The 136,554-nt window shown below is 42.5% G+C and overlaps 1 protein-coding gene and 2 non-coding genes across 3 annotated transcripts; 1 reads left to right on the plus strand and 2 right to left on the minus strand.

The window, feature by feature from the left end:
* Positions 1-11,373: 11,373 nt before the first annotated feature.
* Positions 11,374-11,445, minus strand: TRNAQ-UUG (transfer RNA glutamine (anticodon UUG)). The gene has a single exon. It is a non-coding gene; the product is annotated as a tRNA-Gln (tRNA).
* Positions 11,446-21,163: 9,718 nt separating this feature from the next.
* Positions 21,164-21,235, minus strand: TRNAQ-UUG (transfer RNA glutamine (anticodon UUG)). The gene has a single exon. It is a non-coding gene; the product is annotated as a tRNA-Gln (tRNA).
* A 34,804-nt stretch (positions 21,236-56,039) lies between these two features.
* PTAR1 (protein prenyltransferase alpha subunit repeat containing 1) lies at positions 56,040-100,927 on the plus strand. The gene is made up of 7 exons (XM_063455054.1): positions 56,040-56,135; positions 60,571-60,740; positions 85,794-85,860; positions 86,636-86,740; positions 89,111-89,324; positions 90,157-90,461; positions 100,344-100,927. The coding sequence occupies exons 1-7, from the start codon at positions 56,050-56,052 to the stop codon at positions 100,693-100,695; spliced, it is 1,299 nt and encodes a 432-aa protein (XP_063311124.1). The 5' UTR covers positions 56,040-56,049; the 3' UTR covers positions 100,696-100,927.
* Positions 100,928-136,554: the final 35,627 nt, after the last annotated feature.

A 136,554-nucleotide genomic window follows, 5' to 3' on the forward strand; every position in this document is an offset into this window, starting at 1 on the left:
GAGTATGTTGATTTCATAGTTTTGATGAAAACTCACATCCAGTGTGCTAACCATTATACCATGCACGTTCATAGAATAAAAAAAAAAATATTTAATTAGTGCTAAGAATGGTTTTCTGTATTATTGCAGGAATAATACATACATTTACTGTTCCTGTTAATCACAAAGCTGGCTGGTGACAAGTTCATTTTAATTTAAATTCTCATAAAATAGAAGTCTCAGAGCTGGTTTGTTTATTTGCAGTATACCGTGTATACAGCTATATCTCCAGAACATTATAGAAAATAGAAATAAGATGTGTTGACGCTTCCTATCAGTATTAAATGTGTGCTAGAGGTATATAAAAATGGTGTTTCCCCATCACCTTAAATGAACACATACAGCAATATAATAGCATAATTACAATTACAGTAGTGAACACACAATAAACAATACTTACTGTTATACTAGAATAGAGTTTTTCTGCAAAGATCTAAAAGGAATCAAAAACAAACAAACAAACATAGTGTAGTCTGCATGGAACATGTACAAATTGGAATAACAAGAATAGAACTCACAAGTGTAGAGCCGCATCAGGCTCTATGGAATGTGTCCTGGAGTCCCTATTCGTGCTTGGATATTCAGAAAAGTCATGGGGATGCAGGAATGCAGGGATCATCAGAAAAAAAAACATTTATTGAATCAATCAAATAAAGGACACTAGATAAAACGGACAAGCAGTATATATTTTGCAGTAAAAAGCAAGCCTCAAGCATGCATATTAAAAACATTGCTTATAAATTTATAAAAGTACTTCAAATAGCAGCAGTTGCATTTGGACTATGTCCTTAGTCTTCTTCAGTGCTGATCATTGAGTCTCCAGGCAATTCCCTTTAACCCTTTAAGACCGGAGGGCGTACAATTACGCCCTATTTTAAGCAGCTCTAAACGCCTCCGGGCGTAATTGTACGCCCTCCGGTCTTTTCTTACTTACCCGGTCGCTGGCGATCGCGGTTGGGGGGACTCCCAGGGAGCCCCCCGCGGCACATCCGATGTCCTGGGGGCTCCCTGGCCATGTGAGAGTGAGGTCCTTGCGAGGACCTCACAATCACATGGCCGGGTTAGCTTGCTCGGGCATTGACAGTTAGTCCCCCTGCTGGCTGGAAATAAAATAAAATAAATTAAAATAAGTGTAAATAAAAAATTATATTCTTAAATCATATATATACACATATACATACACACACATACACTGTCTAGGTGTATTTTACTATTAATATATATATATAATCATATATATATATTAATATCAAATTACACGTAGACTAATACTGATTAAATATATATATAATTATTGTTATATATATATTTATATATAATATAAAAAAATGTGTAAATACGTGAAAAAATTAAATTAAAAAAAGAATAAAAAATAAATAATTAAAAAATATATAGATGTGTGTTATTTCGTTCTAACTGTATTGTGATATTAATAGATATATATATTTATATCAAAATACACGTAGAACGAAATAATATATATATCTATATACATAAATATATACGTATATATCACTATATATATATATATATACCTATATATAAATAAAAATATTTTAAAAAAATTATATATATATACACATATATATATATATACACATATGTATATATATACATATATTAATTCTACACATATATTTATGCAATATTTTTACATAAATAGGTATGCTAATTAATTACAATTAGCGGGACCTGCCTGACAACCCATGCCGAAAGTATAGGGAATTTAATTTGCTAGCACTATATTTAACCCTATAACTTTCCAAGACACCATAAAACCTGTACATGGGGGTACTGTTTTACTCGGGAGACTTCGCTGAACACAAATATTAGTGTTTCAAAACAGTAAAATATATTACAATGATGATATCGCCAGTAAAAAGTGAAGTTTTTTGCATTTTTCAAGCACAAACAGCACTTACACGGACGATATTATTGCTGTGATATTTTTTACTGTTTTGAAACACAAATATTTGTGTTCAGCGAAGTCTCCCGAGTACAACAGTACCCCTCATGTACAGGTTTTATGGTGTTTTCAAACGTTACAGCGTCAAATATAAGGCTTGTGTTTCATTTTTTTCACATTAAAATTCGGCAGATTGCTTACGTTGCCTTTGTGACCCTATGGTAGCCCAATAATGAAAATTACCCCTATGATGGCATACCATTTGCAATAGTAGACAGCCCAAGGTATTGCAAATGGGGTATGTCCAGTCTTTTTTAGTAGCCACTTAGTCACAAACACTGGCCAAAATTGGCGTTTTTTTGCATTTTTCACACACAAACAAATACTAATGCTAACTTTGGCCAGTGTTTGTGACCAAATGGCTACTATAAAAGACTGGACATACCCCATTTGCAATACCTTGGGTTGTCTACTATTGCAAATGGTATGCCATTATGGGTGTAAATTTATTTCCTGGGCTACTATACAGTCTCAAAGGCAACGTAACCAATCTGGTGAATTTCTATTTCAAATGTAACACGCTATATTTGACCCTGTAACTTCCCAAAACACCTTAAAACCTGTACATAGGGGGTACTGTTTTACACGTGAGACTTTGCTGAATACAAATATGTGTATTTTATTGCAGTAAAAGCAAACAGTATTATGACATTGACAGTTAAAATGTCATGTAGAACTAAAAAAAAACAAAATTTCGTATTTTCTCCCATTTTTTTCATATTAAATTATGTTTCATAGCTAAATATTTGATATTAAATGAAAGCCCTGTTTCCACTGAATAAAATTATATATAATAAGGGGGGTGCATTTAATATGAAAGAGGTGAATTACGGTTGGACAGACATATAGCGCAAATGCCAGTTTTTTTTAACGTTTTGTTCTGTTCACAACGTGTACATTTGGCTCAGTCCTTAAGGGGTTAAATATGCCACATAATTTATAATCCGGCTTACAAGTGCCGATTGCATTGCGTCACATCCGTATTGACAAAAATATGTCACTTCTGATTTGATGGCAAATTACAACATGTCCAGCCTGATCTTAGTCGCACCACTCCCTATCTTAGTTAAAAAATATAGCAATCTTTTTAAACACATCAGAAAAATACAGCAATCTTTATTTAAATACAAGTAGCATACCAACATATTGATCTTTTTTGTAATTTTTTTTTTTAAAGTCTTTATTTTTCTATGCAAGAGATTTACAAGCATGCTTGACATGCCACAACAGCACACACAGGCTTATCAACAAGGATGTTATCTTGGCACATAGAAACACACAGTGTTTACATCCAACGCTAGGAACACCTCCAGTTTCAGTCACTCAGAGTGAACCAGAGGGACTTCGGAGTTGATGGAGGCACATCCACTCAGATCTGCTGTCAGCAGAGCACAGGGCAGCACTGTGCACAGCATCCCGTGATTCAGTATCTCCTCCCTCTGCATGCAGACACTGAACTTTCCTCATAGAGATTCATTAATTCAATTCATCTCTATGAGGAGATTGGCCAGGGCTGTGTTTGAATCATGCTGGCTCTGCCCCTGATCTGCCTCCTTGTCAGTCTCAGCCAATCCTATGGGGAAGCATTGTGGTTGGATCAGGCTACCACATGTCAGCAGACTGCTTGTTTTTCTGAGTCTAACAGCATGCAGATTTACAGCTTCTGGCTTGAATCTAGTATTTTTACTATATTTATGGAGGCATGAGGGGCCCAGGAGGGCTAGATGGTGGCGTTAACACTATAGGGTCAGGAATAAGTGTTTATGTTCCTGACCTATAGTGATCCTTTAACAATGTAGGTAGGTTTAATGTTTGGATAAAGACAAGCTAAACGTTATCATCATCACCATGTGAGAAATGCAGAGTGAATGTAACAAAATAGTTTTGCATAGTAAGGATAAAGATAGTTCCACTGGGTGTGGGTGCTATATCATGGAGAGAGTCCACCAATCCATGTAAAGTTTAAGAAAAATCATATGATAAGACAACAGTTAAAAAAATAAACAAACATGTAGGCAGCGTTGTAACCCACTGCAGACGGGAGCACTCGGCAGGTTCAGCCTATGCCCTTCATACAGGGTGGTAGGACACGATGCGGGTGTACCGTTAAGACCCGTGTGTCTGTGCTCCACAAGCTCCAGGATAAGGTACAGTCCAGCCTACCAATTTCACAAGTCCCTTGTCTAGTACTAGGCAGGACTTGGTCTCGGGACCTTCTGTCAGGCTTCAGTATATTATTATAGGCTTGAGTCATCCAAGGGTATGAGTGGTATGAGGGAGCATTTCCCATGGAGGTCAGCGGCCCAAGAAGGCAGAAGTGCACTGCAGGACCACTCCTTCGGCTTCAAAGTGCCCTCTGAGGCGCCAGCCTCCGCTTCCCCACCTTCAGGACCAGGTCCGGGATTCACCGTGTGGATCTCGGCTGAGTTTCTCGCATCAACGCACCTGGTTAAAGCATAGCTGCAGCTTCAGACCGATCGCTGCTGGATCTTATTCCAAAATTGCGTCCACAGTTGTTTGAAGGCCCAGGTAAGACGCTCTGCCTGTGAGGAACATGTCATGGGTACCTTGTGAGCTGCAGGCTTCGTTTCGGCGACCATCTTAGCTCGCCGGGAACATGGAGACAGTCATGTGGGAGCTGCCAGGCCCGGTTGAGGTGAGAGTGGTTGCACCCCAGTGAAGACCAGGATAAAGCCCACCGGGGTGGGAGCACGTTTGGTCTGTATAGCCGACCTGAGAGCAAGGCGTGGTGACTTGCGATGTCGGCAGTCTTTACACCATTATTACTCATAAATTAGGGTCTGAGGTTGTAGAACATTTACTCAGACAAGCCAGCTTCCAGATATTTAGATTTATCTTATTATAGATGGTATTAATTTTTTTTGGCTTAAAGGGTCTTTTATTTTATTTTTTACAGTTGATCTGTATTCCAATGGGAACAAGATTTGCACCCAGTTATGCTAATCTTTTTATGTCCTCTTGGGAGGAATCTTTACTCTCTGTAAATGGTGACAGCATTGCAAATTTGGCTCTCTATTGCAGGTATATTGATGACACATAGCCGATAAAGGTGTAAATGGTAATGATGATTATAATTAGCATACATAAAATATAGCACAGCATAGCACGGTAAAACAAATCCCATGCAGTCAGAACAATATGCCATAAAGCGCAGTATAGTAATATAACAGTGGCAATGGCAACCAGCATTAAAAAAAAAAAAAAACACACAAACTGGAGAGGATAATTTTAAAGATTTGTGTAAAATAGAAAGTAGACTGATATTTGAACTTGATACCCTATTTTCGGGATTACATTTTGATTTTGAACCGGCACTTTTTTAATAATTTTTTTACAAGTCTTACTGAATTTTGTAGAATTTTTATGATTTTTAGGAAAAATAAAATAAAAAATGTATTACTCATTCCCGTATCCATCTATTTTAAACTATATTTGTGGAATACTTTATTACAATTCTTAAAGGAACACTATAATGTCAGGAATACAAACATGTTTTCCTGACACAATAGTGTTTAAAACATATTTTATGTGGCCAGCCCCCCTCCCTCCATTAAAAACGTACCTTTAGACCTGCACCGCACAGGTCTGCCATGGCTGGCTCCAGCTTCGCTCAGCCTCCATGGCTGAGATGAGCAAAATTGATGATCTCAGCCAATCCAACATTGTGCATCACAGACTCAGGAAGGTCCTCTAGTGGCCGTCTCAGTGACTGCCACTAGAGGTCTTCCTAGGCAGTAATGTAAAAACTGCCCTTTTTTTTTCTTAATATGCGTATTTGAGGCTTGCTTTTTCGCTGCATAATATATACCACTAGTCCATTTCAATTAGTGTCATTTATTCTATTTATTCAATAAATGTTTTTTTTTTTATCCTAGTGATTCCTGCATCCTTTATTTTTCTGGATATCCAAGCCTGAACAGGCACCTTGTGAGTTCTATTCCTGTTATTCTATTTTGTACATGTCCCATACAGAGTATACTATGTTTTTTGTTTTAAAAAACTTTTAGATATTTGCAGAAAAACTGCACTCTACTCCTGTTTATAAGTATTGTTTACAGTGCATTCACTACTTGGTGCAATTCTTCTATTATATTGTTATATTTCCAGAACATGTTTTTGAATCTACAGCACTTTTAAAAAACTACTTTGTTTACTACGCTATATATATGGGCATGTTTCCAGTCCACATCCTTCATTGTTAAGTGTAAGCAAGGTTTGTTCCTGGAGCTCCACTTTATATTTGGGACAATATTGTGTGGCCCCAGACTGAATGACGAGCTGTATGCAGTGCTACAGAAAGTACAACAGGAGTGCATGTATGTATGTTGGAGTGTGTGTTTAGTGGCATTAATGGGTGTTAGGAATACAAACTCCAAACACTATAGATCCCTCTGCCTTCCCCCGCTCTTGCGGCCCCCGCTCCAATAAAGGGTTTACTTACCCAATCCCAGTTGCAATGTCCCTCCGTGGTGGGACCGCACTCTGCCTCCTCCGTCATTATCTAACGGGGGATCTAAAGCGCATACGTGGTGAGCGCCATGGGTGTCACGATAGTGACCCAAACCCGCAGAGTGCAATCTATAAGGAAGCGTATTACCGGACCTTAGAGTGGCCGGGTTTAACGCTTTAGAATAGTCAAATAAATAGCCAAGAGTCAGGGGATACCAGAAAGTGAACACACGAATAAACAAGCCGAAGTCAGGATACCAGAGAGAAGAGTAGTGAAAAATGGTAAGCCAGGACACATAGAACATGGCATCTCCCGCATGTACGTTACTCTCCTGTTGTCGGTGGACAGTGGCCTGCTAGGCTTCACGAGTAAATGGGAAAGGGAGACTGGAACCCAATTGACGGACCAAGACTGGGATAAAATATTCCTCCTCACACACACAAATGCTCCATAAGCTCAAAGTTCCAAGAAACTAGTTATAAACTCCTGACACATTGGTATCAAACACCGGACACCCTCAGGCACATACAAGATGCTGCTACAGGTGAATGCTGGAGATGTGGTGCAGAGCCTGGTACTAACCTACACATCTGGTGGTCCTGCCCACACATAACACCATTCTGGCAGATGATAAATACAAAGATCAGGGAGATTACAGGATCAGACCTTGCCCTCCAGCCCCTGACGATGCTTCTACACCACACGCCCACGCGCACATACAAAAACTCCCTCACCATACATCTGCTCACTGCAGCCAAAGCCCTCATACCCCAGCACTGGAAACGCCCAACGGTTCCCACATTTAGACAATGGGTAGATAAAGTGGAAAACATCTACGACATGGAAATCATGACCGCCTCCCTGCAAGAGCGCTCGGACAAATGCGCTCTCAAATGGTACCCGTGGAAGTCATATATTTCGAAGGGGTCAGCATAGTACACACCCCAAATGCCTGTTGACTCGAGAGGGCCTACCCGCAGCAGACAGCAGGGCAGCCACGGCCCGCAGATCTGGGAGGCGATGGCATGGCCGCGGGGGCCGAGGGGGGCTCACCCTGGTCTCCCACGCCCAACCCCTCCCGTTCCCATTCCCCACTCCGCTAACCCCAGCCCCAGTAGTCCCACCCTTCCCACCCACCCACCCACACAGGGACCAGGGAACGAATCATTCGTTCCGAAAGCTTCTAGGACAGGTACATTACTCTGGCACAAGGACCAGCAGGGTCCCGAGGACCGATGGGTCAGAGTGTTACCGGCCAGAACCCACACCGCTGTATACACAGACGAAATAATGTATGTAATGGGACCTATGACCCCACTGACTCGACATACTCATGAAGCTGATGTCCCAATCTTCCATTAACCCCACCCAACCAGCTTGACATATCACAACCCATACACATACCCTCCCCTACCCCCGCTCGACAATGTACAAAGATTCACTGCCAACCCAAAGTAACATTAAGGGAATATGGCACATTCTGATGGTGAAAGGCTTTTTCGCACCAAGCTATACCCTCAGACTTGATAAGCCACCAAAAGATACAGATCAGACACCACCACTATGGTGTAAACCATGGGTCGTCAACCTGGTCCCTACCGCCCACTAGTGGGCGTTTCAGGATTCCAGGTGGGCGGTAGGGATTTTCAATTTTTGTTTTCCAAATTGGGCAGGCAGGCGGGCGGGCGCGAGGCGGCGGTACCGCTGTGACAGGGTACCGCCATCACCACTTGCGGCCCCGGTGGCAAACCGCCGGGGCCGCATATGGAGGGGTCCATCGGGTGCCCCATGCTGTCAGGGCCACCCGATGGATGTGGATTGTGAGGGGGCCCGGTCAGCGCTGGGCGCTTTAACAGCGCGACCGGGCCCCCTGTGATGACATCACAGAGCTGGGAGGAAGTGATTCCCCGGTCACTCCTCCCAGCATACAGAGAGCCGCGCGGGAGGAAGGAGGAGGAGGGAGTCAGAGTGGGGACTCTGACTCCCATCCACCTGAGCCACCACTGGACCCCAGGGAAAGTCACACTCCTGCACTTTAAAGGTAGGAAACAGGAGGGTGACTTAAATATAATCTGTGTGTTTGTTTGTGTATGTGTCTTTGTATGTATGTCTTGTGTGTGTCTGTATGTGTGTCTTATGTATGTGTCTTGTGTGTGTGTATGTCTGTATACATGTGTCTTGTCTTTGTATGTATGTCTTGTGTGTGTCTGTATGTGTGTCTTATGTATGTGTCTTGTGTGTGTGTGTGTATGTCTGTATATATGTGTGTCTTGTCTTTGTATGTATGTCTTGTGTGTCTGTATGTGTGTCTTATGTATGTGTGTGTGTGTCTGTATATATGTGTGTCTTGTCTTTGTATGTATGTCTTGTGTGTGTCTATGTGTGTCTTATGTATGTGTCTTGTGTGTGTGTATGTCTGTATATATGTGTCTTGTCTTTGTATGTCTTGTGTGTGTCTGTATGTATGTCTTATGTGTCTTGTGTGTGTGTATGTCTGTATATATGTGTGTCTTGTCTTTGTATATATGTCTTGTTTGTTTCTATATGTGTGTCTTATGTATGTGTATGTCTGTATATATGTGTGTCTTGTCTTTGTATGTATGTCGTGTGTGTGTCTTTGTATGCATGTCTTGTGTGTGTGTGTGTCTTTGTATGCATGTCGTGTGTGTGTGTCTTTGTATGTATGTATTGTGTGTGTCTGAATTTATGTCTTTGTATCTGTCGTGTGTGTGTATGTCTGTATATATGTGTGTATGTATTTGTGTCTGTTTCTTGTGTCTGTATGTGTGTATGTGTCTTTATATGTATGTCTTGTGTGTGTGTGTGCCTGTATGTATGTATGTGTGTCTTGTGTGTCTGTATGTATGTATGTATGTATGTGTGCCAGTCTGTTATAGTGGGATACCTAGCTCAGCCTGCCTACTGGGCATTGCTATCAGGAAGGTAAAAAAAAAAGGGGGGGGAAAGGTGGGGAGGGGAATTGAGGAGGCAGAAGAGGGGAGCTGACGCACAGATGAGAAATCATATTATGCGCAAACAGCGAAGTCGTCTGAATATCACCGAAAGAGGAGACCTTCGTTTGTTCCTTAAGAAAATCGAACCAGATATCAAATATTTAGCCTTGCAGCATCAACCTCAAGGATCTCATTAATCACTAGTAAAGGTAATTTCAATTTACTTTGTTTTCTCATTAAACTTTATAAAGTTAAAAACATTATAAACATAAATGTTTTTTTCTTTTTTAAATTCTTTTTATTTCATTGCCTTTTATTTGTTTTGTGAAAATAAAAATGGTGTAAACCGATTTTTTTTTTTTTTATTATTATTTTCACCGGGGAATTGGAAAAATAATAATAAAAAATCAACAGCCATTATGATTTCCCCCTCCCCTTGAAATTGATATTTATTATTTAATTTAAAAAAAAAATAAAAGAACCAAAACAGTTTTCTACATTTAGGGCCCTGGTCAGTACACCCTTGGAATCGCTACAGCGCCTGTTCCTCAGTGAATGTTCTAACCCCTAAAGAAAGCAATGTGTATTGTATATTCTGTGGTATTTGTCGTTGTTCTGTTATGAGTTAGACCTATGTGGTCTACATTTGAAAAAGCTATTAAACATATCTTAAATCATGAAAAAAAAAAAAAACAAAAAAAAAAAAAACCATTATAAACATGCATTAATTGGAAATAAAAAGGATAAATGTACGTACATTTATTTTTTTTAAAACACCCTCCTTTCGAAAAAAATATTCTGCACTTGCGCGAAAACTGGTGGGCGGTAAGGACATTTTTTCAACCAAAAAGATGCATTAGTGGGCGGTAGGTAGAAAAAGGTTGACTACCACTGGTGTAAACCTTTCCCCACGTACCTACTACCAGTCGCTTGACATTAGGTTTATGATAAACGAACAATTACAGCATTCTAGTGGATTAACAGCCTTACTCACACAATGACATGTACCTTACGGTCCCACTCACTCATAACAAGAGGAGTCTCACACCACAACCCAACACTCCAGACTGTTTATTGCCATATGTACGCTACAAAGGAAAATAATATAGCTTCGTTGTTAATTGTTGACACTACTCACATGTTGCTATGTATACTGTCACGATAATGCTATTGTTGAAACCGGTTGAAATGTAACGCAGGTACAGGTCGTGCTTGAATAAATCAAAAAATAAGGAATGTCAAAAAAAAAAAAACAAGGGTAAGCCAGAAGGCAAAATACCAGAATAACAATAGAGAAACTATATAGCACTAGAGGGAACCAAGAAAGAACCACAATAAGGCGCTGAACAAAGGCGCCCTTTTATAGTGTAGTGCTTATAGCTTTAATTCCACGCCACCAAAATGTCAGGGAGCGTGGAATCGTTTGAATTTTCGCGGCAGTATTGTCATGACGTCGACGCTCATGCGTCACGTCAAAGGAAGGGGCGTGTTTGGAGCGGCCGGTGTCAGACAGGCTACGCCACCTCCCGGAAGTGTCGGAAGAGCAAGCCATGCCGTGCGGGTTCGGAGGAGAAAGGTAAGATATCGTTACAGTGGGTGCATTAGGCCCTCTGCGTCAGGCAACCAAAAGTCGCCTAGCAAGGCTGTGTGGTTTCTCTAGACTGCAAAGTTTTACATTGCAGGACAAAGGGCAATAGTGACACTGCACCCAGACCACTTCAGGGAGCTGGAGTGGTTTGGTTGCCTATAGTGTCCCTTTAACCAGTCTAAATAGGAATGAGGTATTTGAGGCTTCTAGACATGGAAAATTAAAATACAGATTTCCACAGAGATTTGAACTGTCTGATAGCTTCCTAAGTTTATGGTATCAAGAATTTCTACATTTGGCACTAGTGCACATAAATCGTTAATCAGAAAAATGGCATTTAAAAGAATATAAAAGCAGGTTCTACTGAGATTTGAACTCAGATTGCTGGATTCAAAGTCCAGAGTGCTAACCATTACACCATAGAACCTATACACCACAGAAAAGATCAGCAAATATTTTATGTATGTCTCATATGACAACGAAAATTATAATTATGACAGGTTGCTTAATTTTACATCCTCATAAAATAAAAACTGTCAAAACTCGTTTTTTGACTTTAATTATTTTCTGCATAGAAAGGCATCTCTCTAAATCTCTACACCACTTTTGAATGAAATTAAACTATAAGTCTCACCTTTAAGGCATGCACTTTTCTTATTGTTGTTAACGTTGGGTGTGTTCTTGCCCCAGTGCAGTCTCCAGCCAAACATAGGTTCACAATTCCAAAGTAGAACACTTATGTGACTCGTTCAGCATAAGTTATATTTATCCACAACAAGAACCTTTAACAAGATAACACATATAAGAATTACATGAGCATATTTAGGAGGGGCTGAATGAAGAAGAGGTAAGGACCCACATACATAAATCAACCGTGCACATAGTAAAGAGCAAAGATCAGATCACTCACAAGGCTCCAAGGAAAAAGTGCAAACAATAGAAACATAAATAAAAAAAAGAACAAAGAAAATAGAGATATAAAGCAATATATCAATCCACCCACTAGGGTTGCATCCGCATATTTAATAATTGGCTTGTCAGCACAAGACAAAACCAAGACAGCTTTAGAACCCAGACAAATAAGACAAAACAGCTATCGATATGAACCATTGCTAATCTGGCATAAATTAACGTATATACAAAAAGCAGTTAATTCGTCTCATTAAGGTCCTTGGGGGAAGTGTGTTCAAAGTATGAGTCTAGTATGACTTTCGTTGGAGAAATTTCAAAGAGTGATACCCCACTGAACTCAAGAGGCAGCAATTGTCCAGAGCACCTGCCTTGCAAAGACTTCTTATTGAGCTGCAATGGGAAGTCTATGATTTAACATCACATAAACGTTCCGAAAGCTTCTAGGACAGGTACATTACTCTGGCACAAGGACCAGCAGTGTCCCGAGGACCGATGGGTCAGAGTGTTACCGTCCAGAACCCACACCGCTGTATACACAGACGAAATAATGTATGTAATGGGACCTATGACCCCACTGACTCGACATACTCACGAAGCTGATGTCCCAATCTTCCATTAACCCCACCCAACCAGCTTGACATATCACAACCCATACACATACCCTCCCCTACCCCCGCTCGACAATGTACAAAGATTCACTGCCAACCCAAAGTAACATAAAGGGAATATGGCACATTCTGATGGTGAAAGGCTTTTTCGCACCAAGCTATACCCTCAGACTTGATAAGCCACCAAAAGATACAGATCGGACACCACCACTATGGTGTAAACCTTTCCCCTCGTACCTACTACCAGTCGCTTGACATTAGGTTTATGATAAACGAACACTTACAGCATTCTAGTGGATTAACAGCCTTACTCACACAATGACATGTACCTTACGGTCCCACTCACTCATAACAAGAGGAGTCTCACACCACAACCCAACACTCTATACTGTTTATTGCCATATGTACGCTACAAAGGAAAATAATATAGCTTCGTTGTTAATTGTTGACACTACTCACATGTTGCTATGTATACTGTCACGATAATGCTATTGTTGAAACCGGTTGAAATGTAACGCAGGTACATGTCATGCTTGAATAAATCAAAAAATAAGGAATGTCAAAAAAAACAAAACAAGGGTAAGCCAGAAGGCAAAATACCAGAATAACAATAGAGAAACTATATAGCACTAGAGGGAACCAAGAAAGAACCACAATAGGGCGCTGAACAAAGGCGCCCTTTTATAGTGTAGTGCTTGTAGCTTTAATTCCATGCCCCCAAAATGTCAGGGAGTGTGGAATCATTTTAATTTTCGCGGCAGTATTCTCATGACACCGACGCTCATGCGTCGCCTCATAAGAAGGGGCATGTTTGGAGCGGCCGGCATCAGACAGGCTACGCCGCCTCCCGGAAGTGTCGGAAGAGGAAGCCATGCCGCGCGAGTCCAGAGGAGAAAGGTAAGATATCGTTACAGTACCCCCCCTCGAGAACCGCCCACTGGGCAGGGAGGACCAGACCAACTAGAACAGCGTTTGCGAAATGAACAAAGTAAATAAGGGGCATGGACATCAGAGGCATCAACCCATGACCTCTCCTCAGGACCATACCCTTTCCAATCAATCAGAAACACGGGAGTCCAAAATGGACCTGACTTCATATTCGTTTCAACCATCCATGAGTATTGAAGGAGGTTTGGAATGTTTTTTGGTACAACGATTGCATACTAAAGGTTTAAGGAAGGAAACATGGAAGGCATTCAGTATCTTCATAGAGGCGGGCAAGAGCAACCTGTAACAGACTGGGTTAATGCGATTAAGTATTTTGAAAGGACCAATATAACGTGGAGCAAACTTCATCGAGGGTGCTTTCAGTTTAATATTACGTGTACTTCACCACACCTTGTCACCCACAACATAAGTAGGAGCAGCTCTACGAGATCTATCCACATTACACGTGTGTGTCTTGGCCCTTTGAACCAATATTTGTTTAACCCCTGACCAAGTTTCCTCAATACTTTTCATAGTGCTGTTTACACTTGGCACTCCAGTAGAAGAAAGGGAACTCGAAAGAGTAGTAGGGTCAAAGCCATAATTGATAAAAAAAAAAAAGGGACTGTGTTTTGTAGATTCATGAACCTGAATGTTGTGGGCAAATTCAGCCCAAGGGAGTAATTCCACCCAATCATCTTGATGATCGGAAGTAAAGCAACAAATATACTGTTGGAGTGATTGATTCATCCTTTCAGTAACGCCATTAGACTGAGGATGATATGAAGAAGAAAAATTAAGGTGAATGCCCAATTGGTTACAGAATGCCTTCCAAAACCAAGAAATAAATTGTCGACCCCTATCAGAAGTTATATCATTTGGCATGCCATGTAAGCGAACAACCTCCCTTATAAACAGAGTGGCCAATTCAGAGGAAGACGGCAGTTTGACCAAGGGAACAAGATGTGTCATTTTTGAGAACCTATCAATGATGGTCAAGATGACACTGTTGTTTTTGGAGGGAGGTAGATCAACTATAAAATCCATGGCAATACTAGACCAAGGTTTATCAGGAATGGGTAACAGCATGAGAAGGCCACACGGATGTCCTTTAGGTATTTTGGTAGCTGAACAGATATTACAGGCAAGAACTAATTCTTTGACATCCTTCTTGTAGGAAGGCCACCAAAATTGCTTTTCAAGGAGGGACTCAGTTTTATGGATACCGGGATGACCGGCTTTTTTGGAATTGTGCATCAAGGACAAGACTTTTTCCCTATGAACAAGAGGCACATATAATTTCCCCGGGAAATGGGTAAAGAAGAGTGATGCTGGAGTTTGGATAATTCCTCCAGTAAGCCAGAGGAGATTTTAGCTTGAATGGTGGCTATAATGCGTTCGGCTGGAAATATGGATGATACTTGGGTCTCGGTAGAGGATTGTGGTTCATATTGTCGGGACAAGGCATCAGCCTTAGTATTCCTTGATCCAGGTGTATATGTCATTATGTAATTAAAACGTGTTAAAAACAAGGACCAATGAACCTGTCTGTCATTCTTTTAGCTTCCCCGAAATAGGAAAGGTTCTTATGATCGGTAAGTATGGTAATAGGTATAACAGACCCCTCTAACACATGTCGCCACTCCTTGAGGGCCGAAATGATTGCCAACAATTCTCTGTCCCCTATGTCATACCTTTTTTCAGTCTCTGTCAATTTTATAGAATAAAAACCGCAAGGATGTAAAGGTAGATCATCTGAGGGTCTTTGGGATAATACTGCCCCTATACCAGTCTCGGATGCGTCCCCCTCTAGTAGGAAAGAACGAGAGGGATCGGGATGTCTTAATATGGGTGCTGATGAAAAGGCTTTCTTAAATGCCTCAGAAGCAGCCCTAGCTTCTTGTAGCGTTACTCACCTTTCCCAGGGGCCGGCCGCGGTCCTCTCTTCAAGCCGCGCGCGGTCCTGCGGCTGCACAAGCCGCGCGCGGCTCATCCGACGCTTCTGGCAGGAAGACGGGCAGTGACCGCGAGATGCGGTCACGTGTCCCGCCTGAATCTAAGAGCGCGCCGCGAGTCTCGGGCGTGCTCTTGAAGAGACAGTGGGAGCCTAAATTGCCAAAAGGCTCCCATTGGCCCCTGTCATGCCACACACCCCATACACTTACCTTTTGGGGGTGTGGAAGTGACAGGAGCCAATCACATTAGTTTTGAAGCTACTTATACTTACCCTTTTCCCTTAGTTCCTTGCCCTATCGTGGTTTCTGTTTTAGTTCCCTTTAGCGCTTGTTGTGTTCAGTTGTGTTCCTCCGTATTTGACCTTTGGCTTTGGCTTTGTATTCTGGCTTCGTTTTCCTGTGTACCAGACCCCGGCTAGTCCTCGTTTACAGTGTCTCTTTGTGCCCTTGACCTCGGATCATTCCTGACTCTGTACTTCTCCTATATACGTCGAGTCCGGCCATTCTAAGGTCCGGTAGACGTATCTCACCTCTGTACTGTCTTCTGTTTAGCTGGATCCTGCGTGTAGGGGTATATTCTCGTTACGATAGGGCCATGGACCCCGCAGATTTAGCTCAACAGATGGCGTCCCATGAGGCTAGATTTATAGAGCAGGATCACCGTATGGATCAGATAGCTCAGGCTCTCCAGACGCTCTTAGCTAGAACCATTCCAGCAACCACACCTAACCCTCCTACACCCCTTGTTCCTGAAGTATCTACTTTGCCTAATACTTTGGCCCATTTAACACCTCCTCCTAGGTATGGAGGGGATTCTAAGACATGCAGAGGGTTCATTAACCAAATAGAATTTCACTTTGAGATGTATCCACGTTCATTTCCCACAGAGAGGTCTAAAGTTGGGTTCTTTATGCACCAACTTACCGATAAAGCACTTGAGTGGGCAAATCCTATTTGGGAAGCTAATGGACCTATGGTGCATGATTTTCACAGTTTTCTTACAGCTTTTCGCAGAACTTTTGACACTATGAAAAGGTCTAAGAATGCCGCAAGAGCATTAATGAGAGTTAAACAGGGTTCTAGGTCTGTGGCTGATTTCGCTATTCAGTTTCGTACCCTTGCCTCACAGGTAGATTGGACCAACAATGGGTTAACTACTGCCTTCATGGAAGGTTTATCAGACTCTATATTGGATGAGGTAGCAGCTAAGGAGCTTCCTATTGCCTTAGAGGACCTTATTGACTACCTCATTGATATAGATAATAGGATTCGTGACAGGCTCTATACCAAGAACAGGAATAGACGTTTTGTTACACCTATTCACCCCAGAGTTAATATACCGGAGAGTGTTAAAGTATCTGAAGAGGAACCTATGCAATTAGGGGTTGCCAAACTCTCTGATAATGAAAAATTACATAGGAGAAGGGAGGGACTCTGCCTATATTGTGGTAGGAGAGACCATATGGTAAAGGAATGTCCTTTGCTCCCGGAAAACTCTTGCACCTAAGACCTTATAGGGGACTGGCCTTGGGTGTGATTTCTAAGTCTCCTACATTGCCTCCTAACCGACTGCTTCTCCCTGTTTCTTTACATATGGGAGAGAGTTGTATAGTTGAAAATATATACGCTCTGGTTGACTCTGGGGCAGCTGAGAATTTTATAGACTGGTTTTGTAAAGAAAAACAACATTCCCATCAGAGAGAAGGAGATACCCTTGGCCGTTGAGGCCATAGATGGTAGACCATTGATATCTCCAGTTGTTACTCATGAGACTGCACCGTTACACATGTACACAGGGGTTTTACACTATGAAACCATTCGGTTCCAGGTCATCACCTCTCCCTCTTCACAATTAGTGTTAGGGTATCCATGGTTACGTGCCCACAATCCCATTTTTGACTGGGAGACAGGGCAGATAAAATCATGGAGTGAAGCCTGCCACGAGTCATGTACTATTGAAGTCACGCCTGTGAATTCTATTAATGTTCCTACCATTCCTCCTTTGTCTACGGCTATACCCTCTCAGTACTTATCTCTAAAAACTGTCTTCAATAAAAGGGAAGCCGACAAATTACCGCCTCACAGACCCTACGATTGTGCTATTAACTTACGCACTATACCTCCAAAGGGCAGGGTGTACCCTTTATCGGTTCAAGAACACCGTGTCATGGAGGAAAACATTAAGGAATCATTAGACAAGGGATTTATTAGGAGATTCTCTTCCGGCTGGAGCGGGGTTCTTCTTTGTATCGAAGAAAGAAGGTGATTTAAGACCTTGTATTGATTATAGAGGTCTAAATAAAATCACCATCAAAAATGCTTACCCTATACCATTAATAACAGAATTGTTTGACAGGCTCAAACATGCTACGGTATTCACCAAACTAGATCTTAGAGGAGCATACAATTTGATACGTATAAAAAAGGACCATGAATGGAAGACAGCATTCAACACTAGGTCAGGTCATTATGAGTATACCGTCATGCCATTTGGGCTTTGCAATGCCCCAGCAGTATTCCAAGAATTTATTAATGATGTCTTAAGAGACTTTATTCACTCATTTGTTATTGTGTACTTGGACGACATTTTAATATATTCTACAGATCTACACACTCATCACAGACATGTTACGACAGTTCTGAAGACCCTTCTTGCTAATGGCCTTTATTGTAAACTAGAAAAATGTCTATTCGACCAATCCGAGGTCCAGTTTTTGGGGTATTTGATTTCCGCTAAGGGTTTTCGTATGGATCCCCGGAAGCTCGCTGCTGTCATAGAATGGCCTCTGCCGCAAGGTCTGAAAGCCATCCAGCGTTTTCTGGGTTTCTCTAATTATGATAGACATTTTATCAAAGGTTTTTCGTCTATTGTAGCACCTATTACTCGTATGACTAAAAAGGATGGCAATACACGTGCCTGGTCTACCGAGGCACTTCAGGCTTTTGACTTTCTTAAGACTACGTTCGCCTCTGCACCTATTTTACAGCATCCTGTCCCCTCATTGCCCTATATACTTGAGGTTGATGCTTCCGATATAGGGGTAGGTGCTGTCTTATCCCAAAGAGAGTCTCCTGACAAGCCATTGCATCCTTGTGGCTTCTTTTCTAAACAAATGTCCAAAGCAGAAAAGAATTATGATGTGGGTAATCGCGAACTCCTTGCTATCATTTTAGCACTCAAAGAATGGAGACATTTGTTAGAAGGCACTAAGGATCCCATCCTCATATTTACGGATCATAAGAACCTATCCTACCTTAGCGAAGCTAAAAGATTGTCTTCCAGGCAGGCTAGGTGGTCACTGTTCTTGTCTCATTTCAATTATATAATCACCTATAGGCCAGGTGATCGGAACACTAAAGCGGACGCTCTGTCCAGACAGTTTGAAACTATTGACAAACAGGAGATTGATGTTACTCCTGTCATTCCCCCAGACAGGATAATAGCAACTACTATATTGTCTATTTCCTCGTCCCTCTTGCAGGCCATACAAGCGAAACAAAGCATGGCACCTAGCGAGAGGCCTAATAATAAATTGTTCGTTGACGTTCCCGAGAGACGGGATATTCTGTCACTCTATCATGATACGAAGACTGCTGGACATCCTGGTATTTCCAAAACGGTGTCAGCTGTTTCTCTGTATTTTTGGTGGGATTCCTTACGAAAGGATGTCACTGACTATATAAGTGCTTGTACTACTTGTGCCTGTATGAAATCCTCTCTTAGAGTTCCTTGTGGGCTGTTGCATCCGTTACCCGTTCCCGAGAGGCCTTGGTCCAACCCATCAATGGATTTTATTGTTGAATTACCCCCTTCGAATGGTAACACAGTCATCCTGATGATAGTTGATCGGTTTTCCAAAATGGCTCACTTTGTGTCTCTTCGCAAGTTGCCCACATCCAAGGAACTGGCTCTTATCTTCGCTAGAGAAGTATTTCGGTTACATGGCATTCCCTTATCTATTGTGTCCGATAGGGGTAGCCAATTTATTTCCAGGTTCTGGAAAGCCTTTTGTTCAGAAATGGGTATTTCTCTCTCGTTTTCTTCCGCTTACCATCCCCAGTCTAATGGAGCTGCTGAACGTGCCAACCAGTCTCTGGAGCAGTACCTCCGTTGTTTTGTGTCTCACCATCAGGACAATTGGTCTGACCTGCTTCCTTGGGCTGAATTTGCTCGGAATAACGCCACTCATGAATCTTCCGGCAAAAGCCCTTTTTACGTCGTCTATGGCCAGCATCCCGTTGTTCTTCCGGCTGCATTCTCCTCACAGGGCATGCCAGTTCTGGATGAGCATTTGGCTGGTTTGCGTAATACTTGGGAGCAGGTTCAGCATTCTTTGGTTGACTCTGCTGCTCGCCAGAAGGCTCAGGCTGACAAGCATCGCAGAGCGGCTCCTTCCTATGTTGTGGGGGACAGGGTTTTGCTTTCCACACGGAATATTCGCCTCCGGGTGCCTTCTATGAAATTGGCTCCCCGCTTCATTGGTCCTTATCGTATTATACATAAGGTTAATCCCGTTTCTTATGCCTTGGGTCTGCCTAAGAATCTGCGTATACCTAATGTCTTTCACACCTCATTGTTGAAGCCTTACGTACGCAACCGCTATACCCGGCATGCTTCTCCTCCCCCTCCTGTCTCTGTGGAGGGTCATGAGGAATTCGAAGTGTCTGCTGTTCTTGACTCTCATTTCCTTAGGGGTCGGCTTCAGTACTTGGTCCATTGGAAGGGTTATGGGCCTGAGGAGCGCAGTTGGATTTCTGCTGATGCTGTTCATGCTCCCCGCCTTGTGCGTTCTTTCCATTCGCGTTTTCCTGCCAGGCCTGGTCCTGCCCGCCCGGAGGGAGTGTCCTCGGGGGGGGTACTGTAGCGTTACTCACCTTTCCCAGGGGCCGGCCGCGGTCCTCTCTTTATAAGGAAGCGTATTACCGGACCTCAGAGTGGCAGGGTTTAACGCTTTAGAATAGTCAAATAAATAGCCAACAGTCAGGGGATACCAGAAAGTGGACACACGAATAAACAAGCCGAAGTCAGGATACCAGAGAGAAGAGTAGTCAAAAAGGGTAAGCCAGAAGTCAAAATACCAGAATAACAATAGAGAAACTATATAGCACTAGAGGGAACCAAGAAAGAACCACAATAAGGCGCTGAACAAAGGCGCCCTTATATAGTGTAGTGCTTGTAGCTTTAATTCCACGCCACCAAAATGTCAGGGAGCGTGGAATCGTTTGAATTTTCGCGGCAGTATTGTCATGACGTCGACGCTCATGCGTCGCATCAAAGGAAGGGGCGTGTTTGGAGCGGCCGGTGTCAGACAGGCTACGCCACCTCCCGGAAGTGTCGGAAGAGCAAGCCATGCCGTGCGGTTTCGGAGGAGAAAGGTAAGATATCGTTACAGTGGGTGCATTAGGCCCTCTGCGTCAGGCAACCAAAAGTCGCCTAGCAAGGCTGTGTGGTTTCTCTAGACTGCAAAGTTTTACATTGCAGGACAAAGGGCAATAGTGACACTGCACCCAGACCACTTCAGAGAGCTGGAGTGGTTTGGTTGCCTATAGTGTCCCTTTAACCAGTCTAAATAGGAATGAGGTATTTGAGGCTTCTAGACATGGAAAATTAAAATACAGTTTTCCACAGAGATTTGAACTGTCTGATAGCTTCCTAAGTTTATGGTATCAAGAATTTCTACATTTGGCACTAGTGCACATAAATCGTTAATCAAAAAAATGGGATTTAAAAGAATATAAAAGCAGGTTCTACTGAGATTTGAACTCAGATTGCTGGATTCAAAGTCCAGAGTGCTAACCATTACACCATAGAACCTATACACCACAGAAAAGATCAGCAAATATTTTATGTATGTCTCATATGACAACGAAAATTATAATTATGACAGGTTGCTTAATTTTACATCCTCATAAAATAAAAACTGTCAAAACTCGTTTTTTGACTTTAATTATTTTCTGCATAGAAAGGCATCTCTCTAAATCTCTACACCACTTTTGAATGAAATTAAACTATAAGTCTCACCTTTAAGGCATGCACTTTTCTTATTGTTGTTAACGTTGGGTGTGTTCTTGCCCCTGTGCAGTCTCCAGCCAAACATAGGTTCACAATTCCAAAGTAGAACACTTATGTGACTCGTTCAGCATAAGTTATATTTATCCACAACAAGAACCTTTAACAAGATAACACATATAAGAATTACATGAGCATATTTAGGAGGGGCTGAATGAAGAAGAGGTAAGGACCCACATACATAAATCACCTGTGCACATAGTAAAGAGCAAAGATCAGATCACTCACAAGGCTCCAAGGAAAAAGTGCAAACAATAGAAACATAAATAAAAAAAGAACAAAGAAAATAGAGATGTAAAGCAATATATCAATCCACCCACTAGGGTTGCATCCGCATATTTAATAATTGGCTTGTCAGCACAAGACAAAACCAAGACAGCTTTAGAACCCAGACAAATAAGACAAAACAGCTATCGATATGAACCATTGCTAATCTGGCATAAATTAACGTATATACAAAAAGCAGTTAATTCGTCTCATTAAGGTCCTTGGGGGAAGTGTGTTCAAAGTATGAGTCTAGTATGACTTTCGTTGGAGAAATTTCAAAGAGTGATACCCCACTGAACTCAAGAGGCAGCAATTGTCCAGAGCACCTGCCTTGCAAAGACTTCTTATTGAGCTGCAATGGGAAGTCTATGATTTAACATCACATAAACTTTGGGTGGGGTTAGAAGAGGAGGGCTTGTAAAGGCAGCAGTCAAGAGATCAGCAATTTTTGTAAGATGTTTCTAAATATAACTGCAATGAAAAAATGCATGATTAAATGCATGCAAGTTTGCATTTGGAGTATATCTACTAAACGGTATTTTTTTTTTTTTTTTTGGTGGAGCCTTGGCTTACACTCTTTCACAGCCAATTCCCCACTCCCCTACTCTTATTTTTATTTTCCTTTAGGACCCTCCACTCCATTACCCTACATATCTTTTAGTCTTTAAGTTCCCTGCTCGTTTATTTAAAGGATCACTATAGGGTCAGGAACACAAACATGTATTGCTGAGCCTATAGTTTTAAAGCCACCATCTAGCCAGGGCCGGCGCTACCATTAAGGCGGACTAGGCAGCCGCCTAGGGCGCCCCTTGGGAAGGGACGCCGCCAGGAGTGCCGGCCCCCCTAATGCTGCAGCCGCCCGAGCGCTCTGTAGAGCGCCTCAGGCGGCTGCAGCTTCGCCCGGGCTGGTGCGTCCCCTGGGCGCAGCATGAAGAGAGGAGCTGACAGGAGGGAAGCGCTCAGCGCTCCCTCCTGTCACTCCTTCACTGTAGCGTGGCCGAGCCCTGTATGATCCGCCGGTACAGGGAGCATTTATCTCCTGTACCCGGACGGACTAACAGGAAGTGAACACTGAGTGTTCACTTCCTTTTAGTCCGGCCGGGTACAGGAAACAAAAGCTCCCTGTACCCGCGGACAGTACAGAGCTCGGCCACGCTACAACATAGGTAGGGGAGGGTGGGGGGAATAAAGGGGGGGGGGAGAAATAAATGGAGAGGGAGGGAGGGGGGAGAAATAAATGGAGAGGGGGGGGAGAAATAAATGGAGAGGGAGGGAGGGGGGAGAAATAAATGGAGAGGGAGGGGGGGGGAGAAATAAATGGAGAGGGAGGGGGGGGGAAATAAATGGAGAGGGAGGGAGGGGGGAGAAATAAATGGAGAGGGAGGGAGGGGGGAGAAATAAATGGAGAGGGAGGGAGGGGAGGGCAGGAGAAATAAATGGAGAGGGAGGGAGGGGAGGGCAGGAGAAATAAATGGAGAGGGAGGGGGGGGGAATAAATGGAGAGGGAGGGGGGAGGAGAAATAAATGGAGAGAGAGGGGGGAGGAGAAATAAATGGAGAGGGAGGGGGGGAAATAAATGGACATGGAGGGGGGAGAAATAAATGGACAGGGAGGGGGGAATAAATGGACAGGGAGAATAAATGGACAGGGAAGGGGGGGTAAATGGACAGGGAGGGTGGGGGAATAAATGGACAGGCAGGGTGGGGGGAATAAATTGAAAGGGGGGGGGAATAAATTGACAGGGTGGGGGGGAAGTAATTGACAGGGAGTGGAATTGACGGGGTTAGGAGGGGGAATGAGAGTGGGGAGGGGAGAAGAGAGTGACAAGGGAGGGGGGAGAAGAGAGGGACAAGGGGGGGAGAAGAGAGGGACAAGGGGGGAGAGAGAAGAGAGGGACAAGGGGGGGAGAGAAGAGAGTGACGAGGGGGGAGAGAAGAGAGTGACGAGGGGGGGAGAGGGGGAGAAGAGAGTGACGAGGGAGGGAGAGGGGGAGAAGAGAGTGACGAGGGAGGAGGGAGAGATTGACATCCATCACACACACAATGCACCCCTTGCACACAGAAAAACACACAATGCATTACACACACAGACACACACACAAGCAATTCAACCCTTACATACAATGCATCCCTTACACACACAGAAACACACAATGCATTCCTTACACACACTCAATGCACCCCTTACACACACTCAATGCACCCCTTACAGACGCACACACTGCATCCCGTACATACACAGAAACACACATTGCAGCCCTTACACATACAAACACAGATTCACACAATGCATTCCTTACACACATATCAGGACATCCCCTACTCCTGTGAACAAACTATTTGGTGGAACATGAAGGTGGACCCTGGGGCCCAGACCATGAGCTGTGTAGAGGGCCTTTAAAAAAATGGAGCTGCTTCCCGTTCTCCCAGAACACAAACAGCCTCCAGAGAGCCTGTTCTACACCAGACGAGTGGAGCCAGACTGCAGCTAGAGCCCATCACCATCCTCATCTGATTGTAAGTAGGCAATCTAGTATATTATTCGTGGCACTAATCTCTAATTTACCTCACATTAAAGGGACACTTTAGTCCCCAGAACCACTGCAGCTTAATGTAGTGGTTCTGGTGTCTATAGCCTGTCCCTGCAGGCCTTTTAATGTAAACACGGCGGCACTGCAGCACTTGCGTTAGTTAACATGGGGCATTGTGATGTCATATGGGGGGGGGGGGGCGGCAAACTTTACTTTTGCCTAGGGCGGCAAAAATCCTTGCACCGGCCCTGCATCTAGCCCCCTTGGGCCCCTCATACCTCCCTAAAAATAGCAAATCTTATTGTATTCAAGCCAGAAGCTGTAACTGCATGCTGTTTGCCTCCAAAAAAAAAAAAAAAAAAAAAGCAGTCTGCTGACATCATCAGAAGTAGTAGCCTGTTCCAATAACAATGCTTCCCCATAGGATTGGTTGAGACTAACAAAGAGGCAGATCAGGGGCAGAGCCAGCATGATTCAAACACAGCCCTGGCCAGTCAGCATCTCCTCAAAGAGATGAATTGAATCAATGAATCTCTATGAGGCAAGTTCAGTGTGTGCATGCAGAGGGAGGAGATACTGAATGTTTGGATGCATTTTAGGCAGCCATGACCCAAGAAGGATCTCTAACAGCTGTCCAATGAGTGGCCAGTGAAGTTATCACTAGGCTGTAATGTAAACACTGCATTTTCTCTGAAAAGACAGTGTTTACAGCAAAAAGCCTGAAGGTAATGATTCTACTCACCAGACCAAATACAATAAGCTGTAGATGTTCTGGTGACTATAGTGTCCCTTTAAAGCCCCACAGTGGCTCCTCAAGGTTCATGTGAATTGAAACCCGGTGCAATTTCCTTTTAAATACACTCCATCTCTTACTAGTATTATTTTATTAGAGCCCCTGTTTTTATTTATTTGTATTCCCCTCAACTCCTCACACTTACTCATATTATTGTCTTTTCACAAGTGAGTACTTCTCCAGTATAAGCTGATTGGGTACAGCTCCCTAAGTATACTACCAGGAAAAGGGGGTAACCCTTGGTAGAAATGAACGAACCGGAAGAATGGGTAGTATACCAATGTAGGGGTACAGGGAGCGTATAGAAGGTATTATGGATTTAAATACCAAAATATACTGAAAAAAACAATCCAAGAAAGAATAATTAAAAAATAAAAATAATAAAGAATTTATTGAAAGAAAAGTATATATGTTAAAAATTGCCTATCAACTTGGCAATCACCCGGAGTGTCCCACACTAATAAATAAAGTGAGAAAACCTAAAGTAATAAAAATAAGGATAATGATGAATAAAATAAGACGGCTTGATAACTCTGGATTCAGGGAGTTCCAAAGTTGCACTCAAATGAATATATGTAGAACACACGTCTGTGTTAAAAAGTATAATAATAGATATTGAAAGGGGAAAAAGATGAGGTGCTAGAAGGAGTGTTGAAGGCTAGCAGAGCCTGTGTATGTATAGTAAAGAGGGTTGCCTCGATGGATAGAGAGATCTTGATACAGAGTCTGTGCGCAACAGGCTCAGAGGATTGGCATGTGTATTGACATGTAACAATATATCAGAAAACATGTAACAATATATCAAAAAAAGTTGCAAATGTTGCGCACAGTCTGTTCGTTGTGGGTAATAAGTGTCGATAAAAATAGCCAGCACTGCAAGTAGCTGACTAAATCGATTGGCATGTATTTTGCAGATATAATAATTAGTCAAAAATGTATCGTACGTCCTATCTGTACACGGTGCATGTAGGCTAGCCGTGAATATAAATAACCACTGAGTACTGTGATTTGTTGCAATTCACAATTCAGTATATGTGGGGACAGTGCATCAATGCGTACTATCAGTAATCCTGTCTGTACTTGGTAGAAGCAGACTAGTAATGGATTACTGTAGCTGCAGGATACACCTGTCCCATTGCCCCATATAATAGGAAAAATGCTGGGCAGTATAGTAGTCTCTTGATGATTGGGGAGAATTGGATCTATAGTCAAAGTGCTGGGTAACTAGATATTAGCGCTGGAGCAATTGCCATTAAAGCACAGAATACAGAAAGAAAACACTCTTAACGATTTTCCAGATGTGGCAATTCGTCAAAGAGGTGTTTATCAATCATACGCCCGTTCACGGTGCATGTGAGCTGGCCGTGAGTCTGTAACCAATGGGCACTATTAGCACTATAGAATTGTAACAATTCCCCATTCCATATGCATAGAGACAATGCAACACTTTGTGCTATCAGTAATCCTGTCTGTTCGTGGCAGAGACAGACTAGTGATGGATAACTGTAGCTGCAAGGTGCAGAAAACCTGTCAGATGGCGGGGTTAGCTAGATAATCGGACTGAGAGAATTACTGCTAATAACACAGGATGCAGAGAAATCCACACTTGTAAAATACTCATAAGGAGGCAGGGGAGAAATAGAGGGAGATGGAGAGGAATATGATAAGGAGCCAAGGCTACTAGGTAGGTAGTCCGTAGATAATCCCCCCGTGCCTTCAAGGGCACCTAAATCCAACCCCCTGGGGAAATGGACGAGAAAGAAAGAGCGCAAAATTTGAGAACAGATATTGTGGGTACGATGAGCCGCAAGGTAATTCCCTTGACGCGCGTGTTTCACCCGACATGGCTCGTCAGAAGGGAACCGGTCAGTGTGAAACACTCAGTTTAAAAAGGAGCAGATACATCGTGATTGGTCAGTAAGGAATGTATGTGATTGGTGAATGAGTCTGACGTCACGGAAGTGGGACGGACCATGTCCGTGACGTTTGGAAGAAGGGAAAGAAATTAACCCCTCAGCTCACGGGTAAGGGAGAGACACTGACGAAAAGTATATCTACCGAAAAGGTAGCTGATGGGAGGTTTTCAGAGTGGGTCAGGATGTGGAGGAGTGTAATAACGTTTATTATTATCTATAAATGAAAACATTTGAATAAACATTAGACCAGCTATTAAGGAGAACTAAACATTCAAGAGAGAAAAAATACAAATACAAATAAAATTAAAATAAATGCTGCTACCAATGGAACCTTAAGTGGAAATAAATGAATATTAATATTGAGCTAGCATCATTAGGAGTTAGGTGAAAGGTATTGGATAAAGATAAAAAATATCTATTTAGTGAGAGGAACACGGAAGGGCTTACTATTGGTGCCCTGGCTGAGATAATAAATAAATAAATAAAAGGGCACAGATTCCAATATAAAGATACTGTAACTGGTTTGTCAGAATGACCCTAATATAAATGTTGGGTGCTTGAACAATAATGAGCCCAACCTACAGAATTGAAACAAAAGGGGTTGTATTGAATTGAGAATTAAATAGTAGTATAAAAATGTATTCACCTACGTGGTGATACCTCAAGAGGAATATATTAATGTTTACTTATGAATAAACGGAGTAAAGTTAAACTCCTCATTGAGGCCATTGGGAGTCAGAGTTTTAAAGTGGTAGATCCATCTTGATTCCTTCATTAATAGGATCTTGTTGTAATTGCCTTTCCTGGAGTTCATGGATAGTCTCTCAATTGCTTGGAAGGTAAGGTGAGAGGGATCACCGCTGTGGTGTAGTCTCACGTGATTTCCGACTGGAGTGGAAATTTTTTGGTTGGCAATGGAACCAATATGTTGAAGGATCCTTCGCTTAAATTGCTGGTATGTTTTGCCAATGTATTGGGTCTTGCAGCTACAAGTTATTAAATAAATAACTTTAGTAGAACTGCAATTTATGAATTCTTTCACCTTATAAACCTTTGATGTTACTGTACTCTGAACCGTTTTAGATGGTTTTACATGTTTACAGGCCTTACAGTGGCCGCATTAGTAAGTCCCCACGGTTGGTGTGAGCCATGTTGGATTGTAGGTGTTTGGTTCAATGTGACTATGAACCAAATAATCCCTGAGATTTCTAGCTCTACGTGCGGTAATAGTAGGAAAGTCACTAATATTGTCTTTGAGGTCTTTGTCGTACTGTAAGATGGGCCAGTTGTGTGACATAATTTCCAAAACTGATTCCCAATGTTAGTCAAAAGTTCCAATGCAGCGGGTGAACTTAGAATCAGTTTTGGGTCTCTGATTTCTGAGGCTCAAACTTCTGTCAGTTGTGGATGCCTGTTGGTATGCTCTTTTTAGAATTTTGTTTGGGTAGCCTTTTTGTTTAAACATTATACGTAACTTCTTGGCAACCTGTTGGAATGTTTCGTCGTTGGAACAGTTGCGTCTAGCTCGTAGGTATTGTCCATAAGGGATGCCTGATTTGAGTTTTGTTGGATGATGGCTGGACCAGTGCAGTAAGCTGTTTGTTGCAGTGGTCTTCCGATATAACTCAGTTTCGATTGTTCCGTCGAGTGAGATCTTAATTTTGAGGTCCAAGAATATTAGTTGTTCGGCATCGATTATATGCATCAGTTTGAGACCAATGGTGTTTCTATTTAGGACATCAACCATTTCTTCAAATTGGGTGATGGTACCTAGCCAAAATACCAAAATATCATCAATATACCTATGCCAATTATAGATAAAGGGCTGATATGTATCTTTAATGGTGGAGTCCAGAATGGTTTCCTCCCACCTTTGTACTTTTCCAGTATTTTTACTCTTCTTTGAATACCACAGTGAGCACTATATATTTATTTCTGTTTTAATCCACATATACCATTATGAGAACCTCAGTCAGTTAACAGGATCTTTGAGTGGGGATTGTAGTACTCTACCAAGTGATAGCTCTACTGATTGTAAGTGTATCTCCTCTTATTTTTCTTCCACCCATTTTTATCAGACATACTGCACTATATACCTCTTCTACTGTTTCTTTTTGACTCATTACATATTTACTAATACTTGAGAATTTCTTAAGGTGCTACTCCCTCCTCTTATTGCATATACCTTTTCTTGGACCGGAAGAGAAGAACTTTAATTTGGGTTGTCTGAGCTGCCTTCTACATTCAAATAAGAGTGCTATAAACCTACCACCTCTATATTTTGAACAATAGGGGCTTGCATTCGTTTTTTTTTTGCGATTGTGGGATCTTTAGCTAACATGTATCAGTTATTCATGTGATGTCTCTGTATTGATTTGATTTGGCATGGAAGATCTGCACAAAAATAGCTTGATCATTCTCTAACTAAGGGGAGGTGAGTCTGTAACAATCCTTTCCAGGCTTGTGACAGAGCAGGATCCAGAATACCTCTCATGTACCCCTTTTGAAGAGAAATGTACATTATTTCAATGTTAATTACTATACTTGAATACTTAAGGGGCTGTGGATGAAAGGGGCTGTGGATGGAATTATGATCAGTATTTTTCCTGAAAATAAGTATTTACAAGATGGTCCTGTTTTATAAGATTTCTGTATGTGCTTGTGTCATTCTTGCATTTGTTATCTTGATAAAGGCCCATGCTGTGGACTGAAATGTTCATTTCATTATTGAAATATTTTGCAGTAGCCAAGTTGCCTATAAGAGTAAGATTTGAATTTTCAGCCCTGCGTTTATACGAGTCACTCAGTGGCATCTCCAGCATTCATATTTAGGGGGGATACATGGGGGGGGCAGTGACAGAAGTGGGGGGGGAGGGCAATTATAAAACGCGCGTGTGTGTGTGTGTGTTTATATACCGTATATACTCGAGTATAAGCCGACCCGAATATAAGCCGAGGCCCCTAATTTTATCCCAAAAAACTGGGAAAACTTATTGACTCGAGTATAAGACTAGGGTGGGAAATGCAGCAGCTACTGGTAAATTTCTAAATAAAATTAGATCCTAAAAAAAATATATTAATTGAATATTTATTTACAGTGTGTGTATAATGAATGCAGTGTGTGCGTATGTGTGTGTGTATGAGTGCAGCGTGTGTGTATGAGTCCAGTGTGTGTGTGCATGAATGCAGTGTGTGTGTGCATGAATGCAGTGTGTGTGTGTATGAATGCAGTGTATGAATGCAGTGTGTGCAGGGCCGGTGCAAGGATATTTGCCGCCGTAGGCAAAAAACATTTTGCCGCCCCCTCCCCCCCCCATATGTCCTGACTTCCCCTCCTCCTCCCTCAGTGGTCCTTACCTCCCCACCCCCGTGTTCCTTCACTCCCCCCCCCCAGTGGTCCTGACTCACCCCTCCCCTAGTGGTCCTTACCCTCCCCTCCCCTAGTGGTCCTTATCCCACCCCCTCCCTCTCATAGTGGTCCTTATCCCCCTTCTCCCTCCCATAGTGTTCCTTATCCCCCCCCCTCCCTCCCATAGTGGTCCTTATACCCCCCTCCCTCCCATAGTGGTCCTTATCCCACCCCCTCCCATAGTGGTCCTTATACCCCCCCTCCCTCCCATAGTGGTCCTTATACCCCCCTCCCTCCAATAGTGGTCCTTATCCCCCCCCCTCCCTCCCATAGTGGTCCTTACCCCCCCCCCCCTCCCTCCCATAGTGGTCCTTATACCCCCTCCCTCCCATAGTGGTCCTTATCCCCCCCCCCTCCCTCCCATAGTGGTCCTTATACCCCCCCTCTCTCCCATAGTGGTCCTTATCCCACCCCCTCCCATAGTGGTCCTTATACCCCCCCTCCCTCCCATAGTGGTCCTTATACCCCCCTCCCTCCAATAGTGGTCCTTATCCCCCCCCTCCCTCCCATAGTGGTCCTTATCCCCCCCTCCCTCCCATAGTGGTCCTTATCCCCCCCTCCCTCCCATAGTGGTCCTTATCCCCCCCTCCCTCCCATAGTGGTCCTTATCCCCCCCTCCCTCCCATAGTGGTCCTTATCCCCCCCTCCCTCCCATAGTGGTCCTTATCCCCCCTCCCTCCCATAGTGGTCCTTATCCCCCCCCTCCCTCCCATAGTGGTCCTTATCCCCCCCTCCCTCCCATAGTGGTCCTTATACCCCCCCTCCCTCCCAAAGCGGTCCTTATACCCCCCTCCCTCCCATAGTGGTCCTTATACCCCCCCTCCCTCCCATAGCGGTCCTTATACCCCCCTCCCATAGTGGTCCTTATACCCCCCCCCCTCCCATAGTGGTCCTTATACCCCTTTTTTTTGTTATTATTCTTTTTTTATTATTATTATTATTTTTTTATTATTATTTCTTATTTTATTTTTATTTATTTTTTTCGTCCCCCCTCCCTGCTTGATACATAGCAGGGAGGGGGGCTCCTTCCCTGGTGGTCCAGCATTGGCAGTTCAGTGGGGGGAGAGGGGGGCTGGCAGAGCTGTACTTACCTTTCCTGCAGCTCCTGTCAGCTCTCTCCTCCTCCGCGCGGTCTGTGCAGCTCCCTGTCAGCTCCCAGTGTAAGTCTCGCGAGAGCCGCGGCTCTCGCGAGATTTACACTGGGAGCTGACCGAGGTGCTGACCGGACGGCGCAGAGGAGGAGAGAGCTGACAGGAGCTGCAGAACAGGTAAGTACAGCTCTGCCAGCCCCCCTCTCCCCCCAGTCTGTATTAATACAGACCTTGACTCGAGTATAAGCCGAGTTGGGGTTTTTCAGCCCAAAAAATGGGCTGAAAAACTCGGCTTATACTCGAGTATATACGGTATATATATCTCAAAAGATCTTGACCACCTAAACAAATCTGCAACCACAGGACTTGCCACTGCAACACGATTTTAAAAACAAATAGAAAACCAAAATATATAAAACTGAAAAATACTATTCTAAATTTCATCCCCTCATACCTCTTAAATTGACTAGGTTGACCAGATAAGCAGCTGTCAGGGCTTTTTCATCTTGTCTGTGCTGTGGCTTCAAAGCCAGGGCCCATTTTAATGATACATTTAAACTGCATGTTAAATCATCATTATGCAAGGCCGCCCATAGCACTGCACTATCATTATTTCTGAACAGGGAAATTGCATTTTTTTTTTTTGTTTAATAGATTTTATTGGGTTTTCAATCTGCATAACAATTTCCATAGTTGAAATTTTTTTTTAAACAGTTTTCACACATGTTAAGAATATTTGTTAAAAGAATAGTGTTCAAGGGGGGGCGGAGCCTGGCAGCGCAACTGAATAGACGCCATTTCCACAGCTCCGTGCGCTGGAAAAATAATCTACTGAATATCACCAGCATCCTGGCGAAAACAGCCGAAATAAGGGCAGATACCACAGCAGCATACTGCCCTGATCCCGCCGATGCCTTTTTTACACACCCCGGGCAAAAAACCTCAGACCCGTGGCACCAAGGCCTACCGCACCATCCGGCACTCCCCAGTAGCCTACGGAGGCCCGCTAGACTGGGACGACCCCGACTACCTGACCCTGTTAACGGGCAGCATGGGGAGAAAAACCCAACGGCCAATCGCATCCACGGCCAAGCCGCAGCACGACATAAGCTACATGCTGCAACAACCAGCGTCGGCGAAGACCCCGTCGGCACGGGAGACATCACCCACCGGGGAGCCCTCGCCCACAAGGGAAGGCAAAGAGACCCCAAGACAGGGCCCGATGCCGGCAAATAGGGGGACGCCAACCTCAAAGGAGACAGAAGCACCAGCTACAAAACGAGAGCTTCAAGAAATGCTCACCGGCCTCCAAAACAACCTCAGGACGATGTGGGAGGCGGACCTAGCGGTTCTTAAAACAGAGGTACAAGCAGTCAAAGGGCGCACACAATCCACTGAACATAATGTGACAGACCTGCAAAAAGGCCTCAAGGAATTGAGCGACAGAGTGCAACACATTCAGAATACACAAGCTGAAACAAACACGCAACTGCTAATATTGGACGACAGGGGCAGGAGGAAGAACATAAAGGTACGGGGAGTAGCGGAAACCATACCCCTAGAAGAACTACCGCACTTCATAAGAAGATTGGTAGCGTCACTACTCTCACCAAAAGAGGCTAAATATTTCTCCTTTGATGGGGCATATAGAATAGCTAAATCCCCCAAAGCCCCTGCAACTGCGCCACGAGACATCATCCTTAGGTGTCAAACGATGTCCAACAAATTAAGCTTGCTGGCAGCAATAAAAGGAAAGACGCCTTACGATTTTGAGACCTGTAAAATATCATTCTTCCAAGACCTCAGCAGAGCCACATTAAAGTGGCGCAAAGCCATGCAACCCATCACGCAGACATTACAGAAGGCAGGCCTAACATACAGATGGGCGACACCGCAGACACTGTGGGTTACCAAAGGAGGAAAGCATTATAAAGCTACAGACCCAGCAGACGCTCCCGCGCTCCTGACAGCTCTGGACCTACAACCACGGCAGGGCTCTGCTCAAGATCCACAAGACGCGCAGCTCTTCACAGACACTGACTCAGACACGTCCTCCTCTGATATCAGAGGCGCCAGGAGACCAAAGACCTGAACCGACCAGTGTACCCGAGTATCTCAAGCAGCAGTGCCATTTCTGAGACTTTCTTAGCTTAAAAGTTACACAATGTTAAAGGTTCCATGCTTCATGGTCCACCTTTTCTACTTACTCTCTTACACGCCAATACATATATACACAATCACCTAACTCAACCGAGTGACCCAAAGGGCACATCCAGCGCGCACACTACGCATAGGAAATCTCTCTCCCTCCCCCCCCCCCCATTACCGCCACGCCAGGGAGGAACCGAATAAGGGTCAGAGGACCACACTTAGCTGAGGGCCACGCACTAGCGACTACCACACGAGACCAGCACCACCGTGGAATCAACAATTGACCCTCTTGCACGCACTCAAGTAGACTTCGAACCCACATACCTCACTGGCATATAATATATGCGACACTACACATAGCGGGGGCTTTCAAATCCACATATTGCTCAACTCGATACAACCCAACAGACCACCATATTTCAAAAATGTGCAACACGCCACCCAGCTAGAAACCACAACATGTGATACTATACACATAGCTTACCACTGTGCTAGCCGAGATAACACAAAACTATATGTACCAACCGACTTATAAACAGTATGTATGTTTCATGCAAACGTGCATCAAAATCTTAATCTTACGAATAGCAACCAGCGGCTACTAAGCTACAGCACTGATCCTAGCTCAGCATGTTACAAGTCCTCTTTTTCATAGATAATATTGTTAGGCTACTCATTATGTATAAATCGAGCTTATTGCCATCTCAATCTCTGACAAGACTTTAGGCTAGTTTGTTAATCTCAAAATGTTTGTTGTCTTTATCTCCAGTGCCACAATGTCAATTCTTTGGAAAAGTCTATACCTATTATTGTTGCATAGCAAACATGTATGTCAAACTTTTGCACTACAAAATAAAGAATAAAAAAAAATAAAAAAAATAATAGTGTTCACATATGTACAAAGGTAACAGTGTTTACATTGAAAGGGTATATCACATTCCCTGGAGTGGCTGACATTTTCAAGGTGTCATTAAAGCAGCCGAACACAATATCAGAGTGTTAAGTGACACAACGCCATCCTGCTGTAACATCTAACTATTACAACCTTGTTTATCGTCAGGTTAGGCTCGACCAGTATTCCTTAACCTAGTGTGAAAATAAACTGGTGAGGAAGGTAAGGGTAAAGGATAATGAGGAGGGGGGAGAAAAGGGGGGGGGGGGAATCGGTTCTTTGTCAGGGACAAACTTTCTATTTTAAAACTTCCTAGCTAGTTGCTCATTTGGATACTTGTCGCCAAGTATCCCATTTCTTCCACGCTACTTGCCAGAACTTATTGCCTGTCCTCATCTGCCTTGCGGCTGTTTCGTAGGATTTGGTGATTTCCACCATGTCTAGACATTTGTTGATGTCCGGGGTGTTTGTTTTGAGCCACATTTTGCCTATGGACATGAGAGCTGCAATAATTATATGGTAAATAAGATATAGGTCTACCTTTTTCAATTTCTGAGGTAGTGCTAATAGCAGGTAGGTTTCTGGTGAGAGTGGTACGTCTGTACCTATGGATACCTTAATGGTATGCGAGATGCTATCCCAGAAGGGTTTTCGTTTTGGGCATGTCCACCATATGTGGAGCATCGTACCCGGCTCTTTAAGGCACCTCCAGCAATCTTTTGACTTCCGTCTATCATATTTGTGTAGTTTAGTCGGTACCATGTACCAGCGGTATAGCACTTTTCTGCTCGTCTCTACATGAGACGTGTTCAGTGTGAGGTGTTTGTGAGCCAACAAAATTTTTGACCAGTCTTCGTTGGATATATCCGTGTGCAGCTCTTGTTCCCAAGCTCGCACAAAGTGTAAAGTTTTAGGTAGTGCTTGGGTTCTAGATATTTTATATAAGAGACATAGTAGCTTTTGCGGTTGCTTATTGGTTACACATATTTTCTCTAGCAGTGACAGGGGGGTTTCCTGTTGGTGTGTCTTGTCTGTAATGACATGTTTCCGCACCCACGAGTGCAGTTGTAAATAAGTAAAATAGGCTCTTTGGGGCAAATCAAATGTTTTAGAGAGCAAATCATAGGTCAGTAGGTGGCCATCTGGCATAATCTGGGATAGGCATTTGATCCCGTGGTTATGCCACAGACCGTGATCAAATCCAGGGATAAGAACGTGGAGTGCCTGGGTTTGCAGTGCTGGGGAGATATAGGAAACCGGGTAATGTTTTGTGACATATTTATCCCATGCTGCGAGTGTAGCCGTTGTGGTGGGACAAGCATTTATGTATCGTGGTCTTTTATGTTTGGGAATCCAGGCCAGGGTGGACAACGCCAGTCCACCAGTGTGCACCATTTCGATTTGGTGCCATGGCGGCGTCGTAGTGTGGTGGAAGGTCGCTATGAGGGCACTCATGAGGGCCGCTGTGTAGTAACCCATGATCTCTGGTACTCCCATCCCTCCCTCTTTAAAGGGCTTATACATGGTGGTCGCTGCCACTCTAGAACGTTTCCCTCCCCAGATAAAGCTATTTAGTAAGCGTTGGACTCCAGTGAAAAATTCCCTTGGCAGGTGGATTTGGAGCGTCCTGAACAGGTATTGTAGCTTGGGTAGTATCATCATTTTTGCTGCCGCTATCCTACCTGTCCAGGAAACATATTTACCCTTCCAACTGTGCAGTTGTTGTTTGATATTATTGAGTAATGGAAGGTAATTTGCTTTGTACAGCTTCCTAGTTGTGGGTGTAAGGTGAATTCCTAGGAATGTCAAGTGGTCCCGTCTCCAGTCATATGTGTATTTGTTTTGTAGGTTAATGAGTTGGCCTGCCGTGAGGTTAAGGCCCATGGCTTGTATCTTACTGACGTTAAGTTTATAATAAGAACAGTTTCCAAATTGTGTCAGTATTTTTTGAAGATGTGGCAATGAGGCGTCAGGGTGCGATACGGTAAGCATCACGTCGTCGGCAAACAGGGTGATCTTGTGCATTTTCCCCCCTATTGTTATCCCCGCAATGTCGGGGGAATCCCTTATACGTTGTGCTAGGGGTTCTAATGCTAGTATGTATAAGAGTGGGGAAAGCGGACAGCCCTGCCGAGACCCGTTGGAGACCTGGAATGATTTGGAAATAAAGCCACTATTAGCTATTTTTGCTGTGGGGTTATCATACAGCGCCGATATTAGTGTAACCAGGGTCTCCTGGAAGGCAAACTTCCTCAATACTGCCGTCAGGTATCCCAGTGTAGTCTGTCGAACGCTTTCTCAGCATCTAACGACAGTGCCACACTGGGTTCCCCCGATGTCTGTATGTTGTGGAGGATGTTAATCAGTTTCCTAGTCCCATCTGAGCCCAACCGGCCTCGTACAAACCCCACTTGGTCATCCCGAATTAGTTTGGGAAGAAGTGTTCCTAGTCTATTGGCATATATCTTGGCTAGAATTTTTAGATCTGTATTTAGGAGCGATATAGGTCTTAAATTCTGGCATTTGTGTGGTGGCTTCCCAGGTTTGGGGAGAGTGGTTATGTGAGCCAGCAGCATCTCGTGCGGTATTTTGCCCGTCTGGATGATAGCATTATAAAGTTTCTCTAGTATAGGGGTTAGGATGTGAGAAAAGGTTTTGTAATAGGCGTTGGTAAAGCCGTCTGGGCCAGGGGATTTTGCTTTCGGAAGTGCATTGATTGTGCTAGTTATTTCAGTCTGAGTGATGGGTTCTTCTAAGAAGGACCGGTCTGCTTGTGTGAGTTGTTGTGTGTGTGCGCCTGCCAGGAAGTTGTCCGAGAGGAGTGGTTGGTATGTTTGTTCATCGTTTTTGAGGTTGTATAACGTGTCATAGTAGTCTGCTAACATATCATTGATGTCACAGGGGTTGTATACCCTGTTTCCCAGTGGGATGATGAGAAACGGTATTTTTGAGTTTTGTCTTTTTTGCCGCAGGAGGGTTGCTAAGGCCTTCCCTGCCCTGTTCCCCTGTGTATATGTTCGGAGCTGGAGTCTGTGGGATATAGTGGCTGACGTGTTGAGATGAATGTCATTTAATTGTTTTTTGATTTGGTCTATACTCTGCTGAGTGGAGGTGGACGGGCTCATTATGTGTGTAGATGTTTCATCCCTGAGGTGTCTCATAAGAGTTATGTAGTTTGCCTTTGCCTGCTTATGTAAATAAGATGCCTGGCTGATCAGGAGACCACGGATGAATGCTTTATGCGTCAGCCACGTCGTGGCTAAAGAGACATCTGGTGTGCAGTTTATGGCGAAGAACGAGTCAAGTTCTTCAGTGAGCTTAGCGGTAAAGTCAGGGTTGTGTAAAAGAGCTTCGTTCAAGCGCCACGGCGATGATATGCGGGATTGGAATTGGTCTGTTAAGGTCAGCATTACTGGGGCATGGTCAGACCAAACTATATCACCTATTTCGCTGCTTAGGGCAGTCGGCAATAAGTCGCCTGAGACGAATATGAAATCAATTCTAGAGTATGTTTTATGTACTGAGGAATAAAAGGTGAATTCCCGATCATTCGGGTGTTGTGCTCTCCACACATCATATAAATTGTGTTCCATAAGGAGTTTTACTAATGCCGTGGCCTGTTTGCTTAATGTTTTGCATTTTGAGGACTCAGCTGTCTGCGTGGTATCCAGTCTAGGCTGTAAGATGTGATTTAGATCACCACAGAGAACTGTGGAGGAAGGGTAGGTATTTGGGATTTTGTGTAAAACTTTCTGGAGGAAGTTCCTCTGGTCAATATTAGGGCTATATATCCCCACTAATGTGTATAAAGCATTGTTGATTTTGCAGTGCATGATTAAATAGCGGCCCTGTGCATCTTTTTTGAGGTTCAGGAGTTCAAATGTGACAGTGGCGTGAATAAGGAAGGATACACCCCTAGATTTGGATGAATTGGTAGAATGGTATTGTGTTGGGTAATCTTTGCTCGCAAATGTGGGTACCCTGTTGTGTACAAAATGGGTCTCCTGTATGCACAATATGTCTGATTTAGCGCGCTTTTCGTCTTCAATAAGAAGCCTCCTTTTGTGTGGTGTATTCATGCCTCGAGTATTAATAGTCAGTATCTTCATCATTTGTGGTTGAATACGGAGCAATGCTGTAAAGATAATGTAGTTAGACTATTTTCCCCTCCATATGAAGGAAGGGTCGATTGCAGTGTTTGTTTTAACAATTGAGATAGACATGGCTCAAGCCCAGTTAGGTGTAGCAATATGGGCGTAGGGAAGTGGAGGCATTGGGCAGGTTTCTTATTTGTCCCTGTGGAAGTTTGTATCCGATCACTGGCGTCTTGGGGTGGGGGGTATAAACTAGGGGAAGAACTTAAAACTATATACAGAGTGTCTCGCATGGAGACAGTATGTGGGTGTACCACATCCGGGGGATGGAGGAGAGAACTCTACCATAACGTGGCTGTTTGGGCACCTATGTGTACCATGATGGGTTGCATCCACAGTGATGGAGTGCACCGTGGTGTGGTGTCTCATCTGACGCCCTTTTTACCAGGTGTGGGGTGGACTCAGTCAGCCGTTGGGCAATCAGTATGGCCCCATCAGGGAAACCCTAACTGACCATGTACAGCTATATATCGGGATTACCTAGTAATTACCGGCCCGGTTCAGGCCTACACTCGTGTAGAAACTTAGTGTCCCGCATTGTACCCATCCCAACATTAACACATATGCAGGCGACAATTTACCCAGTAAAGTCCGACTACCACTCCTATCACTAGCATCCCCCCTATCCTTCAGCTTCCCTACATAACATTTCCGTAAATCACCATAGTCCATACAGTTAGGGAGCCTGGGTCACAGGCCCCCGTTACCTTGTGGGCATACATAACCCCATAGGGCCTCAACAGCGGACAACGTCCATTAACGCTGATCTTAGAGCTCAGTCCGTGCAACGGGTGTCCAACCCCGCAGATCTGTACGCTCTCGCCCTCATAGGCAAGTGGTGTTTCGGGTGTCTTGTTGTCTGAAGGCTTAGGGTCGGAAAGGTGGTCTCGAGGGTTCAAGTGAAGGGAGGTCTCATCATCTTGGGCGGTGGTCCAGACCGGGCCCTCCCACGATGGGCCACTGCTCTGCGCACACTTCGTCATAGTGATGGCGGAAGAACCCGGTCCGACACCCCATGGCCACAAAGACTGGAGTAGCTATTTACATGGGACGGTCCAAATACTTTTGTTAGAGGTTGATGGAGGTTAATAATGTTCATCCGTTGCGTGGTATCGCATAGTCCTTACTCAGAAAGGGATGAGTGATCGCAGACCAGTAGTCGTCTGGTTCAATGTTTGTCATGAGGTTTTTCCCAGTCCCGTTTCAGTGTACCCGCTTGGCGCGTGGAGTTGGTTACCGGCTCCACAGGCATATCCCAGGCCAGCAGTTTCATTGTACCCTCAGCAGGGGTGTTTAACACCGTCGTGTTTCCATCTTTTGTAACGATCAGTTTAGTGGGGAAGCCCCAACGATATCGGACACCATGCGACCGTAGTGTGTTGGTCACCTGAGAGAATTCCCTCCTTTTCTTGAGAGTGGCAGCCGACAGGTCTGCATAAATCCTGACCGTAGGGTAATCGGTTGGGGGTTTTGCCCGCATTCTGCTACTTTGTAGTATATGTTCCTTGATATGGAAATAATGAGCTCGAAGTAGTATGTCTCTGGGTACTGTCTGTGGGAGGTGCCGGGGTTTCGGGATGCGATGCACCCTATCCACAAGCAGCATGTCTGCCGGTATCTCTGGAGCATGGGCGTGCAGTAGATTTCTCACATAGGCCTGTAATTCTTCGTTGGAGACATCTTCGGGCACTCCCCTCAGACGGAGATTGTTTCGACGTGATCGATCCTCCAGGTCTGCTAATTTGTCTTCCAGTTTATTAATTTCTGTTGCCATACGCTCCACATTTGTGGCTAAATCGTTGTGGGCAGTGGCGAATTCGTCGCATTTGTCTTCCATGTGCGACGTCCGCTTGCCTAGTTCTTGTAGGTCTTTGCGTAGGGAATCTGCTGTGTGCTGCCATGTGGTGATGAGCTTGTTGGAGAGGATCTCCAGGGCCGCTGTGAGGTCAGCTTTCGTTATCTGCGATGTATCTTGTGCTGTCACCCGGGGTTAGCCTGTGCATTATCGTCTAGTTCAGGATCCATAGGTTCCGTTGAGGCCTGCGCAGCCAAAGACGCACCGGTTGGTTTTTGGCTGAAAAAATTGAGCTTGTCCGGTTTCGCCAAGCTCCTCTTGCTCTTGTGCTGAGACATCGCTGATTAATGTCAGTGGATGCTGCTTAATGCTCTAGGATTGCATTAGATTAGGTGCCCTGGTGCCGGAGCAAGGTTTCATGCGGCCATCTTGCTCCGTGGTTAGCCACGCCCCCCCCGGAAATTGCATTTTAAACACAATCAAAAAATACACTGTTCATATACTGGACACAAATAAAAAAGGACATAGGGCTCTATATTTTCTCCTCATTCATAACCTGCCTGCTGTTTGGGGACAGAGAAGGCACTGCCACACCGTCGTCAAGCGGTTTGGTGACATAGATCGCACCGGCAAACTGAGGACAGAGATGACACAAGACTCAAAGTCTCTCAGTCCCATTTGCATTCCCCCATCAATTAGGGTAGTGTGGTCTGCATCTGACTAAATGACTTGAAGTGTTTAAAAATGGATGCTGGGCATTTTCAAAACATAAATCTCACCTCCACTGTTTTGTTTTGTTTTTAATAATGCTCATCATCCATTTTTTAACTCTCCAAGTCATTCAGTCACACTAGCATTATTCACCCCAATCCATTCAGTCCACACTCATTTCAACAATTGATGTAGGTGTGGGATAAAGTTAATGTGACTGAATGACTTGGAGAGTTAAAAATTGATGATGGTCATTATTATAAAAACCTGTCATTAAACCTGTCAGTTTAAACCTGTCATTATTCAATACCCCAGATATTTCTGGTTTGAAACTGTTCACACCAAGAAAGAAAATGGCTACCATCCCATTATCCCAACAATGGGCTACTATCCCATTATCCCTGCTGCGCAAGCTGCAATAGACTGCCATGACAATGTAAAATTCATTTTATGCAGTCTACCATGACAATATAAAACTCATCTCTTCATGGATGAATTAATAACATTAATAATACGAAGAAATGTGTTTTATATTGTCATAGCATACTGCATGTTATGAATTTTACATTGTCATGTCATGAATTTCTAATGCAACTTTGCAACATACATTGAGCACAGTAGCCATTTTCTTTATTGACGTGAACAGTTTCAAAACAGAAATACCTGGGTTATTAAATAATTAATAATAAAAGCCCTTGGAATTTTTGCCTCCAAGCAACACCCCAGTAATAGCTAGAAAAGAGCTAAACAACTATACTGTAAACATTAAACCTCTTTTTCATTGAGGCTATGTGTGTCACGGCAAGAGCTGCAAAAACAAAGTGTTTTAACTCCTAAACTGCAGGGGCATGATTTACACACCAAAACTTCTTCATTAAACTTAAAGGACCACTATAGGCACCAAGACCACTTCAGCTCAATGAAGTGGTCTGCGTGCCAGGTCCCCCTAGTTTTAACTCTGCAGCTGAAAATATAGCAGTTTCAGAGATAATTCTATGTTTAGACTGCAGGGTTAATCCAGCCTCTAGTTGCTGTCTCCCTGACAGCCACTAAAGGCCGCTTCTGCGATTTACACTGAGTTAATTGTACTTATTTGACGCTGGACGTCCTCACAGAGTCCAGCGTCAAATAAGATCCCCATAGGAAAGCATTTGGCTACACTTGGGATCTGACGTCGGCGGGGGAGGAGAGGTCACCAGCTTAAGGTAAGGATTAAGGTAAGTGGATGAAGGGGGGCCCCGAGGGAGGTGGGCACGCCAAGAACCTATAGTGCCAGGAAAACAGGTTTGTATTTCTGGCACTATAGGATCCCTTTAAATGTGTGCCACTGACCTGCCTTTGACCTGTATAAAAAACCAACACAAACTAAAACTAAAATGACTGGTTTCATTGTTATACGCACAATAGGTCATCCTGGGTACATACATATAATTTACTTAAAAGTTTCAATTAAAGTTCACGTTACTTGCAGTAGTAATGCCACTATCTGAAGTGTCTGCTCCGCTCCGCTCGCTCAGTCCCTCTGCAAACTGCAATCTCAGGTAGGTAAGGTGTAGCCGCACTATCCCCTCCACTCACTCCCTCAGCAAACTGCACTCTCAGCTAGGTAAGGTGTAGCCGCACTGTCCACTCCAGTCGTTCCCTCTGCAAACTACAATTTTAGGTAGGTAAGGTGTAGCCGCACTGTCCACTCCACTCAAACCCTCTGCAAACTGAACTCTTGCCTGCTTGCTCTGCTCCCCTCTACTTACTCTGCTCCCCCTTACTTCAAGTTACTTGCTCTGCGCTCTGCTCCCCTCTACTTGCTCTGCTACCCCTTACTTGCTCAGCCCCCCTTACATGCTCTGCTCTCTGCTCCGCCTTACTTCAAGTTACTTGCTTTGTGCTCTGCTCCTGTCTACTTGTTCTGCTCCCCCAAACTTGCTCAGCCCCCCCTATTTGCTCAGTCCCCCCTTACTTGCTCAGCCCTCCTTATATGCTCACCCTCCCTTATTTGCTCAGCTCTCCTTCCTTGCTCACCCCACTCTTATTTGCTCAGCCCCCCCTTACTTGCTATGCTCTTTTCTCCTCTTGCTCTTCTCCTCAGTGCTCTTGCTCTCCTCACTCTGCTTCCCTTTGCTTGCCTTGCCCCCCTTCGCTTGCTCTGTCTTCTTCTCAATGCTCTTGCTCTGCTCTCTGCTTACGCTCTGCCTCTAAGGTGTGGCCCCACACGCCGCAATGCTCCGCTCCCTCCCTCTCCCTCTCTATGGTCTGAGGTCTGCCTAAGGCTATGATGTAACAGCACACCGCACGGTGGCGCCGGTCAGCAAGCAGCTGAGTCACCCGAAACAACTAAAATCATCAGGAACGTTCTGACAGAGAGGTGCCCCAAGCATGGGGCTTCTAATACAAAATCACAGGGGTTTCCTTCCCACAAGCCATTGTGTTTGAGAGTTAATTGAGCTCCAATTAAGTTAATCCAGTTATCTCTCAAATAGGAAAACTTACATACAATGTTTACATATCACAAAAATACATGACAACAGCATCGGAACCCCACAAAAATTTAATTCCTGGATAACCCCGATCTGAGCGCACAACATATCCAAAAAGTGCTCAGATCGGTTCGGTAAAACGAAAGTTATGTTCGTGCATATATGAACTGACTGCCTGGTAGAGGTGGTATTGGCAATTTCAAAAAGAGTTAATTTGATTGTATGGGAGGTCAGAGCTTACAACCTAAATTCCTCTTTGTAGCTGGAACCCCAGTCACACATAAGTGGCCTGGAAGTCTGGTTTCAGTATAAACTAACTCTCTTATTTGCCATATGTCTTGATTCCCTCTTCGATAAGGAGTAATCTGATATAAACAAGCCTTGTGTTCCAATATCATAGCCAAAAGAGATATTAATACCTATCCACCGATTAATACTCAAGCCTCATTGTTATCATATTTAGAATGGGACAAGCACAATCTTCTAATTAAGCCTAAACATGATATGCGAACAAGGGGACCACACAGAATCTGTTCGGTAACAGAACAGAAGGGAACAAGTCCATTTGAATGCAGGGAAACATTAGACGATAACAGGGAACACGTACCAGGAGTCCCATCTCCCATGTCAAATACTTACTCACTTCAGAATGCAGATGGATATTCCTGGTGCAGGTTATTGTAGTTCCACCATTTGACAATTATTAAGGAAAATTACTTTCAAAGCACACTCTTGAAATATTTAAATATAGCACAATGAAGATATTTCATAACTAATGTTGATTTATCCCTAAAAAAATAGCATATATGGCATTGTGCATAACACATAAGGGTAAAAAGATGAATAGTAGAAAAACAAGTATTTAGAGATGATTTGACCAATCTGTGTAATACATGATGTCCGTAAAAGATGCACCCATGGAAAAGCCTGCAACACAGCCGCACAGCAAAGGGAATGAATGCGAAGGGAATGAATGAAACAATTCGATACTGGCCAAGACATAAAACAAAAGGTAACATATAGAAGGCACCTCCAGTTGAAAACTATCTAGTGCAGCCGCCAGTCACTTACATCCCGCCAATGATGAGGGTATAAATCTGCCATGATGTTGGAGGTTCCCGGGAGATACTTCGCTCGTAGTGTGATGTTGTGAGATAGAGAGAACCTGTACATTGTACATACCCTCTCTGCTTCTGACAGCTCTTAAGAGCGGGCAGAGTCTCGGTGGTTTATATACTGGACTGTCGAGACATTGTCCATGCATAATAGGATGCAGTAGCCAGACATGTGACGGTCCAGGCTGTGATTAGCCAAGGAGCTTGCGATCAGTTCCAGGCAGTTGAAATGTAAATCGATCACCTCGTCTAGACACCGTCCGCTTGTGGATGAGTGCACACAATGCACTCCCAAGTCCCACAGGCTGGCATTCAGTTCCACCATAAAGACTGGAGAGGGACCAAATATGGTCTTCTCATTTCATGCCTACATATCAAGGAGCCACCAACGAAGCACTGTCCGCCCTTGGAAGTGAGAGGTACCGCCTAATTCTATGACAGGTCTGAACGCAGGTAGTGTTGGATGACCTGGTAATGTAGTGGTCCAGAGTAGATAGTCTGAATGAAAGCACAGGGGAGACCCACAACTCGAACCAGAAGACAAAGAGGACAAAGAGGGATGTGGTCCATCCAAAGCTGCAATCTTTGAGAAAGGGGTACACAGGAGATTGAGTTGATCTTGAATTTCTGAAATTGATACGACTTGAGTGGGTTCCAGCTGCTTCGTCGAAATTCAATACAAAATCATCATACTCTAGAAACATGTCACCGGATGGAAATCTGTCTTCTTCAGGGCCAGGAAGATTTTTCTGAAGAAGTGCCTCATGTTCTTTGGAGACATGAAGAGATAGCAGGGCATGTGGCTGATGTGAGGGCAAGGTGAACTTGATGATGTGGCCCCGTACTGTCAGTAGAATAATTGTTTAATTAGATCATGTTTTGGGGATTGTATTTCCATAGGCTTTGCTATTTGTTTTGCAGTGCTTCTTTTCTATGGACATCTGGGGGTTTTGTCTATATTGTTTTGACATTTTACCTTAATCTGGGTGCTTGGCCCACTCCCCTCCTTTCTTTCCCTTCTCTGTGTGTTATACTTTTTTGAGCCTTTTCTGGGGCTTTAACCCTACCCCTCCACGGGTTCCGCCGTCCCCGGGTCGCTGTTCCCCTTCCCTATCTTTTTTTAGAAATCCCTCTCCCCCCGGCTGCGCTGTACTCTTGAGTTTGCCGCCAACCGGACCTGCGGCTCATTGCGATCGAATCGTGGCAGCGATCTTTAGTCTCACATCTCGCGAGATTGAGGGCGGCCACCTTGCTTCATCCGTACACTGTGCTGATGAGTGGAGGCATGTTGTTGCAACCTCTATTTACTAGGTGAGCCCCAGTCTGTTTTATTTGGCCACTGTTCAGAGTACAATCCTGCAGGGGTTTCTGTGAACACTACCTACTACTATGGTAGGCTGCTCTGTTTGCCATGAGTCCTGAGACTGGCTACTGGTTTGTGCCTACTACAGGGGTATCCCATATCACGATAAAACTACCTGCCTATTTCTTTCTGGGGGATCTCCAGGTAACTAAGATGAAGGTGCCTTGCACACTTACTGGTCAGTGGCTATGTAACCTACACATCCTTCACCCACATTCGAGAGACTGGTCCCCTCTCGATTGCCTGGCTACTTTATGCACCTGTGGCTTTGTAGCCTCTAGATAAGTCCGTAAATGCTTGAGGTTGGATGATCCATGCCCTTCCCTCCCGGACGGAGTGGCACAGACAGCTGCGTTTGACCAACGGATGATGTAGTTCATGACTCTGGGCGACCGCGACTCTGCAAGGGAGCCAGGAGAGGTCTTAGGGACACCCAAGACTAACTGCTGGACTCTATCGACCCTATCATGGGTAAAATACCAGAAAACGCCAAAACAGTCCGGGAATGGGCTCCCTATATTCGTGAATGGACTCAGAGATGTGTCCGATTCATCAGAAACCCCAGTGTTCGTCTGTCCAATGGGAAGAGGCGAACACTCTGTATTGACGGATGGTTGGTGGATCTGGGCTCCAAATCATTGGGACCACAGGCACAAGGCACATTTTTCCAGAGGGAACTTATTACACACGTTTATGGTCCCGCTGCACCCATCAAGACCCACACCTCCAGAAGGAAGGTATTGTGTGGTAACCCCTTAAGGGGTGTTCTTCGGGACAGGCTAACAGCTGGGCTTTGTCACCAACCACTTTGGGACATCTGACCACGTACCCGCTATCGCTAACTCTATTACCCGAGAGGAGCAAGAGTCAACCTCTGGTGCTCCAGACGATCGGACAGAGAACACAGAACGCGCAGATGCGCTAGATACCATTTTTCCTCAGGTTAACGCCTCTAAGGTACCATCAACTGTACTTTTCACTCCACCCCAGGAGTCTCCATCGTATCTAGGTGGTAGTCATTCAAACCTAATAAGGAACCTTTTCTCATGGACGACTGGCCTGACAAAACTGGATAAGAAGACATGTCATGGTGATCCTTTTCCATCCCCTTTGATGACGTTATCTAGGTCCCCTGTGACACGATCATCCTCAGCTCTTCACCTGGCCCCTCAACTCGGATCCTTGGGGGGCTTACGGAAACTACCGAAACCAGTGATCAATTACGTATGGGGAAGAGGTGGTGGTGTTGGGTTTCTCCTCTCCCCTCACTGCTCTTTTAAACTTCTTCCCACCCCCCCCTTCCCTCTCTTTCCCGTCATCTGAAAAACACTCAATTCGCCTTTTCAAACCGTTCTCTGCTAACATTGCTGTTATTTACCGTCCCCCTGGTTCCCCTCTTCTCTTCCTTGACCACTTTGCTGCCTGGCTACCCTATTTCCTCTCTTCTAACATTCCATCCCTAATTCTCGGGGTCTTCAATATTCCTATAAACCCACCTTTGACCTCTGCAGCCACTAAACTACTTTCAATTACTTCCTCCCTCGGGCTATCGCAGTGGGCAAATTCTCCCACCCATGTAGCTGGCAATACCCTTGACCTAATCTTCACTTATGCATGTACAGTATCTAATATCTGCAACACTCCATATCCACTCTCTGATCACCACCTCTTATCATTTGCTCTCGCGTACCCCCTCACCCAACAACCTCAGCCTAACCCCCCTCAACTCAGGAGGGACCTTAATTCTCTTGATCTCCAACAGTTGTCAGCTGACATTGATTCACAAGTGCTGTCCATCCCTTCCCTCTCCTGTCCTTCACTGGCCATCTCCATATATAACTCTACTCTTATATCTGCCTTGAACACTGCAGCGCCACTCCAAACAAGCACCTCTAGGAGGACCCGCCCCCAACCATGGCATACTAAATCAACGCGCTACCTGCAAAGATGCTCCCGTTGTGCTGAACGCTCCTGGAGGAAGTCTCGTACCCAATCAGACTTTCTCCATGATAGATTCATATTGTGTTCATACAGTGCAGCCCTTGCCCTTGCCAAACAGTCCTATTTTTCCTCTCTCATTAGTTCATGTTCCCGCAACCCCAGGCGTCTCTTTGACACCTTTAATTCTCTTCTTCGCCCTGTCTTCTATTTTCTCTTTACACTGCCTCTCTTGGCAAACTTATTACCTCTTTTGGATTCCACTACTACCTGTACGCTGATGACACCCAGCTATCTCTCTCCTCCCCGGACCTCTCCCCTGCCGTCCTGCAACGTGTCACTGCTTGCCTTTCTTCCATCTCTGACTGGATGTCCTCCCGCTTTCTGAAACTCAATCTCTCAAAAACTGAGCTCCTTGTCTTTCCTCCTCCTAATACTGATCCTCCTCTTTCACTCTCCCTTCAAGTTTGTGGTACCAACATCAGTCCATCCTTGCAAGCGGCTGTCTTGGCGTCATACTTGACGCTGGTCTCACCTTTGAGCCTCACATCCAGCATGTTGCCAAATCCCGTAGATTCCATCTTAAAAACATAGCCCGCATCCGCCCCTTTCTTGCACCAGATACTACCAAGGAGCTTGTCCATGCTCTAGTAATTTCCCGCATGGATTATTGTAACCCTCTCCTGATTGGTCTTCCCAAAAGCCGTACTGCACCCCTACAGTCCGTAATGAACGCTGCTGCTAGACTGATTTTCCTCTCTAGTCGTTTCTCTCACACCTCACCCCTCTGCCAGTCCTTACATTGGCTTCCTGTATGCTATAGGTGTCAATTCAAGGTACTAACTCACACCTATAAAGCACTGAACAACTCACAGATCCATAGGTATGTCCCTTCTCGGTCTCTCCGCTCTGCCCGTGACCACCTCCTGTCCGTTGTCCACACCCATATGGCCAACTCGCGCTTGCAGGACTTCTCGCGGGCGGCTCCCTTCCTATGGAATAGCCTGCCTACCGCCATCAGACTCTCCCCTAGTCTTGCATCTTTTAAGAAGTGCCTTAAAACCCATCTCTTTAGGAAAGCTTATGGCCTCCAAGATTAACCCCTACCTCACATACCTGTCTCTTGCCCTCTCCTAAAGGGCAGCCCACCTTATTTGATTGCAAATTCCTGTCCTAATGTGTTTTACACCCAAACCTCCTATAGAATGTAAGCTCGATTGAGCAGGGTCCTCTTCAACCTATTGTTTCTGTAAGTTTATTTGTAATTGTCCTATTTATAGTTAAATCCCCTCTCATAATATTGCAAAGCGCTACGGAATCTGTTGGCGCTATATAAATGGCAATAATAATAATAATAATAATAATAATAATCGTCCTGGACAATCTCTCAAAACTCAAGACTGCGCCAACACTCGAGATCCTCCGTGGTCCGGCTGGAATCGTCGTGTTTCGGCTGGATTCCACTCCCTGCACGCGTATGTTTTTCCTTCGTAGGTCTTCTCTATCCTCAAGGAATTTTCATGCAGTCCTTCACTGCAACACCGTGACCCTACATACACTTGCCCGGATCATGGGATACTGCCCTCCTCCACCCGGGCCATCTTCCCAGACTCGCTACGTTACCAGGACAGGCATTGATGCCTGGTTAGGTTCACTGAGGCAGCCCCGTACGATCAACTGGACTTTGTTCTGTGGGGCTGTGAGGACAATCTGCGAGACCCCACCCATGAAAACGGGTACACAACTCAGGAATTCTCCCTTCACGTTGCAGACCTAGAATTCTTTGTGTGGTACTGCAGTACTTCGTGCAGCACTATCCACAGCCTTTTTGGTTACATCCTACTACGGATGAACAGAGCGTCGACAGTCAGGTACACCAATCACTTGGACGAAACTAACTCCCGTCTTCTATCAGACATCATGAAAGGCATCTTCGATTCCTGCCTTCCTCGCAGAACCCTGAGGTCGGGCTTATCTCCCGGGGGGACACATATCAGAGGAACCGCCAGAATGCAGTGTTCTTTAATTGGCACATTGCATGCGGGTACACAATGGTGATCGCACTCCGGACATCTGGGCCTCCCTGGGGGACTTATGCGTTTCCCTCCCTTGCAATGATTGCGAAAATTCTCCATCATCTCGTTGTTCAGCGAATAACACCGCCTTGGCCGTCCCGCTGTAACGGAGTCAACCTTGTTTCCTGGACCTTTTGCGACTGATTGGGGAGACTCTCCTCCTCCTACATTCATATCCTACTATTCTCACAGAAACTTACATCTTCTATTCCTGGAGGGTCGGCTGACCCTGGTGGCCGGGACTCTTTTTTGGGGGGGGTTCTTGGCAGATCGGCATACTATCGCAGGCTGCTAGGGACCTCTTAGGAGTCTCTTGGGCCCCAAGGATGTGACGATGCTACCTTTCCATCTGGGCATTCCCAGTCTGATTGATGTTTGGAACTGTACCTTGATCCATTATGTGGTGATTTGGAGGGCTCAATAGCTCTGTGCCTGAGAGATCATTACACATTTATAATTACATTATCTCTCAGGGACCGAAAATTATAATAGTTTTTAACCACCCCAAAAAAAACCCCCAAATACATGGAAACCCCACAAAATATAGCTGGGATCTGGCCACACAAGATATCCAAAAATCACCCAGATCCATTTGGTAGTTTTGGATCGACATCGCGAGTAAGTTTTGACCAGTCTGGCACTAGGTCGAAGCCCAAAATAGTTCCAGGGAAGTTGTGGCAAGAGCCGGTCTCTGTCCATGGGGTTTTGTACGAAAACCACATAAGTTAGACGAAAGCGGATCAGTGTAGAATGCTCCCGTGTTCAGTAGTCTATCTCTCCCGAACGCCGTTCATGTAGGTGTAGCAGAACTGGAACAGGCAGCAGGTCCATGGTGACCGGTGTTCGAGAGAGTGCCTGGCTGAAAATAGTTCCAGGCACTCGATGACCAAGTCCCGCTGTCTGTGTTCGGGAGACAAGATGGCCGCCGTCCATTGTCCCGACCACGTGCATTCGCTTGCACGAAATGGTGGCCACCCAGTGGAGCATTCTATTAATTAGAATTTTCGTACAAGATACTCAACGTAACTTTGAAAAGGTGGCCAAGAAATTAATGTCTCAAAATCAAGGAACAGAGAAGGGGGTAACCCAATAATATGAATTTAACAAAAAGAGAAGAGGAGGGATAGGGAGAAGGAAAGATCTGTTCCTGAGATAGAGTATACACAAAATGCGAAAATAAAATAAAAAATAAATTGAACATCAAAATAGCTATCCCAGCTATAGCTGTCTGACTACATAGTTACATAGCTGAAAAGAGACTTGCGTTAATCAAGTTCAGCCTTCCTCACATATGTTTTTTGCTGTTGATCCAAAAGAAGGCAAAAAAAACAGTTTGAAGCACTTCCAATTTTGCAACAAGCTAGGAAAAAAATTCCTTCTTGACCCCAGAATGGCAGTCAGATTTATCCTTGGATCAAGCAGTTATTACCCTACATTGAAAGATTATATCCTTGAATATTCTGTTTTTGCAAGTATGCATCTATTAGCTGTTTGAACATCTGTATGGACTCTGATAAAACCACTTCTTCAGGCAGAGAATTCCACATCCTGATTGTTCTTACAGTAAAAAAAATGTTCCTTTGCCTTAGACGAAATCTTCTTTCTTCAAGTCTAAACGCATGACCTCGTGTCCTATGTAAAGTCCGGTTTGTGAATAGATTTCCACACAATGGTTTTTATTGGCCTCGAATATATTTGTATAATGTTATCATATCCCCTCTCAGGCGACGTTTTTCTAAACTAAATAGGTTTAAATTTGTTAACCTTTCTTCATAGCTGATATGTTCCATTCCTTTTATTAATTTTGTAGCCCGCCTCTGCACTTTTTCTAGTGCCATAATATCCTTCTTTAGAACAGGTGCCCAAAATTGCACAGCATATGTAGAAAATACCTATGGTTTCGCCAGATGCTAAAGGACATTTACAAATTCACTATAGTACTCTATTGTTTCATCATCATACCTACCCTTATTGAGTTGGTACTCTGGTCTGTAGATATTAGGTAGTCCACCTCTATATGGACTACTAGGACCAGATCAATACTGTGGTGACCCATAGCAATGAAAGAAACAAGGGTCGTAAACCACCCTCTGGTTTTCCTCCCTCATGGATTTGTGTCCTTGGGGGTTTCATTATCTACTAATGCTGCCTTCTATATATATTTCTTGGCTGGGTAAGTATTATTCCCTGGCATTTGAACCCAGCAAAAGCATCTCTCCCATTAAACTCTAGACTCCTTTTTGAGCCATATGGGCCACCGTACCTGCCCTCAATGTTTCAAATTACATGTGACCAATGAAATCAAAGGGCGGGCTATTTGAACTCCGAGAAACTGCCGAATCAGTTCCCCCTGATGAGCCTGTGAGTCAGGCAAAACGCGCGTCGGGGCGCGATATTTTCTGTGTGCTCCTCAACGTTACTCTTTATATTACTGTGCCAGGATATATTTTCAGCACCGAGATTAGACGGCATTAAGCCATCCGGGGTACATTAGCTCTCTCAGCCGACCAGGGCATAACGGAGGGGCGCGATATTTTCTGTGTGCTCCTCAACGTTACTCTTTACATGATTGTGCCAGTATATATTTTTAGTACCGAGAATAGACGGCATTAAGCCATCCGGGGCACACTAGTTCTCTCAGCCAACCAGGGCATAACGGAAACAATTTTGTATGTGCCGCCTAAATGTTTGTCCTGTTATTGCCAATAGGCTAGTAACCATAGTTCACTATCAGATTACCCAGTGAACTGTGAGATTTTTGATGGCGGGCAACCGTTTGCGGCACATTAGACTTTCCGTATCGATCAGGGTAATTCTTAGATCTTTCAGCCGACCAGGGCATTGTGGAAACAGTGTATGTGCCGCCATAGTGACTACATTTCACAATTTGACTACACAGTCAACTGTGAGATTTTTTACGGCAGACAGCCGTCAGCGGCACATTAGACTTCCCATACCTATCAGGCTAAATCTTGAGAATTAACAGTTTTTTATTATTATTTTTCTTCAGTATTTCTGTGCTGGTTTACTCTACTATAATAGCAGGACTTCCGTATCTTTTTCTACACTATCGCCTTTCCTATCCCCGGGCGCCCTCGAAGGCACCATTCCAATTTTCCACTCTCTACATGTACCTGATATTGCACTAGATATATGAACACGCAGATAGAGGGAACGGGTTTAGACATCCGATAATGTTCAGCAACTGTGTATAAGTGCACCTAGACACTTTGCTCTGTATCTGGCTCGCTCTGGATACTTTCTGATTATTATACACATTGTTATACTGCTCAAACAAACGGATATCTTCAGCTACCATGAGTTAAGGGAACTAGCATTTTGGATTATTATATCAACGCATGCAGTCTTGTCTCTTCTCATGTTTATATGTCACACAGTATCAGATTTAGTTTTTGACACATTTGATACTCTTGTATCTCAGGATACTGCACGTGACATCTGGGTGTTCCGGACCAACTTATTTCGGTTGCAAATCTGGAGCACTGTTGGTACCTTAACCTTAGCTCCTGATACATTGCAACATTGAGGTTTTTTCTAACCCCATTTGTCCTCTATTATACAGTGCATTGAGGTGACTAGGGTGGTGATAAACGATTTAGATACTATATATCCCTTACAGCAACACGCTGTTCGGCCCCCTGTTGGCCGCCCCTTTATAGCATTGCAGTAAATTACATTGTACAGTGATCTGGGTCTCTTGGTCTAACCTATTGGTGGCTGTGGAATTGCAGTACTGCGGATGCTTTTTACCCCAGTCTCTTCCACCCCCCCTCCCCCCTCTTATTTATTATCATAGAGAGGGTCTGTCACCCAGTCCAGCACATTTCTACTCAAACTGTTCTATTCTCTTGTTGTACTATTGTATTTATCTTGTGGATTATTTTGCATGTTCTCGGCTTCTTGACTGCTACTATTGTCTTGTACCTAGTCAGACAGCTATAGCTGGGATAGCTATTTTGATGTTCAATTTACCAATAAAGTATTTTTTATTTTTAAGATACTCAACGTTTCACGTTCTAATGGGTCTCTGGGGTGGTCTTTGTTCGGGAACCAAACCAAATAAACAAATAAAGTTAAACAGGAATCGCGAAAGGAGCCGAAAGTGATTAGGTTATTCCTTCACAGTATCTATACAGTGACTTGTCCAATATCCCATGTATCTATACTGTGTCATGTCCTATATACTATGTATCTATACAGTGACCTGTCCTATATCCTATGTATCTATACTGTGTCCAATATCCTATGTAGCTATACAGTAACCGATACAATAACCTGTTCAATATCCTATGCATCTGTAACGGAACTCCCTGTACCCCTGGCTGGGTACCTCCGCTAGCTGGAACAGGGGACAAACTGCAGCACTTCTGCCCCCAGTCGCTGTGGCTTGACTGGGGTCCTGGAACTACTTCCTCCTGGAGCCGAATGGGAAACTCGCTCTATCAACCCCCAGGCACTGGACGACACTCAGTCCTGGGAGCTCTAGTCCTTACAAGGACTTTCCCCGTTGAATCCTGCACACTGGAACAGTGATTAGCCCTTTCCCCTCCCAGTAACCTGACAACACATAGTTCTGGGAGTACAAGCTGGAATACCTATATTGGCAGCCACAACTGGCCTTATAGGACGGGCCCCCTGGACCCGAGAGTAGACTACAGTAAAAACATACACAATTACATTGGCTCTCAGGTCCAGGACACTCACATACAAAACAAGATAATCACTCCCCTGTGCCTGGGAGATAATTGAGTCAAGCACTGTATTAATCTCAATTATCTCCAGCCACAAAAACACACACATTTACCAAACACCCTAAAAGTACCTTAAAAATACATATACCCCCCTAAAAGTTACATCCCCTGATAGCCCCGATCTGGTTGACGAACATATCCAAAAATCACCCAGATCAGGGGTTCAGGATTTTCCTGGAAGTCATAATTTGACAGACCGTGCGCATGGTCCTATACCCAAAATAGATCCATAAAATCGCAGCTAAGTGTCGCTGGGGACCGACCGGGAACCGCGAAGTCTTCATGCCAAAAATAGTTCCTGGGCATTCGCGACTAAGTCCCCCTGAAGTCTATTTGCGTTTTTGGTCCATGCGAACAGCTGCCAGGGAGCTAGATTTCAGTTCTATGCGCACAAATGGAAAGTGCAAAACCAGGGGGAATAAAATATGGGTCTTTACAGTCGCTGACCTGGCCCATAGTGGGTGAGCAGGAGGCCAGCTTCCACACTTCTCCAGGAGTCCGTGGCAAACGACTGTGGAAAGCAGCATTTGTCACAGTATCTATACAGTGTCCTGTCCTAAATCCTATCTATACAGTGGCCTTACCTATGTATCTATACAGTGACCTGTCCAATATCCTATGTATCTAAACAGTGACCTGTCCTATATCATATCTATAGTGAACTATCCTGTATCCTACCTATACAGACATGTTATATAGCCTATCTATACAGTGACCTGTCCAATATCCTATGTATACAGTGACATGTCCACTATATTCTATGTATCTATACAGTAACCTGTCCAATATCTTATGTATCTATACAGTGACATGTCCTATATCCTGTCTAATATCCTATGTATTCGTACAGTGTCCTATCCAATGTATCTATACAGTAACCTGTCCTATATCCTATGTATCTATACAGTGACCCGAGATATCTGTGAGGTGCAGTGACTAGTATACCGGTCACACCAGCAGCCCACGGTCACAATGGCCACCTGGCAAGCGGGAGCCCCATAATGAAGGGGTTAATTCCTCGCTCGGTACAGGGGGTGTGTGTAAGCCCTTCCCACAGCCTGACCCGGAAGCTTTTAAACTATCATTTCTCTCCGCCCGGCCGCAGCCTGGGAGATGGCGGAGTGGAAGGAAGAGGTGGAGGTGCTGGTACAGCGGGTGGTAAAGGACATCACTGGCGCTTTCCGCAGGAACCCCAACATGTGAGTTCGATGGAGCGTGACGTCACACGAGATGCCGATGTGACGTCACTGTGCTGCCAGGCAGCTTCCAACTTGGGTAAAGTTCGAGCTGCAGAATGTGGCAGATCACATGAGACAACATTCTAATTCTGTCCTGTAAACACGTAGATCGCATTATTGTCTTTCTGAGAGGGTTATCGTTTCTATATTTAGGATCTGGGTATCAATAATACATTCTGAAAAAGTCATTTTTAGGCAATGGGCTGCTAAGGTACTGTCACAGAAAATAAAATTATTTTTTTTTATATAGCTCCGATTAGCAGCTTTGTTTTCTTATAATGTATTTTTCCTCTTCAAGCAATGGCAGGTCTGGCTTCCAGCCAGCTACACTCACTACCCCATGAGGAATTCAGGCTAATTAACATTCAGTACATGGGGCTATGCATAAAAAGTGAAGTGTTCTATTTATTTCCATGTGTGCACCAAAATAAAATAATATTTGGTGCACATCTTTTTCCTGTTGTATCTTGGTTCTCGTGTGTAAAAATATATATATGTCAATATATTCCAGTTAGCTACACTTACTGATTGAACTAAGTTTTATGCAACTTTTTATATGTATTTTCATATACTTTTGCAAAACATAGTTGTGGAGCAAGTCATTATTTCTGATATAATATTATTTCTTTATAGCGCCATCAGATTCCGTACATTGGGTAGGACCTGTGCATTTTTCTGATATATTTGTATTCAGGAGCGTGCCAAATTACCATAAAAGTTGTGTAGTCACAGGGGTCCAATATAAACACTGTCAGAAAACATTTAAAAACGCAATAAAGTTATAAGTGCAAGCATGTACAGCCGGTCTAAGTCATCCCATAGCATTTGTAAAGGGCAGAACACTTGTGCATGTTATACCTGCACATGTGTACCGTAATGCAAAAACAATGTATCGTGCATAAAAGTATCAGTATATGTGAAGATTCTTTCTTGCCCTTCTTTTTTCCCGAAGTTCACTTTAGTTGTGCAAATGTTTATATGACTTTGTAAATTCAGATTTTAAATGAGCACTACAAGCACCTAAACCACTTCAACTCAATGTAGTAGATATGGTGATAGGAGTGCCCTCCCAGAGTAATATGTGAAACCTTATTAAAAGTTTAGAAAACGTACCTGGTCCCCCTTCCCCAAGAACCCACGCTACAAATCCTAAATGATTTCAATGAGCTAAGCTTAAGCCGTTAATGACCGCACATGTGGTTGAGAGCAATCAGCAGACACATCCAGCCAATGAGTACTGTACTGTCCTGCGCTTAGCGGAACTAACTGGATTCACCTGTAGGGAAATCCATCAGCAGGGGCTGCAGTAAGTGTAACAAATTACTGTAGGAGAGCACCAGGGTGTTCCTGGCGGTGTTTAGAAAAAAAAAGCCCACTGTCAAAATGCCCACACTGATGAATATGCACATATAGTAATTTGCCAGGAATGGTGAAAATGTTATCGCCATCTTATGATTAAAATATTTCAAATTCATATGCAACAATTTGCGTTATGTTTTTTTTTATCTATTATAATAATGTTGCTCTGTTTTAAGTATACTAATTTATTGCTGAATAACTTGTGTATGAAGAGGGCTTTAATGCTCTGAGTGTAAATGCTTGTAAGGGAAATATTGGAAATAAAAGTGAAGAGTTTATCAGTAAACAAACTTTTAGTTCACATTCTCACTTGTGAATCATGGTATAGCCCAGGTTCCTTTACCGTGATTTCTCCTTCGCCTATTGGACATTAACTCTTCCTGTCTATCACCCTATTGGCCAGCTTCCATTGGATCCATCTTTCTTTCTATTGGCCTCTCTCCCACTCACTCTGACCTCCTTTTCCTTGGATTAGCTGGCTGCTGTTTATTAATATCCCTTTATTCAAGTTTCTTTTCCCTATGCCTACAAAGAGCATTTACTGTCTCTCCTCTCCAGCAAGGTACTGGTAATTATTTTTACCACCTTTTAATGCCAGATGTATCTGTTGGTAGTGTTTGATTAAAGGAGCACTATAGGGTCAGGAACACAAACATGTATTTCTGATCCTATAGTGTTAACACCACCATCTGGCCCCTCATGCCTCCATAAATATAGTAAAAATCTTACTGTATTCAAGCCTGAAGCTGTAAATCTGCATGCTTTTAGACTCAGAAAAACAAGCAGTCTGCTGACATGTGGTAGACTGATCCAGTCACAATGCTTCCCCATAGGATTGGTTGAGACTGACAAGGGGGAAGAGCCAGCATGATTCAAACACAGCCCTGGCCAATCAGCATCTCCTCATAGAGATGAATTGAATCAATTAATCTCTATGAGGAAAGTTCAGTGTCTGCATGCAGAGGGAGGAGATACTGAATCACAGAATTCTGTGCACAGTGCTGCCATGTGCTCTGCTGACAGCAGATCTGAGTGGATGTGCCTCCATCAACTCCGAAGTCCCTCTGGTTCACTCTGAGTGACTGCAACTGGAGGTGTTCCTAGCGTTGAATGTAAACACTGTATTTTCTTTGAAAATAGTGTTTACATGCGAGGCTGCAGGGAGCTATAGTTCTCACCTGAACAACCTCATTAAGCTGAAGTTGTTCAGGTGACTATAGTGTCCCTTTAACAATAATGTAAAAAAGTGTTGTTGTGTATACTCCACTGTCTGAGGCGCTGTGATTACATTTTTGGCACTTATGAAAGTGGGAATTGAGAAGTGAATTGCGAAATTAAGGCCAAAATATCAACACACATTGTTGCATATAAATATGTAATTATAAAATATTGGTGTGATGGATGGCCTGATTTCCCCCTGACTTGTTGCTGCGTCATTTTGTGACTGCTGGCAATTTACATAGTCATCTCTGTATTGTGTGTACCTTTATTATACACAGAGCAGTGTGTGTCTGTATATGCACCTGTTGAAGAGAGGGGGTTCTGTTGCATTGCTATTGGGAGGTGTATATTGTACTATAAGTGACCACCTTCTGTGGGAGCTAGTAAGTCTACAATTGTAATTGCAGGTTATCTACTACAGCAAAGGGATGTGTTGATGTAATAAGAGATTGCTTTGAAAGGGCAGTGGGTCCAAACAAAACAACTTTTGTTGTCAGGGTGGACGTACACATGGGGGTGGAAAGACTAGTGTAATGATTCACTTTGTAGCCAGTTCTTTCCTTTTTTCATTGGTGAATTTACTGTATGTTGTGATCTATGTAAGCTGGCTGTTTACTACAATAAGTTATTTTGAGTTGCCAAGAAAGAAACTGGTTTGTCTCTTCCTTAAGGTCTCATAGGATATTGCTATTCATTGTTCACTATAGAGTAATTACTAATAAGAGTATTGCCAGAGGACTAGATAGAATATCCTATAGTTACCAGATACCAGTGCAGTATATCATGCATAAACTACCAAAGATGAGTCCTAGACTTTTGTGGTGCGGGTTATGTAAAAAGAATACCACGGACGATGGCATGCCTGTACTGTTGCACATTCGTTAACAGATGCTAAGGCTGTATCGTCACAATCGTTAAAACCTATTTATGCTCACAAATGGGAGATAAATGGTTATCTACAATTATATATATTTATGGTACTTTAAATTGTGCCTACACCTGTATATTTACGTGAAAAATACTATATGTGCATATTATTCCATGTGTGCATTATACTTGCGCATATTTATGACACTGTTTTGTTTTGTTTTCTGTGCGCTCTTTTCATAGATATATTCCTGGCACCATAACTTAGAGCAAGCTATAGTTTTATGCTGTTTGGAGCATTCCTTTAATGAACATTAAAGTTAAATCAATAAAAATATGTTCAACATAAAAATGTAACCTGTTAAGATGGGAAGTACTTGCTCAAAATTCTAAGCCAGTTAAAAGAACACTGCAGAGTTATAAATAAATACATGTATGGATAATATTGGGGTTATGTGGAGTCCGCCCACCAGTACATGTAGGAATAAGCGAGCAGCTATATTCAGTCATTGCAATGCTTCTAATGCCACACAGTTTGTCTAAGCCTTGCTTCAATATTATATAGTGTTTCCCAAGGAAGCACACACTGCCCAGATTAACGGTTTTAAAGTGTACTTATATAAACATGATAAGGCATCACTTTTATCATTAATTATATTTTGGAATAAAGCTGTATCCCTTCCCAATACTTATAGATGACTGACTCAATATTTCAGAGATGGAATAATTAGCATAATGGGGTATGTGTAGTTTTTTAAAATGTATTTTACATTTTTATGATTTTTTTTTTTGGTTATTGTAACAATAAAAAACTGCTGTCATTGTCCTTTGTAATACATGCAGAAGAAAATGGTTATACATTAAAAATAATTTTCAAGCTAAACTCGTGGTGCACAATTTGGTTGTTCTAGCCCGTAGATAATGAATGCCCTTTGTTTACTTGATTTAGAGATGAAATTGGATTAATACCATGCCCTGAAGCAAGGTATAACCGAAGTCCTATAGTTTTGGTAGAAAATAAGTTGGGTGTGGAGAGCTGGTGTGTCAAGTTCCTGCTTCCGTACGTGCACAACAAACTCCTGCTTCACCAGCAGAAAAAGATATGGCTTAACAGAGATGGTAAGTGTTTTTTTTTTGTTTTGTTTTTTTTTTTGTTTTTTGTTTTTTGTTTGTTTGTTTGTTTTTATGTTTGTTTTTCTGTTTAGTTATTTGGAACCAGGGTTTTAGTCTGAATATTTTATGGACTTTGCGCATATTTTCTTGCTTGTATGACCTTTGTCATTGTTGAGAATCCAGTGGCAAAAGATTTATTTTGATTGCTTCTACAAAAAAAAAAAAAGCAAAAGCTAAACTACACAATTGTTGGATCTTTAGGTCTGCTTTATTCACACACACTAAGAAATAATAATGGCAACATTCTTGGTTAAATGTATTTTATTATTGTGCACCTTCTTTAGTTTCCTTTACTATGGTGCTTTAGTTTTCTTCAGAACAGGGTTGTTGTTGTTTATTTATAGACAACCCTGGTAGATAAATTGTCAGGTTTAATGAATTGATTTAATAAGCTTTCAAAATGATTCAATATACTGTGAGAAAAACTTTCCGCATAGTATTTACAAACGTTCCTCTAGACTTTAATGGTGATTCTATATATAAATCACTTGGAAAGTTTTTCTAATGGTATTGAGTCATTTGGAAAGCCCATTAAATTTAGGATCTATGCACTTAAAGGGAAACTATAGTCACCAAAACAAATTTATCTTAATGTAGCGGTTTTGGTGTATAGATAATGCCCCTGCAGTCTCAGTCTCAATTTTCTGCAATTTAGGCGTTAAATCACTTTGTTTATGCACCCTAGTACCACCTCCAATAAATGTGACTTGCACAGCCTTCCATAAACACTTCCTGTAAAAAGTCAACTGTTTACACTTCCATTATTGCAAATTCTGTTTAATTTAGAATTGATCTCCTGCTCTGTTAATAGCTTGCTAATTAAAGGTCAATTTACAGAGCAGGAGATAAAAACTTTTAAAGTGGCGGAGCTTGACCACCAGCCTGAACAGACGCCATGCTTGCAGGCTCCTCCGAGCAACCTTACTAAAACGAGAATATCCCGAAAAGTAAAGCCCATCCAGCTCTCAAAAGCCAACAGGCACACTCCATAACGCCTTCTGAGGCGATAGATGCCTTTCTTTCTTCCATCGCACCAGCCTAGACGGAGGCGGAAAATCGGGGCCTACCCCGCGTTGACGCTCCCGAGCCTGGAGGCGCTCCTCTCCCAACAAGTAAGGGACGACTATCCCCAGACCTCACCGGCCACCCAGGCCCAAATGCCAGCAATGGGCCGTCGCTCGCAGAAAGCGGCGACTGACAGCAGAGACATCGGGACAATGTTACAGAGGCCCGCGCAGCCCAAACCCGCGCTCGCGGCAACCCCGCAGCCCGACTCCCGCACTTACCCAACTGAGCAGATGGGGCCCGAACGCCCGCTGGCCGCACAGCCGACGACACCTGCGGCCCACACCGACTCCACACCGACGACCAGACACGACCTGAAGGTCTTACTGGCTGACTTTCACAAGATCCTGGCAACGGAACTCGCCCCTATCAAACAGGATATGAAAGCCATTGCAGACCGAGTACAGGCCTCCGAGAGAGACATCTCGGACATACAATCGCACGTGTCAGAGCTCCAAAACTCGGTCCAACAAGTTTGGTCACAACAACGAGCAATGTCTGCACAGTTGACGGCTATGGAGGACCGCCACCGCCGCACCAATATAAAAATAAGGGGTGTCCCAATGGCAATCTCCGCGGACGAACTACCACATTATGTCAGGCGCCTACTAGCCTCTATCCTGCCACATGCAGTGGCAAAAAAGCTGTCAATTGAGGGGATATACCGCCTACCTGGGTCAGCAAATGCAGCCACCAAAATGCCAAAAGACGTCATCCTCAGATGCCTCACTACACAAGACAAAATACAGATAATGGCAGCAGTCAAAGGCAAAACTCCGATAAACTTCGAAGAGGCCGCCCTGACATTCTATCAGGACTTAACAAAAGCAACCCTCCTGTGGCGAAAAACTTTCCAACCAGTGACAACCCAGCTCCGAACAGCAAACCTAAGCTACAGGTGGGGAGCAAACGGTTCCCTGACGGTGACCCGAAACGGAAGCCTGCACACACTCACCTCGATTGAAGAAGCTGCACCATTCCTGACAGCGTTGGACCTGGCACCCTTGGCGGCCAGTGAACCCCAGAGAACCCCCACTGCCGCGACCACTTGGAACCCAGAACGCATAGCATCATTCGTCCCGAGGTCCGAGAGCACACACGAGACGGAACCAGGAACAAGCACAAGAAGCGACCCGACATAGGGCTCTGGAGAACCGGACAGGGACTTACTTACCCAACACAACAGTCCCAAGTTCTCCCATGACACCACTTGATCAGGACTCAAGGCTCAGAACAATAGGTTCAGTTATTATGTGTTAACTTCCACTTCAGTGCTTCTCTCCCCTTTACTTTATTTCATCCACCAAGATTGCTCAATAAGGAAGAGCTAGCTAGCAACATGGCGCACAGCCCAGGGTCAGGGACACCACCATGACACTAACCCTCCCCGCAACAGGGAACGACCACTCCCACCACACATAACCCCATGGGCGACCCCAGAATCCTGCGCACACGCCGACCCCCGCCACTCCCTTGGTTAGGAGTGAACATACACAGCGCATAGACCCAGCCACGGCACATCATACGCACCCTCTCAGCCAACACAACAGCCATATTCTACCAAAGCCCACACTGCTACATGCGCTTATCGCTGCCTCACCTTGCAAACGTACACAGGCACACATGCCAAATATCCAGCTTAACACCCCTCCACCGGCACTCTAAACATGCTGAGAAATCACCCTTAGGTTAGCGTAGGAACTCCGTACGCCCGCATCACACAAGCTACCTAGACTTACACAAACTTGTAAAATTAAAAAATAAGTGCACGAACCAAATGCTAACCATCTAAACTCAAACAGCATGTTTTATACCTAATGTTTATCACTGTATTACACTGTGCACTGAAAAATAAAGAATTTAAAAAAAAAAAAAAAACTTTTAAAGTAAGTTACATCTGATTGAAAATGAAAATGAAACCATTTCTTTCATGCATGCTTTTTCAGTCACAGCTAGGGAGTGTGGCTAGGGCTTGATAAAACAAAACAAAAGTGATTTTAACTCCGAAATGGCAGAGAATTTAGCAGTGGAATATCAGAGGCATGAACTGTGCACAAAAACTGATTCATTAAGCTAAATTTGTTTTGGTGACTATAGTGTCCCTTTAAATGGAACAGCTAAATGTTCACAATATCTAAAAAAAAAAAAAAAAAAAAAAAAATTAGATAAAGCCTCTGTAGGGGTGTGTTAAGTTTTCTCCTAGCATTCACAGCATGCCAAAACCAAAATTCTCAAAAAGACATTGATCAAGGCAACCGAGCGCAAAGGTTTGAAGCGAACCACGTTGCTCATGTTGCGTGTATTTGATGTCCCCGAACCAGAAGCAGTGGGTACAACTTTTGGATAATTTGGTCAGTTTCTGATATCTCATTCAACCTTTGTATAGCATCACCTTATAAGGAGCAGGCAGTCTGGTACATCTATTGCCTCGTTTCCACTGAGCGGATCGGTTCGGGTTGGTACAGTTTAGAATGGACCAGCCCATTCTGGTGAGCGTTTCCACTGCAAGTCAGACCTTCAGGGCCATGCAGGGTTTAGAAAAAATGCTCTTCCTGTCCACCAATCAATGGATTGTATAGTAGTTCCTCCCTAACCGAACCGTTCCATTTTCTACGGCCCTACATCTGAAGCAGGACCCTGAATGGATTGGTACGGTTCGCTTGTATGGACCACTTTCATAATGGAAACACCCAAAATAGCGAACTGTACCGAAATGAACCGATCCGCTCAGTGGAAACGAGGCATAACTGTATAGGTGTGTAATTGGCTAGATGATCTTTAACAGATTGCTCCAACATTAAAATTACATTATCTTACTTCTAGGCTAGATTTAGGGCCCAATGGTGAGGCCATCTTCTTGCTAGAGATTTACTCTACCCGTGGAGATCATTAATACAGATCATCTCCAGGCTAATCCAATGCAACAAATGTCATGCTCCGCCAATGGAATACTTTTTGTAGCATTCAAAGCGAGTGAGCAGGAAACCCACCTGGATGCCTGATTTCTCTTGATATTGGCACTTTTGTAAAATAAGGCAAAGGAGGCTGCCAGTTAACCCTTAGGATTCCTGTGTGTCAGTCATTCCATATTTGTATGCCATAGCAGTGTCCGTCTCGTCAATTCATGGAAGGATAACCTCCAATTTTTTATTTTTTGCCACTATGAATACTTCTACAAAAGGAAAACAACAACTTTAAAGGAGAACTATAGGGCCAGAAACACAAACATGTATTCCTGACCTTGTAGGGTTAAAACCACCACCTAGCCACCCTGGTCCCCTCATGCCTCCCTAAAAATAGTAAAATCTTACTTGTTTTCAAGTCTGGAGCTGTAACTCTGCATGCTGTTTGCCTCAGAAAAACAAGCAGTCTGCTGACATCATCAGAAGTGGTAGCCTGATCCAATCACAATGCTTCCCCATAGGATTGGTTGAGACTGACAAGGAGGCAGATCAGGGGCAGAGCCAGCATGATTCAAACACAGCCCTGGCCAATCAGCATCTCCTCATAGAGATGAATTGAATCAATGAATCTCTATGAGGAAAGTTCAGTGTCTGCATGCAGAGGGAGGAGACACTGAATGTTTGGATGCATTTTAGGCAGCCATGACCCAGGAAGGATCTCTAACAGCTATAGGTGTGGCCAGTGGAGTGGAGTGGTAATGATTCTACTCACCATAACAAATGCAATACGCTGTAGTTGTTCTGGTGAATATAGTGTCTCTTTAAACACAGTATTTATAAAATCTGTAAAAAAAAAAAAAAAAATGAAAGTTTATCTTATTTAATGATCACCAATATACAATAAAATATGCTAATAAACCAATAACCCCAAAATGCAAAAAAAAAAAATAAATCTTGAATGATTTTTAAATGTGCAATTGTTGTGGCTTTCACTTGTCTTGGAGGTGTGGGGTTGTGGGGGACCACACAAAAACTTTTTACAATTAGATATCCACTTGGTTGTATTTATTGCCACATACATGATTTTATATATGAAGTTCGTATTTTAATTGTAGACCCAAGTACTTTAGTTTGTGTGTAAATGTCTTGAAGTTGAGCTGGTCACCTGCCAAGTTCACCTTATCTGACCTTCCATGGTATAAACTTTCTTGACATTTTACTGGTAGTAGTTATCTGCCTCTTTAACTTGTAATGCCAGTGTGCTTTTGCAGTAAAATCAGAGTTCCTAAATATTTACTGTAACTGTCAATAAACTTATTAAGAGTCCACCTTAGTTGCTGAAGAAAATATATTCTTGGGTTGAGTTAGAGTGAGGTGTAAAATGTCTCTTTTATTTGTTTAAATGCATAAACTTACAATATCGCTTATGCCCATTTGGTGCATGCCCTACACTTTTCCTTTTCTCTTTTACACAATTTCCAGCATGGAAATAACCTTGGGATGGGAATTCAAAGATTGTTTACATTTTAAATTCTAGTAAATTAATGTAGACTTGTGGAGTCTGCAGAGTCCCTTTACCTTGCTAAATAATACTTCAATATAATTATATTCTTTGCTTTGTCAGTGGCAAGGTATCAAATGCCTTGTTTCCATAGATGCATGCAGCAGGTAATTATCTTAGTATGATGCATATGTCTAACTAAAAATTAATGGTGGATTGAGACTTTATTTTATTTTTTTGTCCTTTTTAAAGTAATGCTTCTTTCTTTTATCGTATTATATTTCACAAGGTGTGTGTGTGTATACCCAAAATCTGGCTATGCACACACACACATGGAATTATGGGATGAAAATGTCCGAATTCATATTTAAAGCCTCATGGTAAAATGTCACTGCTGCTACATAGAAATGTGTGTTTATACTTACAGGGGACATATGTCCCTGAAAATAATAGCTGCCCACTCTTCCTCCTTCATCAGCAGGCCTTCTAATGCCTTCAGTCTTCTCTTCTTTTAGAAGCAATGTGGTCCTCCAATTGTGCTTCTCTCTGAGCAGCAGTGAATTGAAGAACAGAGTTTGACTCTGTTATAATTGCAGAATCACCCTCTAGTGGCTGTCAGGACGACAACCGCTACAGGTGTATTTAGACCTGCAATGTAAATATTGTCATATATACAAATGTTTTTTACATTTGCCGGACTAAACCTACATAGGCTGTTTTCATTGCTGGACTAAAACTGTACTGTGTCATAGATATTAAGCTGTGTGCTCTATAGTGATACTTTAAATAGAGACCTTACACTGGTAAATGGTTCAATAGTATTTGATTCCTTTTAAACCTGACATAAACAGCTCACAAATATGACCCATTAAAAGTAGCTACATGTAAGCGACCCATACCCTTGAAAATAATAAACTGTGCAGCACTTAAACGGTAGTAGGCTGACTAAGTTTCACTGAACTCATGCATACTCCTGCCAAAGAGGATGTACCGGTACTTCTCTGCATGTTTTGCATTTTATCTGGTCAAAGATTTCTTTGTTCAGCCTTAGCTCAGTAACAGTGTCTCTGTCTTCACCAATTTTTAAAGACTTTCATTTTCAACAGCAACAAATGAACCCCTCTGTAGACCAGTGTTGGAAATCTTCCTGCTCACTCATGACCCGAACGAAATATAGGATAACCATTTATTGTGAATGTGAGAAGCCATTTGTTATTTGAGATAACGTAAAAAAAAAAATTCAAGATTCTATGTCTCAAAACATTGCTAAAGATACTATATAATGTTTCTGACGCCAGTCCTTTATTTTATGCTGTCTGCATGGACGTGATCTTAAGTTACTCTCTACAGAATTTTATTGAGCATTTATTCATTCTTATTCCCAATGCATGTGCTTATGCACTGATGCATAATTAACGCTTTGATTCCCTTCATTGAGTGACTCAGTGACATCCATTGGTGAAGAAAACCCAAAATTCTACATGGGGAGGCAGCTTGCTGATAAGGATATTTTATTTTATTTTGGGCAGAGAGGGGGTGGGACCAGGCATGAGGACTTTTTTCTTTTTTTTTTTTTTTTTTTTTTTCTCTCCCTCTCTTTCTATTTAAAGGAACACTTTGGTCAGCACAGCAACTTTATATAAATTAAGTTATGTTGCCAGGAGGCCACTGGGTGCTGTTATCTTAAGGAATTAAGCTGTTCTTGAACGCCAAGGGTTGCCTCCAGACAGACAATATTAACGGATAAAAAGACCATACTTATCCTTGTTGTCTAAAGGAATATCATCCACACTAGACAGGAAATTTGATTGGTTGAGGACGAATGTGCTTTACTTTCAGCAGGCTTTGTGTGCTGGGATTGATCAAGGAATGAGTCTGACCCTATTCATTTGGTATGTAATACAAGTACTGTTTGCAGAAAGCTAGGCTGTAATCAGTATTCAGCTGAGGTACCTTTTTTAAGAAAGAGGAGCCACTGACCAAACCCATCAGCGGCACCTCTGCACGGCGGCAATCCACGCTTCCTTTAACTCAGATTTAGAAACCGGATGCTGCCTGGTTGACCTGGAGATTGCTTGTCTTTAGATGAGAAGACATATGTGAAACAGTTATTATAATTTTGATAACGTGCTATAAAACTGTAAGGATATCCTGATCTAGAAAGGTGGAAAATTCCAATATTTGTGAAAAATATGACCCAATAAAATAGAACCACATGAATAATAGGTGTTTGTATGTATATGTGTGTGTGTGTGTGTGTGTGTGTGTGTGTATATATATATATATATATATATATATATATATATATATATATATATATATATATATATATATATATTATTTTTTTATTTTTTTTTTCTCACACTGCATCCCCCATTTCTTATTAAGCCCTCTATGGCTTAGGAATCTAAATAGTTTCTATACCTGGTGTTTAATTTCATGGTGTCTTGTTATGCCATTCTCAGAATAGCAACCGTTTTGAAAATCCTTTCAGGTCAAAGATCAAGCTAGGTGAATTCTCACCATGGTTTCTTCTTTGTTGATCCTGATTCCTTATAGAGATTCCATTTCTGCTGAGCCTTAAACTTGAGGACCTCCTTAACACTATTATTCTAAATAATCTCAACCCAGTTTCAAAGCGTAATTTAGGTTGTAAGCTCTGACCTCCCATACAATCAAATTAACCCCTTTTGGAATTGATAATACCACATCTACCAAGCAGCCAATTCATACATGCACTACACAAATTACAGTGAATGACAATATTCCATAGTGCAACAATGAATTATGCACCCTTGCTGTAACACCTCCCCCAAATAAGAGACGCAGTGGGAGAAGGCTCTCATGCCTCTACCTTGCGTATCAACACTTGTGGGTTTTTTTGCCTTTACACCAGCCTTTGTACAGCGCTACAGAATTTGTTGGCGCTATATAAATAATAATAATAATACACTCATCTTCTTCATAATGTTTATGTATGAATGGGGTAGCCCTCATGTGTTCGCACACCTCCCCCAAAAAGGCTTTCATTTAGTCTCTAAGCCATATCACAGCCATATCCACAACAAACATGCCTGATTTGCCTTTTTCCATTTCCCACTGCACATCCCTTGGGCCACACCCATTGCAGCACTCCCCTGAAAGCACACAAAAGATGAGACCGAGAACACTCCCAAGGTACTTGCGCTGTATAAACATCCTTAATCTCTTTTATTTTGGGGTCTATCTGCTGGGCTTGTTGCACTTTCTGACTGAACCTTTGGTTCAGAATCAGTGAGTTGCTTAGAGACAGACTCCTGCTCCTTAGCTGGCTGGGGTGTATGCAGGAGTTGTGATTGTGATAAGCTGACAAGGTTCCTGGTTCCCCCAACAGTATGCACCCATGCGGCCATCCTCCCTGCACCCACAGGCTGAGTCTGTCCCTGCCCTTCACTTTGGGCAGACTGTGGATGGGTCGACTATTCTACCGATGAAAACTGTCTCTGGCACGCATGCTCCTTCTGTCCTCCCTTCTAGCAAGGTAGTCTTCATACACTTTTACATACTGCACTCTCCACAGTAGGGCCCCTATGAGGTTTGGGTTGATAACCTATATTACTTTCAGGCACATACTGGGATATGTCCGTATCAAGCAATACATTTGCAGGGATGTTATCTACCCTTCCCCGCTCTCCAATCCAAATAAACTTGTGCCATTAGCACTACAAGACATACTCCCCCCAATTCCTTTAACTGCTAGAGTCCTGCCAGGAATGAAGTCCTCAGAGCACACTAGCTCTGGACGCACAAGAGTCACATCTGCCCCAGTGTCCCACAGTTACCTCCTTTCCAACTGTCACAGGTTGCAGAGTTACATTGTTGCTGCCCTTCGATCTGGTTACAAACAACAGAGGATGGTGGTTCTGAGGAGTGTCCCTCCCCAGATGATGATGCTCTATTTTAATTTGATGATAGACAGCCTACACCACTGGACCAGTTCCGCTATCAGGTAGTAGTGTTTCTGAGGGTTTAATTTGGTTTATAGAGCACCATTGGTGCATGTACACCCAGTCAGCGGCCCCAAAGCCCGCCAAGTCCGGGTCGTGCTTGATAGGGGTAGCGGGCTTGGGGAGGTCGTGAGTTGCGGTAACGGAGCGATTACCAGATACCTAATGTAGCGTCAGGTTACCCAGCCACAACACGGATGGTATTTTGCCATCAACCTTTTGGATCTCCATTCCTACCCATTGTTTCTTAGAAGGACAAGTGTTCCAATCCAGAAATCTATGTTAGGGGGAGGCCTGGTAATATGTCATTATGTACGGGAGTCTGGTACCTCCAGGTTGCTTGGGTAGCTCTAGAAGCTTCCGTCAGAGTTGGGTGGGACGTTGGTTCCATACGAACCACCCTATCGCCGTTCCGATGGAATAAAACAATACAGAAATGGGGATGTCAGCGCGACGTTAACTTGTATACAGGCTGTTGGGGTCGTATATAATGATTGGACCACGCTCGCATATTCGGGCCAAAGCCCATCTGCTGGAGCGTGGAGGTTAGGTAAAGCCAGTCCACCTGGTCGAACGCTTTCTCTGTGCCAGTGGACAGCAGCACCACCTCGCTCCTAGATGACCGGGCCACGTGGATGATGATCAAAGCTCTAATAGTGTTATCGCGACCTTCTCTGCCTGTGGTAAAGCCCACCTGGTCGGAGTGGATCAGACCGGGGAGGAACCTTGAAAGCTGCAGGTTCATCACTTTTGCGAATAATTTGAGGTCCGCATTCAAAAGCGATATAGGTCCGTAACTAGCACTGTTGGTTGGGTCTCTGCTGTCTTTGGGGATGACTGTCCCTGTGGCGGCCAATGACTCTGTCGGGAATTGTCTCTGTATGGATGGAGTTTATTCCCTTCAAGAGCTGAGGAAGGAGGATGTCTCAAAATGTGTGGCAGTATACAGGGGGAGGACGTCCGGGGCCCGGTGGGTTTTAGAGTGCTGTAGTGCCTCATTTAGTTCTCCTATGGTCAGTGGCTGGTCTAATTAATCTGCCACCTCAATCGACAGTCTCTTTGAGACTTTCTGGTCCAGGAAGTTAAAGATCATGCGCCGTTGCCAATAGGAGGCCTTATGGGGATTACTTATGATTAATTTCCATTTATTAAAAATATCTTCATTAAAATGAATAATTTGTATTAAAATATCAGGAGTTGATAGTTTATTGCCAATTATTCCCAATTATTTAAAGCGAAGAGTTTACTACTATTTAACTCTTTAGACCTGGAATACGTTAACAATTCATACATTAATATCACAACTTTTATAAAAAATATAATTATTTTTGTTAATAAGTGTAATTATACATGGGAATGGTTAATAGTTTTCAATAATATTGAACAAGATATGGCATTGTACAGTATCAGTCTCCGTAACAACTTCAAACTCTTTAGAGTGATAGGATTGTTAGTTCATGACACTTTCAATCAACTGGGTTAGTATATGGAATATGTTCTTCATACACTATTGATTGAGACAATCGGCAAATCGAATGTTACTATTTGTTAAATTATAAGGAACCATATGAGCTTATTAACATATGGATTATTATAATTTACGGACAGAATTTTTCAGGACCTTAAAATACCATCTTGGCTTTCTACTTCTTAGTACAATTTGCAAACACATGCGGATTGCTTGCTTATAGTAAACACCATTCATTAGACTTAGCTGAACAGAGTTTATTTACTCAGGTGATCCATACACAAAGTTCTACGACAATGTTTTATCAGCTAGCACAGAATGTTAACCAGCTCAGTGCTGTTTCAACAGTTAAAACAGTTCTTATCTGGTGAATATTTCCTAGATTGTTATAGATTAATATTCCCCTGGGTAACTGTTGATATTATAATTTTTATTTCATGATTTTGATTTAAAATTCCAGTCTGCAGTTTAAGATATCAATCTTTCTCATGAGCTATCATGAAACCCAATCTGGTGGATTTCGAATCTGCTTTTACCCAGAAAATATTGGCTTTTGGCTATTTAATTTTATAGTTTGTATAATTGGCTTATAATTACCGAAAGATGTTCTGGATGTTATTTTTAAGATTGTTTCAAGATGTCTTCTTGTCTGTCTCTTGTCTTGTGTCCTATCTCCGTTCTCCTTCCGTGTGTCTCTGTCTCTCTGTTTATGTATGTATGTATGTATGTATGTATGTATGTATGTGTGTGTGTGTGTGTGTGTGTAAAATGGGGTTATATGTCATTCCTTATCTGTTAACCTTCTGACCTGGTCCAACGAAATTTTGGGGCAAGTCATTATGTTAATGGCTGTTGACATAATTTTGATATATATTTCTATGTCTTAAACAGCAGGTGGATCTGTTGTCTACATCAGGAATGTTACCAGCTATTATCATATAGGGTTAAACTTTATTCAGGAGAATTTAGGAATGTTTAATTTCAAGATACTTTGGTCAGCATTTCTTCTTTTCTCTCAATGTGGACTTTGGTCTCAAACAAATGTGCCTTGCTCACTTAAGCGTTATGTCAATTTCAGGATATTTAAGCTAATTTAAAGGGACACTATAGTCAACATATAAATGCTAGAAAGACAGGTCCTCCAGCCTTCTTTCTTGCTTTTATATGAACTTGCCATAAAAAATAAAACTTACCTCCGTTCCAGCGCCGAGCTCACCGCTAGTCCACGCCCCCTTTTTCGTCAAAATGACGAAATCGTAGTGCCCTCCTTAGCCAAACTGTGTTTGCATGTTTGCATAGAAACACTATATATAGAGAGAGATCCCTCTCCCTCGGCGTGTGGGCAAGTGTAAACACTGCAATATAACCGTTATTAATACATGACAACATTGCACATGTCAACTATTACTTAATCTTGACCTAACTGTGGTCCATTCTACATTGACAATAACAGAGAACCTGGCAGCTTGAAGTGTGTTGTAACATTTAGGGACCTCTGATACTCCCTGATTCCCTCTCCCCCCCCAGCCCCACAAAACCCTGCTCTCCCCATTTCCACTCTGCCTCACCCTGTCTAACCTGAGTCAATGTAGCAGTCAGGCGTGCTGTCTCCAACTGTCTTCTGGTTGTGCCCCCCATTTCTTGCATCTATTGGAGCAGTAGAGCGTCCTCACACCCCCAGCAATACCCCCTCCCCCACAGCAAGCTCCCTGGGGGCCCGCCGGGAGAGGCAAGCCCCGTACCAAACATTTAAACAGAATAAGCAGTTGCATCAATAGCACTAAACCTGTCTTGCTTTTCTAAATGACCCATGCTTGAGTCAGTCCATCTCTGGGGCCACCCCTAAGGTCAATATAGGCAGACGGGAGCAGGTGCAGCGGGTGCCCTGTGAGGGGCACAGTTGTAGCAAGGGTGGCTTTTGCCATATCAAAGCTGGAGCGGGGAAGGGAACTTTGTGGCACTTAAACCCCACAGAACAGATGAGTCCCCCTTAAACCCAATGAAAAACACCCACCCAAAGTGAAAGGCTATGAGCCTGGGCCATGGAAGGTGTGAAGGCTTGCCCCGGGTCTCTTTGTGTGGGCGATGGCCTAAGCCCCACCCGAGCTTCCCCATAGCAAAACAGCCCATGTCAACCCATGCTCAGTACCTGTAGCATCCGGACAGTATGAACCAAATCTTGGGGCCGGGTCACCCGGGAACCAAGCAACCGCTGCCTGCGGATCCAAGCGCACTGTGGGCAGGTGGTGGCGGGTAGTGATCAGTCACGGTTAATAACCAGGGAGCTGGGATACCAGGAGGCCCCTGTCAACCCATACTCAGTTACTCTTCTGGGCCTTTCGGTCCACCTCTTCGATGTCCCAAGTCTACCTGGTTCGCGCTGGGGTCTCTGGGCATGGCGGGGGGGCCTCGAGTATCCAGTTCGGTACAGCTACCACTGGAAGGCTCATGGTGTGCAAGAACCTTGGGACATCGTTGAGCCATTGAATGATGTGTCATGCGTTACCGACTCTTGCCTGTAGACTGAAGGGGAATCCCCATTTGTATGGAACGGACTTATCTTGTAACATGCGGGTCAGCGGTCTCAATGCACATCTAGCTTCCAATGTGAGGACGGAGAGATCCTGAAACAGGGACACCTAAGCATCCATGTAGGAGATGGTTTGAAGCTGTCTGGCCGTCTTCATGATGGAGTACTTTAGGGAGAATGAGAGTAGGCAGCATATCGTGTCTCTAGGCTGACCATCTCCCCTGGGAGGTCTGAGTGCTCTGTGGGCACGCTCTATGCCAAAGTCCGCGGGTGCAGTCTCTCCAAGTAGTTGTGCGAACAAGCCAGTCAGCATGTCTGGGAGCAATTCATCTGGAGCTTCAGGAAGGCCCCTTATGCCTACGTTATTGCGCCGACTCCTATTGTCCAGGTCCTCCACCTGTCCTTGCAGCTCTAGTAGCACTGATCCCTGCCTTGCTCTAGCAGTGTTAGCAGCCTGCTGATTTTGCTGTGTCACTATTCTGTCTGCCTCCAACTCCTTAACCCTTGTTTCCAGGGCTGTAAGGTCCCTCTCTACCTCATTAATCTCTTCCCTGATCACCATCCGCACTTCCGTGAGCATTTCCGCTTTGTCTGCACATGTAAACATGTTAGCAGAGATGGAGGCCAGCTCAGCAGAGATTTGAGTGTCTCGCCGCCGTTAGGCCTTGCGCGGAGCTCACCATGCTGTCAGATCCCGGCGAGAGAGGCACCATCTTGTCCATGTCGCGGGTGCCTCGCAGGCCGTGAAGAGTGTCAAGGAATTTGTCCATGAGACCGGTGGCTTGCCTCGGGGAAGCAGCGTGGTAAGGTCCTGGGGTTGGTAACTGTCATGATTTCCCCATTGCGGCTCAAATCAGGCTATGAGCTGTGGCTATGGAGCTACACTGAATTGCGACCTAGTCCATGTCTAGTCTGGCCAAGCCTCCCCCCCCCCCCCCCCTCCCCAAATGTGGGGTGTTTTTTCACCGTTCTGTTTCTTTTTAGTACATAAACTCCAAATGAAATATACATGCAATTATTTTTAAATATTTTAGTTCTTGATGTTATTAAAAACCTACTGAGCTGCTGATCTATCTCTGTCAGTACTGGACACTGTGCAGTCATAGGCCCCAAACCTAAACCCAAATAAAATAATTGCATGCCATGGTTAGCAGTGGCCATTTCTCGCACGTCAGATGCCTTACCTTGTAAAGTTACTCCATGTCCCCTACTCATCACTCTTTTTATATATCTTTAATACTTGCTACTTAGTTGTTGGAAGCTCAGTGATTTTTAGTGCTGAAACATTAGTACATTTTTGATCATTTGAAAGCAGGATGTGTAGGATGTGTATACTTTTGCCCTAAAACAGATTTTCTTTACATGCAATGGGCTGATCCTCTGCAACTTGAATAGCTGATTGCATGTTTAGCTTATGGATTTGTCTATACTGTGACTACGAACAATGTCTTGCTAAATAGGGGATTGGGTAAATATGCTCACTGACATCCCAGTGCCCTTCAAATGCTTTTATCTACAATCGATGCAGTAGCAGCTGTGAAATAAGTGCCCTGCATGCTCATTTGTTTTCAGGATTTTGTTCGGTCTATCTTGTCTGTAACCTAGGAAAAGACCCAGATGTGACAAATACATTTGTAGTAGAAAATTGCAGCAGATGTATTTTTTTTGTTTGTATTTATTTGTTGCAGCTTTGCAAAAGACAAACAAAATAAGCAATTGGTAATTGCTGTATTAATTTTTGCCAGTTTCAAAATAACTGTTCTAAATAAGAACAAGTTTTCAGCTCCACCGATTTGAGCATCACATTGCTAAATTTATGAGTTTACAAAATGCAGAATGAATCAAGAATATAACATGGCAGCACTAGACTAATTCGCCCCAAGCTGTTTCTGCACCCAATACATATAGGGGGGTAAACTGGTAGAGTGCCAAAGTAAACAGAACAAAGGGACAGAGTATTCCTATAAAAAAAATTTTTTTTTTCTTCTCCTCTTTTTCGCTCTTCCATTTTTTTCTCTCTCTCTTAATGAGAAATATAAAGGATATCAGAGAAGATAAGGGAAGAGAAGAAATGATGAAGGCCTATCCCCTTGGGCAGGGTTCTTGACCCCGGACATGTGTCCTTTGTTGAGACACAGGTACCATTAGGAGGGTTTGTTTCAAACCAACTATCGAGAGAATGGCTCTAACCCTTAAGGTCATCTTGTTGGGTGAGAGGCCATTCTGTATTTTCTGTCTTACAACAAGAATAAAAGAGTATGACTGTAATGTTAATGTAAATGTCAATGTAGTGAAGTGTTTGTGCATGCCGATGGGAGCACCGGGAGATTTCTTTAAAGAACATGGTTAAAATGGTATCCGTAAACACTCAGGGCCTAAATGTACGAGAAGAAAAAAACTCTGGTCTATGATTTTTTCAAGAATCAAAATGTAGAGGTCGGGTTCTTACAAGAGACTCATTGGAGGTTGATAGACAATGTAAAATGGGGAGGGGCTACATTTCCAAATGTATTTCATGCCTCTCTTAATTATAGGAAGAAAAGAGGGGTGGCTATTATTGTGGCAAGTTCAGTGAAATTTGAATTAATTTATCAATTTGCAGATACCGGAGCTAGATTAAATGAAATTAAATATACGTTGGTTAACATATATCTGCCTAACACCCTTCCAGTGATTACGCTTAGAGATATACTAGAACAAGTTGAATCTATAAAAACTGGAGTGTGTATTATAGCAGGAGATTTTAACTGTGTTTTGGATCCAATCTTGGATAAGAAGTTTAGTAATAATTTAAAAGCTAATGGTTCTGTAATAAAAATGGCCAAATCCCTAAACAAGTTACTGAATGAATTTGATTTTTTTTTTTGATCTATGGAGATCTTCCTACCCGGAGAGACACGATTATACTCTTATTTTTTTTTTTTTTTTTCTAGAGTACACTACTCATACTCGCGTATTGATATGGTGTGGGGATAATACCCGGTCGGACCATAGCATTAATATCTGGACTATGAGAGATCAGTGGAATAATACAAACAAAGCTACATGGAGATTAAAAGATTATCTACTCCATAATAAATCAAATCTAGATTCTCTTAGATCCCAGATAGAATGCTATTTTGAAATTAACATGCCCAACGAAACCTCATATCCTAATAACTGGTGTTCTTTTAAAGCTACCATGAGAGGCAACTTAATAAGCTTAGTAGCACACTTAAATAGGAACAAAAGTCTGGACTTATTCCCTCTTTATAATAATCTAGCTGAAAAAGTGAAAAAGAATAAGATGAATCCTTCTAGAGTTAATTCAGAAGCGATTAAGATGATTAAAGACCAAATTAATCAAATCAACATTGTACAAATTCTGGCAAAGCTTAGTTTGAAAGAATACAGTATAGGGAACAGAGCAGACAAACTCCTTACTAAGAAGCTTAGAGATAAAAGGGTCTCACGTAGAATAACAAAAATAAAGATGAATAGCAATATCCATATTTCTCGCACGTCTATGGGGCAATGTTTTAATACATATTCTAGCGACTTATATTCCCTTTCAACAAAAGAAAAAGATATAGACAAATATCTAGAGGCTATTGACCTCCCAACAATATCTCAAAGAACACTTCTTAATGCTCAGATAACGACCCAAGAGGTGGAGGAAGCTATTAAAAAATTGGAGAATACTAAAACTCCGGGTCCTGATGGATTTTCAAATCTATTTTATAAAGCTTTTGGTGATCTTCTCAAAAAACAATTAGCAGACTTATTTAACAATATAGTAGAAACCGGTCAATTCCCCAAAGAAATGCTAAGAGCAAATATAACACCAATACTGAAGCAGAATAAAGACCCAACTCAGGTGGAAAGTTCTAGACCTATTTCTCTCATAAATACTGATGTCAAGATCTTTGCTGCAATAATAGCAAATAGGATGAAAACCATACTAGATGATATAATAGACCCCGATCAAATAGGTTTTGTACCAGGTAGAATCTCCTCTGATAACCCCAGATGTATCATTTACATCATAGACTTGGCTAATAGAACAAAAAAAAACCTTTCTATAGTAACGGTGGACGCTGAGAAAGAGTTTGATAGTGGATTGGGTTTTTATGAGCAAAACCCTGAAAAAATTTGGATTCCAGGGTTGGATCCATCGAGTCATAATGTCTCTATATACCGGTCATTCGGCGAGGACAGTGGGCTCTAACATCTGCGCTGACTGGTTCAATTTGTATAATGGAACAAGACAGGGCTGCCCGCTGTCCCCTATTCTCTACATAATTACTATGGAAATCTTGGCTAATAAAATAAGATCTAACCAACATATAAGAGGGATAACTATTAAACATAGAGAGTTGCAACTGAAACTGTACGCTGACGATCTAATTTTGACCCTTACCGATCCTATTAAATCTATCGAGGCTTTTATGGAGGTTGTAAAGGAATATAGCGACATTTCTAACTATAAATTAAACGAAGATAAAACAACCATATTATATATTCATTTAAATACAGCCACCAGGACCCACCTACAAGATTTCTATAACTTTAAATGGGCTAAAAATAGTATCCCGTATCTAGGGATATTTTTGACAAGTAATCCCTCAGAATTAATGCAGATTAACTTTCTGAGCAACTTTAGGGACATGTCTAAAGCTCTGAACAGATGGAATTTTTTTTTAGAAATTTCTTGGTGGGGTAGAATGAATTTAATAAAGGCATATCTCTTCCGTAAGTGGGCATATCTGTTCCGAATGCTTCCCATAAGAATACCTAGACCATGGCTCGACATGATTCAAAATTCGGTCACTAAGTTTATTTGGAAAAACACGAGACCTAGAATAAATAAAATACTCTTGGCACAGAAAATTTAAAGAAGGAGGCTTGGGTTTTCCGACCATTAACGATATATATCTGGCAAACGAGTTCTTCCATATTTATCAAACCCAGTTGGAAAGTGTTAAGAACGAGGGGTGGTATATCCTAGAAAGGGAGATATGTCAAGTCCAAGACCTAAGTTCTCTACTCTGGTATAGTTCTGCTGATACTAAAGTCCGACTTATAAGAAAATCTAATATATGTATAGATTCAATACTAGACATTTGGCAGATTATAAAAAGGAAGTGCAATATAGAAACCAAAATCCCCTTAACTCTTAAAATTGAATTAATACCATATTACGTAACAGACCTTAACTTAAAGAGTTGGATTTCTAGTGGTATCGTCCAGACTGACCAGTTGTTTGTAAACGATAAAATTAAACCATTCCCACAACGGAAGCAGGAATTCCGGTTACCTACAATTATTACACTTCTTAAACCAAAAGATTGAGCATAATCTTCAAGTCGGGGCTAAGCTGAGATGTTTAAAATTAAATAATAAGACAGTAAAAAGTATCCGCTTCAGCAATTAATGCTATCCTAAAACTGGATGCACCTCCTGTCATTACTTCTTTGCAAAAATGGGAGAATTAAAAATACAAATTAATAAGGAAAATTGGTGTGCAGTTATATCCAGAACAGCTAAAAATATTCATTGTTTGTATTTACTGGAAACATTATACAAAGTAATAAATAGATGGTACCTTGTCCCTACCAGACTAGCCAAAATGTATAGCTCGACTTCACCACTATATTGGAGATGTAAGCAACAGTTGGGCTCTTTCATACACATTTGGTGGGAATGTGAGATTGTCAGAAACTTCTGGCAGGAAAGTTTTGTTACTCTTGATAAATTGATTTCTAAGCCTATTCCTAAATTTCCAGAAAATGCTATTTTACATTTAAATATTGATACCTTCTCTCAAAAGGATTCGACTATTTATATTCATTTTATGATAGCGGTAAAGATAATAGCTAGGAATTGGAACAATGCATTACCCTTTTCTTTAGACAAACTCCTATCTCAGGTTAAGTTTCAATTGGGAATGGAATCCCAACTAGACAAGCTATATGGTAAAGATCTGAAAGCTAAAGACTATAGCACCTTTTGGCTAGAAAAGTTATAAAGTGAATATGGTGATTATGGTTTCCCCGAGTGACAGAATGTCCAGGTCACACCTAAAGACTAAAGGGTGGAAAACTAGTATAAGACTCTAATGTGACCAATCTTTAGATCTCCCCTTGCTCTCCATTTGGCATTAAGTTGATGTATTTGTATTTATAGACTGTACTATTACCTTTTGTATGATTTCGATTGAATTCTGAACATCATGTTTTATGTAAGTAAGATTAATGTCTATTTTGTAGGAAAATAATAAATTTATTTAAAAAAAGCATATAACATGGCAGAGCTGAGTTACCATCTGTATATCGTGGGCCTCCTACTTAATGTGATATCCGCTTTTTTTTTTTTTCATCTACTTTGTGTGTGTGTGTGTGTGTGTGTGTCACATAGGAGAGGATCCTTTTGACCTATACATTTTCTCAACACACAGAAACCCCCCAAACACACCCTGCACCCATTACACATACAGTACACAACCACTACCTGCATCATATTCAGCACCTACTCTACACCCTGTTCCAAATTATTATGCAAATTATATTTTTCTCATTTACCTTGATGTAAATAACAGTCAGCATAATTCTCATGTTATCAACTATTAAGAGTACAATTCAAATTTTATTGAACAAACCTCCTAATGATAACAGTATTTTTTAAAACATAAACTTACAATGCACTGTTCCAAATTATTACGCACATTAGGTTTCAAAACACTTTATAGGTTGTAAAGAACTGAAAATTGTAATTTGTTGTGTTTGCAGCATATTTACTGAAATCAAAAGCTGTTTCAATCAAACTTTTATAACAGCATTTTAACTTTTTAAACATTTTAACAGGTCACGTTACATTTTAACATAGGACCCCTTATTTGATAGCAGCTTCACAAGTCTTGCATCCATTGAACTTGTGAGTTTTTGGACAGTTTTTGCTTGAATTTGTCTGCAAGATGTCAGAATAGCCTCAAAGAGCTGCTGTTTGGATGTAAACTGCCTACCACCCTCATAGATCTTTTGCTTGAGGATGCTCCAAATGTTCAAAATAGGATTGAGGTCAGGGGAGGATGGAGGCCACACCATGTCTTTCTCTCCTTTTATCCCCATAGCAGCCATTGATGCAGAGGTATTCTTTGCAGCATGAGATGGTGCATTGTCATGCATGAAGATCATTTTATTACGGAAAGCATAGTTCTTCCTTCTGTACCAGGGAAGAAAGTGGTCAGTCAGAAACTCCACATACTTAGCAGAGGTCATCTTTACACCTTCAGGGACCCTAAAGGGGCCAACCATCTCTCTCCCTGTGATTCCGGACCAAAACATGACTCCACCACCGCCTTGCTGAAGTCGCAGCCTTGTTGGAACAGGGTGGCCATCCATCTGGACCATCCAGGGTTGCACGGCACTCATCAGTGAACAGGGCTGTTTGAAAATTAGTCTTCATGTATTTTTCTGCCCAATGCAGCCGTTTCTGCTTGTGAGAATTGGTTAGTGATGGCCGAATAGAAGGTTTATGCACAGTTGCAAGACTCTGGAGTTAGAGTCAAACATAAGGCTTGCATTTCATTTTTTTCACATTGAAATTCGCCAGATTGGTTACGTTGCCTTTGAGACTGTACGGTAGCCCAGGAATGAGAATTACCCCTATGATGGCATGCCATTTGCAATAGTAGACAACCCAAGGTATTGCAAATGGGGTATGTCCAGTCTTTTTTAATAGCCACTTAGCCACAAACACTGGCCAAAATTGGTAAGTGTACAGCTTGTATAACACTGTAAAATTGCTGTCCCTTCAAAAAACCCTTAAAGGAACACTATAGTCACCTAAGTTACTTTAGCTAAATAAAGCAGTTTTAGTGTATAGATCATTCCCCTGCATTTCACTGCTCAATTCACTGTCATTTAGGAGTTAAATCACTTTGTTTCTGTTTATGCAGCCGTAGCCACACCTCCCCTGGCTATGATTGACAGAGCCTGCATGAAAAAAAAACTGGTTTCACTTTCAAACAGATGTAATTTACCTTAAATAATTGTATCTCAATCTCTAACTTGAACTTTAATTACATACAGGAGGCTCTTGCATGGTATAGCAAGCTATTGACATAGCAGGGGATAAGAAAATCTCAATTAAACAGAACTTGCAATAAAAGCCTAAATAGGGCTCTCTTTACAGGAAGTGTTTATGGAAGGCTGTGCAAGTCACATGCTGGGAGGTGTGACTAGGGTTCATAAACAAAGGGATTTAACTCCTAAATGGCAGAGGATTGAGCAGTGAGGCTGCAGGGGCATGTTCTATACACCAAAACTGCTTCATTAAGCTAAAGTTGTTCAGGTGACTATAGTGTCCCTTTAACACACAGCCATTAATGTCTAAACCATTGGCAACAAAAGTGAGTGCACCCCTAAGTGAAAATGTCCAAATTGGGCCTGTCGGTGCTCAGACCATACGCCACACACTGCATCAAATTGGTCTGCATAGCTGTCATCTGAGAAAGAAGCCTCTTCTAAAGATGAAGCACAAGAAAGCCCGCAAACAGTTTGCTGAAGACATGCAGACTAAGGACATGGATTACTAGAATGATGTCCTGTGATCTGATGAGACAAAGATAAACTTATTTGGTTCGGATGGTGTCAAGCGTGTGTGGCGGCAACCAGGTGAGGAGTACAAAGACAAGTGTGTCTTGCCTACAGTCAAGCATGGTGGTGGGAGTGTCATTGTCTGGGCCTGCAAGAGTGCTGCCGGCACTGGAGAGTTACAGTTTATTGAGGGAACCATGAATGCCAACATGTACTGTAAAATACTGAAGCCGAGCATGATCCCTGCCTTTCTAAAGAAGCTGAAGGTAAAGGTGATGGACTGGCCAAGCAGACCTAAACCCTACTGAGCACATGTGGGGGAGCGCAAGGTCTCGAACATCCACCGACTCTGTGATGTAGTCATGGAGTGGAAGAGTACTCCAGTGGCAACCTGTGAACGCCATGCCTATGAGGGTTAAGGCAGTGCTGGAAAATAATGGTGTCCACACCAAACATCAGTGTTGTCAGATGAAAATATAATAAAATATTTACAAAAATATGAGGGGTGTACTCACTTTTGTGAGATACTTTGTGTGTATATATTTGTATGTGTGTATATATGTGTATATATATTTCACAATTACATGACATTTCCTAGGAAGGAGGATAGAATTGTTATATTTTTGATAAACTAGCCAGCTTTAGAACTACAGCATTGAATGTATTGATAAATAAGTAGTGCGGTAAAAGAGGTGTGGGAGGGTTTTTTTTTTGTCTTTGATTTTTTTATTTTTCATCTCTGCCTCCCCTTCTTCTTATCCCTCTGCCCACTTCTCTGTCCTGGTCTCCCCTAATAATGTGGTGGTTTGTGACGAGGGAGAAGGGGTGAGACCGTACATGCTCCCCCTACGGGCCAGCCTTTCACTTTTATCTCCTGTCTTTTAATTTTTATATATACCGTAATAATGGATTAGGTAGAATTGGAGCAAGATTAGCTCCCTAGGGCTAGGAGACAGAGGAGTTCTCCAGGAGTTATAGCTTTTGCTATAGATGTATGTATACTTTGGGTGGTATTTTATTGTTGTATATGTGTTTGTATTTGTTATACAAGTTAGCTGCGGATCTGAACAATGGGAACGTGGATGCATGGTTAAGGTGATTTCAATTAATGCTCAGGGCCTAAATACTCCGCACAAATGGGGATTCCTGTAATCAGAAACACCTATCAGGTGAATATGATTAGCCATGCCCATAAATTACAGGTTAGCAATTTTAAGGATCAGGCGTGGTATAGTTGGAAGCAAGTAGAGTAGGCATCGATAACCTGGATTTTATATTGTGGAATGATATAGGAAGGAAGACAAGTGCTAATGATACAAATAATTAATTAATACTCTCACAAATATTCAAAGAATGGCAAGGTATAAAGCAAGATCTAAAAAATATTTATGAAGGTTCTAATATTAGAATATTGGAGACAGTAATGCCTGACATTGATTTAAGAAGTTGGACTAAACAGGAATGTACAATAGGGGAAATATTTGAGAATTATCAAATATTATCTTTTGATAAATTGAAGCAGAAATGTAACCTCTCTCAACAAGATATACCGTATTTAAATACCTTGAAGTTCAAGGGTTTCTTAATGAACATCTATTACAGTAGAATAATGATGTAATCAACCTATTTAAGAAAACATTCAATGGTACAAGTAAGAAAAATTATCTTTCTCTAATGCAAGGGAATTATTAAACATGAATACATTTGATATTGAAATAATCTCCTATGAAACAATGGGGAAAAGATTTAGCGATCTCCACAAATTATAGGGTTTGGGATTGTACACTTTTAAAAATCAAACATACATTGTGTTAACATCTTAGAGACACAAGTAAGTCATGTACAGGTGGTACATGGTGCCAGTAAGGCTTTCTAGTTTGTTGGAGATTTTTACATCAGGAGGGAACCATGTATCATATATGGTGGACTTGCCCTAGAATAGTTCAATTTTGGGACTTGGTATTTAAAACTGTAAAGGATATTATTGGAAGACCGTTGATTTAAAAAAAACGGAAACTGCTCTGTTAAATATAAATCGTACGGTAGGTGTTAAAAAAAAAAAAACATGATATTTTGATCACCCATTGCTTAATGGCAGCAAAAATATTAATTGCTTGACACTGGAAGCAAGTAATTATTCCAACAAAAGCATTATTCATAAAACAATTGTTTTATCAATTGGAGATGGGGAAAAATAATATGCTACTTTACAATTATCACTCGGGATATAGATTTTCATCCATTTATAGAGAACTGATGGAAAAGGTTACCGACCTTTATATTGAGCCCAAAAAAGAGCGTGTTTTTGTCTAATACAGTGGGAGTAATACAAGTTAAAGTAGTAATCGGTCTCGCAGTCGCAGTGTTCGTCTTAGTGATTGTGGGGGACCATGCTCACGACTGTATGTGATTTATGCATACATTGTCATAATGCCACTTTGTATGATATGTTTTGTATTGTGTTGTATTATGTGTTAAAATAATGTATGACATCATAAATAAATGGGGGTGGGGAAGGGAGCGGGGGACTGAAAAAAAATGAAATGCATTGAAAATGCTAAATTTGAGGGAGGGTGGGGTAGGGTATTGAGGTTTCATAATCCCTTTGCTAATTCTATGTGCTGTCATGTTTCAGCATTCTGAGCTGCTTGGATAGTGCTGTTAACACTGATATGAATGTTGGATTTTCCTAATTACCATTGTGACCTGGCACCTGTGTTTGATGTTCTATCCACTATAAAATACTTTATGAGCAGAGTTCACATTTAATTAGTAGCTGGGTAATATCACATTTTAGTGGAAAATAATATTAGATGTTCAAACCTAAATAATATGCCTGTACTGAACATTGATTCTGTATGGTTTAAATGTACACATTGTATATGTTCTAAATGCTCTCCCACTAATTTGCCTCCTTATATTGAAGGTTAATGGTATACTTATGATGTTAATATTGCCTTCTCCTTGTAGAGCTGATTGATGTGACCTGTACACTTCTGTTATTGAATCCAGATGTCACCACCGCATGGAATGTGAGGTATGTAATCCACTCAAGCTGGAAGCTCCAACAAGCATCATACGTAGGGGGTGGTGTGCCCCTGCATTGTCATTCATAGTGAGGCCAAGCAGACCCATGGCCGAGGATGAGGCTCTGCATGTTCCCCTGCCTGCTTTGCCATTGGAGCAACATGTAGTGATTTAGAATGGCAGGTGTGTAAAGTTCAGCCTCAAACCTTACTGTCTTACTGTCTGCTCACTGTATGCAACTAGGAATCTCAAAGGAACGCCAATGATGGACTCGGTAGAGTAACCTTCATAGTCTCATGGTTGCACTCCTGACCTCTACAATATTAAGGGGAATGTTAAGAGTCACGCTAGGGTGCTTAGAAAAAAAACCTAAATATGAATGTGAAGCATGTCCTCTGTAAATTCAACCCCCTTTCCCAGTCAATTTGCGTTGATGCAAATGGTTTATATTTGCTGGCAACTAAATCAAGTATGTTGGGGCTAGAGCTCAGAAATCATAGTATTCAGTGAAATACAAAGATGAAAAAAAACTAAACAAAAATGTTAAGCAAGCAATCAAGATCTGCTTTTATATACATTGTTTAAATAATGGGCCTAGAATATGTGTTCTTTGTGTGCTTAGGAATGGTGAACTCCGAACTAGTGAAAGAAAACATTCTGAATGTAATGCTAAATCTTACGATACAGAGTAGATTGCATTGATTATTTGAAGACTTGGCTATGCATCTAAATCCTTTCTACTACATTCTGCATTCACTTTATTCTTGTGACATCTCTTCTGACAGGAAGGAGTTAATACAATCTGGTATTTTGAATCCAGTTAAAGATTTACATCTTGGAAAATTGGCATTGACAAAGTTCCCAAAAAGCCCTGAGACATGGATTCACAGGTATGAATGTATGCAGTTTTGATTTGTTTTCATTATATCATATGAAAAAAAAATAGAATTTTGTAGGTTACAGTGACCTCATATAGAAGAAATTTATCACTTGGGATTCATCAGCTATGGAATTAAGGAAGTGGTTTGAAGGGACACTATAGGCACCCAATATACAGATTAAGGAACAGCGTGCATAAAAATACTGTTTTTGTGGTTGTTGTTTTTTGTTTTTTTTACTTTTACAAGGCCACTTAAAATCTCATATATCTGCAAATAAATATGGGGATTCAGTTCCACCATATGGCCGTATTGTGTTAAGCTCACCACTACCACCACACAGTATCCCAATATGGTTGGGTCCTACACTAATTCCAATGTAGGAGGCAAAGTAATTGGTGCTATCGCTAGATAAGCTAAAGTGTATTTAAATAATCCGTTGTAAGAGCATTGTGAATATATATATATATATATATATATAATTCAAAATTAATGTGTTAAGAAGCACAATACACCTCCGATATGGCTACCTTCAACGACATTCTCATGCCTACCACAGTGAGCTTGCTACGTCAGGGAATTGGCTAAACTTTACTTGTCCCAGCTACGTACCTAGCTTTTATTTTTATTTTTTTATTTTATATAAAATGGACACATTCATTTAGCTTCAGTTCTAATATTATACCATATTTAAAAATGTGCAGCTTCACCAAATGCCATGCTAATACTCTTGTTGATATGTGTATACATGCTGTTGTGGCATTATGATTGTCAATCCTTTGCACAACAAAAATAAAGAATTATAAACAAAAAAGCACAATACAAAAAAATGCTGTATTAAAACTAGACAAAGTAATGGTGCTCTGATGTATACACCAACAATGCATATCACATATGTGCTCTATACCAAATAAATTATAATTAAAGTGACATTCCTATCCAAAACTTCCTCAAATGTATACTTTCTCGTGGTCACCTCCATAGTTACATAGTTACATAGCTGAAAAGAGACTTGCGTCCATCAAGTTCAGCCTTCCTCACATATGTTTTTTGCTGTTGATCCAAAAGAAGGCAAAAAAACCCAGTTTGAAGCACTTCCAATTTTGCAACAAGCTAGGAAAAAAATTCCTTCTTGACCCCAGAATGGCAGTCAGATTTATCCTTGGATCAAGCAGTTATTACCCTACATTGAAAGATTATATCTTTGAATATTCTGTTTTTGCAAGTATGCATCTAGTAGCTGTTTGAACATCTGTATGGACTCTGATAAAACCACTTCTTCAGGCAGAGAACTCCACATCCTGATTATTCTTACAGTAAAAAAAACTTTCCTTTGCCTTAGACGAAATCTTCTTTCTTCTAGTCTAAACGCATGACCTCGTGTCCTATGTAAAGTCTGGTTTGTAAATAGATTTCCACACAATGGTTTGTATTGGCCTCGAATATATTTGTATAATGTTATCATATCCCCTCTCAGGCGACTTTTTTCTAAACTAAATAGGTTTAAATTTGTTAACCTCCGAAGGGGCATCTGAAGCTGGGGGGCAGGGACTACTTTATCTTATGTATTTTTCCTACATTTGACATGGGGTGGAGCTTAAGAGCTACACTATCTTGGCAAAGGAAGTGAAACTTGTCTTAAGCTCCACTTTTTCTCAAGTTTGTAAGAGGACGAAAAGAGGAAACAGAAGAAATGGTGAGGTGACAGAGCCATTTAAAAAAACATCACATACAATTTTAACTTTTGAAATGTTGCAAAAACCTTTGAAAGGAAACAATGGGGTTTAAATTCTGCTCTTTAATGAGTTTAAATCCATTTTAATTGGTATGCTTTCCAAGATCCAGAAACTGCATATCGAAGGTTAGTCAGCTGCTGTTTATCCCAGAGCAGAAGTTCCACTCATCATATAGGAAAAGTGCAACTGTTCTATAAGCTGATGACATGCCTACTGCATTAATTAAACGTTTTATAGATGGTCCAGTACAGGTTTGAGAACTGTCTCATGTGACACGTATAACAGGGACACTAAACACATGTGCACAGGGAGGGAGACTAGTCCAAGTCACAGCTCATGCGCAACTTAAGCAAAACTGACACAAGCAACCTGAAAGGTCCATCTAGACTTAGTGTTCCTTCAAAATAAACATTTTAATCACATGATTTTATTTGCATGAATATTCCCAAAAATATAGCTCAGACAATGATGGTATACTGCCACGTTTTGCTCCATGTGAGGACTACACAAATGCTGTATTTTAGTGTGGCATTCATCCATATGTGAGAAAGTGTCTTTATTACTGGCATTTATAAAGCATCAACATATACTCTATAAATCATTATTGTGGTCTGGTTTCTCTATTCCATGAATTATTTTGAAACAGGCGTTGGGTGTTACAGCACCTGCAGCAGGGTTATACTACAGCTACTGTGCAAAGTAAGGATGGAATTTTTCAAGCACCAATGGACTGTATCCATGAAATTGTGCAAGAGGAAATGCATGTATGCTGTGAAGCTGCAGGCCGGTACCCCAGCAATTACAATTCTTGGTCCCATCGTATCTGGGTTATTCAACACCTTGGAAAGCTGACTGTGAAAGTATGTTTAAAGTCCTAGTATTGATCTACATTTTTAAGTATGTGACACTTGAATAAGGGCACCTTGTAAAACGTTAAAAGTCTACAACTGTCATTACTGAGCTTTTTGCACAACCTAATAGCTAAAATTTATGTGATGCCTTCATCTTTCTAAAAGGCCTAGTTTTTATTGTTTAATTTCTGGCACAACAAGGGCATTCCAGGTAATTAAAATAAATCCCCAAAAAAATGCTATTGGCGTGTATGCCCCTTTTAAAAGAATGGAAGTGTAGAACGTGCTTTCTGTGCAGATGTTGACTGTAAGGTGTACTAAACTGTGTGTATAAACATTTATTTATTTAGCAACATGTCTGCATTATTGATTTTGATATGAATACAACTGTTCTTCTTATACTTACTCCCACACTCCAGTGAATATCAATCTATCTAAATGGATCAGTAATATAATAGCTAATGTACTTTGCTGTTATCATTATCTTTCATCATATAAACATGTCATATATATTATTATTTTTTATTTTTTTTTAAACAGATCTATATGTATTAAAACCGAAAGAAGCATGCAATTATATTGTACTCATTGCTTTTGCTGGCTGGGTTCAGGATTGAACCAGTCTGGCACTTAAACCCACTGCATAATCTCTTGTATCATAAAATTGTTAAATAAAAATGTTTAAAAAAAAAAAAATGCAGAGAAACCACTTACTGCTTGGCTGTTATCTCAATAAGTAGTAAGGTAGGGGGTAGCTATATAATGTACACAAATGATATAGAATGTCCCTAAATCACACAATTTTTTTTAAAGGTGTGTATTTGTTTTTTCTTTACCATAGCTTCTAGTTGATGAGCTATCTTCTACAAAACATTGGGTGTCAATGCACGTATCTGATCACAGTGGATTCCATTATCGCCAGTTCTTGCTGAGATCTTTGCAGAGTAAAACACTATTAGACTGTGAGCATTCTACCGCAGCTGCAAACCATTTTGAAAAGGAACAAAATCCATGTCTTCCAAAAGAAGAAGTTGGCAAGTGGGAGCCTCTGAGATTTGATCTTCCCTCTCTGATTGAAGAAGAATTGGAGCTTAATAAAGATTTAATGGAGTCCTACCCTGGACATGAAACACTTTGGTGTCACAGGTATAGTGAACATTGTAGATTTTTTTTTTTTTTTTGCTTGCAGATAACAAGGAAAAACACTTGGTACGGAAAAGGAGCATTGGGAATCATTTCACAAATCCATAGCATGTGCAGATCACTGTTCACCATGTAGACATTCTAGACATCATGTGGTCTTCATTGGATCAGTGGTGGTTTTCTGCATAAATAAATAAATCAAAGCTGGAAAATAATAGTAACGGTATAAATGTAATTACTGCAAAAGGGCTATCTCCGCCAAATCCCCAATCACACCAACACCATTCTGAACAGTGTACTAATACAGCATTATAAAATACCTTGTGGGGAGAGGTATTAGTACACTGTTCAATAAGGACACAGACAAAGCTCTATGGGATCAATTTGTATCTTTCCATGGATGCTATATATCCTCAGCTCTATGGAGCTTTCTTGTTTAACCCCTTAAGGACGCGGGACGGTTCAGGACCGTCATCGGCATTTTCCCATTGCCGACCGACGACGGTCCTGAACCGTCCTTAATTTAAAATGTACTTACCCGATCGCCGTCGTTCCCCCGGCGGCGATCGGCGGTGCTCCCGTTGTGGGGAGACTGCCTGCAGCCCAGACAGTCTCCCCATGGCGAATTAGGACCCCTGTGGCCATGTGATCGCCCAACAGGGCGACCACATGGTCACAATAGGTGTCCATGTGTCTGCCTGCAGGGGGACTGTCTGTGCTGACAGGCAGTCTCCCTGCTGCTGTAAAATCATTAAAAAAAATTAAAGTTAAAGTTAATAAAAAAAATATTATTATATATGTGTATATATATGATATATAGACATATATTATACCTATATAATATGTCTATATATCATATATATAATGTCATGCTAAGTGTATTTTTATATTAATATGTACATATATTAATATAAAAATACACTTATAATTAAATTACACACGTGTGTGTATATATATATATATATATATAACTGTATATATTGTATATATATTATTATAAAATACAAATAATAAGTAAATTAAATTAAATTAATTAAAGAAAATTTTAAAAAATTATATCTATACGAAATTTTATTCTAACTGTATTTTGATATTAATATATATATATTTATATCAAAATACACTTAGAATGAAATTGTATATATATCTATGTATATATAAATAAATAAAAAGAATACGAACTATTCATATGTCCATATACAAAATTACATAAATAATTATATAAATATACACGTAGACTTCAAATATATAAATATGCATATATATTTAAATTCTACGTGCGTATTTATGTAATATTTTTGCATAATGAAGTTATTTTATTGATTGCAATTTAAGGGACCTGCCTGCCAACCCAGGCCGAAAGTCCAGAGAATTTAATTTGCTATCACTGTATTTTACCCTGTAACGTTCTACGACACCCTAAAACCTGTACATGGGGGGTACTGTTTTACTCGGGAGACTTCGCTGAACACAAATATTAGTGATTCAAAACAGTAAAACATATCACAGCGATGATATTGTCAGTGAAAGTGACTTTTTTTGCATTTTTCACACACAAACAGCACTTTTACTGATGATATAATTGTTGTGATACATTTTCCAGTTTTGAAACACTAATATTTGTGTTCAGCAAAGTCTCCTGAGTATAACAGTACCCCCCATGTACAGGTTTTATAGCGTTTTTGAACGTTACAGGGTCAAATATATGGGTCAAATATTTTTACATTGAAAATGGCCAGGTTGGTTACGTTGCCTTTGAGAGCGTATGGTAGCCCAGGAATGAGAATTACCCCCATGATGGCATACCATTTGCAAAAGAAGACAACCCAAGGTATTGCAAATGGGGTATGTCCAGTCTTTTTTAGTAACCACTTAGTCACAAACACTGGCCAAAATTAGCGTTCAATTTAGTTTTTTACTTTTTTCACACACAAACAAATATGAACGCTAACTTTGGCCAGTGTTTGCGACTAACTGGCTACTAAAAAAGTCTGGACATACCCCATATTGAATACCCTGGGTTGTCTACTTTAAAAAATATATGTACATGTGGGATGTTATTCAGAGATTTATGACAGATAATAGTGTTACAATGTCACTATTGATACATTTTAAAAATGTATTTTTTGAAACCGCAATATCCTACTTGTACTTATAGCCCTATAACATGCAAAAAAATAGCAAAACGCATGTAAACACTGGGTATTTTTAAACTCAGGACAAAATTTTGAATCTATTTAGCAGTTTGTTTCATTCGCTTTTGTAGATGAGTAAAAGATTTTTCACATAAAAGTCAAAAAACATGTATTTTTTTCAATTTTTCATCATATTTTTTCATTTTTTAAAAATTAAATTACATGAGATTATATAAATAATGGTATGTAAAGTAAGCCCCTTTTGTCCTGAAAAAAACAATATATAATTTGTATGGGAACACTAAATGAGAGAGCGGAAAATTACAGCTAAACACAAACACCACAAAAGTGTAAAAAGATGCCTGGTCGCAAATGTACAACATCGCAAAAAAAGTCCGGTCCTTAAGGGGTTAAGAAGCAGTAAGGTTCTCTATAATTCTAGTACACTCCACTGTAAGGACCCAGTCTCTGAATGTGTGAAGTTCAGAACGTTTCCAAAATATTTTTGTTTTGTTTCTTCATTGAATGATTGTTGGTGCTTTAGCTAACAGGGAGCTACATTTATCTCCCTATATGCAGTAGCATTAATTTCTTTATTTATGTTAATAGAATCTGTTTATGGCAGGCCTCTAAGGAATATGAATATATATTCAATTTATATCTATCTGTCCCACACCGCAGAAGATAAAATTACACCCTCTTTGAATACTATGGTTTTACATATCTGGACATGACACAATCTTTTTTTCCATAGCAGATCTTTTAAAATTGGGTAAAAACAGCCTCCGATGAACAACAGAACACACCTTATTGCTTCCACAGGAATTAAGAGGATAAGTAGCAGACAGGTGCCGCTGCTCAAATGCTCTTTATTAATTGATTATCATTAAGTTTGACCACCTCTAAAAGCCAAAGTTTTAGTAGTTTGCTGGTGTGGAGCATTACGGTGTGCCAAGGAGGAAAGACATAAGCAATAATCTTAGAAAAGCAATTCTTGCTGCCCATCAAACTGGGGAGGATTATAAGGCCATTTCCAAACAATTTAAAGTCCCATCATTTTACAGTGAGAAAGATTATTCAAAAGTGGGAAAACATTCAAGACAGTTGCCAATCTTCCCAGGAGTGAACACCCCAGTAAATTCACCCCAAGGTCAGACCGTACAATGCTCAGAGAAATGAAAAATAATATGTGTTATATCTCAGCCTCAGCATGTTAAAGGGGCCCCATAGTCACCAGAACAACTATAGTTTATTGTAGTTGTTCTGGTAAGTATAGTCAGTACCTGCAAGCTTTTTAAGATTTCAATTCTGATGTCAGCCAGAGAGACGGATTGGGGGCAAAGCCAGATGCAAGGATCCCTGGACAAACCACAAGACTTCTGGAACAATGTTCTTTGGACAGACGAGGCCAAAGTGGAAATGTTTGACCATAATGCACAAACACCTCATACCAGCTGTCAAGCAAGGTAGTGGAAGGGTGATAATTTGTTTTTCAGCCACAGTACCTGGGAACCTTGCAGTCATTGAGTCGACCATGAACGTCTCTGTGTACTAAAGTATCAGAGTCAAATGTGAGTCCATCTGTCTGAAAGTTAATGCTTGGCCGAAGTTGGATCATTAATCAGGACAGTGCTTCCAAGCACACCAGCAAATCTACAACGGAATGGCTGAAAAATAATTAGGTTTTTGCAATAACCCAGTCAAAGTCCAGACCTCAACCTGGTGGGACCTTATGAGAGCTGTGCATAAACAAATGCCAGAAAACCTTAGTGAACTGAAGTAACGTTGTTAAGAAGACAAAATTCCTCCACACCGATGTGAGAGACTGATGAAATAATAGTTTTCTTTATGCCTTTAAGTTATTGCTACTAAAGGTGGTTTTACAGCTATTGAATCATACAGCGTACATAGTTTTTCACACATGGCTTCTGCATTTTGGCTTTATTTTTGGTAAATAAATCTACTGCCATGTCATGTGTTGTTCATCGGAGCTTGTATTTACCTAATTTTAAGACCTGCTAAGGAACAAATTATGTCCTGATGTGTAAAACAATAGACTTCTTTTTTCCCATGACTATATCCTATTGTTCTGCTACCACGTGAGGAAACCAGACTAAGGCTGTTGTGGGCTACCGCTTCCCATGTTTGATTCATAACAGTGGAATGTTTATGGGGAAAATGCTATTAAAGAAGAAGTTTGAGATGGTAATATATCCCTCCATTATACTTTTCTGCAATATTTATCAATATTTCTTTTTATAATACATAATATTATTTTATTCATTTTTAATCACACACAGAAGAGAAAATAGCAGTCAGTAAAAAAGGGGGACAACTTTTTTTTAGATACATAAATGAGAAAAGAAAAGTAAAACAAGGATTAGTTCGATTAAAAACAAAAGAAGGAAGGTATATAGAAGAGGATAAAGGTCTAGCTGACTGCCTCAATGAATATTTTTGTTTGGTATTTACAGATGAAAATGAAGGAACGGGACCTCAGTTAAGAAAAAGGATAAATTAGTAATTTATTACACGTGAGTTTACAGAGGAAGAGGTTCTATTTCAACTGTCAAAAGTAAAGACAAATACGTCAATGGGACCTGATGGAATACACCCAAAGCTATTAAAAGAGCTTAGTGGTGTACTAGCAAAACCATTAACAGATTTATTTAACCAATCATTGTTAACAGGAGTAGTCCCAGAAGATTGTAAGTTAGCGAATGTTGTGCCCATTCACAAGTAAGGTAATAGGGAGGAGTCTGGCAACTATAGGCCAGTAAGCCTTACTTCAGTAGTGGGGAAAATGATGGAAACCATGTTAAAGGATAGGATTGTTGAACATCTAAAAACACATGGATTTCAAGATCAGAGACAACATGGGTTTACTTCAGGGAGATCATGCCAAACTAATCTTGTTGATTTTTTAGATTGGATAACTAAAATTATAGATCAGGGTGGTGCAGTAGACATTGCTTACCTAGATTTCAGTAAGGCTTTTGACACTGTTGCACATAAAAGGCTCATCAATAAACTGCAATCTTTAATTTTGGATTCCAATATTGTTGAATGGGTAAGGCAGTGGCTGAGTGACAGGCAACAGAGGGTTGAAGTCAATGGAGTATATTCAAAGCTTGGGCTTGTCACCAGTGGGGTACCTCAGGGATCTGTACTTGGACCCATTCTCTTTAATATTTTTATTAGTGATATTGCAGAAGGTCTTGATGGTAAGGTATGTCTTTTTGCTGATGATACTAAGCTATGTAACAGGGTTGTTGATCCAGGAGGGATAAGCCAAATGGCAAATGATTTAGGTAAACTAGAAAAATGGTCAGAGTTGTGGCAACTGACATTTAATGTGGATAAGTGCAAGATAATGCATCTTGGACGTAAAAACCCAAGGGCAGAGTACAGAATATTTGAGACCCCTAACCTCAACATCTGAGGAAAGGGATTTAGGGGTGATTATTTCTGATGACTTAAAGGTAGGCAGACAATGTAATAGAGCAGCCGGAAATGCTAGCAGAATGCTTGGTTGTATAGGGAGAGGTATTAGCAGTAGAAAGAGGGTAGTGCTCATGCCATTGTACAGAACACTGGTGAGACCTCACTTGGAGTATTGTACCCAGTACTGGAGACCGTATTTCAAGAAAGATATTGATACTTTAGAGAGAGTTCAGAGAAGGGCTACTAAACTGGTTCATGGATTGCAAGATAAAACTTACCAGGAAAGGTTTAAAGGATCTTAACATGTATAGCTTGGAGGAAAGACGAGACAGGTGGGATATGATAGAAACATTTAAATACATAAAGGGAATCAACCCAGTAAAGGAGGAGACTATATTTAAAAGAAGAAAAACTACCACAACAAGAGGACATAGTCTTAAATAAGAGGGGCAAAGGTTTAAAACTAACATCAGGAAGTATTACTTTACTGAGCGGGTAGTGGATGCATGGAATAGCCTTCCAGCTGAAGTGGTAGAGGTTAACACAGTGAAGGAGTTTAAGCATGCGTGGGATAGGCATAAGGCTATCCTAACTATAAGATAAGGCCAGGGACTAATGAAAGTATTTAGAAAATTGGGCAGACTAGATGGGCCGAATGGTTCTTATCTGCCATCACATTCTATGTTTCTATGTTAAGGCTAGGGCTCCCTTAATCTTGAAGGAGGACATAACATACATATTTCAGAGAATTATCTGATTCAGGCTCTTTGCATATTCTGACATTATTTATGCCCCTCTCTCTTTAGTGACATATCTGGAGAGGGGCTGGTAATAGAATCACACAGTCTCTGTGGCTCCAGCAAAAATGTGTCTGGAAACTGAGTGAGATGTGCACTTGCACTACACTGTGCATATCTATATGGAGAGAGAATCCTCAAATCCCTTGCTAGATGGATATCCTTGTATCCATCTAAATTGGTATATAGGGATATCATCAATAATTTGTATATAAGTAACATAAAAAATACAGCGCAATCTCCCGATCTTAAAGCAGCTTAAGCATTTCATAAAAATGAAATCTTAATGAAAATGTTATAAAGTTTGCATTGAAATAGCAATCCAGTCAAAAGATATAATTTGTTAAAACGGGGACTGCTTTATTTTATTTATTTATCATACGCTTGGTAAAACTTTATATAAGGCAGAGCTACCGCTGTAAAGCTTTGTCACTAGCAACAGTTGGAAACTGAAGCATTATCTTGTTCTTCATGTGATATCTACAAAAGCTCTTGCGGGTTCCTCCATAGACATCCGTATTGTACTCTCGCACATGTTCCAGAATACATCACTGATGTCTGCTCCTGTTGGGTTAAGTGCCAGGATCTGAAGGAAGAAGATGGAGGTGCCCGCTGGACTGCATGTGGACACTCCTCCTGCAGGCTCTAGAAAGCCATTAGCAGAGCAGGAGATACATTCTAGATTTAAACTGAATATGTTGTAAAGGAACCTAGATATTCTAGGTTCCTTATCAGGAATTGTTTAGGAAAGCTGTGCACATTACATGCAGAGAGGTGTGACAAAGGCTGCATAAACAAAGTAATTTAACTCCTACATGGCTCTAAATGTGCTACATACCAAAACTACTTCCTTAAGCCAAAGTTTTTTTGGGTGATTATAGTTTCCCTTTAATAAAATAATCACACATTTCTACATGTCATTCAAGGAATTGTGGTGATAAGTGCAGTTAACCTATAAATTGAATATAATCAGTTTGCAGAACATTACATTTAAGCTTAGTAAATCCAGAGTTAAAGGAAGACTCCACAGTAAAAAATAATGAATTAAAAATTGCTGTTTTTGTAGATCTGCCCCCAATGAATACATGCAAAAAAAATGCATTCTGCATGTTGTCATTGGGGTATATGTAAAAAGCTTGTAAAAGCTGCAGTACTTATTACTGCAGCCTTTGCAAGTTCTTCCTGTTTTTTTTTTTTTTGTTGTTTTTTTTTTCCTGTAGAGCTGTTTAGTTTGTTTACAGAGAAATAATCAATCATTGGCTTCTCATTGAGAAGCCTCTGAATCTGTGCGCATGCTGCACCTGCGGTCAAGCAGGCAGTATCGCTCTAAGAGAGAACATTTCTGGCTGTCTAACAACCAAGGAGACGTTTCTAAATCTTGATTTTTTTTTTTTATTTTTTTTTTTTTAATTCTTTATTTTTAGTTGTGCAGGTGGTTACAGGTTTTCAAACATACGCCACAACAGCGTTATTCAAGAATACCAAAAAGTTAGACAGTGGCATGAGAATATGCACATTTTGTAGTTTTTTGTGTATATCAAGCTTAATTAAAATGTTACAGACAGTCAAGTTGCAGGCTTCGTTATACATACATCTATATCTAAGCTGTCTAGCGATTTCACATACAGGCTACGTGTGGGATAGTCATGTAGCATAAAGCACTCCCTGGAGTATAAGGTGATAATGCCCAGCTATGTCCCGTGTCTTTATGTACTAACGACAAGCTGATACAAGCTAGGTTGTCATGTTTAAGCAGCGAATAACTACCAAACTCACGAGCAACGAAAGCTAGCTATGTGTGCGGTATTAAGCTGAGCTGCACAGTATTCTCAATTACGTGTCAAATACTACCCTTCAAAATGTGTTTGTCTATTCTTGTTTGTGTGCACTATCCCTGCTTGTTTCAAGACGTTTCATTAAAAGTTTACTTAAGGTTTCATTAGGCAAGCTAATCAAGTACAGTTGCACAGGCATATGCCTGTATAAAACAGTAGCTTATTTTAAGTCGAGTACTCAAGAAGTATATATTATACCACCAGGATGGTTGTGGCTAGCTAGGTTGTTAACTGCACTAGGGCATCAGTCCAATATGAACTACAGCCTCAATTATAGTACCGGTAGCGGATATGTCCATTTGGGGGTACCCACAGCCAGGATTCATGTTGGAAAGGCTGTCAGCGACGAGTCCAGCGTGACTTAGGTGCCGTCTGCCATGAGACTTTTCTAATTCTAATGCTAAAAGGGCTTATTTCTCAAAGACATTGGAGGTTTTCTAAGCTATAGCTTTAAAACGGAAGACTCCATAAACCTAAAGCACTTGATTAAGCTGAAGTGTCTTATGGGTGTTCCGGGGTCCTTTAACGTACCACGTTTGGAATCTATGGCTAGTAAACAAGTTCAGTAGTGGCAGCTCAGCCAGTGCACGGTTTAATGACTAGTACTCTTAGTTGCAACAAAAAGACTGCTCTGACTGTCCTTAGCCAATCACTGTGATGTTAAAAGGGATTCTATTGTGTAAGGAATATAAAGTTAAATTCTTTACACTTTAGCTCCCTTGCCAGCCCCCTTGCATTGAAAGGGTTAAAAACCTTGTAACACTGACCTCCCTCCAACGCTGGGTTAGCGTTCCACCTTCTCCTTCACCCAACCGGAGGGGGGAGAGCTCACAAATGCGCATTAAGCCCTCGTTATAGGAAAGTATTGAATCAATGCTGTCCTATGGGGACTTAACTGATGCTGGATGTCCTCATGCAGAGCAAAAGTCACATAGAAAGCAGTAAGTGCCTTTAGGGACTAAGAACCACTAGAGGCAATCTTAGCCCTGCAATGTAATTATTGCAGTTTCTCAAAAACTGCAGTAAATATCGCAGTTTATCAGAAACTAGAGTAATTAACATTGCAGGATTAAAGGGATACTATAGTCACCCAGAACACTTCAGCTCACTGAAGTGGCCTGGGTGCCAGGTCCCTCAGGTTTTAACCCTTCACATAGCAGGGTTAAACCAGCCTCTGGTGGCTGTCTTCCCGACAACCGCTAGAGGCGCTTCTGCTCTTTCCAGCGTGCAGAACGTCCATAGGAAAGCATTGAGAAATGCTTTCCTATGGACTGTTTTGAATGTGCACGCGGCTCTTGCGCATTCCGCTCCACTAATGATCTACCTCTATTTGAATAAAACAAGCTCCAGTGTCTTTACAAGTTACTCATATAACTGTATTTAATTACTTTTGAATAGTTTTAGGAGAAATCATTACTTTGTTGATAATTTGGATTTAAGATTGAAGTCTAAAATGTATTCAGTATAATTGATAAACTGCATTGTGTCTGTTTAGAACTCTTGTTATTTTTATTGATGGATACAATTAGCATAATTCCACAGTTTTTAAGTTCTAAAACAAATTATATTTTGCACATACATGGGCTGTCCGTTTAGCACCATAAGGTATTTATTTATTCTTTTCTGACCTTTTCTCTTTTCTCCCTCTCTCCTATGTATCAAATCCCTTTGAAGGCGCCAGATTTTCAGCTTGATTCATCAAATGCACAGCGAACAGTCTCATTCATCATCTCCACAAGTGACAAATGTGGACAGTGGCGATAACTCAAGAAGTGATTCACATACTACCACTTGCTTCCTGAGCTGTACAGCCAACAGCATGGATGTAGATGGAGTGACTGATCCTAGCAAGCACTGCTACACTCAAGAAACAAAACGCCTAAAGCGGGCTCCTGTGCAAGACTCTATAAGCTATGACTCGGAGCTTAGGTTCATTAATTGCGTTTTATCTAGCTCCCAGAATGCTGTGCAATCTAGGTTTGCTGCTTCATACAGAAAATGGCTGCTATCTTTATTAGGTCACTGACGACGTAAAAAAATTGATTTAATTATAGTGCAATATTCTCGTTTTTTTTGTAACGACATGCCATTGTTACAAATGTAGTAAGCTATAGGCCCTTCAAAATTTCTAACCTACATGGAAGTTTGTTTGGAGGTTGTTTTATTTATTATCTATTGGTTTCATCTCAACAAGGATTTTCCAGAGTTAAATGAAAAATCAAGACCATTCTCAATTAAACATGTTAATTCTATTCTTACTTTCAGACTGCTTGTTTATATTTAAACATGGTTTGCCCTTTTGCTGTGTTTTGTTATTTTTGCTTTGTTTTTATATTTAACTGTAGTTCAGTAGGGTTAATGGTTTGAGTGAGGCTATCACATCTTACATTAGTGTGCCCACTTCGTCCCCCCCATTTACTATATTCAGAATGAAATAAAACCAAACCCACATTTAGTCTATATTTAACAATCCAACTTCCACTGCATCTTTGGTGTAATGGTGCCTAATGATGCAGAATAAACAGTGTTTGTCCAAGTTAGACCCATTATTCAGAAGGTTCACTTAGTTGATTTTAAAGTTCTATGTAGGGTTGAAAATATCCTAAGACATATACATATTTATTTTTTATTTCACATTCAAACAAAATCTACTTTGCAGATTTATTAAATGTTCTAACAGCCCCGATAGGGACACTTATCATTGCAACATGTTAAATTAAGTTGTTGCTTTTAGGTTTTAAAGGGATACTCCGGTAACCATAACTATTTCATCTCAATGAAGTGTTATGGTATGAATCAGTCCTAGATCCCATCTTCTGGGAATAACAATTTTTCATATGTTTTAAACCCATAGTGCTGTTCACAACCTCTGGCCTCTCTGCCATCTCTTGGACCCAGATTCAAAGCAGAAGTTTTCATTTTCTGCTAATGCTCTCAGCCTACCACTGGGCTCCCAGTGAGAGAAATTCTTTAGAAAGTACATACAATGATGTAGGAGACATTGTGGCAACAGATTTAAAAAAAAAAAACAACTGCATAACCAAATACAAAAGATTTGCAGTTCCCCGCTAGCTGGGTAAGGCATATCCTAAAATTGTGGTTTGTCTTTTATATGTAATTTTTCTACGGTTTCTATAAGTAGGGATTTAAACCCACAGGAACTAGAACACCTGAATCGGGGAAGTATGAGTGGTGGCAAGTTTAAAAATGTACACGGTCTGCTGTATATATGAATGCCTGGAGACGTATATACCTCTGTGGCAAATTGGAACATGTGGCTTCTCTGGAAGCTCAAATTGGAGATCAGGAAAAGCAAATTGAAACACCTAGACTGTCTGAAAACCTTGACAGATAGACATGGTAATCAAAGAGGAGGGAAGAGGAAAGGTGTAGCGAGTCCTGACTTTGTATGCTCCAGCAGATTTCCCCACTAGAGTGAACATTTTGGGAGTATCTGCTCAGAAAAAACAGCTTACTCGAGCTCAGTCAGTCCGAACAGCTGAGGGAACAGCTCCTCTTTTATAGACGGGATCCAGAATGGAAGAAAGTCAATGCAAGTTTTAGTAGTAAGGGAATCTGTTATTAAAAGAGTAGACGGGGGGGGGGGGGGGGCGGAGCCAAGCTACTGAGCTGAACGGCTGCACGAGCGACGAGCTCCGGGGAAAAACACCCGAAAACCGGCGATAACCGGCCACTAAAGCCGCAAAACGGCAACCAAAACACCCCTAACGACTATGGGCAGGAAGTCAAAGAAACTGAAGCCCGAAAAGCCCAAACCGGGCGCCAGCATAGGCGATTTGTTCCGCCAAGCTTATGGTACGCATGGTCCCAAGATGGCCGCCGCCATGGGGGATTTCTACGACTCCGAGGAGCTATCCCCAGATGACGAGGGAGAGGGGCAAATTCTGCCAAGACAAGTCCCACAGAGGTCAACAACCAATGATCCAGTTACAGCATCTATGCTGGAGAACATGTTGGGGGCCTTGCAGAAAACTATACAGGCGGATGTGGCCTTACTCCGCGCGGACATCACAGGCCTGGTAGGCCGCATAGGCGCGGTGGAATCCACAACGGAACACCTGAACCAAACAGTGGCCCAACTTCAATTAGAAGTGCAGGCGCTGACCAAGCGTCAGACGGCATCCGACCTCCGATTTACCGCATTAGAGGATTCAAGGCGCCGCAACAATATGAAAATCCGGGGAATCCCGGAGAATGTGCCCACATCTGAGCTCCCACACTTCCTCCGGAGGCTCATAGCCCACCTACTGGAGCCCAAGCAGGCGAGGAACATCAACCTCGATGGGTACTTCAGAATACCGAAACCCAACCGAGCGCCAGAAAAGGCCTCTAGAGATTTGATTGTCCGTTTCCGTTCTGGGACCGACAAGGCGTTGGTACAAGCGGCAATAAAGGGGGCTACCCCACTCACCTTCGAAAGCATGAACCTCTCATTCTTCGCAGACCTCACCGGGGAGACACTTCACTGGCGCAAAACGCTACAACCCCTCACGGCACTGCTACGTAGCCACAAGGTGGAATACAACTGGAGATCCCCGCGAACACTGCGAGTCAAGCAAGGAGAAGAGATATACTTCATTTCAGACATCAATGAGGCACCCGCGCTCCTCACCAAGCTCTCCATACCTGAAGACTCGCTGCAATTACATGGCGCCCAAACCACCACGCTGCCGACCCAACGCTGGAACCCGAAGACCATAACGCCATTCTACCCAAAAGGGAAAGAACCCACTGCCGCAGCGAAGACCTGAGGACTGTCCATGCGATAGTGAATCCACTACGCCAAGTATTTATAGACTGCTAGTTAACTAGATGGGATATATTTACTACCCTGCCCCCCCCCCCCCCCGACTAGAGCAATGTCACCCATTTCTAACTCCCATACCACGACCCATACAAGGGCGCTTACCCCCCCTCCCACCTCCTCTGCCACCGGCAAACGAGCTTAGCAAAACTTGAAGGCTGGAGGTGCAACTTTAGTCCCAACGCATACCTGCTATTAGCACCACAATCTTGTGGCCCTATTATGATTCATTCCCATCTAACAAGCAGGGTGATCACTAGTTTAGTTACTCAACTTCATTATATGAACAACCCATTACTGTTAGTTTATTCTTCGTTAGTCCAGCGATGGTCAGCCTACAATAGAGAGACACCTGTGTATGTTCCTAAGACTCATAAACCAACAAAAATGTGCATAAGTCTCACCAGCCGAAGTTTTCTTTTTCCTTATCTGTTTTGATATGTAAATTGAGGCTCTGCGAGCCATTTGACAATTGTTGCACGCAAAAATAAAGAATTAAAAAAAAAAAAAAAAAAGAGTAGACCGGGGAGGCAGAGCCTAACCCTTCATGGAGACTGACGCGTGAGCCCTTAGCTCTCCGACCCCGGGATTACAATCTGCAAACATCAGCGACAAACCTAAGACATCTCGCTACCAAAACCCGACCTACGGCCACCCCACATACACCTCATCTATCTACCCCATGGGAGGCACCAAACAATGACGGGACACTACTCCGTCAGTGGCCACGATGTTACGCAGCAAGGACGGGCGGCCATCTTTATCACAGGGCCCCAAAGAATCAGGCTCCGAATCCGACGGGTATGAACCCGCAGAGGAGTAAACAACACCCCTCACGAAAGAGGACCTCAGGAAGATGCTCAGGGAGACTTCTGACGATATCAAGGCCTACACAACGGCCGCCCTAGAGAAACAAATCGCGGGCCTCAAAGAAGACATGGAGGCCCTGGCCTCACGCACTAGCCGCGCAGAAAAACAAATAACGGAAACACAGGCCACAATCAAGACACACTCCAGGGATATCGAGACACTACAAAAAGGTCCTATACCTGGAGGATGGCCTAGAAGATCTCAACAATAGATCACGAAGACAAAATATCCGGATAAGGGGCCTACCTGAATCGGTCCAGCCTGAGGCAATACTACCTACCATCCGGTAGCGGCTATATTCCACTCCCTGCTACCGGACACACCTGAACAGGAGCTCTACATCGAACGAGCGCACAGAGCCCTGCGTCCCCCAACTTTCAACATGAACGCGCCCAGGGACATCATCACCAAGCTCCTATACTTCCCTGTAAAAGAGCAGCTCATGAAAGCAGCGAGGGATAACCCTCCAACATACCAGGGACACACACTGCACTTCTATCAGGACCTGGCACCGACTACACTGAGGAAACGCCGGGAACTGAGACTGCGTTCATGGAGAAGGGCTGGCGATACATGTGGGGACATCCCTTCAAGCTCCTCGTCAAAAGGGGGGACCAGACATACACCCTTCACCAAGTCACAGATATGCAGGACTTCGCCAACCATATCGGACTCTCACTATGCCAGCCTGCACCGGCCACCGACCCACCTGCAGAGAACGGCCGACACGGCGAGCCGAGACCCCGTCCATCCAGACAACAGGCCAAGCCGAGACCCTCTACCGCACCTAAGGGACAATCCCAAATGGACACATGAACCGAGCTAAATACCTGCCAAGGGGTCCCCCGGCTATACCACAAGGGTCACTCATAACCTACTCCAGTTCTTGAACGTTAAGTATTAAGTTTATTGTTTGTTGTTAATTTAGACCTTAAAAGTATAATAACAAAGGCTCAGGGAACAGCCAAGCGAATCCAATATCGCACCCATTAGCACTGTTACCATTAGGGCTCCCTACTACTTCCATTCACGGTCATAGCCCACACATGAGAGACTAAACTCACGGAGCGCACGCAAGAGTCCCAAATGCCCGGCTTATAATCCTACCCTCACCTATTCAGATAGCAGGAATAATCCAGTGGACGCAACATGGGCCCATTACACCTACTCCCAGTCCGCACGTGACATAGCACGCCTAAGGCTCACGACCCTGGCCCACGGAAAACACGGATCCCTAATGCAGGCTTATTAGCCGGGACACCGGGAATAACTTAGCACGGCACCCACCAGTGCCACCGATAACACAGCGCTAGACACGCAAATATGGGACACACAGAACGCACAGACCGGGGTATGGTAAACCCTGACAGGCTGTGAGCGCCCAAATAGACATAGATATTTATATATACAAGTGGTGATAAACGTTTAAGGGAGAAACACACCGCAGATCATGAATCTGACTCAAGTTTAATACCTTATGTTGAAGGTTTATTACTTAATGTATTATATGCACCCCACCAACTGCTCTGCGGACCCATTAACCCCGAGAGCAATCACCTCCCCAAGCATAGATGAAACGAAGGCTCTGACCCAATAACGAAGCACCTGCCCCCACCTTGGCCCACAAGGCAATTCGCCTGAGCCTCCCGCCAAAATAATCACCTAACACCACCACCATTGAGGTATCTATACAAGGCACTTAGTGCTTGAGGGCGAACCACACCGTATGTTAGGAACCAAGCTGACGTTTGATGCCTGATGCTAGAGGCTTTTTCCTCAATGCGGTGTGTGCTCCCCACCAAATACTCCGCTGACCCATTGGCCCTGGGGGCAGAGACTTCCCCAAGCATGGAGGATGTGGGCCCGCGGGGCGGTGCGCCTGAACCCCCCCTGCCGACGTGACCACCGGGCAACACCACTGTTGAGAGATCTGTAGGCGGTGTTCGGCGGGGGGGGGGGGGGTGAGCCACACCGCAGGTGGGGAGTCAGACTGCGGTTTACAACCTGAAGTCGTCTGTTCATTACTCAAGGTACTATGTATACCCCACCAAATGCGCTGCAAACCCAAAAGCCCTGAGAGCAATAAACTCCCCAAGCATGGAAGACACAAAGGCCCCCACACAACAACAAAGCACCCGCCCAACTCTGCCCACGAGGCAACTCGCCTGAGCCTCCCACCAAAATAACACTACTACCGAGATATATTAGTGCTTATCGTTTAAGGGCGAGCCATACCACATGTCATGTATCAGACTGATGTTTAATGCCTGATGTTGAATGTTTATTATCCAATGTATTATGTGCACACCACCAAATACTTTAATTAAAACAACATAAAAACTTTTTATGTTGTTTTAATTAAAGTATTTTGTGACTACCACTTATCTTTGGTCAGTACACTTACTTTATATGTTACTGTTTTATCCTGGCTGATTTTTATCATTTTTAAAAGATCCAGTACTGCAAAAGAAATCCTTGGTTAGGATTATTCCACCTACGCCTGTTTCATAGAGCAGTGTGGCTGCTCGTAACACTGTAAGTACGTTTCATTTTATTTTCAACTGTCATTTTATATATGGAAAACACTATGGGCCCTCTCTTGTGATTTTATTTTCATAAGACTGGCACTGCAAGCATCACTAAAGGAATATCCTACACGTTTATGCTGTTTTACTCAGAGCTGGTTAAAGCTCTTTAAATTGTAAGTTGGCACTCTTAGGACCTTAGCGTTGTCTGTTGTTGCAGTATTACAAAAGTTATTGCACCATTGGGTCTTTCCCTCTTTTATATATTTTAAATGCTCTCGTTTATCTGAGATGGTGTAAGGAATCTTGTGAAGACACCTCCAATTGTCCAGTAATATCCTACATGTGGGGAGTATTAAATACCACTGTATGCTGTTTTACCTAGAGCTGGGCTTAGCTCTCTATATTGTAAGTTGGCACATCTCCACGTCTGTGTTGTTCGTGATCCTTTCCTTATTACGGTTTTGCACTATTGGTCTCCCCTCTCTGCTTTTGTATTCCATATTCGACTACTGAGATTCCAAAGCAAGAACATAAGAATATTCACTCAAGGTCTACATTGTACCTAAAGAGACGTTTCATCTCCCTTTGTTTTATTTAGCGCACCCTGTATTTGTTGTCTTTTGTTCTCTCCATTTTCTGAAGGGTTTGAGGGTTACCCTTCCTCTCAGGTGTGCAGCTCTATCCCCCTTGTGATCAGTACTGTAGCGCTGTTCCTTCCCCCCTTTTTTTCTTACTAAAAACCTCTAACCTAAATAAAGCACCAGGCCTGGATGGCCTCCCGGCCAGATACCTTTAAACCTTTGGGGAGATACTGCTGCCTGAGCTGTTTCCCGGGCTGAACTCCCTAATAATGGTTGAGTGGTTCCTGGAGGACATGCTCCTGGCTACCATAGCCATAATACCAAAGGAGGACAAGGATCCCACTGTGTGCGCCAGCTACAGGCCCATCTAACTACTCAACGCCAACCTCAAATTGCTCACAAAGATTTTGGCACTACGCATAGGCCACCTGACCCCGACTCTGGTCCACCCGGATCAAACAGACTGTGTTATCTCTGTCTAATCCATACCTCCAGGGAAGACCGAGCTATAGGTAGCCAAGTACCCTCATTCAGCTTTAATGTTCTCAAATATGATTTAACGTTGAGTGGAGGAACAGTGCCAGCGGACTCCAGGCACTGTGAAAAAATTCAGTGAGATGAAATGGTTATTGTGCCAACAGTGTCCTTTTTAAGATTTGATTGTTGAAAGTAGGCAAGTGATCCAACCATATAGTAACAATAGCATCACATACTAAATTTTTAGTCACAGTAAATCATTGACGTAAACAACGCAAGTCAATTATAGGGATACTAGAATACTAAGAACAATTGTCTTTTCCTACAGCTGACTTTTTAAAAAAAAATGTTAAGGACCACACTTCTGGAATAAAAGGGAATCATGACATGTAACATGTCATGTGTCTTAAACAAGGTAAATTTCATACAATGGACAATGTCAAGCATATTGTGGTAAATTTTGAATTTAGTGCAATTGCAATATCATAATGTTTGGTAGCTTTTATGCTCTACTGATTAATGTAAATCTTTACATAATCTAATTTGACAACATGCATTTTAATGTAATGTGTATACATTATGGAGTAAATATGATTTCTTTTCATTTACACAAGTAAAATAAAGCACCAAGCTTAAAAAAAAAAAAAAAAAAACAAGACATAGAAGCCTGGAAGTAGTAAAGCTCAAAAAGGTTTTAAAGATTATAGTGTGCAAAAAGTAAACTAAAACCCTCAAAAGCTGCACTGGCTGTTTTACAACCACAGTGGATGCAAGAATCACATAATCAAAGCACAGAATGCAACTTGTACTGCCAGGTTTAGCACCTCTGTGCCAGGGAACTCTGTCTTTCCAATGTATTCACTACCCTCTGGCACCAAAGGACTAATAATCTGAGAAGAATAAAAGTAAAAGTGAAGCTTGCAATAGAATCTGATATTGGTATCTAAAGAACAAAGATAAAAGATTCTGCAAGCACCACATAATTGATGGTTTCAAAAACCTGGTATGATATAATTTGCAAAGCATTGAACACCACATACCTAAATCACTTTCAGCTTGCTGACGTATTTTTTTTTCTACAAAAATTGGAGACTTCTAAAGAAGGTGGCACTTTCATAACTTAACATTGTCACACCGTCTGGCTGGCAATCAGACAACTTGCCTTGCAAAGACTTCTCATTGAGCTGCATTTGGTAGTCAGTGATTGGACAGTCACAGAAAGTATTTGCTGAGTAAGAGGGGGAGGGCTTGAAAAGGCAGCAAACAAGAGATCAGCTTTAGCAAACGGTTTTTACATACACCACCCAATGAAATATACTTTTTGCACAATTTGGGACAGTTGTTTCTAAACGTTTATTACATACTTTTCAAAGTTTTTCTTGGTTTGTTTATTTGTTTAAAAGTGATGCATGTCCCTTTATTAACCTGGTTGTATCTTATACCCACCTATATTTTGCGTATAGTCAATAAAAAATATTAATTGTGTCTGTGTATACATATTATATATAAATATATATATATAATTGCCATTTATATAGCACCAACAGATTCTATAGCTCTTTACAATATACACACACACACACACACACACACACACACAGTTGGTAAAGATGAGCACACCCACCTGGGTGCACCAAAATAAATGTCTACATCCAGGCATCTATGACCCTAGAATCGGCCCTGCTGTTAAGTATACTCCTTATGTAATATGTCAGTTACATATAACCTAATGGATGAGTTGTGTGCAAAGACAGTTGGTTTGAGAACTTTAGAAAGTTAAAGGAAAACTATAGTGCTAGGAAAACATTTATATAGGCTGCTCACTGTTTAATAGACATGCCCCTACTTGCGGTATAGCGAGTAGGGGCAGAATTTACTAATACTAAGTCATTTTTACTTAGTATTAGTAAAGTTGGCTGAAAGACCAATTTAGGTCTTTCAGCCTTTTGATAGATAGCTCCCTGATACCGTGGCATGATACCACGGCACGAATCGAAGTTTAATTTATTCAAATGAAATTCCAATCCAAACAAAGTCCCAAATTGTGTCCTAACATGAATTAACAAACTGTTCTCATTCTGTTAGAAAGAAATTCGGTAGTTTCGCTGGCGTTCTGTCTACGTGACAGGACGTTCGGGAATACTGACAGGAAGCATTGCGAGATCACGGAGGAAAGGTGAGAATTGTGGGGAAATTGCTCTGACCACCGGAAATGAACACTTTGCTCCTCCGCTGGTCATAGATGGTCAAGCGTAGGAAATCTCCATAAGACAAAGTAGTCCCTACTTTGTCTTATGTTTTAAAGAAAACTAGAGCAGATAGGAAGAAATGAAGAACAGATCCTGACAGAGGGAGAGAGGAAGAGGAAGCGATTAAAGAAAGGTAAGTTCGGCATGACAGTGCCGCTTGAAATGTTTTTATCATATCCCCCCTTTCATGTCTTACCTCCAAGCTATACATTTTAAGATCCTTTAACCTTTCCTTGTAAGTTTTATCCTGCAATCCATGAACCAGTTTAGTAGCTTTTCTCTGAACTCTCTCTAAAGTATCAATATCCTTCTGGAGATACGGTCTCCAGTACTGCGTACAATACTCCAAGTGAGGTCTCACCAGTGTTCTATACAATGGCATGAGCACTTCCCTCTTTCTACTGCTAATACCTTTCCCTATACAACCAAGCATTCTGCTAGCATTTCCTGCTGCTCGATTACATTGTCTGCCCACCTTTAAAGGACCACTATAGGCACCCAGACCACTTCAGCTTAATGAAGTGGTCTGGGTGCCAGGTCCATCTAGGTTTAACCCTGCCTGCTGTAAACATAGCAGTTTCAGAAAAACTGCTATGTTTACATATGGGTTAATCCAGCCTCTAGTGTCTGTCTCACTGAAAATCACAGTGAGAAGACGCCAGCGTCTATAGGAAAGCATTGAGAATGCTTTCCTATGGACTGACTGAATGCGTGCATGCGCATTCAGCCAAAGAGGGAGGAGAGGTCCCAGCGCCAAGGGAGCCCGGCGCTGGAGAAAGATGAGTGTTTATCCCTTTCCTCCCCCTAGAGCCCGGCGGGAGGTGGACCATGAGGGTTGGGGGGACCTATTAACACTATAGTGCCTGGAAAACGAGTTTGTTTTCCTGGCACTATAGTGGTCCTTTAAATCATCAGAAATAATTATGCCTGAATCCCTTTCCCCAGATGTTGAGGTTAGGACTCTATCACATAATCTGTACTCTGCTCTTGGGTTTTTACATCCAAGATGCATTATCTTGCACTTATTCACATTAAATGTCACCTGCCACAAATCTGACCATTTTTCCTAAATCATTTGCCCTTTGGCTTATCCCTCTGGAACATCAACCCTGTTACATATCTTAGTATCATCAGCAAAAAGACATACCTTACCATCAAGACCTTCTGCAATATCACTAATAAAAATATTAAAGAGAATGTGTCCAAGGTCAGATCCCTGAGGTACCCCACTGGTGACAAGCCCAAGCTTCGAATATACTCCATTGACTACAACCCTCTGTTGCCTGTCACTCAGCCACTGCCTTACCCATCCAACAATATTGGAATCCAAAATTAAAGATTGCAGTTTATTGATGAGCCTTTTATGTGCAACAGTGTCAAAAGCCTTACTGAAATTTAGGTAAGCAAGCTCTACTGCAGCCCCTGATCTATTATTTTAGTTACCCAATCAAAAAAATCTATAAGATTAGTTTGGCATGGTCCCCCTGAAGTAAGCCAAATGAAGGGATCCTTCATTTAAGACTAAAATTCCATGTTCTTTTGTACCTTCCTTAAACCGTTTACTATATACATAAATGAGAAAAGAAAAGTAAAACAAGGATTAGTTAGATTAAAAACAAAAGAAGGAAGGTATGTAGAAGAGGATAAAGGTCTAGCTGACTGCCTCAATGAATATTTTTGTTCGGTATTTACAGATGAAAATGAAAGAAATGGACCTCAGTTAAGAAAAAGGATAAATTAGTCATTAATTACACGTGAGTTTACAGAGGAAGAGGTTGTAGTTCAACTGTCAAAAGTAAAGACAAATACGTCAATGGGACCTGATGGAATACACCCAAAGCTATTAAAAGAGCTTAGTGGTGTACTAGCAAAACCATTAACAGATTTATTTAACCAATCATTGATCACAGGAGTAGTCCCAGAAGATTGGAAGTTAGCGAATGTTGTGCCCATTCACAAGTAAGGTAATAGGGAGGAGTCTGGCAACTATAGGCCAGTAAGCCTTACTTCAGTAGTGGGGAAAGTGATGGAAACCATGTTAAAGGATAGGATTGTTGAACATCTAAAAACACATGGATTTCAAGATCAGAGACCACATGGGTTTACTTCAGGGAGATTTTGTTTTTAATCTAACTAATCCTTGTTTTACTTTTCTTTTCTCATTTATGTATATAGTAAACGGTTTAAGGAAGGTACAAAAGAACATGGAATTTTAGTCTTAAATGAAGGATCCCTTCATTTGGCTTACTTCAGGGGGACCATGCCAAACTAATCTTATAGATTTTTTTGATTGGGTAACTAAAATAATAGAGAAAAAATGAAAGGCCTCTAGGGGCCAGAAGACTGGGAAGAAAATTCCAAACCCAACTTCCGTACCCCAGGAGAGATGGTCACCTAGACTGGGTAGTAGGGCATAACCCTGAAATTATAAACATGAAAGGGAGAAATTACCCAACCCGGGTGTCTTGTAATAAGGCAACCAGATGGGTAAAGGCCCAGTCCAATCTTAAACTAAACGTAGCAAAAAAAACAAAAAACTTTATTAAAGTCTATTAAAAGACTGGGTCCGCATAGTGATGGACAAAGTCCTATAAGGAGAGCGATAGCTGCATAGGTAGTCAGCTTACAATAGGCCGATTCAATTAGACAAGCCCCTTGTAGATCGAGGCAGTATACTAAACCATGCAGCAATCCGGGAAACAAGACAGCAGTAAGGACAGGAGGGGGGAGAGAAAAAATAAAGTGAATAATCTCACACAAAACCCCTAAAGTCCTGTGCTAGCCCTTATTCTCCTAAATAACACCTTCGTGGGTGTTCTAATCTAAGACTCAACTAAGTCCATACACATATAGCCCCAGTTAAAACGCTAAACGAACATGAGTGCAGAAAAAGGTGCTGAAGTGCTCAAGTAAGTGAAGACTGAACCCGACGCGCGTTTCGGCGTAACCGTACGCCGTCATCAGGGGTATCTGATACCCCTGATGACGGCGTACGGTTACGCCGAAACGCGCGTCGGGTTCAGTCAGTCTTCACTTACTTGAGCACTTCAGCACCTTTTTCTGCACTCATGTTCGTTTAGCGTTTTAACTGGGGCTATATGTGTATGGACTTAGTTGAGTCTTAGATTAGAACACCCACGAAGGTGTTATTTAGGAGAATAAGGGCTAGCACAGGACTTTAGGGGTTTTGTGTGAGATTATTCACTTTATTTTTTCTCTCCCCCCTCCTGTCCTTACTGCTGTCTTGTTTCCCGGATTGCTGCATGGTTTAGTATACTGCCTCGATCTACAAGGGGCTTGTCTAATTGAATCGGCCTATTGTAAGCTGACTACCTATGCAGCTATCGCTCTCCTTATAGGACTTTGTCCATCACTATGCGGACCCAGTCTTTTAATAGACTTTAATAAAGTTTTTTGTTTTTTTTGCTACGTTTAGTTTAAGATTGGACTGGGCCTTTACCCATCTGGTTGCCTTATTACAAGACACCCGGGTTGGGTAATTTCTCCCTTTCATGTAACTAAAATAATAGATCAGGGGCTGCAGTAGACCTTGCTTACCTAAATTTCAGTAAGGCTTTTGACACTGTTGCACATAGAAGGCTTATCAATAAAATGCAATATTTACGTTTGGATTCCAATATTGTTGAATGGGTAAGGCAGTGGCTGAGTGACAGGCAACAGAGGGTTGTAGTTAATGGAGTATATTCGAAGCTTGGGCTTGTCACCAGTGGGGTACCTCAGGGATCTGTACTTGGACCCATTCTCTTTAATATTTTTGTTAGTGATATTGCAGAAGGTCTTGATGGTAAGGTATGTCTTTTTGCTGATGATACTAAGATATGTAACAGGGTTGATGTTCCAGGAGGGATAAGCAAAATGGCTAATGATTTAGGTAAACTAGAAATATGGCCAGAGTTGTGGCAACTGACATTTAATGTGGATAAGTGCAAGATAATACATCTTGGACGTAAAAACCCAAGGGCAGAGTTCATAATATTTGATAGAGTCCTAACCTCAACATCTGAGGAAAGGGATTTAAGGGTGATTATTTCTGATGACTTAAAGGTAGGCAGACAATGTAATAGAGCAGCAAGAAATGCTAGCAGAATGCTTGGTTGTATAGGGAGAGGTATTGGCAGTAGAAAGAGGGAAGTGCTCATGCCATTGTACAGAACTCTGGTGAGACCTCACTTGGAGTATTGTACGCAGTACTGGAGACCGTATCTTCAGAAGGATATTGATACCTTAGAGAGAGTTCAGAGAAGGGCTACTAAACTGGTTCATGGATTGCAGAATAAAACTTACCAGGAAAGGTTAAAGGATCTTAACATGTATAGATTGGAGGAAAGACGAGACGGGGGGGTATGATAGAAACATTTAAATACATAAAGGGAATCAACACAGTAAAGGAGGAGACTATATTTAAAAGAAGAAAAACTACCACAACAAGAGGACATAGTCTTAAATAAGAGGGGCAAAGGTTTAAAAATAATATCGGGAAGTATTACTTTACTGAGAGGGTAGTGGATGCATGGAATAGCCTTCCAGCTGAAGTGGTAGAAGTTAACACAGTAAAGGAGTTTAAGCATGCGTGGGATAGGCATAAGGCTATCCTAACTATAAGATAAGGCCAGGGACTAATGAAAGTATTTAGAAAATTGGGCAGACTAGATGGGCCGAATGGTTCTTATCTGCCGTCACATTCTATGTTTCTATCTTGTGTTAGTAATTTATATCATGTAATTAAAAATGTAATATTTGTGTATTATTATTTACTGGATACATATAATTTGTCAAAATGCTTTATTCTCTATCCAAATGATAATATATTGCCTTTTCACACTTCCTACTTGTAGCGGTACTTACCCTCTCCAGGGGCCGGCCGGGGTCCTCTCTTCTCGCCGCGCGCGGTCCTGCTCCTGCACGAGCCGCGCGCGGCTCAGCCAACGATGGGATCAGTCAGGCGGGCAGTGACCGCGAGAAGCGGTCACATGTCCCGCCCGACACTAAGAGCGCGCCGCGCGTCTCGGGCGCGCTCTTAAAGGGACAGTGGGAGACTAAATTAGAATCAGTCTCCCATTGGCCCCTGTCAGGCCACATTCCCCATACACTCACGTTTTGGGGGCGTGGATATGACAGGGGCCAATCAAAGTGAACCTAGGTATTTATACTCACCTGTTTCCCTTGCTCTTTGCCCTATCGTGGTTTCTGTCCAGTTCCCTTTAGTGCTTGTATCGTTCAGTTGGTTTTTTGGTGCTTGACCTTGGCTTTGTTCCTGACTCCGCTCTCTCCTTATCCTTGCTTGCTTATCCGCTGTTTTGTCCTCTGTGTACCAGTCCTCGGCTTGTTCTACGTTACGCTGTCTCTCAGTTCCCTTGACCTCGGCTTGTTCTGACTCTGTCTTTCTCTCGTCCTAGTCCGGCCATTCTACGGTCCGGTAAGACGAACTCTGTTTCTTGTCCCGTGACTGTTGAACTATTCCTGCGTGTTGGGGTATATTACCGTAACATTACGATAGGGCCATGGACCCCGCAGGTTTAGGACAACAGATGGCCACTCATGAGGCTAGATTCGCAGAACAGGATCACCGTATGGATCAAATGGCTCAAGCCATCCAGACACTGTTATCCAGATCAGCTCCGGTACCTGTACCTGCGCCTCCTGTAAACCCTATACCAGATACTGCTAATATGCCTAATGCTTCAGCACATCTAACCCCGCCACCTAGGTATGGAGGGGACGCTAAGACATGTAGGGGATTCCTTAATCAAGTGGAGTTCCACTTTGAAATGTACCCACGTTCATTTCCCACTGATAGATCTAAGGTGGGTTTTCTTATGCACCAACTTACGGATAAGGCACTAGAATGGGCAAATCCTATTTGGGAGGCTAATGGGCCTATGGTACACGACTTCACTAGCTTCCTCGCAGCGTTTCGTAGAACATTTGACACGACTAAAAGGTCAAAAAATGCCGCCAGGGCATTAATGAGAATAAAGCAAGGATCTAAATCTGTAGCCGATTATGCTATTCAGTTCCGTACCCTGGCCTCACAGGTAGATTGGACTAATAATGGGCTTACTACCGCGTTTCTGGAAGGTCTGTCTGAAACTATGTTGGATGAGGTAGCAGCTAAGGACCTCCCTGTACCCCTGGAGGACCTGATTGACTATCTTATCGATATAGATAACAGGATCCGTGACAGGTTATATACCAGGTCCAGAAATAGACATTTTGTTCCCGTTAACTCCCCTAGAGCTGAGACTCCCGAGGGATCTAAAGGTTCTGAGGAGGAACCTATGCAGTTAGGGGTTGCCAAACTCACTGACGCTGAAAAGCTTTATAGGAGAAAGGAGGGACTTTGTCTTTATTGTGGTAGGAAGGGTCATATGAGACAAGAATGTCCCGTGCGTCCGGGAAACTATCGCACCTAAGTCCGTATAGAGGACTGGCCTTGGGTGTGACATCACAGTCCTCACATTTGCCTCTTAATAAATTACTCCTTCCTGTTTCCCTGCACCTTGATAGTAACTGCATAGCAGGGAATGTACTAGCCCTGGTTGATTCCGGAGCGGCCGAAAACTTTATTGATTCCAGTTTTGTCAAGGAGAATAACATACCCACCAGAGAGAAGGAGACACCCTTGGCCGTTGAGGCCATAGATGGTAGACCATTATGCTCTCCAGTTATCACTCATGAAACTGTTCCACTTCATATGTCTACAGGGGTGTTACACTCTGAGACCATTCGGTTTCAGATCATTACTTCTCCTTCCTCTCACCTCGTGTTAGGGTATCCTTGGTTACGCACTCATAATCCCACCATTGATTGGGAGTCAGGACAAATAGTTTCTTGGAGTGATTCTTGCCAAGAGTCTTGTATTGTTAAAGTCACCCCTTTGAATTCTACTAATATTCCTCCCGTGCCTACGGTCATACCCTCTCGGTACCTGTCTCTTAAATCTGTTTTTGATAAAAAGGGAGGCTGAAAGATTGCCACCTCACAGGCCTTACGATTGTGCAATTAATTTATTACCTGGTACGATGCCTCCCAAAGGGAGAATATATCCTTTATCTCCTCAGGAGAATCTGGTTATGGAGGAATATATTAAGGAATCTCTAGAGAAAGGATTTATAAGAAGATCCTCTTCCCCGGCAGGGGCTGGTTTCTTCTTTGTATCTAAGAAAGATGGCGAATTAAGGCCTTGTATTGACTATAGGGGCCTAAATAAAATCACCGTCAAAAATGCGTACCCCATACCTTTGATCACAGAACTATTTGATAGGCTTAAACAGGCCACAGTTTTTACTAAATTGGACCTTAGGGGTGCTTACAATCTCATACGTATCAAAAAGGATCACGAGTGGAAGACTGCTTTCAATACCAGGAGTGGCCACTACGAGTACACTGTGATGCCCTTTGGTCTTTGTAACGCCCCAGCAGTTTTTCAAGAATTTATTAATGATGTCCTACGTCAATTTATACATACATTCGTTATAGTATACTTGGACGACATATTAATTTATTCTAATGATTTACAGACTCATCACATGCATGTTAAATTAGTGTTGAGAACTCTTCTGGTTAACGGTCTCTATTGCAAACTCGAAAAATGTTCATTTGATCAATCTGAAGTCCAATTCTTGGGTTATATAATCTCTGCCAAGGGGTTTCGTATGGATCCCAAGAAACTGTCTGCCATTATGGAATGGCCTCTACCCCAGGGTTTGAAAGCCATTCAGCGTTTTCTGGGGTTCTCTAATTATTATAGGCGTTTTATTAAAGGGTTTTCTGCCATTGTAGCGCCTATAACCAGAATGACCAAGAAGGATGGTAATACTCATGTCTGGAAACCAGAAGCACTCGAGGCCTTTGAATTCTTGAAAGCTACATTTGCCTCTGCTCCTGTTTTACAGCATCCTGTCCCTTCACTGCCCTTTATTCTTGAGGTTGATGCGTCTGAGATAGGGGTAGGTGCTATCTTGTCTCAAAGAGATTCACCTGAAAAGCCGTTACACCCTTGTGGCTTCTTTTCCAGACAGATGTCCAAAGCAGAGAGGAATTATGATGTAGGCAATCGTGAACTCCTTGCTATCATTTTGGCGCTCAAGGAATGGAGACATCTGCTAGAGGGTACCAGGGATCCTATCCTCATTTTAACGGATCACAAAAACCTCTCATACCTTAGTGAAGCAAAAAGATTGTCTTCTAGGCAGGCCAGGTGGTCTCTGTTTTTGTCTCGTTTTAATTACATAATCACTTATAGACCGGGTGATCGTAATACTAAAGCTGACGCTCTGTCCAGACAATTCGAGACTACTGACAAACTCGAGGTCGATGTTACCCCTGTCATTCCGCCTGACAGAATAATAGCGACTACTGTTCTTTCTATTTCATCTTCTCTCTTACAAGCTATTCAGGCTAAACAAAACTTGGCTCCTGAGGAGAGGCCTGCTGATAAGCTATTCGTTGATATACCAGAGAGACGAGACATCTTGTCATTATATCATGACACTAGAACTGCTGGACACCCTGGTATTTCTAAGACAGTCTCAGCAGTTTCTAGATATTTCTGGTGGGCTTCCTTGCGCAAGGACGTCACCGATTACGTTAATGCCTGTAGCACTTGTGCCAGTATGAAGTCCTCCCACAGAGTTCCTTGTGGGTTGTTGCATCCGTTGCCCATACCCGAGAGGCCATGGTCCAATATATCCATGGATTTTATTGTTGAATTACCTCCCTCTAATGGTAAAACTGTCATCCTGATGATTGTGGATCGTTTTTCTAAGATGGCTCATTTTGTGTCTCTTGTCAAATTGCCATCATCCAAGGAACTTGCCTCTATCTTTGCCGGGGAGGTGTTTCGGTTGCATGGTATTCCCACTTCGATCGTGTCCGATAGGGGTAGCCAGTTTATCTCCAGATTCTGGAGAGCGTTTTGTGCAGAGATGGGTATCTCCCTCTCGTTTTCTTCAGCCTACCACCCCCAGTCTAATGGAGCTGCTGAACGTGCCAACCAATCTCTGGAGCAGTATCTTCGCTGTTTCGTGTCCCACCATCAGAACAATTGGGCTGACCTTCTTCCTTGGGCGGAGTTTGCTCGTAATAATGCTGCTCATGAATCCTCCGGTAACAGCCCTTTTTACGTTGTTTATGGACGGCATCCCGTGGTTCTTCCAGCTGCATTCTCCTTACAGGGCATGCCAGCTCTGGACGAACATTTGGCTAGTCTACGTAATACTTGGGAGCAGGTTCAGTGTTCTTTGGTGGCCTCAGCTGCTCGCCAGAAGGTTCAGGCAGACAAGCATCGCAGGGCGGCTCCATCCTATGCTGTGGGAGACCGGGTTTGGCTTTCTACTCGCAATATTCGTCTTCGTGTGCCTTCTATGAAGTTGGCTCCTCGTTTTATTGGTCCTTTTCGTATCTTGCATGTGGTTAATCCTGTCTCGTATGCATTGGATCTTCCTAAAAATTTACGCATTCCTAACGTGTTTCATACCTCCTTGTTAAAACCCCTCCTGTGCAACCGTTATACTCGGCATGTCCCCCCTCCTCCTCCGGTTTCTGTGGAGGGCCATGAGGAGTTTGAAGTGGCGGCTGTAATTGACTCTCGTTTGCTTCGGGGTCGCCTCCAATATCTGGTACATTGGAAGGGCTATGGGGCTGAGGAACGCAGTTGGATTTCCGCTGACGCTGTTCACGCTCCTCGCCTTGTGCGTTCTTTCCACGCTCGTTTTCCTGCCAGGCCTGCTCCTCCCCGCCCGGTGGGCGTGTCTTCAGGGGGGGGTACTGTAGCGGTACTTACCCTCTCCAGGGGCCGGCCGGGGTCCTCTCTTCTCGCCGCGCGCGGTCCTGCTCCTGCACGAGCCGCGCGCGGCTCAGCCAACGATGGGATCAGTCAGGCGGGCAGTGACCGCGAGAAGCGGTCACATGTCCCGCCCGACACTAAGAGCGCGCCGCGCGTCTCGGGCGCGCTCTTAAAGGGACAGTGGGAGACTAAATTAGAATCAGTCTCCCATTGGCCCCTGTCAGGCCACATTCCCCATACACTCACGTTTTGGGGGCGTGGATATGACAGGGGCCAATCAAAGTGAACCTAGGTATTTATACTCACCTGTTTCCCTTGCTCTTTGCCCTATCGTGGTTTCTGTCCAGTTCCCTTTAGTGCTTGTATCGTTCAGTTGGTTTTTTGGTGCTTGACCTTGGCTTTGTTCCTGACTCCGCTCTCTCCTTATCCTTGCTTGCTTATCCGCTGTTTTGTCCTCTGTGTACCAGTCCTCGGCTTGTTCTACGTTACGCTGTCTCTTAGTTCCCTTGACCTCGGCTTGTTCTGACTCTGTCTTTCTCTCGTCCTAGTCCGGCCATTCTAAGGTCCGGTAAGACGAACTCTGTTTCTTGTCCCGTGACTGTTGAACTATTCCTGCGTGTTGGGGTATATTACCGTGACACTACTACATTGTTGCATCTTGGAGACTAGGTGGGCAAGCCACTAGGGTGTAGCAACCAGGCTTGCCCAAAAAGTGTGAAACCTCACTACAAAATGGTGTTTCATCCTGGCCACTGTGCATGCCAGGCTGCCTAAAATGTACTCTAGCAGGCCTACTCTGGAATGCCTATGCTCAGGACATACCTGAAGCACTCTGAGCTTAATGACCCAAGTTTACACTGTGCAGAATGAGCAGAGACATTGGGGCCCATTTCCCTGACATCACCAGATGCAGGACACGAAGGAACAGCAACAAAGAAGATGAGAACTCTGAGAATGGACAAAAGCTTAGAGGAATTCAGTAGCTTGCTCTTTTTTTTTTTTTAAATCCCCGCTTAGGTCTTACAAAAAGGTTTTGCTCACTTGTGCCCTTAGAGAGAACCAGTTCCAAGGCAAATCAGACTGATACCACTCATAAGGGCAGTCCAGAACAAATATGCCGGCAAATTCTCTCTGCATGAGAGATTAAGCAAAAATTATTTTGGCCCTCTTTGGTCCTCGTCAGCAAACATAGATGATTTACCGAAGGGCAAGCTACTGAGTTCCTCTAAGCTTTTGTCAGTTCTCAGATTTCTTATATTCCTTGTTTTTGGTGCACTTACTTGGCTCTCCCCAAGTTGAAAGGGAAATCCAGATATATACTCCGTCCTCACTGTGCATGGAAGGGTATCAACTATACCTCGCTGAAAAGGTCCAATTATCTGGGATTGCTGTATCTCTCATGCTGAGAGAACTTGCCGGTATTTCTGTTCTGGACTGGTCTTATGGGTAGGATTAGTTTGATATGCCTTGGAACTGGTTCTCTCGGTAATGGCACAAGTGAACAAAAAATTTTTTGAGACCTGAGCGGTGATTTACCAAAGGGCAACCTATTGAGTTCCTCTAAGCTTTTGTCTATTCTCAGAGTTCTCATGTTCTTTGTTTTCACCAGGGTACAAACCTGGGACGACAGGACAGGGGCCGCCAAACATGGTACATTGGGATATATATGCATTTCTAAATTGTATGTATGTATCACTCTTAATTCTACAGAATAATTTGGCAGTATATAATAACAATAATATAGCCTATTCCCATTAGCTTGTAAACTGAAATATGGGTTAGAGATGGCACATTTTCCTTTTATGCACTGAATATTCCCTGCTACTTCACTTGTATCCAGTCTAATGGAAGAAACCTACTAAAGCGCAGTCCTTTTGTTTTACGTTCATAGTTTATACTCTCTTCGGTTTGTAACTACTATAATAAACATTAGGATGTATTCTAGGTCCACACATTGCTTAATGTGGTCCATAGTCAAAAACTAGCCCTTAATCTTTCTATTAAGTAATTTATGCTGGCATAATTTAATGCTGACATTATGCCACCAACTATATTCTGCAGTTTTCTAAATATACAATGAAGACGTAAGGTTTATAGGTGGTCTTCATGTTTGTTTGACTAATTACATGCATGAAAACTGCACAAATGTTTTTCAACCCTTTTTTTGGCCTAAATAAACATTTGGGTAATTCATCTGCATTTACCAAGGGTCAAAGAATAGGGAAGTAAAAATAAATGTGTGAAATAATCAAGACTGAAACCCCCTTCCGCTTATCACTTGTCACCCCCCTTTCAACCCAAATTGACTCTGTTGTACACAGGATGCTGCTTGTTTTCTGTACAACCCAATAGACCATGATGTGTGGCTTTTAGCCTCTGGAAAGAAGCTATACCCAGATTGAGAGGTATCGGACATCTTATTTCCAATGTGTTTTTTATTTATAGTCTACATTGGGATAAAGATGTTAAAATTGGTATAGTCCCCATTATTTATTGTGCATAGTACAGTTTGCAATGTGCTTAAAGCGGTACAATACAAAAAAAAACTAACTTAAAGTTTTAAGTTTCTCTGATAATGTGTGGCATGAGACCCACTAGGATATTTCTTGTAAATAAATTTAGGAGGCTTAAGTCTAGAATTCTTGGTTTCCTGAAGGCAAAAAAAAATAGAGCTTGTTTTGAGAAAGATTCCTCTAATACACGGCGGCTTTTTTAATCCTTTGATACCTATACTGTAAAATCAAAAGAGAAAATGGTGAGGAAGAGCATATAAGACGTAAAAAAGTAATATTTATTGTGAAAGGATATTCAATAAATGTATATATGCACGTCCAAGCTAGCTACCAATTTAAAGGTTCCTTATTTGTTGAAAAGCAAACTGCATACCATTAAAGTGGAACGGTCATCAGAATGCACCCTCATATAGCACATTAAAAACGGTCTAACTTGTGTTAACTATTTTTAAATCTGTCTGGAGATATCTATCTTTTTAAGTATAAAACCAAAAGAAGACACGTATTGCTATTGCTAACCTTTGCTTTCCCCAGGTACACGCACTTGGCTTTATCAAAGAGGTTATAAATAACAGAAGAGCTCTGAGACGGGCGAGTAAGAGAGACTGAAGAGAGCTGTCGTTGGGAGAAAAAGCAATACGAGTAGGAATTCAATGATATTGCAAGGACACTGCAAAAGTAAATGAGAACTATTTTGGGGAAAGCAAAGAGACAAAAGCAGTTGGGGGGGGTAAACGAGCAATGCCCCAGTGGAAAAAACGGTAACGTAGCAAAGCAACGAGAGATCAAACCAGTGGAAAATAGGGGACAATGCAAAGTTAATGAGGAGATGACAAAGAGGGGGGTAGTCGCCCTCTAGCTGTGTGTGAGCCAGGCATTATGAAATATTTTTTTTTTTTTTTTTTAAAAAAGCAACTAAACCAGGTTGCTCACAGATGTTGTTTTGCATTTAAAGTGCTTATTCTCAATACAGAAGTAAACAAGTAAGGAAAAAAGACAAAATACGGATCTTGTTTACATATATATCATAATACATTGTAAACTAGAGTATTCAAGTTCTATTCACCTGAGCTAAGGAAGCTGGATGGGGCTAAAGAAGGTTGAAACCTACATTTGGACCTTAAGGGAAAAATCAATCAAGTGAGAACAGTTTTGGAGAAATGCTCAGTACTTTAATAGCTGCATTCAGCTACCTTAATGTTAACACCTATCTGGGCCTAACACATTCTAAAGGCTGCACACGTGATTTTTTTTTTTTTTTAATAATGAATGTATGTATGTCTATTCTCAGTAATCTAAGTAAGCTTTTGTAATAATGAAACTCCATGTGATGATGGGTAAACACTAAGATGCCATTCACTGTACTAACTTACTGCACACTGTATATTTGGTTGAAATGTGGTGAAATATCCACATACGTTGGAAAAGCTTATGAATAAACTGATCTCCCGGCCATGCACACAGTAGCCCCACATTCATAAAAGCAAAGTACCTTTTTATCAATAGGGAGCTACAGATTTGTTTTGAGTGCTCTAGCCCAGAGATTCACAAACTTTTTAGGTTCAAGGCACCCTTCATATTTCAGTATTTTTCCAAGGCACCCCAGGTCAAAATTTCTAGGTTGTATATCTGTACAGTACTGCGGCATTTACTGGCGCTATAGTGTAATGTACAGTGTTGGTGTTTGAAGGGGTGCTTGTATACATTTATTGTGTTTTAATACAGGGGTGTGTTTGTATATAATGTTTGCATTTAATTGCATTGGTGTGTCTGAATGTTCATTTTTAAATGCAGGTGTACATTTGTATTTGAGTGAAGGGGTGTGTTTGTATATATATATATATATATATATATATATATATATGTATATATATAAAATGTACAGATCAGTGCACTCACTTATTAACTAAACAGTGATTTCAAATCCTAAAAAGTATTATTTAAAAACACCTCACCTAGGTAAAAAATAATGGGGGTTTGGTTACATTATATGATCATACATTGCATAAGCCTGCCAACTGCAACAAAGTACCCCATTCTTTATTTTTTTGTTAGTTTTTTTGTTTTGTTTAAATGCAGGGGCGTGATTGTATGTCATATTTGTGTTTGATTGCAGGATTGTTATTGTATGTTGTGCTGGTGTTTGACTGCTTAGATGTATGCACATACACTACTACATACATAATTCCACAGATATTCATGCACATAAATACACCGGCACATACAAAAAAAATCATATAGACACTGACACATATAGATACACACATACACCCCAACATATACACACATGCACCCTGACACACACAAACATTGATACATGCTCACACCATAACACAGGTGTGTGCGCAGACACAGAAGCACATGGATATATATATATACACACACACACACATTTATATAGCAACATACATGGATATATATACACACACACATATTTATATAGCAACATACATGGATATATATACACACACACATATTTATATAGCAACTTTCTCCCAGTGGGACTCAAATCGCTTTTCAGCTGACACTCTCGGAATTAACCAAATCAGCATTTGCCCAATTGATGGTACTCATTTTATCGACCTGGATGAAGGGCTGAGTTGACCCTGCCAGGATTTGAACCTGTGACCTTGCATTTTTTTTGAACAGTCAGAATTTACCAACTGAGCTTCTCTTGCTTTTTTATCCTAGCTGTCTCCTCTGTTATCCTTTATTCTACACCCTGTATCTCCATCATTAATGATTTATTAGTAGATCCTACCTGTGCTTTAAAGCCTAAAGAAGCATAAAATCATAATTTCAATCCCATGCAGCTCTGCTCCACGACATTACAATATCAAGCATCACTAATCTTATGGACTTATTGTTGCGGTAATAGCGGCCACATTTACGCTTAGATGGGCTGGTGGATGCAAACGCAGAACATGATCAGGCTGTTATATGACAGGGAGAGAGTTAGGAAGAGATACGAGAAGCCTTGAAATGACGTGGATGGAACAATAGAAAATAGAGAGACATGGGCAAAGTGAAAAGAAGGGGGGGGGGGCTAGTTTGAAAGCGGGATGGGGAATAATGATGAGAAGCTGAAAGCATAATGGAGAAGAGGGAAATACATATAAAGAGAGTAGTGGTAGTGAGAGGAAGTGAAAATATGGAGAAATATGCGTGACTGAATGAGCGGCGGATACATCCCTTTGTGCACATTGATCAAAGGGTTCCACATCTGTATTACTATTTTACCTTGGGGAGAACCTAAGAACTTGCAAAGAAAAAGTTCTAGGCAGCAAACATGATGATCAGGCAGTATACAACCAGCAGTGGTACATTCATGCTGTAGGCCTCAGCACAATGGGAGAGGCACAAACTGTGGTTTCTCCAGCAACCGATAAGACAGATAATTCTTTCTATTAAAGAATGGTAATTTGGCTCTGTATCACTTGGCAAACAGGCAGTGATCCATGACGCATCAGGCAGTCACTTGGGAGGTGATTTCATGTTTGGGGAGCCCTTGGATGTACCTCTGCCATGTCAGCTTCTCCTCTGCTACCAGGGACTCTGGACCGTTTTAGACCTTGTAACCGGAGCTTAACAAGGCTGCAGCTCTCTCCTTCCAGGCAGGTATCGTCCCCTATTCTGTTCCTCTCTTAGGAAGATATTAACATGTCTGCCTTTACAAAGACATTTGTAAAAGACTATTACTAGGATCCCGGAACAAACCACACAGGACACAGTTCCTAGTGGAACTAACACACTATTGTTTTGAACAAGCACTATCTTTTGTCAACTTAATCATGTGGTGAAAACATGATAAATAGCCATAACTTGAAAACCAAACAATATAATACTGCATTAGATAGTTAAGAGAATCAAAACTTTCCAAACTACAGAAAAATACAGATTTACAGATGAAACTGGTCAGTTTCTTGCAGTTAACTAGTTTGCATGTTGTGATTATACAAATCAATGCATTTTACATTTTCACCAACAGAGGACAATAGCGAGTCATCACAAGTCAGAAAACAGAACCTTTTTTAAAACAAGGGTATTCCAACCTTCCAACAGTGGCAAACAAAAAAAAAAAAAACAGGGTGGGAAAGAGGCTGACCTGCAGTCCTCACCAAGTGCCAAAGTAATGGAGGCTTCCGTTACACACAGGTATGCAAAAGAGGAGCGGGTCCTCAAAAGCTTTTGGAACTATCACCACTGAAATGTTTGCAGGTGTGGAGGCAAGACACTGGGACTTGGGAAATTGTTGTAATACATAGTCAAACAAGCTAAACGGAAATTGAAGCAGCAGCAGCCATTAGGCTTGTAGTAGTGAATGATGTACTAGCAAAGAATGATCACATATCATATAACAATTGGACAACCCTTTAGGAATACAAGTATGAAGTAAGAATAGATAGGCTGCTGTTCAAATTGGAACAAGATTGGAGAGCCACAGGTTTTGCCAAAATCATTTGGTGCACCAAGAAATAAAATGGCAGTTGGCAATAGCAGCAAGCTCTACCCCAGTCAAATCCTAATATTTCCATCAAATGGCCTAGCGCTAAACCATGTGTCTGCACCACACCTCACCCGCTGGGCCTCTAGGCAAGAACCTAGTGGTAATTAAAGAAAAGGGTAAGATATTACAGAGCATTACATTCTTCCGAGGGTGAAAATAATTGAAAATAATGCACTGGTGATAATGCAGGTACAAGGTTTAAAAGGGCATCATAATAAATATGTATTTGTAGATTAAAATTTCCCTCTTATTAGTATTTATTACAAACATTTTCTGAAAATACTTTAATACAAATGATTGGAAAATAAATAGCCAAACGTTTCCTTTTAAAGGAAATATTAAGTAAGAGCATTAATAAATAATGTGCAATTCTCATGCATGACAGTCACAATGGGCAGTAACATTTACAATAATTTTTTTTTTTTTTTTTTTTTAATTCTTTATTTTCTGTTGTGCAAGGTATAACAATAGACTTACTCAGCCACAATAGCAGACGTAAGCGGTAACAGACAATAATCAAAACATGGCATATGAATAAACGGCACAGTTTTTAGGTTTTGTTGAGAGAAAACGTAGACAGTAGATTGACATTTAAATTAACATGTGAGTTTTCCTGTCTGACATGCACAATTTTAAGGAGTTAATATAACAAGAGTTAACCGTTGCTAGGGTTAGTTTAAGTGGGTACTAACTAGGGAGGCTATACATATTAAGCTTTGATAAAGCAAAATCTAGTAGTACGGTTCGCAGTAGTTTAAAAAAAAGAACAAACAAACAAAAAAAAACAAGAACACTATGTGTACATGTTAGAGAGACAAATAGTACGTTTACAGAATAGGTAGACTTAGTGAGTTGTCTTTAAGGCTTGGAGCGTAAACATGCAAAAAAAAAAAAAAAAAAAAAAATGAATTATGTTATTTAACGCAAAGGCGAGATTTACACAATGTAGCTTAAGTTTTTTTTTTTTTTTTTTGGCAGTGCACATTTTTTATATAACATGTACATGTGAAAACATTAAGCTTTTGTTTTAGGATATGGTTGACATCAATTTTTGAGTACCTCCTGTTAGGCTAAACGTGTATAAAACTTCACTAGTTGGGCCTGGGTGTAGGTAGGGCTAGCTAGTACCATAGTGCGGTTCCAGCAGGGCCGCCATCAGGGCATGACAACCGCAACGGTTGTCATGGGCCCGGCGGTCCTGGGGGGCCCGGACTGCTCAGGTCATCCGGGCCCCACATTCAGTGGGAACATACCGGGTCGCAGGGGGCCCTGCGACCCGGTATGTTCCCACTGGGCCAGCCTCTTCTCCTGGCTGGCCCTGCTGACACCCGGCGGGCGCGCGAGGGAGCACTCTCCTTTGAGTGCTTCCTCTTCAGCTCCCTCGCGCACCGTACTGATGCCAGAGCCGGAAGATGACGTCATCTTCCGGCTCCGGCATCAGTACGCGGCGCGCGAGGGAGCTGAAGAGGAAGCACTCAGAGGAGAGTGCTCCCTCGCGCGCCCGCCGGGTGTCAGGAAATTTGAGTGAGTGGGGGTGGGGGTGGGGGGGAGAGGGAAGGGAGGAAATTTGAGGGAGGGAGGAAATATGAATGAGTGGGGGGGGGGAGGGAGGGAAGGGAGGAAATTTGAGGGAGGGGGGGATTTGAATGAGTGGGGGGGAGAGGGAAGGGAGGAAATTTGAGGGAGGGGGGAGGGAGGAAATATGAATGAGTGGGGGAGGGAGGAAATATGAATGAGTGGGGGGGAGAGGGAGGGAAGGGAGGAAATTTGAGGGAGTGGGGGGGATTTGAATGAGTGGGGGGGAGAGGGAGGAAATTGGGGGGGAGGGAGAGGTAGGAATTTGAGGGGGAGAGGAAGGGAGGAAATTTGAGGGAGGGGAGAGGAAGGGAGGACATTTGAGGGGGGGAGAGGAAGGGAGGACATTTGAGGGGGGGAGAGGAAGGGAGGACATTTGAGGGGGGGAGAGGAAGGGAGGACATTTGAGGGGGGAGAGGAAGGGAGGACATTTGAGGGGGGAGAGGAAGGGAGGACATTTGAGGGGGGAGAGGAAGGGAGGACATTTGAGGGGGGAGAGGAAGGGAGGACATTTGAGGGGGGAGAGGAAGGTAGGAAATTTGGGGGGGAGAGGAAGGAAATTTGAGGGAGGGGAGGGAGAGGTAGGAATTTGAGGGGGGAGAGGAAGGGAGGAAATTTGAGGGGGGGAGAGGAAGGGAGGAAATTTGAGGGAGGGGGAGAGGAAGGGAGGACATTTGAGGGGGGAGAGGAAGGGAGGACATTTGAGGGGGGGAGAAAGGAAATTTGAGGGAGGGGGGAGAGGAAGGAAATTTGAGGGAGGGGGGAGAGGAAGGAAATTTGAGGGAGGGGGGAGAGGAAGGAAATTTGAGGGAGGGGGGAGAGGAAGGAAATTTGAGGGAGGGGGGAGAGGAAGGAAATTTGAGGGAGGGGGGAGAGGAAGGAAATTTGAGGGAGGGGGGAGAGGAAGGAAATTTGAGGGAGGGGGAGAGGAAGGAAATTTGAGGGAGGGGGGAGAGGAAGGACATTTGAGGGAGGGGGAGGGAGGAAGGAAATTTGAGGGAGGGGGAGAGGAAGGAAATTTGAGGGAGGGGGGAGAGGAAGGACATTTGAGGGAGGGGGAGGGAGGAAGGGAATTTGAGGGAGGGGGAGGGAGGAAGGGAATTTGAGGGAGGGGGAGGGAGGAAGGAAATTTGAGGGGGGAGGGAGGAAGGAAATTTGAGGGGGGAGGGAGGAAGGAAATTTGAGGGGGGAGGGAGGAAGGAAATTTGAGGGGGGAGGGAGGAAGGAAATTTGAGGGGGAGGGAGGAAGGAAATTGGAAGGGGGAGAAGGAAGGAAATTGGAAGGGGGAGAAGGAAGGAAATTGGAGGGGGGAGAAGGAAGGAAATTGGAGGGGGGAGAAGGAAGGAAATTGGAGGGGGGAGAAGGAAGGAAATTGGAGGGGGGAGAAGGAAGGAAATTGGAGGGGGGAGAAGGAAGGAAATTGGAGGGGGAGAAGGAAGGAAATTGGAGGGGGGAGAAGGAAGGAAATTGGAGGGGGGAGAAGGAAGGAAATTGGAGGGGGGAGAAGGAAGGAAATTGGAGGGGGGAGAAGGAAGGAAATTGGAGGGGGGAGAAGGAAGGAAATTGGAGGGGGAGAAGGAAGGAAATTGGAGGGGGGAGAAGGAAGGAAATTGGAGGGGGGGGAGAAGGAAGGAAATTGGAGGGGGGGGGAGAAGGAAGGAAATTGGAGGGGGGAGAAGGCAATGAGAGGGAGGGGGAGAACACAGAAAAACACACAGAAAAACACACAATGCATTACACACAGACACACATACACAAGCAATGCATCCCTTACACACAGCAACACACAATGCACCCCTTCCACACACACACTGCATCCCATACATACACAAACTCACCTTGCAGCCCTTACACATACAAACACAGATTCACACAATGCATTCCTTACACACATCAGGACATCCCCCCCCCACACACCCCTGTGAACAAACTCATTCGTGGAACATGAAGGTGGACCCTGGGACCCAGACCTTGAGCTGTGTAAAGGGCCCTCAAAAAATGGAGCTGTTTCCCGTTCTCCCAGAGCATTGATTTTTGTGACCACAGTTACAAACCGCCTCCAGAGAGCCTGTTCTACACCAGACCAGTGGAGCCAGACGGCAGCTGAAGCCCATCATCATCCTCATCTGGTTGTAAGTAGGCAATCTAGTATATTATTCGTGGCACTAATCTTTAATTTACCTCACATTAAAGAAACACTAAAGTCCCCAGAACCACTGCAGCTTAATGTAGTGGTTTTCTGGTGTCTATAGCCTGTCCCTGCAGGCCTTTTATTGTAAACACGGCGGCACTGCGTTAGTTAACATGGCAGATCATATGGGTGGGGCACTGTGATGTCACATGGGGGGCGGCAAACTTTACTTTTGCCTAGGGCGGCAAAAATCCTTGCACCGGCCCTGCAGACACTGCATCCCTGTGGGCGGACTCGGGGGGGGGGGGGGGGGGGGGGACTCGGTTGCAGGCGCCAGGGGGCCCAGACCTTGAGCTGTGTCAGGGGCCCCAAAATTTCTGATGGCAGCCCTGGGTTCCAGTATACATGTCAGGCTATCTAGGAGCGCAACAGGTTAAAAGAATGGAACATAGAAAGGATAGGGGGCACTCCCGAGACCTGAATTTTGCATGAAAGGTGCTGCCGCTGTGACCAAAATTCCATGAATGAGAAAATAGTGCAGCGCACTCAGACTACAAAAATACAAAAAAAAAAAACAAAGAAGGCTACTAAAATGCCTAACTAAGTATAAATATGGGGATTTGGTTCCACCATATGGCCATATGTTGTTAAGCCCACCACTACTTTCAAAGTACCCCATTATCGGTGGGTCCTACACTACAATGTGGGAGACAAATAAATAGTAATAGTGTCATAAATAAAATAGTGTTAAATACTAGTAAGAGCATAGTGAGTATACAAACAAAAGTGATGAAAGCAATTAAAAGCAGTGTTAAAACTAAATAATTAATGTGTTAGTGCTGAAAATGAGTATACTCACTAATGCAGATGACTGTGTTCACTGGAAAAAATAATAAAAGTGACTAGACTAATGACAAACTCCTCCTTAATATACACACCTGTGGCCACCTCTAAAGGAGACTCTGAAGCTGGGGGGCCTGGGCGGGGTGCTTAACCCCTAAGGAATCTGGTCTGGACTCCAAATATAGTATAAACAGAGAAAGGATAGGGGGCACTCCCGAGACCTGAATTTTGCATGAAAGGTGCTGCCGCTGTGACCAAAATTCCATGAATGAGAAAATAGTGCAGCACACTCAGACTACAAAAATACAAAAAAAACAAAGAAGGCTACTAAAATGCCTAACTAAGTATAAATATGGGGATTTGGTTCCACCATATGGCCATATGTTGTTAAGCCCACCACTACTTTCAAAGTACCCCATTATTGTATTTTTGTAGTCTGAGTGCGCTGCACTATTTTCTCATTAAAAGAATGGAACATGTCGCCATCTCGCAGGTAAGAGGGGTAAGTGCTAGGCATGAGCCCTCTCACTCTGTCGCAGCGGTGGCATTGAGTCAAAGTGTAACCCTAGACTCTATAGTAGAGGCGTGTACTCCAAACTGCGCTCATTATCTTATGTGGGGATCGTGAGTGGTATGGACGTAAGATTTAAGTGCATTACAAGTAGAGACCATAACAAAATAGATGCCACTTTAAGCGGGGGCGCATATGGCAATCGCCATAAGGGCATGGTGTGTCACAGACGGCCTCCAGCATGTCTTCAGAGCAAAAAGTAATAATTTGTATATTAAAGATTATTATACGTCGCCCTTACATAGGATATACTCTGTTGCGTTAAAAATGGAAAAAACATAGTAAGTATGAGCAGGGTGATGTCTATAGCTATGGTACTCTTGTGGTTAGCCGGCTTTAGATATGTAGCGACTAATGCTACTGAGCGGCATGGCCTCAATATACATGTAATAAAGGCGTTATCACCCAAAGTGGGTACAAACTGTAAACTGGCTTGGACAGGTATTTCTAGTACATCAATTCTAACCTGGAGCTTGTAACAGGCATAGTTGATTATGTAGCTATATAGTAGGCAATATAACTTGAGCTAAGACATATATTAACAGTTCAAAAGGCTATTACTTATGGTAAAAATTAGTCTACAATGTGAAATTTCAACAGAACGAACTTGCTTTCACGCTGTCATGTCAAGATGGTCGGCCGTCTTGATTTAGAGGTCCTGTTTAGCGGTTTGCTGCGGCCTACAGCCGCATCCCCGAGTGAAAAAGTTAGAGAAAGTTAATGAAAGTTAACCGGTGCCCTGGCTAGGCTTCAGTTTAACATATTTGTGTTGTCCTTTTCGGTGGTCCCTGTCGCTTGTCGGAAGAGGTTCTCCCCCCTCCCCAGGCTTGTTCCATAGCCTGTGTCTGGTTGTTGGTCGTGGTATTGTGGAGCTTGGAGGGTGCACCCTTCGGCTCCATCTATGTGGTAACTGAGGCATATGTAACCGGTGTGGTGCTCCGTGGTCTGAAAGGAGCGATGTTTGCTGGATCCCAATTGTGGCTCGGGGTGGTAGGGGCACCGGGTCCTGTTTGGGGGGGTAAGTCTTGTGGTAGACCCAGGGTTCGTAGAAGGGCCGCTGCCTCCTGCATGCTGTGGATTTGGTGCGACGTTTCACCCTGTTGTATCAGGAGCGTGTGTGAGGGTCGCCAGCGATAAGGTACGTTGTTGCGCTGGAGTGTGGAGGTGAGAGGCCGAAGAGACCTGCGCCACGCCAGAGTTCCACTGGACAGGTCGGCAAAAAAGGTTAGTGTGGTATTTTCAAATTGTATGGGGGCCTTGCCTCGGACGGCCGTGAGGACCTTCGATTTGTCAGTCCCGTTTTTAAAGGATAGTATGGTGTCCCTTGTGGCCATTTCTGGAGCCCCAGCCGGTTTTGGAATTCGAAAGAGCTCTGTGGGTGTTATGGCGTTAGCTTGGTCTGTGGGTAAAATGGTGGTAAGCAGGCGCTTGACCATGTGTGGTAGGTCCGTCTCCGGCAACCCCTCTGGGAGTCCTCTGACCTTGATATTAAGTCTCCGTCTTGCGTCTTCCTGGGTTGCGAAGCGCCTTTCATATAGTATATTTTGTTCGCGTAGGTCCTGTATGTCGCTTCGCAGTGAGGCGATGGTACTCTGTTGTTCTTGGGAAGAGGCCTCCAGTGCTGTAATGCGACCTGTCAGGCCCTGCAGCTCTCTCCTTAACGCAGTGACATCGGCGAGGATGTTTTTTTGGAGGTCTGCGAGCAGGGATTTTAACACCCCAGTGGTCACCAGTTCGGCGTCTGGGTCCTTCCTTGGTCCGCTGGGTTTTGCCTTCGGCTTTGGGTCTGGGGTTGGGAGGTATTCATCTCCAGCTCCCTCGGAGTAATCATCTGAAAAGTCTGAGCAGCCTCCGTGGAGCGCCGCCATATTGGATCCGCTCGGGCCGCACGCCTGCCGCCACATTTCCCCTATCGTGAGCCCTGGGGCCGGTTTATCCGGCATCTGCTTCTTGTGCTTTCGTCCCATCTGGGCTGGGGGGTGTTCCGCTGTCGGTTAACGGGTGTTGGGGGTATTTTCTGTCGGCTTTGTGTTAATTTTGTTTCGTTTGGTTCAGAGCTCCTAAGATGTGCGTCTGCTTCTCTCCGCTGTTAGGCTCCGCCTCTCTACAATTAAATTTTTTAAAATCCACAGTTCAGTAAATAATTACTAGGCTTGGAGTTTAGTTTCTGTCCAAAACAGCAATTCTTCTGAATTTAGGCTAATTGGTGATCGGCTGAATTCCTAAACTCTGAGTCAAGCTGTACCAGAGTCAAATGAAATGGGCACGCAATGGCTCATCGTGTTCATTTTGATTTGTGATTCTGAATTCTACCTATGGTGACAAATAAAAGATGATTTATTGAAAAATATATATATATATAATTTCTGATGGCTAGGAGACAGTCCTTAAATGTTGAATGTATTTACAGTTTAAGTAAGAAGTGAGCAATAGAGAAAAAAATGAAAATAAATCTATATTTATTAATTTAAAAAGTGACACTGTAGGCACCCAGACCACTTCTGCCCATTGGAGTGGTCTGGGTGCCAAATCCCATCACCCTTACCCCTGCAAGTGTAATTATAGCAGCTTTTATAAACTGCAATAATTACCTTGCAGGGTTAAGTCTTCCTCTAGCGGCTGTCTATCAGACAGCCACTAGAGGGACTTCCGGCTTCTTAAAACTTCTTAAAACTTCCGGCTATACATGAGGACCTCCAGCGTCGCTGGAATCTCCATGGGAAAGCATTGAATAATGCTTTTCTATGGGGAGGTATAATGCGCGCGGCCATTGCAGTGCATGCACATTAGGTCTCCGCCGCCGGCTGACGTCAGCGGGGAGGAGCGTGGGCGGAGTCTGACCCAGCACCGAGGGAGATCAGCGCTGAATTCAGGTAAGTAGCTAAAGGATTCTGCAGTGCCAGGAAAACGGATTTGTTTTCCTGGCACTGGAGAGTCCCTTTAACCCCTTAAGGACCAAACTTCTGGAATAAAAGGGAATCATGACGTGTCAGACATGTCATGTGTCCTTAAGGGGTTAAAGGGACACTGTGGGCACTGTAACTGCTTCATACCATTGAAATGGCTACAGTATCGGGATCCCCTGATGCCATCCTCATGTTTTCTTTTTACAGGGACATTATAGGTACTTAGACCACTTTATCTCATCCAGTGGCGTACTAAGCGGGGGGGCGCGGGGGCGGTTCGCCCCGGGTGCCACTCACTAGGGGGGTGCCCCGGGCGCACTTTCATAGATGTCTTATGTATAGGGACCGGCCGCTTACGTGAGTTTCCTATCCAGCAGCAGCAGGGTCCTCGCGATCCACCAGGTTGCCATGGAAAAAAAAGCACACTACAGAAAAATGCACGCCTACATTCAAATGCCAATATGTGCAAACCCGTACATTCACTCACACATACTCCATACAAAAACATGCTTATATTAAAAATATACAAACACTGCTCAGTGGTAAATACATTTAAAAACTTTGTGGTTGTTTTTTACATTTTAAGTTGGGGGGGGGTGCCAAATGCTCATCTTTAAAACATAGAAATATAGATTTTTGGAGAGAGGGAGGGGCGATGACGTGACGACGCACGCCGGTCACGTCCCGCGGAAGGTGAGGGGAAAAGCCGCGAAAAAGATAAGGACACCGCGAGGTACCTGAGGCTGAGGGTCCATGGCGGTAGCTGGCGGCGGATGAGCGGACACGCTTTAAGCAGAGCCCAGATAGCACAGGAGAGTCTCCGGTGGCATAGAGGGCAAGTATATTGAAGATTGAAGACTGAGCCAGTGTTGGTGCAGCGAAGGGGAACGGACGGATAGATACACGAGGTGGACGGACAGACGAGCAAATGGATCATCTAGTACCGCAGCAAGCTTAAAAAATGGCAAATTAACAGGCAGAAGACAGCAGAACTGCAAGTATATAAAAAGCATATAAAAAAAAAAAAAAGCATTGTTGAACAAGTTTACATAATCAACAGAAAACTGCCTTCCTGCCCTTTCACTGGTATACTGATATATAGAGTTACTGGAAATTCCATTAATAGGAGCGCGTAAAGGTTCCAAACTAATTTCAGCTGAGAGATTTGTCTCCTCTGGATAAATATATCTAACCTAAACGATATTCATAAAACGGATAAAACGGATAAATAGAAAAATGGAATAACTCAGAATATATGGAATAGTATGGAATATTTTTAAGTCCTATTATATATAATTAAAGGAGAATTTAAGAGGAAAAGTATTATCTTTCAATTATCCTGGCGCTATCTGGGGCTATCTGGACAATATATTATTTTCTTTCTAATACTCTAATGTTCACATGTTGAATATCTATATAATTGGAGCCTAGAGAATAAAACGCCAGAGAAAATGGAAAGCCGTGGAATGCCGTGAGATCCTAGTTCTTGAACCTAAGATA

Source organism: Pelobates fuscus, chromosome 5 (assembly GCF_036172605.1).
Source record: "Pelobates fuscus isolate aPelFus1 chromosome 5, aPelFus1.pri, whole genome shotgun sequence".
Classification (NCBI taxonomy): domain Eukaryota; kingdom Metazoa; phylum Chordata; class Amphibia; order Anura; family Pelobatidae; genus Pelobates; species Pelobates fuscus.

Coding starts and splice junctions, on each gene's coding strand:
- PTAR1 (XM_063455054.1), top strand. CDS start 56,050: ATGGCGGAGTGGAAGGAAGAGGTGGAGGTGCTGGTACAGCGGGTGGTA. Junction 86,741..89,110: donor CCTGAGACATGGATTCACAG/GTATGAATGTAT, acceptor ATTTTGAAACAG/GCGTTGGGTGTTACAGCACC. Junction 89,325..90,156: donor TTGGAAAGCTGACTGTGAAA/GTATGTTTAAAG, acceptor TCTTTACCATAG/CTTCTAGTTGATGAGCTATC.